This window comes from Melanerpes formicivorus, unplaced genomic scaffold, assembly GCF_026170545.1.
Source record: "Melanerpes formicivorus ecotype bairdi unplaced genomic scaffold, bMelFor1.0.p_v2 SCAF_11, whole genome shotgun sequence".
In the NCBI taxonomy this organism is placed as follows: Eukaryota; Metazoa; Chordata; class Aves; order Piciformes; family Picidae; genus Melanerpes; species Melanerpes formicivorus.
In genome coordinates, this window is record NW_027142363.1 from 17,610,233 (window position 1) to 17,750,691 (window position 140,459).

At 51.8% G+C, this 140,459-nt stretch overlaps 3 protein-coding genes across 4 annotated transcripts in view; all 3 read right to left on the reverse strand.

Moving 5' to 3' along the window:
- Window positions 1-55,010: 55,010 nt before the first annotated feature.
- Window positions 55,011-66,742, reverse strand: PIGA (phosphatidylinositol glycan anchor biosynthesis class A). Of its 2 annotated transcripts, none has more exons than XM_068144711.1 (6): window positions 66,670-66,742; window positions 65,753-66,417; window positions 64,541-64,673; window positions 63,064-63,196; window positions 61,275-61,481; window positions 55,011-58,933 (listed from the first exon to the last, which is right to left on the reverse strand). In XM_068144711.1, the coding sequence occupies exons 2-6, from the start codon at window positions 66,402-66,404 to the stop codon at window positions 58,682-58,684; spliced, it is 1,377 nt and encodes a 458-aa protein (XP_068000812.1). In that variant the 5' UTR covers window positions 66,405-66,417; window positions 66,670-66,742; the 3' UTR covers window positions 55,011-58,681. The 2 variants fall into 2 exon arrangements, with proteins under 2 accessions (XP_068000812.1, XP_068000813.1); XM_068144712.1 differs by lacking the exon at window positions 66,670-66,742 and having other exon boundaries at window positions 65,753-66,084; window positions 66,186-66,273.
- Window positions 66,743-71,768: 5,026 nt separating this feature from the next.
- Window positions 71,769-98,090, reverse strand: VEGFD (vascular endothelial growth factor D). Its single transcript, XM_068144713.1, has 7 exons — window positions 97,513-98,090; window positions 83,431-83,641; window positions 79,658-79,848; window positions 77,431-77,579; window positions 75,594-75,691; window positions 72,696-72,891; window positions 71,769-72,416 (listed from the first exon to the last, which is right to left on the reverse strand). The coding sequence occupies exons 1-7, from the start codon at window positions 97,600-97,602 to the stop codon at window positions 72,290-72,292; spliced, it is 1,062 nt and encodes a 353-aa protein (XP_068000814.1). The 5' UTR covers window positions 97,603-98,090; the 3' UTR covers window positions 71,769-72,289.
- Window positions 98,091-134,750: 36,660 nt separating this feature from the next.
- Window positions 134,751-140,459, reverse strand: part of ACE2 (angiotensin converting enzyme 2) — a 14,303-nt gene continuing 8,594 nt past the window's right edge. Inside the window, exons 4-6 of the mRNA XM_068144822.1 lie at window positions 139,578-139,694; window positions 137,606-137,800; window positions 134,751-135,553 (exon numbers count right to left, since the gene is read on the reverse strand). Of these exons, the coding sequence (XP_068000923.1) occupies window positions 135,433-135,553; window positions 137,606-137,800; window positions 139,578-139,694 (433 nt within the window). The 3' untranslated portion in view covers window positions 134,751-135,432. The remainder of the gene's footprint in view (window positions 135,554-137,605; window positions 137,801-139,577; window positions 139,695-140,459) is intronic.

Sequence of the window (140,459 nt, forward strand, 5' to 3'; positions counted from 1 at the left end):
CCTGTTACTGATACACACACACATATATATACATATATATATACACATACATACATATATATATATATATATATTCTCAATCAGGAAAAAGGTTGGGGGAAGCAGGGGAGGGATTCTCAGCCTTGCCCCCCATCTGAGCTCTTAAATCCCAGTTAAGACTCAAACCACCACAGGCACACTTGGGAATACTATGCTATGCTTCAGGTTTTTTGACTCCCTGTGTGGCTTTAATTGAAACTCCATGCTGGAGAAGACCAAAGGAGGATGTCAAGAGAACTGTGCTTCCTATAGGGAGCAAGAATTTAGGGAGTAAAATCTTTTCTATGCCTTCAGCATGCTGTGGTCTTCTGCAGCTCTTAATAGGAAAAATCACAATATGAGAATAGTTGTTCTTGTCTCTATGAGGACTTCCTCCTCTGCATGTGAGGGGAAAACCCCAAATAGGCAGCAGCTACAAAATATGAAGGAGGGGTGGGTGGTTCTTTGCATTAGCATGTCAGCAAACCTTACTCTGGAAATGAGACAGCTCAGTGGTCACAGAGGTCTGATAAGAATTGAGTTATAATATAAGCCTGAATGTTTTGTGTGTGATTTGAGAGCACATATTCTGTCCTGGTGTCCTATATGCTTTGCTTCTGGTATGTGGTATGCTTCTGGTATGCTTTGCATGTTTACTTCACACAGCTAAATGAGCAAGTCGTAGCCTTGCAGCACAAACCACCTGAACTCTTCAGAGGCAGCACAATTGCAGAGAGAAAACTGTTATTCTCTGTGGATCAGAGATGGAATCTCACTTGGAAAAACTCTCCTACACTCAGTATAGATATATATAGCACATATATATATATACTCTCTTGTTCTCATAATGCCATTTCCATAATAAAGGGGTGATTCCCCTGTGTCTGCTCCTTTCTGAGTTAATTCAAACTGAACATCAGTGACTAAGGAGTGTAATTTTAAAGAGATCTCTTCAGTGCTTAGTACCACAGAAAGCAGTCTTTCTGATTGCCTGATGTGTTTCTAGGACATGATTTTCCTAGGTCTGATCACAACAATTCTGTGACTGCACTCTTATTCTGATCCTATTCAGTCACTTTCGGCTGATGAGGATTGCAACCTGAAGACCTGATATGGGTTTGTAAATGCTGCAGTTAGGATTATGTGGGGGTTGTGAGTGGTATTTAGTTGATTGGATGAGTGAGGCAGAGAAGTTCTTTTCTCCTTAATATTTCTCATTAGCTTGTTGCCTCAAAGATAAATTTTTGGCATAACACGCAGGAATTTGCCTGCAGAATGTGTCCTGGTAATGCAGGGGAACTAAATATGCAAGAGACTCCCACTTCCAATGTCTCTTCTATTCTGAAGCTGAACTTCTAATGAATGATTTCCTCCAGCTGTCACGGAAGTTTATACTATGGTCCTAACTTTTTGTTTCCTAGAAACTCTGCATCCTCCTTGTTTAGCCTGAAGAAAAGGAGGCTCAGGGGAGACCTTCTTGCTGTCTACAACTCCCTGAAGGGAGGTTGTAGCCAGGTGGGGGTTGGTCTCTTTTCCCAGACAACCAGCACCAGAACAAGAGGACACAGCCTCAAGCTGTGCCAGGGGAGGTTTAGGCTGGAGGTGAGGAAGAAATTCTTCCCAGAAAGAGACATTTGCCATTGGAATGTGCTGCCCAGGGAGGTGGTGGAGCCACCACCACTGGAGGTGTTTAGGAAGAGCCTGGATGAGGCACTTGGTGCCATGGTTTAGTTGATTAGATGGTGTTAGGTGACAGGTTGGAATTGATGATCTCCAAGGTCTTTTCCAACCTGATTAATTCTGTAGTCTGTAATCTGCTCATAAAGGAAAGTGGCTTATACTTTCAATGAATGTGATTCTAGACCACAGCCAGTGAAAAGCAAATGCTGTGGAAGAATAAGTGGTACTCACACTTTAAACATAGTAAAAAGTCTGCATCACAAATGCTTATCTGCTCTTGAGTTGCATGAGATTTTGCATTTCATATTTGAATTTTCAGTTGTGGTCAGTGATGCCCATGTGACTTCCTTCACCCATTTGGCTTTGGACTAGGGACCACTCCTTATTCAAGTCATACATGACAACTTGCTGTGTTTGAGCATTACCAACATGTTGCTTGGAGTGGATTGTTTTTGCCTTTCATATTATTGGCTACCCTGCTTTGAACCTGAATCTTCTTACCTCAGTGAGGGGTCAGCAGGCCACTGAACTAGAATATGATGAGGCTGATTGTTGTTCTTACATTGAAAGTCATCAAAAGGGACTGCATCTCTGCTCTGTTATGCTTGAGTATCACTGAAATACCAGAATAGAATAGAATAGAACAGAATAGAATAGAATAGAATAGAATAGAATTAACCAAGTTGGAAAAGAACTTTGAGATCAGTCCAACTTATCACCTGACACCATCTGATCAACTAAACCATGGCACCAAGTGCCTCATCCAGGCTCTTCCTAAACACCTCCAGTGATGGTGACTCCACCACCTCCCTGGGCAGCACATCCCAACGGCCAGTCTCTCTTGCTGGGAAGAACTTTCTCCTCACGTCCAGCCTAAACCTCCCCTGGCACAGCTTGAGACTGTGTCCTCTTGTTCTGGTGCTATTCTATTCTATTCTATTCTATTCTATTCCATTCTATTCTATTCTATTCTATTCTACAAGGTTTACCATCATTAATTAATCTATTTTCAAGGCATTCTGTGATGAAAAGTGATATCTTCCTATTTTACTTAAGGGAAATGGAGAGGCAGAACTGTTAGTGTGAAAAAAAATACTCATTTGAAGTGCTTAAAACACTGAAGGCTTGATCTTTCTGTATCTACAACACAGAGCACTGCAGAAATCTAAAGCACATACTGAGTTCAGAGCTTGATTCCCTTTAGCTGCAGCTGCTGCAGAGCTTCTACTTGAAAGACGACTTCTGTTATATGACTCTGCTCCATCCCTGAGCAGCCCCATCCTGTGCATGGGTTCATCCCTCAAAAAAATTCAGAGGATTAACAGAAACTGCTGATCCCTCTCTCAAGTCTTCTTCAGTGGAAATGAATAAAGCTAACCTGTAGTAGCCAAAGGCTTTCATTGAGTGAGCATTAATTAGGGAGGACACACACCTTGCCAGGGTGTTTCACCAGGGATGGTACACTGTAGAGGCTGTGGGCTGCAGCTAATGCCATGGGGAGAAACACAGGCTTGCTACAGCAGAGCTGCCTTGGTAATAGCAGAGTCTAAACCACTCACAGTTAACACATTTATCTATGCAAAACTTGGATAAAGATAGGCTGTTATTTCAGCTGTGCAGGTAGGGATGTGAGATGGAGAAATGCAGCAGTTGTTTACAGCTATGTAAGATATCTGCCATGTGACAGAGAAGGGGTATGAGCTCCAGAATAATATCTTAATTGCAATTGCTAGAGTGTCCCTTTGTTTCTGGTATCCATGGCTTTCCCTTTCCACCTTTCCCTTCTTCCTCCCTCTGCCCCAACTCTGTCCTTTAATTCCCTTCATCATTGCCCTTGCTCCTGTCCTAGCTCAGCCTCCCCAGCCTGTGTGCTGGCTCCCTCTCACTTCTGGCTCCAAATTGGCCTGAGTTCAACCTTCCCCAGGTGCTACAGTTCCCTGCCTTTAACCGGTTATGGTGGTGCACACCATAGTTCCAATGTTTAGCTTTCTTCAGCATGTTTCTGACATCAAGCAGCATTTTCACTCACCATTCAAATGTTTTTACCTTAATATTTCATCTCCTGAAGAGACAGGAAGACTTGGTCTTGTGCCTGCTATCATTCTGCCCTTTGTGTTACTGGTATTTTATAGGCAGGATAGGGCCATAAAGGGAAGCTCACTTATGTGCAGCACTTAATCATATGCACAGTCATGAGAGGTAGACTTGTTGAAACTCTAAGTGTTAAACTACCATTTCTGAAGACAAGAGGATTAAAATTTCTCTCCAAAGTATGAAAGTCTTCATGTTTCTGGTTCTATTTTGCTGCAATATCTTCCCCACCTCCTTTGGCTGAATGAAGTTTTAAAACATGACTGCTCATCAAAATGTTAACAAGATAATATTGTAGGGAAATAAAAAGGGATAATATCACTGCAACTGCTGTGCTTAAGATGATGAAAGACAAGCTTTTAGGAACTCTTTAAATGGGTTATGTAGGCATTTCTCCTGTCACTTTCATTCTGCTGTGTGGAAAGTTGGATGCAAATATCCCCATAACCCCCGTGCCTCTTTTATAGACCTTACACGTTATTGCTCTGACAGAGAGCTAAAGACATTGACCCATCCCACAGTTTCTGAAGCTTTTGAAAGTGGAAAATTTATAGGATAATATCAACTTTACTACATGAACTTTCACAGTCCCTTACAACAGATCTGCATGTTTATATTTGCTTTCAGCCTCAAATGCCTTGCAAGACTTCTGTGCTAACGAGAAATAAGATGGCATGTTCCAAAAAGGGCTTTGAAAGCTCCTTCAAAATGTTCTCAGGAGCTGGAATAGAATAGAGTGGAGTAGAATAGAATAGAATAGAATAGAATAGAATAGAATAGAATAGAATAGAATAGAATAGAATAGAATAGAATAGAATAGAATAGAATAGAATAGAATAGAATAGAATAGACCTGACAGATCATCAAGTACAACCTATCACCCAACACCAACTAATCAACTAAAACATGGCTACCACCCATCCTGAAAACAAGGGGGGAAGAGCTTGTGAATGCTTTGCCCTCCCTGCAGGGCATTTTCCCCCTGGGAAACTGAGTCTGTTCCACTCCCCCCTCCCTGCCCAGCTAGGGTATAAAAGGGAAGACATTGCAGCCATTAGCTCTCTTTTTGACTCCTGCCCTCCTGGACAAGAACTACTGCAGCTGCCTTCCTGCTCCTCTGCCACATGGTCAGTCCTGATCCTTCTCCCTGCTGCCTCAGTGCCTCTTCAGAGAGAGACTGGTTTTGTATTCTTGGTTTTTTTTTTTTCCCCTACCATCCATCCTCATTCCTTGCCCTTGTGAACCTTACCTGTTATTGTTTTATATATATATATTATTTAAGGAAAACTCTTTACCTCACTACTTCCAAGTCAACTCCAAATTATTTCTTGGCGGATTAGCTCCCTCCCTTTTTTTTCCCATCCCTGTTAGGAGGGAGGAGGGTGGAGTGGGGAAAGGATTCTCAGCCTTAACCCCATCTGAGCCCTTAAGTCACAGTGAAGCTCTAACCACCACAACATAGAATCATAGTATCATAGGATCAGTCAGGGTTGGAAGGCAACACAAGGATCATCTATTTCCACGCCCCCCTGCCATGGGAAAGGACAGCTCACACTAGATCAGGCTGGCCAGAGCCTCATCCAGCCTGGTCTTAAACACCTCCAGGGATGGGGCCTCAACCACCTCCCAGGATAAGCAACCCCAGCTCCCTCAGCCACTCCCCACAGGGCTGTGCTCCAGACCCCTCCCCAGCTTTGTTGCCTTTATCTAGACACATTCCAGGAACTCAAGACAGACAGCATTTAATCAAAGACAAAATATTCTGCCTAAATGCTATATCCCCATCACCATATCAATTTGGAACAGGCAGACAGATGGATAAATGCCCATTCTGCCTTTTTTTTTTCAGTGACAGAACATACCAAGTACTTTTGTTACATTTTGCTGTATTTGCTCAGCTTTGTAGCCAGACGTTTCAAAACATTATACACTTTCTAGTGCTTCTGATTTTGTGACTGGTAAATCAAACATACATTTCTGGGGCTGCTTTTTCTTGTGTCTGTCTTTTCCCAGAAAGTGTACAGCACTTGTTGTAATAATCTTATTTATTTATTTATTTGCAGCTTCTCAGTCTGATGTCCAAACAGGGTGTTAAATCATCTAGACTCAGATATGTCTCCCAAAGTATGAACAGTGAAGGAATAAGGCAGGTGTTTGGGGGCAGGTGTTGAATTGTTTGAAGGTAGGAGAGTTCTGCAGAGGGACCTTGCCAGGCTGGACAGATGGGCAGAGTCCAAGGGCAGGAGATTGAACACATTCAAGTACCAGGTTCTACACATTGGCCACAACAACCCCAGGCTGGGGTCAGAGTGGCTGATAGCAGCCAGGCAGAGATGGACCTGGGGCGACTGGTTGAGAGTAGGCTGAACATGAGCCAGCAGTGTGCCCAGGTAGACAAGAAGGCCAAAGGCATCCTGGCTTGCATCAGGAAGAGTGTGGCCAGTAGGAGCAGGGAAGCCATTCTGCCCTGTACTCAGCACTGCTGAGGCCACACCTTGAGTCCTGTGTCCAGTTCTGGGCCCCTCAGTTTAGGAAAGATGTTGAGCTGCTGGAAGGTGTCCAGAGAAGGGCAACAAAGCTGGGGAGGGGTTTGGAGCACAGCCCTGTGAGGAGAGGCTGAGGGAGCTGGGGTTGCTTAGCCTGGAGAAGAGGAGGCTCAGGGGAGACCTTCTTGCTGTCTACAACTCCCTGAAGGGAGGTTGTAGCCAGGTGGGGATTAGTCTCTTCTCCCAGGCACCCAGTACCAGAACGATAGGACACATTCTCAAGCTGTGCCAGGGGAGGTTTAGGCTGGATGCTAGGAAGAAGTTGTTCACAGAGAGAGAGATTTGCCATTGGCATGTTCTGCCCAGGGAGGTCGTGGAGTCATCATCCCTGGAGGTGTTTAGGCAGAGCCTGGATGAGGCACTTGGTGCCATGGGTTGGTTGATTAGATGGTGTTGGATGATAGGTTGGACTCGATGATCTTGCAGATCTCTTCCAATCTGGTTAATTCTATACTATTCTATTCTAATCTAGTCTAGTCTAGTCTAGTCTATGAGGTATGTATGTATGGTGGTTTTGGCTGGATGCTGGCCTGGATGCCACTGCACAGACCACACCTGGGAGGTCCCAGAATGGGGACCCATCCCAGTGAGTGGTCACAGCAAACCAGGTATTTCAACCATAATTCTCTGCTCCTCTATAAAACATCCGCGCGGCGTCCTTACTTCCTCTTTTGTCCCCCGGCTGCTGCCTAGGTAAAATGGCGTGAGCCGCCTCTCTTGGGCCTGCCCAGGCTGGGTTGGGGGGAAGAAAGAGCCCTGGGGGTGGTGGTTTGGGTGTACCCCCAGATGGGGATGGGACATTCTGGGGTATGTTTTGGGATCTCTCTCTCTTTGTCACAGTGCTTGTGGTTTTCTGTAAAACTGTCATTGTTTTTCCACTTAAACTTTCCACCATTTTTGCAATCCGTTTTGTCTGAGTCTTTCTTTGCCTGTGGTGGGAGAATTGGTCTCCCAAACCCCTACAGAATGAAAAACACTAGGGTAATAGTCCTACCTTGTACTGTGCCTCAGTCACGATGGGCAGGATCCATACTACTGACCATTATATTTCCACTTGATTGATATCTTTATCTGAGCTCTAGCCAATGGAGACACTGAACAGTTGGAGAAGAGGCACAGGTGTTTTTAGGTCATGATTTTTTTTCTGGCTTATTTTAGATGTTGTAGATGCCAGGAGGAGATGACTCATGCCTTGTGAATGCCCATTTTCCTCCAGTGACTGGAAAGGGAACCTGAGGTCGCTGCTGTACCTGGAGCCATCAGAAGTTGTTCTGGTTCTTCCCAATCCCTGTAAGCTAGTCCTTGTTAATTCAGCAGCATTTTACTTCTAAAAAAAAAAATGAAGCATCCTATATCAATGCATGTTGTGACACATTTTTTCATCTTCATAAAAGCATGGGCAAAAAAAAGTTTGTGATTTGTGGCATTCACAGGAAGATGAAAAAGGGAACTAAAACATTGTGATGAAATAAGCAAACATGGAACAATTTTCATCTCTTCGTTTCCTGCCTAACTGAGACATCCTTCCAGTGTGCCATGCATACTCCTACTGCTGGTTTTTTTTTTTCTCTTTACTGGAGGTGATTGAATGTGTTTTTGCTTCACCCAAAAGTAATTTGAGAGATCCAGCAAGTTCTTTCACACTTCTTGTTTAGAAATTAAATTCAAGAGATCAAGTAAAACAGAGAGGCATGGGAGGAAGTGAGGGATATTACAGGTTGCTGCAGAAACAGATCTTTGTTTCCTGCTTTATTTTCTTGTCTCTTTGCTGGGTACTGAGAAAAATGCTTAGAGTCTAGTGAGAAATCTGTTTGTGTAGGTGGAATGTGAACCATAGGTGGCCGAAAAGGGGATTTTTTTTTTTCATCCTCTTAAGAGTGTAGGATAATATCAGAGGAGGGAGAGGGTTTAAAAATCCCTGAGTAAAAATGGGTATGAGAAGATTAAAGAAGGTAAAGGAGTTGATTCTTAATGTATCTAAGCCAAGAGACAGTGCTCTGCAGTAACAAACACTGTTGATGAACATGACAGGGGGAAAAAAGACTGAGTGGAATGGAATACTTGTTGGAGAAAATGTTTGATACTGGCAAAGTGGAAAAGGTTTCACACAAAACAAACAAACAAAGAAACTCACAAATGAACAAGCAAATAAAAAAACCAACCCAAAAGAACACCCCTGCAAAAAATAAAAATGAACAAAAAAAAAATCCAAGCCTTGAACCACCATAAAAAAAACCAACAACAAAATCCAACAACACAAAGAACCTCCAAAAAAACCTCTGACCTGCTGCTCAGCCACTTTAAGAAGATTAGTTATTAGTCACCCATCACTAAGGCAGCTGTTTCCCTTTCTTTCACTTGAGGCATCAAGTGGAGCACAGGTTTTAAAGTTAATTACTTAATGTAGCTCTAGCTGTGGTTTTTAGAGGTTCCATTGAGGTTTCTCCCTCATGAGCTAAGAAACAGAATTTCTGTTCCTTTGTTCTGGAAGCCGTCATTCCTTTTTGTGTCTCTGAAACTCAAGGACTGTTGCCAAGGATGCTGATCAGCTCTGCCAGCGCTTCTCTAATGTCAGGTAGAAATTCAAAAGGTGTGGGATAAATGCCCAGTTTCCTGTGTGATAGGAATGCAGGCTAACTTGATGTGCTTCAGGTCAAAGTTTAAAATGCTTGCAGTCAAGTGACACTCATGCCATCTCTTAGTGGTGGGGGTCTACAGAGCTGGCATCAAAAAGGTAAAGGAGGGAATTTTTTGAAGATAAGATCCTGTTCAATATCTTTATTGATTATCTGGATGAGGGCATGGAGTCCACCATCAGGAAATTTGCAGATGACACCAAGCTGGGGGCAGGAGTTGATCTGTTAGAGGACAGGAGAGCTCTGCAGAGGGACCTTGACAGGCTGGACAGATGGGCAGAGGCCAAGGGCAGGAGATTGAACACATCCAAGTGCCAGGTTCTACACAATGGCCACAACAACCCCAGGCAGTGCTCCAGGCTGGGGTCAGAGTGGCTGGAGAGCAGCCAGGCAGAAAGGGACCTGGGGGGACTGGTTGAGAGTAGGCTGAACAGGAGCCAGCAGTATGCCCAGGTGGCCAAGAAAGGCAATGGCATCCTGGCCTGCATCCGGAATAGTGTAGCCAGCAGGAGCAGGGAAGTCATTGTGCCCTGTGCTCAGCACTGGTTAGGCCACACCTTGAGTCCTGTGTCCAGTTCTGGGCCCCTCAGTTTAGGAAGGATGTTGAGTTGCTGGAAGGTGTCCAGAGAAGGGCAAGAAAGCTGGGGAGGGGTTTGGAGCACAGCCCTGTGAGGAGAGGCTGAGGGAGCTGGGGTTGCTTAGCCTGAACAAGAGGACACAGTCTCAAGCTGTGCCAGGGGAGGTTTAGGCTGGATGTTAGGAAGAAGTTCTTCCCAGAAAGAGAGATTGGCCATTGGAATATGCTGCCCAGGGAGGTGGTGGAGTCACCATCACTGGAGGTGTTTAGGAAGAGCCTGGATGAGGCACTTGGTGCCATGGTTTAGTTGATTAGATGGTGTTGGTTGATAGGTTGGACTCGATGATCTTGAAGGTCTTTTCCAATCTGGTTAATTCTATTCTATAGCCCTATTTCTGCTAAAACTAGTGAAGCAAAGCTAAAACAAATAAAACAAGCATCACTCACAGAGATCTTGAGGGCTATAATGTCTGAGTGAAGACCTTTGCCTGATTATCTGCAACGCTAATATTAAAGTGTATAGCCATAAATATGGTAATTAACCAAATTGAGCACTTGCTAAATATATGACTATATTACCCAGCTCTCCACCCAGATCTTGCTAGAAGTCACCTAGAAGGTGGAAATACCTTTAGTGGAGGGGGAAGAGATGGAAGATTTAGCTGAGGTGGTCAACAGGATGTACTCATCTTCCTTGACTTAAGACAACTATCATTACTATTACACATTAGTGCTAAAGACTTGAGCCTTTGGCTTTGTGAAAGGTTAGACAGGAACTACTAATTCAAGCTTTATTTTTGCAGTTAGTGCATTTATCAATTCTCAATCTATTGTGTCTTTTGCTTTAAAAAATTGAACTTAGGTATCTTTGACTTTGCAAAACTATCTCAGTGAAAGTCCTTATTTGGGATATGAAAGAGGCAAAAGCTTCACTTTATGTGGTGGGTTGAAATTACCCCCAAAATACGGAATGGAATGGAATGGAATGGAATGGAATAGAATAGAATAGAATAGACCAGACCAGGTTGGAAGAGACCTTTGAGATCATCAAGTCCAACCTATCTCCCAATACCATCTAATCAACTAAACCATGGCACCAAGTGCCTCATCCAGGCTTTTCCTAAACAACAAAGTGACCAAAGTGTAGAACCTGGCACTTAGATGTGGTTAATCTCATGGCCTTGGACTCTGCCCATCTGTCCAGCCTATCAAGGACCCTCTGCAAAGGGACCAAGAACCCAAACAATTCCAAAGAAACCAAAACTGAATGGATTAATATGAAGAGGTGCCCTATGAAGAGTCTCAATTTTATTATGAATAGTTTTTTATACATACAATCCCTTCCAACTCCATCTAATGCACAGCTATTGAGTTCTCAAATGTTCTGGCCTGTCTGCAGTAGCCTATGGTATTGTAGTAATGATGTAATAAGATGACGAAAACCCAAACAACAGCAACAAAAAAATCTCAACAAACAAACAAAAACCAAAGTGTGGCAGCTTCAGGCTATGCCTTTAGAAGTTAACTGCAGATTTCGAGCAGAAAAGTGGAAAAATATAAACAATTCACAATTGGGTGTAAAAAGGAAAAGCAAGAGATTATTCTGAATGAATTTCATTGGCCAGGATGTGTGAGATGTATTCTAACAATCTTACACATTCCACTTCATTCCTTTCCTCCTTCTCTAGCTGTTTGGCTATTCTGCTCAGCTGGGGAGGATTTAATCCCTGCTAGCTGACCTTGCAGGTAAGAACTAACACTCCTCTTAGTGGCTCCCTTCTTTTCTTCTATTACAGGGAGAAAAGCAGGAGGGTTTGGGGGGGAGTGGGGCAGCTTTCCCTGGTTGTTTTCACCAGGGGGATTTCCACACTGTTTTCTGATGTAAATACCTGTATAATATTGTAAATCCTGTCTATTTTTTACATATTCATTACATTCCATTGTAGAGTGTAGTTTTTGCTTTGTAAATACAGCTTCCATTTGCTTCCAATTGAGCTGGTCATGCTTTAGCTAATGTAGTGGGGAAGTTCCAACCCACCACACAAAGCCATAATTTTAGTTGTTGTTCAACTCTGGACTGTGGCTTTTGCTCTAGCAAACAAAATCCAAGTATTAAATGATGTCAAACCACAGGGCTTTGCTATCACATGGAGTGGCTGACTGCTGCTTGCTGGTTGATGGAGAAGGGCATGAAAATGAATGTGCCCTTTACTACTATCTTCACCTTTCTTTCTAGCAGTTTCAAGAGCAGCAAACTCTCCTGCCTGAAAATAGTTCCTGTTTCTCTTCCCTGAGCTATGTTGGATGGGTCAGATCTCTTCCCACTTGTGTTGTGTCTTGTGGTGGTTTAAGCCTTAATCAGGATCTAAGAGCTCAGATGGGGACAAGACTGAGAATCCCTCCCCTGTTCCCCCATCCTCCTTCCCAACAGAGAGGGAAAAAAATGGGAAGGGGGCAAATGTATGGACTCAATGATCTTTGAAGTCTCTTCCAACTTTAGAAATACTGAATTAATACTGAATTAATGCACTGAGAAATAATTTGGAGTCAGTTTGGAAGTAGAGAGGTAAAAAATCTTTCTTTAAACAATATATGTATGTGTGTATATATATATATATATATATATATATATATATATAACAAGAAGGGTTCACAAGGGTAAGGAGCAAGGATGGATGGGGAAAAATATGTATACAAAACTAGTCCTTTGAAGAGGTGTGGATGTAGCAGGGAGGAGGACCAGGCCTGACCACGTGGCAGAGAAGCAGGAAGCCAGCAGCAACTCTCTTTCGTCCCCCAGAGGCAGAAGTAAAAAGAGAGAAATGGCTGCAGTGTCTCCCTTTTTACAGGCTTGCTGGAGAGGGAGGGGGAGTGGAACAGACTAACTCAGTTCCCCAGGGGGAAAACCTCCTCCAGGGAGAGCAGGACTCTCACAAGCCCTCCCCCCTTGCTTTCAGGATGGGCGTGACCCATCACATGTCTGCACAGTATGGGGCAAGTATGTACTAGACGTGTGAGGTGCGAGTTCATGGCTCAACAGGTGTTTCACCAAATAATAGCTTGGAGAGGTTTATGTGACACAGTTTTGGAGCAGTGGAAATACAGGAAACACCTGGTGAAACATCACTCCCCCCCTACCAGGTTTTGTTATTTCTCTGTTTGTTTTTGGTCACAGGGGTTAAGAGAAGAGTGAGCATTGTGGCGGTCTCTAGGAGCTTCTGTGAAAGCATACTCCCTCCTGTTCACAGCCTGAAGACTGTTTTGGATGGCTAAACTTGACTCTTATTTACTCTTGCCAATATTTTTGGGGACAGATCTGGCTGTGTGCTGGGTTGTGAAAACCATCCAGACACTAAAGCCACCTGCTGTGAGAATAATGGGACAGATGTCCCTGTCACTTTGGAATGCCCAGGCCACCACAGGTTCTGATCTGTGCTCACCAAGAGACAGAAGGCCTTTCACAGACAATTACTCTCAGCTTTTATTTTAGCCAGAAAACTGGACATGGATGGTAGGCTTGATCTCACTCTCAGTTTTAGCCTCTTCTTTTTTGGACTGACTCAGGGGTCAGGCTGTGGGTGAAAGCATACTTTCTGAGGTAAGCATAAGCAGGGATGAACAGAATAGAATTAACCAGGTTGCGAAAGACCTTTGAGATTGAGTCCAACACCATCTGATCAACGAAACCATGGCACCAAGTGCCACATCCAGTCCCCTCTTAAACACCTCCAGGGATGGTGAATCCACCACCTCCCTGGGCAGCACATCCCAATGGCAAATCTCTCTTTCTGGGAAGAACTTCTTCCTAACATCCAGCCTAAACCTCCCCTAGTGCAGCTTGAGACTGTGTCCTCTTGTTCTGGTGCTGGCTGCCTGGGAGGAGAGACCAACCCCCACCTGGCTACAACCTCCCTTCAGGGAGTTGCAGACAGCAAGAAGGTCTCCCCTGAGCCTCCTCTTCTCCAGGCTAAGCAACCCCAGCTCCCTCAGCCTCTCCTCACAGGGCTGTGCTCCAGATCCCTCCTCAGCTTTGTTGCCCTTCTCTGGACACCTTCCAGCAGTTCAACATCTTTCCTAAACTGAGGGTCCCAGAACTGGACACAGGACTCAAGGTGTGGCCTCAGCAGTGCTGAGCACAGGTGTGACCGTTTGAGGCTGTCCCCTTAAGAAAGGGAATATTGTAGTCGGATATTTGTAAACGAAAGACGGATCTAAACTAATTTCATTGGTAGAGTGGGAGGAAGCACCTTCTGAACTGGGAGTGCAGCAGAGTATCCTGGGCATTCCTGCACTTTTCTGGTCAGTCTCTCTTCCCCCTCCTTTCGGTGGCAGCAGCTCGCTGTTTCTGCGCTTTCGGCCAAGGCTTGACCTTGAAACTGATAAGCTGCAAGGCCTGTATTAACTGCTTTCCAATTAACTCATAACTGATTCTAACTTTTTTTCTCTTTTCTCTCTTTCTAACCCTCTCTGGGGAAAGGGGGAGAGAGGGGGGAGCAGAGGAGTTGGTGAGGGGTTTGGAACACAAGCCCTATGAGGAGAGGCTGAGGGAGCTGGGGCTGCTTAGCCTGGAGAAGAGGAGACTTAGGGGTGACCTTATCACTCTCTACAACTACCTGAAGGGAGGTTGTAGACAGGCTGATGATGGTCTCTTCTCCCAGGCACCCAGTACCAGAACAAGAGGACACAGTCTCAAGCTGCACCAGGGGAGGTTCAGGTTGGATGTTAGGAAGAAGTTCTATGCAGAAAGAGTGATTGCGCTATGGAATGGGTTGCCCGGGGAGGTGGTGGAGTCGCCATCATTGAAGGTGTTCAGAAGGAGACTTGATGGGGTGCTTGGTGCCATGGGTTAGCTGTTTGGGTGGGTTGGATTGGTTGATGGGTTGGACACGATGATCTTGAAGGTCTCTTCCAACCTGGTTTGGTTTATTCTAATAAAGGTTTTATTCTAATAAAAGGTGGGGAACCCCCTCAGCAGAGGGAGGAACTCTCATTTTCTGTGCTGCTTTGTTGTATATTTCTGTATATATTGTAAATACTGTAAATTCTGTGTATTCCCCTGCATATCCTACATTGCTTTGTACATATACAACACCCACTGCTTTGCTAATTCAGCTGTGAGGTTTTTTTGTTTGTTGTTTTTTTTTTTCCTTCACTGTCCGGGGGCAGGAGGCCTTTCCCTTCCAACCCTCGACACACAGGGCACAATGACTTCCCTGCTCCTGCTGGCCACACTCTTCCTGATGCAGGCCAGGATGCCATTGGCCTTCTTGGCCCCCTGGGCACACTGCTGCCTCATGTTCAGCCTACTCTCAACCACTACCCCCAGGTCCTTTTCTGCCTGGCTGCTCTCAGCCACTCTGACCCCAGCCTGGAGCACTGCCTGGCGTTGTTGTGGTCAATGTGTAGAACCTGGAACTTGGATGTGTTCAATCTCCTGCCCTTGGACTCTGCCCATCTGTCCAGCCTGGCAAGGTCCCTCTGCAGAGCTCTCCTACCCTCTAAAAGATCAGCTCCTGCCCCCAGCTTGCTGTCATCTGCAAACTTACTGCTGATGGACTCAATCCCCTTCTCCAGATCATCAATAAAGATATTGAACAGGCTGGGGCCCAGCACTGATCCCTGGGGGACACCACTGGTGCCTGGCTGCCAGCTGGATGTGTCACCATTCACCACCACTCTCTGGGCTCAGCCTCCAGTCAGTTCCTAACCCTGCTCAGAGTGCTGCTGGCCAAGCCAGGGGCTGACAGCTGACTCTCCTCAAATAGTGAGGTGGGCAGGATTCCATCCAAGAGAGGGAAATGGTGTGGCTCCTGTGGATTTTTTATGACTGTTACTGCATGGGTGCATGCTGGGCCCAGTGGGGTGGCTGGAAGTCCCATGTAAGGGCAAGAACCAGTGTTGAGGCTGCTCATGTAGATGACAGTGTGCATGGGAATGAGGACTTGCTTGCCTGTACACTCCCATAATACTGTTGGCTTTGTTGACAGAAATGTACTGGTTTTAGTTAAAGCTTTTCACCAGCTTGATTAACTGGAGTGATTTGACACTGCATTTTATTCACATCCACACTTCTGTAATCCTTTTTTCTATTACAAATATGTATTTATTATTTATCCTCTTACTCTTTCACAAACAGATTTTTGAGCTAAAACTCTGGCAAATCTCACATGAGAGCAATTGCATGGAATTACCTAGGAGATCCTGCTGGACTGATCTCATCTCTTTTCACTAGGTAGAAGGTGAATTTTGTGATCAGCCTCTTGTATTCTGATAAGCTATGCAGACGGTTAAAACTTGTCATGTGCATCTATGCATTTCATGATCAGAAAACCTGGCAGGTTGGTCACATAGCTAAGGGGGCACCCTGGCTGGATACCACCAGTCTAACTTGTTTTAACTTTGTCTTTGAAGATGGTAGCGCAATATCTGGGCAAGAAGTGATTGAAGTCTGAGGCTAATCTCAGCTTTGATTCTGAAAAACTGCAATTAGACTCTTCTGTGGGTTGCTGTTCAAAGTTTTTTAGGTGGAAAAGTGAACTCTTTATAAGATACACCTTACAAATACTGTAGCAATATTAGAATCATAGAAAGAATAAGGTTGGAAAAGACCTCAAATATCATCAAGTCCAACCTATCATCCAACACCTCATGACTACTAAACCATGGCTCCAAGTGCCACATCCAATCCCCTCTTGAACACCTCCAGGGATGGTGACTCCACCACCTCCCTGGGCAGCACATCCCAATGGCCAATCTCTATGTCTGGGAAGAACTTCCTCCTAACATCCAGCCTAAACCTCCCCTGGCACAGCTTGAGACTGTGTCCTCTTGTTCTGGTGCTGGCTGCCTGGAGAAGAGACCAATCCCCTCCTGCCTACAACCTCCATTCAGGGAGTTGTAGAGAGCAAGAAGGTCTCCCCTGAGCCTCCTCTTCTCCAGGCTAAGCAACCCCAGCTCCCTCAGCCTCTCCTCACAGGGCTGTGCTCCAAAACCCTCCCCAGCTTTGTTCCCCCTCTCTGGACACCTTCCAGCAACTCAACATCTTTCCTAAACTGAGGAGCCCAGAACTGGACACAGGACTCAAGCTGTGGCCTAACTAGTGCTGAGTATAGGGCACAATGACTTCCCTGCTCCTGCTGGCCACACTCTTCCTGATGCAGGCCAGGATGCCATTGGCCTTCTTGGCCACCTGAGCACACTGCTGCCTCATGTTCAGCCTACTCTCAACCACTACCCCCAGGTCCTTTCCTGCCTGACTGCTCTCAGCCACTCTGACCCCAGCCTGCAGCACTGCCTGGGGTTGTTGTGGCCAATGTGTAGAACCTGGCACTTGGATGTGTTCAATCTCCTGCCCTTGGACTCTGCCCATCTGTCCAGCCTGTCAAGGTCCCTTTGCAGAGCTCTCCTACCTTCTAAAAGATCAAATCCATCATCTCCATCCCAGATGGACCTAGTGTATTTAAGTGGTCTAATGTTGTCTTTGTTTTACTGTCTGTTCATTACAGCCTTACCTGGTAATCTGGCTGTTCTGCACTTCCTTGGTATTCAAAGCTCTAACACTCTTTCATGTCCCTGAAGACTCCTTCTCTGTTGTCTTGCAATCTGTCACTTAACCTGGGGTTCTTCATGCCTGTTGCTGCTTGTCTGATTAAGCACCACCCGCTAAGTAAAGGAAGGGTGTCTGATAACTCTGGACAGATGGAGTGGTCTCACCACAGAAGCTATGGAGAGTGGCAACTAAACAGATTCTATTTGATGAAGACATTGACAGGGTTGCATAATTAACATACTGATGCATATCTTTCTTGCTTCTATCTGTCAGCAAGGGTAATTCACTTCACTACAGGAGACTCACTTGACATTGGGGGCTGATTCCTAGAATAATTTCCCTGTCGTGCTGCTTGCACTTTCTTTGAAACAAACCTTTGGAATCAAAGCTATTTGAGTAGTGTGCTGTGATCCTTTCATCCTTACAAGTGGTTTTGCAGGTCTTAGCAGCAATGAGCTCAAAATTATAGTAGAATAGAATAGAATAGAATAGAATAGAATAGAATAGAATAGAATAGAATAGAATAGAATAGAATAGAGTAGAATAGAATAGAATTAACCAGGTTGGAAGAGATCTTTGAGATCATCAAGTCCAAACTATCACCCAGCACCATCTGATCAACTAAACCATGGCACAAAGCACCCCATCCAGTCTCCTTCTAAACACCTCCAGTGATAGTAATTCCACCACCTCCCTGGGCAGCACATCCCAATGGTCAATCTCTCTTGCTGGGAAGAACTTGTGCCTAACATCCAGCCTAAACCTCCCCTGGCACAGCTTGAGACTGTGTCCTCTTGTTCTGGTGCTGGTTGCCTGGGAGAAGAGACCAACCGCCACCTGGCTACAACCTCCCTTCAGGGAGATGTAGAGAGCAATCTTCTTTATGTATTTACTTTTGTTCAAACAGATTAACTTTCTGCAGACTACTTTCGTGGTCCTGGTGTTGTCTAAAGAGGGCAAGATAAGAAATGTTGGACTGAGCCTCCTACAGCCAGGAGCTACTTTGATAATATCTATCCTGAAATTAGGCCCAATTTTTTTTAATCCCCCTTCCCTCAGTGCTAGAGTTTATGGAAATTTTACTAAAACAGCCATGAACATGCATAGCTATACATGCTGGGGGTTTAGAATGATAAACTTCTCCTTTGTATATCAGAGCAGATCTCCTTAAAATGTCATGATGAGAGCATAAGAATAAAAGCTTTATTCAAGTAGTTAGTGCTATGTACATGAAAAAAAACTAAGATGATGATATGGCTCTGTAGAGGTTTACAAGAGCCCTTTGAACTGTCTAGTCTTGCTATAAAGTATTACTCTTTCTGACCCTGCTTCTTTTTCTGACCCTTCTTCTAAGATGTTTAGCACATCTAAGTGCCAGGTTCTACACATTGGCAACAACAACCCCAGGCAGTGTTACAGGCTGGGGTCAGAGGGGCTTGAGAGCAGCCAGGCAGAAAGGGACCTGGGGGTACTGGTTGAGAGAAGGCTGAACATGAGACAGCAGTGTGCCCAGGGGGCCAAGAAGGCAAATGACCTCCTGGCCTGCATCAGGAAGAGTGTGGCCAGAAGGAGCAGGGAAGTCATTGTGCCCCTGTACTCAGCACTGGTTAGGCCACACCTTGAGTCCTGTGTCCAGTTCTGGGCCCCTCAGTTTAGGAAAGATGTTGAGCTGCTGGAAGGTGTCCAGAGAAGGGAAACAAAGCTGGGGAGGGGTCTGGAGCACAGCCCTGTGAGGAGAGGCTGAGGGAGCTGGGGTTGCTTAGCCTGGAGAAGAGGAGGCTCAGGGGAGACCTTCTTGCTCTCTCCAACTCCCTGAAGGGAGGTTGTAGCCAGGTGGGGGTTGGTCTCTTCTCCCAGCACCCAGCACCAGAACAAGAGGACACAGTCTCAAGCTGCAGGGGAGGTTTAGGCTGGATGTTAGGAGGAAGTTCTTCCCAGAGAGAGATTGGTCATTGGAATGTTCTGCCCAGGGAGGTGATGGAATCACCATCCCTGGAGGTGTTTAGGAAGAGACTGGATGGGGTGCTTGGTGCCATGGTTTAGTTGATTAGATGGTACTGGGTGATAGTTTGGACTTGATGATCTGCAAGGTTTTTTCCAACCTGGTTAATTCTAGTCTAGTCTAGTCTAGTCTACCCTCCAGAGCTGCCCTTACTCTGCATGAATGAGTGTGAGTAATTACACATATAGAATTTTATTAAACTTGGACTTATTAATAAAAAAAAAAAAAAAAAAAAAAAAAAGTCTTGAGGTGATTGCCATAAATAATTCTTAGATAATTTCACTTTTTAAAGCTCCAGACAGAATCTCTAAAATAGCTATCTTGTTACTCAACATACCTATCCCAGCAGAAGCTGCATAAAGCTGTATATAGGAAGAGAAAGAGACAGAAGACTTAGCACAGATGGTGAATAAAATTGAGTAGTTATCCCAAGACAAGAGTATTGTAGCTTGCATAATCTTAGTATCTCTTATGTTTTGTCTTTCAATTCATAATCAGGGGACATTCAGGCCAGCCTATGTGTTAGATGCATTGGTAATGAGAAGGAAGAGCAGCATTTGGAGGCTGCTTGAGCAATTAATATTGTCTTCTTGCTTTCTACTGTACAAGATAGCTGGATGGCAGGACTCAAAAGGTACACTTACATAGCATGAAATTGAACATCTATAACATATTTAAAAGTCCTTTCAAATATGCACCATCATTAGCAAGCTGTTTTTCACTTTGGTTTGTAGTCTCTTCATAGAACTCTTCTTACCAACACTCACATGTAGAAAGCCAGGTGCTGACCTTCCCCTGCCTCAACACAGAGACAGAGGGTAAGCACTTGTGAGTGGTCATTAAACAGACTTGAAGAAAAGACTATGAGAAGATTAGTTGTTAGGACTGTTTCAGTACTTGTTTTTCACTTCTGCTCCTTATATTTGAGGAAAGAAAAACCCATCATAGTTTGATCAAGATAAATATTTAGTTGCCAAGATTTGGGGAGTCCTAATGTTCTTCCAAATCACAGGATGGGAACAGTTTCTCTTCTTTTAGCACTACTTGCCTTTTGAAATATTTTAGTTCCTAATATCCTGGCAGGGGAACTGATTTGGATGATTTCAAGTCTTTGAAGGTCGATTGCATAAGTAGAAGTACATGGAGAAAGATGGAATTAAAAGTAAAAAACAAGCCTTACTCTCTATCCTATCCAAAGGATCTACTTGAATTTTAACTTGCTTTGTCTGTTTTGATTCCAGCTCCTCAATGTAAGAAAGACATTGAGACACTTGAACATGTCCAGACAAGGGTAACAAAGCTGGGGAGGGGTCTGGAGCACAGCCCTGTGAGGAGAGGCTGAGGGAGCTGGGGTTGCTTAGCCTGGAGAAGAGGAGGCTCAGGGGAGACCTTCTTGCTGTCTCCAACTCCCTGAAGGGAGGTTGTAGCCAGGTGGGGGTTGGTCTCTTCTGCCAGGCACCCAGCACCAGAACAAGAGGACTAACAAGGGGTCAACACATTTGATGTCCCTGACAGAAATTGTCTATCAAAAATACCTAAAGACCATATTCTGTCCATTGACTTGTACTGATATAACTGGAAATAATTTTAGATATATATTGTCCAGTTTGGTGAAAGGTGGCAAAATCTGGACATAAATGATAGTCAGATTTAACTCTGCATGCATATGTCCTTTGAAATGGTTTATTAAATGAATATTTTGTGGTGAATATATTACTGTAAGAATAGAATGGAATGGAATGGAATGGAATGGAATGGAACGGAACGGAACAGAACAGAACAGAACAGAACAGAACAGAACAGAACAGAATAGAATAGAATAGAATAGAATAGAATAGAATAGAATAGAATAGAATAGAATTAACCAGGTTGGAAAAGACCTCAGAGATCATCAAGTCCAATCTATCACCCAACACCAAGTGCCTCATCCAGGCTCTTCTTAAACACCTCAAGCTGCACCAGGGGAGGTTTAGACTGGATGTTAGGACAAAATTCTTCATAGAGAGAGAAATTGGCCATTGGAATGGGCTGACCAAGGAGGTGGTGGAGTGGCCATCACTGGAGGTGTTTAGGAGGAGACTTGATGGGGCACTTGGTGGCATGGTTTAGTTGATTAGATGGTTTTAGATGATCAGTTGGACACAATGATCTTGATGGTCTCTTTCAACCTGGTCTATTCTCCTTCTCTTCTCTCCTCTCCTCTCCTCTCCTCTCCTCTCCTCTCCTCTCGTCTCCTCTCCTCTCCTCTCCTCTCCTCTCCTCTCCTCTCCTCTCCTCTCCTCTCCTCTCCTCTCCTCTCCTCTCCTCTCCTCTCCTCTCCTCTCCTCTCCTCTCCTCTCCTCTCCTCTCCTCTCCTCTCCTCTCCTCTCCTCTCCTCTCCTCTCCTCTCCTCTCCTCTCCTCTCCTCTCCTCTCCTCTCCTCTCCTCTCCTCTCCTCTCCTCTCCTCTCCTCTCCTCTCCTCTCCTCCCCCTCCCCTCCCCTCCCCTCCCCTCTCCTCCCCTCTCCTCCCCTCTTCTCTCCTCTCCTCTCCTCTTCTCTCCTCTCCTCTTCTCTCCTCTTCTCTCCTCTCCTCTTCTCTCCTCTTCTCTTCTCTCTGTATAACCTCCAGGGATGGTGACTCCACCACCTCCCTGGGCAGCACATCCCAATGGCCAATCTCTCTTGCTGGGAAGAACTTCTTCCCAACATCCAGCCTAAACCTCCCCTGGTGCAGCTTGAGATGAAATCCACTTGGCAAATGTTAGAAGGTAAAACATTTAGAAACTATTTCTAAACACACACAATCACATTTTGTCTGTTAACACTTACTCAAAGCAAATTTGAATAAGACACTAATAGCTTAGAAGCTTTACAGTCTTCAAATTGAAAGATAAAGAGATGCCATGTATTATGTTAGATTAGATTAGTCTCTGAGAAACAGTCATGCTAACAGAATGAAACCAAAACACAGCTGCTAATGATATCACAAATTTCATTCATCAAAAGCTTTCTCGTGTCCTAATGTTAATGCTTCTTATCGGCTGAATTACTTCTGCTGCATCATCTCACTCTGTTCTGAACTGAAAGTTAACAATATTACTACATTAGAATTTCTTTTTTTATAGCTGCTCTCCAAAACCAAACAAGCAAGCTTTTGGGGATATTTATAGGAGTACAGGCTAATGAAGCATTCTCTTCTCTCCAGTAAACACAGCTTAGGATTCCATCTAGTCTGAGAGACAAAACATTTCCAAGGCTTTTCTCTGAACGTTTGATCTCGGTGACTGGAGCAGCTCTGTTTAATTTTTGTTGTTGTTTGTAATTATCCCTCCCTGCTCTTCCATTGGATGTTGCCACACTCTCAGCTTTGACATCTCACACCCCAAGATAAAACTGGAAAACCAAACCCCGGGGTCTTTACTCAGACAAAATCCTACAGACTTCAAAATGGATATGGGCTTTGGAAAAACTGCAAGACTTGGCATGTCAGCTTTAATGGTTTTGGAATTTACCACCACAATAAGGGAAGCTCAGCTCACTCAGTTGGGAAAGCAAATGGAAGCTGTATTTGCAAGCCATAACTACACTCTACAATGTAATGCAATTAATATGTACAAATATACAAGAGTTACACTATTATACGGGTATTTACAATCAGAAAATAGCAATGAAACCCCCCGAAGCCTTATTTGGATTCCAAAAGGAGCAGGGGTAACTGCTCCAGCTCTCCCCTAACCTCTGCACCCCCCCAACCCCCCCACCCCCCCCCCACCCACATCCTTTTCTATGTTTAATTAGAAGGAAAGAGAAAGAAGTTAGGAGTGCTGTCAGCTCAAGGCATCCTTAGTGTTCTTATCTCAAGGTCAGTGGCGATAAGATTTACCCAGTGGCAGAAGCAGCCACCAGCAAAGGAAGAAAGGAATGAATGTGGGAAACCAGACTGCTAAGGGTCCCCTTTCACACATCTGGCCAATGAAATTCGTTTAGAACAATCTTTTGTTTTCCTTTTTACACCCAACTGTGAATTGTTTATACTTCTTCACTCTTCTGCTTGAACTGTACAGCTAACTTTTAAAGGCATAGCCTGAAACTGTCACATCAGTGTAGATGCTGCTGCATTGACAATCATAGGAAGAGTTAAAGAACCTATAACTAAGGTGAACAAGGGTTGTATGAGGGAGTCTGAACCTATGTTGAGCTAAATTTGTCCCTAGGCAGCTTGAATCGATGGGGTTTTATAACCACTCAGTCAGAAATGACTACATAATGCACTGGCACAAAAAATGCCTACCTCAGCACTGGTTGGGCTACACCTTGAGTCCTGTGTCCCGTTCTGGGCCCCTCAGTTTAGGAAAGATGTTGAGTTGCTGGAAGGTGTCCAGAGAAGGGCAACAAAGCTGGGGAGGGGTCTGGAGCACAGCCCTGTGAGGAGAGGCTGAGGGAGCTGGGGTTGCTTAGCCTGGAGAAGAGGAGGCTCAGGGGAGACCTTCTTGCTCTGTCCAACTCCCTGAAGGGAGGTTGTAGCCAGGTGGCGGTTGGTCTCTTCTCCCAGACACCCAGCACCAGAACAAGAGGACACAGTCTCAAGCTGTGCCAGGGGTGGTTTAGGCTGGATGTTAGGAAGAAGTTCTTCCCAGAAAGAGAGATTGGCCATTGGAATATGCTGCCCAGGGAGGTGATGGATTCACCATACCTGGTGGTGTTTAGGAAGAGACTGGGTGGGGTGCTTGGTGCCATGGTTTAGTTGATTAGATGGTGTTAGGTGATGGTGTTGGACTTGATGATCTCAAAAGTTTTTACCAACCTGGTTAATTCTATATTCTATATTGGCTATTCTTTATTCTATATTCTATCCCTGTGTTTTGATCTTTTTTTTTTTTTTTTTTAAGATCTGTCTGCCTAACTTTGAGTTGAAACGAAAGGACTGGTTTTATGGTCTCCTTTTGAAAGGAATGGGTTTATGATCTCCTTTCAAAGTTTTTGTAAGGTGATTGCCTGCTCCTCAGCATCACAAAACCCACGTTTGGGGGATGTAGTGGGAACTCTTTTTATGGGCTGAAGGTTTAGCGGGTTTGACGTTTTCCTCTTAGTGCTCTCCAAAAAGATGCACAGCCCACCTGTCCCCTCCTTGCCCACCTCTGTGGTGGCTTCACCACCCACTGTGTCCTGCACAAAACTTCTTTGGTTTTTCCATCAGTAATGTCAAGTTCCTGCATGCATTCCTCTGTGGAGTACCCTTGCTGATCCTGCTTTGGCAGGGGTTTTGGACCTGATGATCTCTGGAGGTCACTTCCACCCTCTAATGTACTGTGATACTGTGATATTTTGAGAAAGGCTAAGGCTTAGGGTTCCTACATGCAACCTTTATTTATTTTTGGTTTTTGTTGTGGCTTTCTAATAGTCATTCCACTTGCAATGATTATCAGTTGTTTAAACAGGACTAGGCATAATGGTTCTATAAATATCGTGGATCATGTCTTGAATCCTACAGAGCAGCTGTTCATGGCTGCATGAATAATTTACTACTTAATTACACATAGTCCCTGAAACTACTAATTCCTATCAGTTTGTTGTAAAGCTTAAGATTCTAATACCACATGATACTGACTCAGAGATCATAGGACTTTCTAAGGCTGGGCTGCTTTTTTTCCCTTTTTTGTTGTTGTTGGGGTTTTTTGTTGCTGTTGCTGGTGTCCTTATTTAGGAAAAAGTGACCCAGGTTTTATTTTCAGTCTTTCAGTAACCCTGAGACCTGACTTATATGTCACTGGGATGTACTGCCCAGGGAGGTGGTGGAGAGTCACCGTCCCTGGAGGTGTTCAAAAAGGGATTTGATGTGGCACTTGGAGCCATGGTTTAGTTGTCAGGAAGTGTTGGGTGATAGGTCGGACTTGATCTCTGAGGTCTTTTCCAACTTTATTGATTCTGTGATTCCTTCCTACCTTTTTTTTCCTCCAGCTGTGACCTACTGAAAATATTTGTAACCCCAGAATAACAAACTGAGATAGAAATTCGGGCAGCTGAAGTGGAGTCACCTGAGGGCTATTGTTGTTGATATTTCATAGTGTGACCATTTGAGGCTGTGCCTATAAGGAAGGGACAGTGTTGGAATACTCTGGCTGAATGTTTTGAAAAACAAAGATAGGTCTTAACGAATTTCATTGGCAGATTGGTAGAATGCAACTCTAAGTTTTAGTGCAGTTGGAATTTTTTGTCAGTTCCACTCTGTTCTGCCTTTCCAGCCTGTCTGCTTCTGAGCAAGTAGCCGGAGCGACCTTGGATAATAGATAAGAACTAATCCCTGCATGCGCTTTGAGGCCTAACAAAATTTCATCCTTATTAATTACCTTTTCTCTCTCTATAGCCCTTTTTGGGGAAAAAGGGAGGCAGGGGGAGAGAGGGGGTACAGAGGGGGAACCCTCCTCTGTCCAGAGGAGGGAGTTTTGTTCTGATTATTTTTCTTTGCTGTGTATTTCTGTATATATATTGTGAATACTGTACATTGTGTGTGTATATATATAACCTGCATTTCATTTTGCTTGTAAATATAGCAGATCCTTTTGCTTCTCTGACTGGGCTAGCTGTGATTTCTTTCTTTTGTGGGGGAGGGAGAGCTAGGCCTTCTCTCAATCCACCACACATACACTCAACAAGGTTGGAAAAGACCTCAAAGATCATCAAGTCCAATCTGTCAGCCAACACCTCATGACTAGCTAAACCATGGCTTCAAGTGCCACATCCGAGCCCTTTTTGAACACCTCCAGGGATGGCAACTCCACCACTTCCCTGGGCAGCACATTCCAATGGCCGATCTCTCTTTCTGGGAAGAACTTCTTCCTAACATCCAGCCTAAACCTCCCCTGGCACAGCTTGAGACTGTGTCCTCTTCTTCTGGTGCTGGGTGCCTGGGAGAAGAGACCAAGCCCCACCTGGCTACAACCTCCCTTCAGGGAGTTGTAGAGAGAAGAAGGTCTCCCCCGAGCCTCCTCTTCTCCAGGCTAAACAATCCCACCTCCCTCAGCCTCTCCTCACAGGGCTGTGCTCAAGGCCTCTCCCCAGCTTTGTTGCCCTTCTCTGGACATGTTCAAGTGTCTCAATGTCCTTCTAAGTTGAGGGGCCCAGAACTGGACACAGGACTCAAGGTGTGGCCTAACCAGTGCTGAGTACAGGGGCACAATGACTCCCCTGCTCCTGCTGGCCACACTATACCAATGCAGGCCAGGATGCCATTGGCCTTCTTGGCCACCTGTGTACACTGCTGGCTCATGTTCAGCCTACTCTCAACCAGTCCCCCCAGATCCCTTTCTGCCTGGCTGCTTTCCAGCCCCTCTAACTGCAGCCTGTAGCACTGCCTGGGGTTGTTGTGGCCAAAGTGCAGCACCCAAAACTTGGACTTGTTGAATGCTATCATGTCTGTAATACTTTCAGTGCCACAGAATGGGACTCTCACCTTTTTACTGTGATATTCATATTCAAAATCTGAGGAATATGTTTTACTGGAAAGCATGTTATATTCAACTTTGTCATTCATGGCTTGTAATAGAGTTTAGTTTCCAAAATTGGTTGTTGCTCTCAGGGTTTTGGCTTTAAAAGCACAATTGTGAAATGAGATATGGAGCCGCTTCATTTTCTATTTGGAAGTGAAAATAAAAAGGTTAATTCCTTGCTGAAAGTCTTGCAGGTGCTCACATTTTTGTCTCAATGCCCATGAGTTTTTTTATTGCTGTGCCAACTTGGCAATGCCTCTAGTCAATTAATGTAAAATATAATAGCTCCCACAGGTGCACAAAGAAATGAGTAGATTCGTTAAAATGGTGAATAATAAAATGATATAATGGGTTATGGCAGTCTGGAACTGCCTTTGCATGTGTATCTACTCCCATTTTGTTTCCATTTACTCCTGTCCAAAAGTTGTGACAGATCTTGCCTGAAGGCTGTAGCAATAGTCTACAGGACTGCTTGATGTGCATGTCTAGTTTTCTGTAATCAAAGTCAGAAACCACAAAGTCAGAAGCTGGAAGCTCCACTGTTTGAAATCCTTTCACTCTCAAACTGAAATTAAAAATCTCACCTTTACCAAGTGGAAATGTCAATTGCTTTCTTCTTACAGAGAAGACAACAAACTTTGGCTTCCTGAAGTCGAATCAAAATGCTTTAAGTATGGTTTCTTTGGAGTTCACTGCGGCACTGGTGTGATGGGTTGAAGGGCCGATCCTTCCACCACGGGCAAAAAATGAGACTCAGACAAACGGATTGCAGCAGTGGTGGGAAGTTTAAATGGAAAAGCAGTGAATATTTTACAGGGAACCACAAGCACAGTGACAAAAGAGAGACCCCAAAGCATACCCACAAACATCCCAACACTTCCCTCTCCCCACCTGAGTGTACACCCAAAATGCCCTAGGCCCTTTCTCTCCCCTCTGTTCCCCCCCTATACCCCTTCCCCCCCTCCAGTCTCAGCTGGCCAGATCTGAGATTGCACTTCCCACCAGCCTTGGGACCAGCCAGGCCCAAGAGGCCATGAGATGGCTTGCCCCATTTCCAGGTAGCGGTGAGGGAAGAAAGAGGAAGTGCAGGACCCCTGCTGATGGCTTTATAAGGGCGCATGGCATTATGGGGTGAAATACATAGCTTCCCGTGTCCACCCACTGGGCTGGACCCTTTGGGACACCGCAGGATTGGCTTGTGTGGAGGCAGCAGCAGGCACTCAGTCTGAATCACCACAACTGGTTAGGCCACACCTTGAGTCCTGTGTCCAGTTCTGGGCTCCTCAGATTGAGAAAGATGTTGAGCTGCTGGAAGGTGTCCAGAGAGGGGGAACAAAGCTGGGGAGGGGGCTGGAGCACAGCCCTGTGAGGAGAGGCTGAGGGAGCTGGGGTTGCTTAGCCTGGAGAAGAGGAGGCTCAGGGGAGACCTTCTTGCTCTCTCCAACTCCCTGAAGGGAGGTTGTAGCCAGGTGGGGGTTGGTCTCTTCTGCCAGGCACCCAGCACCAGAACAAGAGGACACAGTCTCAAGCTATGCCAGGGGAGGTTTAGGCTGGAAGTGAGGAGAAAGTTCTTCACAGAAAGAGTAATTTGCCATTGGAGTGTGCTGCCCCAGGAGATGGTGGCATCACCGTCCCTGGAAGTGTTCAAAAAGGGCTTGGGTGTGGCACTTGAAGCCATGGTTTAGTTAGTCATGAGGTGTTGGGTGATAAGTTGGACTTGATGATCTTTGAGGTCTTTTCCAACCTTATTGATTCTGTGATTCTGTGATACTTTGCATACAACTTCCTGGTACCTCCTGTGCACTGCAGATACTGCACACTGATTTTCTATGGTTTTATTCCCTTATTTTCCCTGTTGCTGCATTCTGTAGCATTAGCTAGATTGAGTTTCTACCAGCGTGCATTGATTATGTGCTTATTGACACACACTGATACTCAGTTTAAAAGGATCCTATGTAAGAACTGCCATTTTGTGGAAAACTGCAATTTCTCTGGACTGCCCAACTACTCCTGTTGTCTGGCAGCAAGTACCATTTGGTTTGGATGACCCAACCAAATGGCAAAAGCTTTGTCTTGGAGATGCATTCAGGACAAATCATTCATCTATCAGAGTAGATAGCTGTGGAACAGCTCATCATTTTTCAAATATAAATACAGGACTCTTTAGGAATTTAGGAAAAATTGTGGTCAGAGTGATTTCTAAGCCTCAAAACTTCCTCCTTTGAAGATACAGCAGAAATGGGGAAAGGCCTAAAAACTTCATTTCTTTACTAAAGCCCTCTCTAAGTTGCTAATTCATCAAAATCTATTATGGAAGGCTTGAGCCAATGAATGTCTAATTTGTCACTTAAATGTTACTTCCATGTGATTTCAGTTGGATTTTAATCCACGTCTTTCTTTCTGGCTCCTTGAGATAAACCCATAAGAAGAGTGTCTTACTAATCTGAAACTTAAGAACTGAACTTTCCATCAGTCATAGGAGGTGGCAATTCTTATAGGGATCAAATGCTGAGCAATATAAGCACAGTAAATCTGGAAAAGCTATCCTTAGGTAGCATTTTCAAAAGTGAACAGAACTAGATTATAGAAAGAGTGATCTGCCATTGGAATGTGCTGCCCAAGGAGGTGGTGGACTCATCATCACTGGAGGTGTTTAAAAAGAGACTGGATGAGGCACTTGGTGCCATGGTTGAGTTGATTAGGTGGTGCTGGGTGATAGGCTGGACTCGATGATGTTGAAGGTCTCTTCCAACCTGGTTAATTCTATTCTATTCTATTCTATTCTATTCTATTCTATTCTATTCTATTCTATTCTATTCTATTCTATAGTGTGGTAATATACTTGAAGCCATGGTTTAGTCATCATGAGGTGTTGGGTGACAAGTTGGACTTGATCTCTGAGGTCTTTTCCAACCTTAGTGATTCTACAATTCTATGAAATGGTACACTAAGATTGAGCATTATTGTAGTGTGTGTACTGTCACTGAGGGTACCCCCAAAATGCTAAACATACAGGAATAAATTATAAACCTTCCAGAGGAAGACACCCCTTCTCCCTCTGTCATTAAAACTGCCTCACCTTTTTCAGAGGAGCTGAGGAACAGATGGTTCACAGATGCCTCCACAAAGCCAGAGGGAAAACAATGGAAGTTCTGGGCCATAGCTGCTCACGCAGATACTAATAAGGAGATAATTACTGAGGGTGAGGATAGTGCCCAAGTGGGAGAGTTGGTGGTGGTATGGAGTGTGTTTAACAGTGAGGTAAAAGCAGGAACTACAGTATATGTTTATACTGATTCTATTCACAGTATTTAAAGGGAATGGCTTCAGTTCTGGGAGCAAAACTGCTGGGAGTCTTAATTCTGTTCCCAAGAGCATAAAGTTAGTCACACTAAAGGTCCAACTGGGCATACGCACCGTTGGACTGTGACAGCTCCTTGTCCTTTCACTGGCCAGCACAAAGGAGAGCCCAGCCTCATCCCTTAGGATCTCCATCCTTTAGGTATTTATATGTATTTATATGATTCCTTCTCAAGTCTTCCCTTCTCCAGGCTAAAGAGCCCCAGGCCTCTCAGCTTCTCTTTGTAAGACAGATGCTCCAGTTCCCCAGTCAGCTCCATGGCCCTCCATCAGACTCCCTCCAGTAGTTTCTAGCTTCTCTTGAACTCTGGAGGCAAATCTGGACACCATACTCCAGGTGCCACCTCAGCAGGGCAGAGTAGGGGGGGAAGAGAATCTCCTTCAATCTGCTGGTTGCACTCATCCTAAAGCACCCCTGAATACTGCTGGCCGCCTTGGCCACAAGGGCACATTGTTGGCTCATAGTGAACTTGTCCAGCAGCACTCCCAGGTCCTTGTCCTCAGAGCTGCCCTATTTCAGTGTCTGAGACCCTGGAATACCAAAGTTCTGCTAGTCCCCTTTCCTCAGCATACAAAGAGGATATTTAATACCATGCTTGATCACGTCAGCTAACAGCAGCACACAAGGACTGGCTGTTCTAAATATGTGGGCCGTTTGCACTGAGAGAACAAAGCCCTGGTTACATTTAACTGGAGAATAATAATTATGCCATCTTTTCATTAAATCCAAAATTACAGTGCATTCCCAGAAACTTTTTGGGAGGCATCAGAAGGTGGGACTTTATACTCAGTATTAGGCCTTATTTTAGCTTCATGTATAGTATGAAAGACTCTATGCTACCATGTCTGAATACATCAGTAAGATTAAAAGAGGGGATTCTCCTTGCAGCTTTCACTGGATATCAGGTAGTGATAGGACTAGGGGGAATGGAATGAAGCTGGAGGTGGGGAGATTCAGGCTGGACGTGAGGAGGAAGTTCTTCCCCATCAGAGTGGTGAAGCCCTGGAATGGGTTGTCCAGGGAGGTGATTGAGGCCCCATTCTGGAGGTGTTTCAGACCAGGCTGGATGGGGCTCTGGCCAGCCTGATCTAGTGTGAGGTGTCCCTGCCCATGGCAGAGGGGTTGGAACTAGATGATCCTTGTGGTCCCTTCCAACTCTGACTCATACTATGATTCTATGATTGTCTGCAGGTGCAAATTTCTGTCTCATCCAGGTTGCTTTGGATTGACCAATCTTATAGTATAACATTCCTCTTTGTGTTTGGTTTTCAGCTCAAAACACAAATATGTGGGCAAGTTCTATCCATGTTGGCAGACTACAGTGTGCCCCTGTACTCTGCACTGGTTAGGCCACAACTTTAGTACTGTGTCCAGTTCTGGGCCTCTCAGTTTAGGAAGGACATCGAGACACTTGAACGTGTCCAGAGAAGGGCAACGAGGCTGGGGAGAGGCCTTGAGCACAAGCACTATGAGGAGAGGCTGAGGGAGCCAGGGTTGCTTAGCCTGGAGGAGAGGAGGCTCAGGGGAGACTTCATTGCTCTCTACAACTACCTGAAAGGTGGTTGTAGCCAGGAAGGGGTTGGTCTCTTCTCCCAGGCAACCAGCACCAGAACAAGAGGACACAGTCTCAAGCTGCACCAGGGGAGGTTTAGGCTGGAGGTGAGGAGATAGAACTTCACAGAGAGAGTTGTTAGCCATTGGAATGTGCTGCCCAGGAAGGTGGTGGAGTCACTATCCCTGGAGGTGTTCAAGAGGGGATTGGATGTGGCACTTGGTGCCATGGTCTAGTCATGAGGTCTGTGCTGACAGGTTGGACTCGATGATCTTTGAGGTCTCTTCCAACCTTGGTGATTCTGTGATACTAGAATTTGTTTTGGCTAAGACCAGACTGGCCCAGCACAAGCAAGGAGCATGTCTCTGAGGTCCTGGGGGAGCATCACAAAATGTTGTTGGCAGTTCAGCAGACACTCAGTTTGTTCTGTCTTGTTTTAGGTTGAATGCAGGATGTTGTTTGTATACCTTATGGCTACAGGAAAGCCATTTTTCAAAAGGGCTACAAAACTGAAGGCTTTAGTACCTATGATTTTTTATATCTTTAACACTGTCAACAGAAGTAAGATTTTCCTTTAATGCAACATCTTTGTGATTTGAGCAGCTTCTTTCTTCTCATCTGTGTTTGGAAACACTTCACATAGTTTTATTTCTTGGTCTAAAATTAAGTTGTAATAATATCGATAGGTTACACATTTTGCTGTGTGCTCATTATGCCACTTGTTGTTAGCACTTTGTTGCAATCAAAGAGGTTCTCAGAAGAGAGAAGCAAACAACAAATAGCTCATAAGATAAGCACAAAGAACCAAAAACTACAGGGAAAGTAAATAATTCTGGAATAATTTAAGTTGGAGACTCCAGGATTGATTTCATGTGTATTGTGTTTTTGTTTCTAATAGTTGCCCTGTCTGAGGTTTCCTTCTCTTGCTTTGCCCAATATCTGTATACATGTCAGTAGTGGATTTTTTTCCTTGACAAAACGGCTTGCTGCTTCTAAATAATCAAAGACTAATATTCTAACAGAATAGTGACATGACTATTCTGAAGCCCTCTGATTATTACCTGTTACTGGTCATGCAGATTGGCAATGATGACATTGAGGAGGGAAGACTGGAAGTGATGAAAAGGCACTTCCACGCATTGGGGCAGATGCTCCAAGGATCAGGTGCACAGGTGATGCTTGCCTCAATCCCTGTAGTAGCAAGCAGAAATACTGAGATGTTCAGAAAAAAAGCCATATGATAAATACCTAGCTCAAAGGATGGTGTCATTAATCCAGTTTTGTGTTCTTCAGCCATGGGGAGGTCTGCGCAGCACCTGGGCTGCTGAGGCCAGATGGGGTTCAGATGACTGTGAGAGGGAAGAAGATTATGGGTCATGAACTGGCAAGGCTCGTTGAGAGGGCTTAAAACTACATAGGAATTGGGAAAGGGACAAACCCATATCGACTGCCCTAGGAATTGCACAGCAACATGGGGGGTAAAACTATTAGCCCAGCTGAAGAGCATCTGTACTTCATTGGGGACTCGTAAGTACCACATCAGGGCCCATCCCAAGTGCCTTTATGTGAATACACTCAATAAACAGGAGGAGCTGGAGATGCTGGCATGCCTGCAGTGCTACAGTCTAATCAGCATCACAGAAATGTGGTGGAATGAATCCTGTGATTGGTGGGTTGGACTAGAAGGGTACAAGCTCTTCAGGAAGGACAAACAGGAGAGATGAGGAGTGTCCATGACCAGATAGAAAACATGGAGTTTCGCCTGGTGAGAGAGAAAGTGAAAACCAAGTGCCTATAATTCAGAGTGAAAGGAAGGGTAGGAGACATTATTACAGTGGTGGTCTGCTACAGACGACCAAACCAGGAAAACCAAGTAGATGAGGCACTTCACAGACAGATAGGAGTCACTGGTCATTCACAAGCCCTGATCTTTGTAGTATGCTTTAACCACCCTGGCATCAGTTGGAGAGAGAACACTACAAGGCATAAACAATCCAGGAGAATCCTGGAATGCATTGATAGTAACTTCCTCCTCCAAGCAATGCGAGGAACCAAAAAGGGGAGGTGCCATGTCAGCCCTTGTTCTCACCCACAGGAAGGGGCTTGTGGTGAATGTGAAGTTCATGGGCAGCCTTGGCTGCAGTGAGCATGAGATGGTAGAGCTTGCAAGCCTCAGGGCAGTGAAGAAGGGGGTGCTCAGCAAGCTTGAAACCTTTGAATTCAGAAGAGGCAACTTTGGCCTTCTCAGGAGCTTCCTTAGTAGAGTACCAAGGGATGAAGGCCAGGAGGGATTGGGGGCCCAGGACAGCTGATTGATGTTCAAGGATCATCCCCTCCAAGCTCAAAGGCAAGACATCACTAAAAAGAAGAAATCAGGGAAAGATGCCAGGAGGTCTATATAGATGAACAAGGAACTCCTGGTCAAAATCAGATTTGCAGATGACACCAAGCTGGGGGCAGGTGTTGATCTGTTAGCAGAGCTGTTAGCTTGGTGTCATCTGCAAATTTACTGCTCATGGACTCCATAATGTTTTGCTTTGGGGAGATATTTCTTTCACTAGGATTCTCTGGCGATTTTCAACGTACTAGGTCATCTGAAAGCTGTTTCTCTCACTAGGTTGGGGGACATGTGCAAGTGTCTGCAGACACTGATCACTTTCATGGAACCTGAATAACGCTTGTCACTCGTGCATTGATTTGAGGACTGTGGTGAAGGCACATTATGCCCAAATATTGAATCTCGTCCCAGCATGTGGACAAGTTCCCCCTCCTTCAGGAGGAAGACAAAAGCCAAGGCATTAGCCAGGCCAGCACGCACCCAGCGCATGCAGTGCTCATGCCAATACCAAGCATGGGCATAATCCTAGCTTCACGCTTTCCATAGGCTGAAGCCAGTTGTTTATGAGAGTGCCCATTGGTCAAGCCCAGCCTCGAGGAATCTATAAGTATCACCCCAGCTGGTAAACAAGTTGCCCCCTCTTTCACTTTGTCTCTGTGCTTGCTCGAGAGAGCAACTCTCAAGCTGCAGCCTCTGCCATTGAGCTTATTGTAGTTAGCTTCTCTCATACATGCGCACATACTGAAAGCCTCTGCACCGTGAGAAGCAATTGTGAGGATCATCTCCAGAGGGAGGACCTTCGCTGAGCCCGAGAAGCCCAGTGTTGTCACAGCCAGTCGTGCCGACTGGAGGAGCCCTCTGTGCCACCAGAGGACTGGACCAACCCCTGAGGGTAAGATCTGCCCAGTTGCCGGGGAGAAGGGACTTGATCGAGACCGAGTCCACATATGCCTAGCCCCACCGTAGCGGGAGAGGAGCCACCACGTGTGCCGCTCTGAGCCCTGTGAACCTCAGGGAAGACTAAAGCATTGTTTGTGCCTATATTGCACCGAACCCGGGACCACTCCGAGCGTCCTGCTGTTCCTTTAAGCTCAGTAAACGAGAATCCGCCGCCTAACGCAGCTGCATTCTCTCCCTGAGGCTGTTTGCGTCAGCCCCGATAATCGCTGTGGTTGGGCCGACCCCGCAGTTTTGCCTGCTGCCGTGTCCTCCGAGCCCGCCTACCGGCAACTGTCGCCCCGTCCTGTCGTGCGAGACGACTCCCGAGGGCCGACCCCACGGGCTGACCCCAACCAGGACCGATCCCTGTTGTCTGGAGGGAATCAACCGAGTCCTGAAGGGAACCTGCTTCCGCGCTAAGCCCAGGTTCCATTATTCCCTCTCCACTGATGCAAAGAGACAAGACAGTAACCCAACGCCGCTGTCCAACTCGACTAGGAACCAGTCCAGCGGCAGCCGTCTGCCGGACCCCCACCTTGGTACAAACAACAGCTACAGAGTATCTTCCACGTGCTTTCCACCCACTAGCACTCAGTTCAAAGTATCCACGTCTAGCAGAGTAAGCGCTGATGCATAGAAAGATTATAATACTGCTGTGTATGGCCAGAAGCCACACGCGTCCCGCTGAGTCGCCATCTAGTGGCCAAGCGTCGGAACTGCACCCTTTGTTATATAACTATAGAAATGGTCTATAGAGAGTTCAATTAAGTTCTAATCATAACACTAAGCCATTTATGGAATGTATTTCATGAACGTGCACTAGAACATGTATATAAGTTACTGACTCATAGGTTATTAATAATTTTATAATAAAAATAATATTTTCATAATTCATATTTCATATTCATAAATTTAATAGCCTCTTCACAACAGGGACTAGCCCAGACAAGCCTCACAAAACTGTGGATAAAGCTGGAAAAGCATAAATGCTTAAAGGCAATATTGATTGTACATAGCCCTTGTACTCAGGTCAACTGCCTGCCAACAGAGCATTTAATGAGAGCCATTCATGACACCAATTCCCTTGTATTATTTTCCTATTTGCTTTTTCACACAGTATCACAGTATCACAGAATCACCAAGGTTGGAAGAGACCTCAAAGATCATCAAGTCCAACCTGTCACCACAGACCTCATGACTAAACCATGGCACCAAGTGCCATGTCCAATCCCCTCTTGAACACCTCCAGGGATAGGGACTCCACCACCTCCCTGGGCAGCACATCCCAATGACAAATGACTCTCTCAGGGAAGAACTTTCTCCTCACCTCGAGCCTAAACTTCCCCTGGCACAGATTGAGACTGTTCTGGTGCTGCTTGCCTGGGAGAAGAGATCAAGCCGCACGTGGCTACAACCTCCCTTCAGGGAGTTGTAGACAGCAAGAATGTCTCCCCTGAGCCTCCTCTTCTCCAGGCTAAACAATCCCAGCTCCCTCAGCCTCTCCTCACAGGGCTGTGCTCCAGATCCCTCCCCAGCTTTGTTGCCCCTCTCTGGACACCTTCCACCAGCTCAACATCTTTCCTAAACTGAGGGGCCCAGAACTGGACACAGGACTCAAGGTGTGGCCTAACCAGTGCTGAGTACAGGGGTAGAATGACTTCCCTGCTCCTACTGGCCACACTGTTCCTGATACAGGCCAGGATGCCCTTGGCCTTCTTGGCCCCCTGAGCACACTGCTGGCTCATGTTCAGCTGGCTGGCAATCAGCACCCCCAGGTCCCTTTCTGTTTGGTAGCTCTCCAACCACTCTGACCTCAGCCTGTAGCACTGCCTGGGGTTGTTGTGGCCAGAGTGCAGCACCTGGCACTTGGATTTGTTGAACGCCATCATGTTGGACTCTGCCCATCTGTTCAGTCGGTTGAGGTCCCACTGCAGAGCCCTTCTGCCCTCTAACATATCAACACCTGCCTCTTGTCATGCTGTTCTCTTGTCTTCAGGTGAATATCCATTGGAAGGAGCCACCTCTGCTCTTCCAATATAGGACTTCACCAGTGCCTGTCCAGGGCATATGTGGTGATGGTGTTAACTGCCATTGGGGGACATTGGGTTCACTACTGGATCTACATAGATTATTTTAATTATTTCTTGAGGCACTTTTAATTTTTATTTCCAACTCTTAAGTATCTCTTCCTTATTCCCTTTCTCTTCCCCTTTGGAAATAGAAAGAGGTTAACTGAGAGCATCTGTCACTTGTTTAGTGGCTGCCCCAGCCATAACTCTTGACACTGGCCCTGAATGTCTTCTGTCCAAAGTGAAAAACCATTCTAGGTGCCAGGGTAGTAAAGCTGCTATCTTGGATGTGCTTTTGGTGGTGGTGGTGGTGTTCTGTAGGATAAACCAGTGTATAATTATCCCTTGCCAATGCTAACTGAGTGAAATGATATCATATACCAGGATCATCTTTTCTGCAGTGTCTCTGATCCCATGGGCTCCCATTGCTATGCCACTTGAATACCGTCTGGGAGCTGGAAGATTTAAGTGGATTTACATTTCAGCTATCTTCCTTAAGTCTGGCAGTCCCTTATGCTTTTTAATCTTTGCCTCCCTTGCAACCCAAATTTTATCATAATTAGTGGTAGATCCATAAATGTCCATGGCTAATCATATCAGCTTCCTGAAAGAAGATAATGGTTCCACTCATATCTAAATTTAGATGGCTTAAAAGAAAACCCAACTGCCTCCCTCTTTATTCTCTCTCTCTTTTTCACCTAGGCAGTTGTTGTACAGGCTGTGCAAAGCCTTTATATAGCGCCTCAAGTATTATGCAACAGCTAGTTCAGAACTGATGTTGGAAGCCATGACTTGCTTTGAGGATGGCTTTGGAAAGTTCATTTCAACCTTCAAAGAGGAAGAATGTAACAACATTTTCTTGCACTTCTTTATTCTTTGACTGACCATTACAAATTAATTTGGAGAGTTAAATACCAGCACAATATTAGATGCTCATAGAAATGAAGCATTGCTGTCTTGGTATAAGAATTACTATGCAAACACTTTATAAGCATTATCTAAATGCAGACATAGAATAATCCTTCTTGTAAAGAGCATTGGCATTTGTAAATGTATGCAAAAGCATTTATTATTTGTGGAGTTATTTACTGTCTCTCTTGGCAAAAATGAAGCTACAGTACCTTTGTGATGTCTTAAAATACCACTGTTCACATTTTCATCTCTGACGTTTTATGCACTAAAAACTTAGAGATCTGAGAGCAATTTCATTCTGCTGTAATGCTGTCAACTTGGATATATGAGATTAAGTGCATAGACAGAGAAAATTTCAGACTTTTATCCAACTCCCTGTAGTATATACATATATACATACTTCAATATGATTCTATAGACCAGAATCGAGTAGAGTAGAGTAGAGTAGAGTAGAGTAGAGTAGAGTAGAGTAGAGTAGAGTAGAGTAGAGTAGAGTAGAGTAGAGAGAGTAGAGAGAATAGAATAGAATAGATTACAATACAACACAATTAACCAGGTTGGATAAGACCTTTAAGATCATCAAGTCCAACCTATCAATTAACGCCATCTAATCAACTAAACCATGGCACCAAGTGCCTCATCCAGGCTCTTCCTAAACACCTCCAGGGATGGGACTCCACCACCTCCCTGGGCAGCACATTCCAATGGCCAATCTCTTCTTCCTCACCTCCAGCCTGAACCTCCCCTGGCACAGCTTGAGACTGTGTCCTCTGGTTCTGGTGCTCGTTGCCTAGGAGAAGAGACCAACCCCCACCTGGCTACAATCTCACTTCAGGTAGTTGTTTATTCCTTGATGTTATAAACTATTCTACTACTGGATAGCTCAGACTATAGCTCAAAAGCATCTCTTCCCTTATGATTAGATAATACAGCAAAGTAGGATGGAATGTGTGTTTAGTAACAAACATTCCTACCAGTTCCTGAAAGCCATCAGTGGTTTATATTTATTGGAGACCTTATTGCTCTCTACAACTACCTGAAGGGTGGTTGTAGCCAGCTGGGGGTTGGTCTCTTCTCTCAAGAAACCAGCACCAGAACAAGAGGACACAGTCTCAAGCTGTGCCAGGGGAAGTTTAGGCTCGAGGTGAGGAGAAAGTTCTTCCCTGAGAGAGTCATTTGTCATTGGGATGTGCTGCCCAGGGAGGTGGTGGAGTCCCCATCCCTGGAGGTGTTCAAGAGGGGATTGGACGTGACACTTGGTGCCATGGCTTAGTCATGAGGTCTGTGGTGACAGGTTGGACTTGATGATCTTTGAGGTCTCTTCCAACCTTGGTGATTCTGTGATTCTGTGTGAACAGATTTATTCTGATTTTTCAGTTTTCCCTCCTCCTCTCTTTTCTGTTCTGCATCTTCTGGTACCAAAGTGCCAATCCAAACATGTTTACTTCTCTGAGGAACAAGTTGCCTGCACTGAATTCACTAGAAACTGGAATTTAATAATTTCCAGTGTTTAACCAAAAAATACAAAAGGTATTTCCTGCATTTTTTACATCTCAATTCTTGGTAGCCATGTAAGAAGTGCTCTAAAAAGCCCTTGAGTTTCATTGTGAAAGCTCTGTGCATTCTGTAAAGCGATGCACACACAGAGAATACTTTCATGCTTCTCTAGCAAATAACCCAATCAAGCCAATGCATCTTAGCTCCTGCAAGGTGGATTTACTCTTTTGGAATGAAGAGGTCTCTAAGCTACCATAAGTTGGGCCAGAATAGAAAGAGAACACATAAACAGCAAAAAAAATAGTGTGCAGTATGTTCAGAGGAGAGCTTCTAACATGTTGCATTTTCTGGGTTGCTTTTTTATACTTCTGTGGAGCAAAAAACCCACAGATGAAGCTCCAGAGTCAGATTGTTGCCCGTGGTGGTTATTTCAGGATGTAATTTGTGATCATAGACAAGAGTCTGTGCCAAAACAGGCCATGTAATAGAGGAGAGAGAGGAAGACTGCAGATGGGATAGTGCAATACTTTGAAGCATGGATTGACTCATCTTTTGGCTTACTACTTCACTTCAAACTTTCTCTACAGTTCAGAGCTAATCAGTTAGTGTTTGGCATTACAACTGAAACTGTTTCCCTGGAAAATCATGGGGAGATCAGAGAGATACTGCACTGCTTTTATTTCCTCCTGTCACTGGGAAAAACAAAACAAAACAAAACCACACAATCAAACCCTTCCAGCCCATTTTTCATAGTGGAAGGCTATATTGTATGAATTTCTTGGGCAAAGCTCCCTTCAAGTAGTAGATGTGTGATGATTATGCATTTGCTCCAAAAATAGCAATGAAACTTTCCTATTTGCTTTCCCAGGCCAGCCACACTTGGTGAAGAACCAACTCCATGAGGCAGATAAGGTCACAAATCCCAAGCAGATGTATCTGCAGCTGGTTGTGGCTTGTTTCTCTAAAGATAGACTAGACTAGACTAGACTAGACTAGACTAGACTAGACTAGAATTAGAATTAGAATAGAATAGAATAGAATAGAATAGAATAGAATAGAATAGAATAGAATAGAATAGAATAGAATAGAATAGAATAGAATAGAATAGAATAGAATAGAATAGACCAGGTTGGAAGAGACCTCAGAGATCATCAAGTCCAATCCATCATAGCTTCCAACCCAATGAATTCACCCTGCATAATTAGAAGTAGGATCCTTGACAGCAGTTTAATGGAGACCCTTATCCATTTAATAGGTCTTGTAAGGTTGTTGAAGTCAAGAAATCCATGCAGACTAGAAGCTGTTTCAGGGCAGTAATAACAAGGAAAGAGGGATACTAGATTACAATTAAATAACTTTTCTTTGAATGCAACAGATGGGCTGCACAGATGGGTGGAGTCCAACAGGATGGCATTCAACAAGTGCTGAGTGCTGCACTTTGGCCACAACAACCCCATGCAGCGCTACAGGCTGGAGTCAGAGTGGCTGGAGAGCAGCCAGGCAGAAAGGGACCTGGGAGGACTGGTTGAGAGTAGGATGAACATGAGCCAGCAGTGTGCCCAGGTGGACAAGAAGGCCAATGGCATCCTGGCCTGCATCAGTAAGAGTGTGGCCAGCAGGAGCAGGGAAGTCATTGCGCCCTGTGCTCAGCACTGGTTAGGCCACACCTTGAGTCCTGTGTCCAGTTCTGGGCTCCTCAATTTCAGAAGGGCATTGAGACTCTTAAACATGTCCAGAGAAGGGTAACAAATCTGGGGAGGGGTCTGGAGCACAGCCCTGTGAGGAGAGGCTGAGGGAGCTGGGGTTGCTTAGCCTGGAGAGGAGGAGGCTCAGGGGAGACCTTCTTGCTGTCTGCAACTCCCTGAAGGGAGGTTGTAGCCAGGTGGGGGTTGGTCTCTTCTGCCAGGCACCCAGCACCAGAACCAGAGGGCACAGCCTCAAGCTGCACCAGGGGAGGTTCAGGCTGGATGTGAGAATAAAATTCTTCCCAGAAAGAGAGACTGGCCATTGGAATTTGCTGCCCAGGGAGGTGGTGGAGTCACCATCCCTAGAGGTGTTCAACAGGGGGCTGGATGTGGCATTCATTGCCATGGTTTAGTTAGTCATGAGGTGTTGGGTGATAGGTTGAACTTGATGATCTCTGAGGTCTTTTTCAGCCTTATTGATTCTATGACTCTATAAACATCACAGGTTAAGGGGATTGAGTCCTCTACACTTAAAAGCCATTTCAGAACATCAAATTTCTGTGATGACAAAAAATTGCTGTGCATTATTAGAACATGGAACAGGTGAACTCCTATTTTTCATTGTTTATAGCACGGCATAGGATTAGTCTACATATCTGCCCCTGAAAGGAAATTATCATACTGTTGCCATCTACCTTGTATCCAGTTATCTTTTGGGAGAAAGAGGAGGGGAAAATAAAGAACATTCACAAACACATACACCTAAATTTGAGTGTGAGTTAAAATCTTAAAACTGAAGTAAAATTTGTCACTTAAAAGCACAGGTAACATGTACTGTACTGACTCAGTGAATAAGTGTATGAAATTTCCCCTCATTGAGATCTGCCTTCCCTTCCTTCTTTGGTAAGGTGATTCAGAGAGAGGCCTGATGTAAATACAGTATGGCAGGTAAATAGCAGCTTCTTTTACTTCTGAAGCTTGTCATGGCATTCAGTGTCATCTCTAAGATGCTGAATCTGAAGGCTTGATGTATATGCATAGACCTAAACAGGATGGGAGAGTGAAAGTAATGGTTCACAGGACACCTGCTATTCCATGACATATTTTCTTTGGAGGTCAAAATAATTTACAGCACAGTGGGATTGTAGATAGAATCATAGAGTCATGTAATACAGCAGTTTTTATCAGCAAAAAGCTCTGTTCTTTGCCACGTGCTCATACAGACTCTTCTGCAGCAGCAGCAGGAGAAAAAGCAGCTTGTGTGATCAGAAGTGTTAGGGAAGCAGCACATGGCACCAGCAAGTGTACCAGGCAACCAGCACCAGAACAAGAGGACACAGTCTCAAGCTGTGCCAGGGGAGGTTCAGGCTGAATGTTAGGAAGAAGTTCTTCCCAGCAAGAGAGATTGGCCATTGGAATGTGCTGCCCAGGGAGGTGGTGGAGTCACCATCACTGGAGGTGTTTAAGAAGAGCCTGGATGAGGCACTTGGTGCCATGGTTTAGTTGATGAGATGGTGCTGGGTGATAGGTTGGACTCTATTCCATTCTATTCTATTCTGCTTCATGTCATGTTTTAGTAGTCATGAGGTCTTGGATGACAGGTTGGACTTGATGATGTCTGAGGTCTTTTCCAACCTTATTGATTCTGTGATTCTGTGATCTTTTTATACTCCTGGGAAGTTCAGGTTTTATGATTTGCTCTTAAAACATTACATTTATGTTACAATGAAGAGGTCATACCGCTTATGCACTGAATTTAATGAAGAAAGGGTATTCCTCTAGGCGTAAAAATTCTTCTGCCCACTGAAGAATTTATGAGCAAGAGTAACAGGAAGAGGAAGAAAAATTAATTTCCACGCAGAACTCACATGCTTCAAGAGTTGCAGATCATGAGAATGAACATGAATATATTCTGAGCACAAGGATGAAAAATTAAAGCTCAGCTTCTACTCCCAGCTATTTAATAACATAATTTTTCCAGTATTACTGCTTCCCTTGTTCTTGCACCTATTTTCTGAAGTATAAGAAAGCAGCTAACTGCTAAGTTAGCAATTTATTGTATTTTATTTTATTTTTTCCCCAAGGGAGCTGAGGAAGAGGGAACCAAAGAAGATAAAACTGTGTTTCTGGTTCTTCAGGGGAAGCAATTTAAATAAAGATATTTGCTACATAGATTGAGACAGAAATCAGAATGCTAAAGAGCCTGGTTTAGCCATGGCAGAACACTCCCTAAGAAAGTCTAGCTTCAATAGAATAGAATAGAATAGAATAGCATAGCATAGCATAGCATAGCATAGCATAGCATAGCATAGCATAGCATAGCATAGCATAGAATAGAATAGAATAGAATAGAATAGAATAGAATAGAATAGAATAGAATAGAATAGACCAGACCAAGTTGGAAGACACATTCAAGATCATCGCATCCAACCTATCACCCAGCACCATCTAATCAACTAAACTATGGCACCAAGTGCCTCATCCAGGCTCTTCGTAAACACCTCCAGGGTGCCTTGCTGGGCAGCACATTCCAATGGGCAATTACTCTCTCTGTGTACAACTTCTTCCTAACCTCCAGCCTAAACCTCCCCTGACACAGGCTGAGACTGTGTTCTCTTGTTCTGGTGCTGGGTGCCTGGCAGAAGAGACCAACCTCCACCTGGCTACAGCCTCCCTTTAGGAAGTTGTAGACAGCACGAAGGTCACCCCTGAGTGTCCTCTTCTCCAGGCTAAGCAACACCAGCTCACTCAGCCTCTCCTCATAGGGCTTGTGTTCCAAACCCCTCACTAACTTCGTTGCCTTCTCTGGACACCTTCCAGCAACTCAACATCCTTCCTAAACTGAGGGGCCCAGAACTGGGCACAGAACTCAAGGTGTGGCCTAACCAGTGCAGTGTAGAGGGGCAGAATGACCTCCCTGCTCCTGCTGCCCACACTCTTCCTGAGGCAGGCCAGGATGCCATTGGCACTCTTGGCTGCCTGGGCACACTGCTGGCTCATGTTCAGCCTACTCTCAACCAGTCCTCCCAGGTCCCTTTCTGTCTGGCTGCTCTCCAGCCACTCTGACCCCAGCCTGTAGCTCTGCATGGGGTTGTTGTGGCCAATGTGCAGAACCCGGCACTTGGATGTGTACAATCTCCTGCCCTTGGGCTCTGCCCATCTGTCCAGCCTGTTGAGGTCCCTCTGCAGAGCCTCTCTACCCTCCAGCAGATCAACTCCTGCCCCCAGCTTGCTGTCATCAGCAAATTTACTGATGATGGACTCAATGCCCTCATCCAGGTCATCAATAAAGATGTTAAAGAGCACAGGGCCCAGCACTGATCCCTGGGGCACACCACTACTGACTGGCCACCAGCTGGATGTGGTACCATTCACCACCACTCTCTGGGCTCGGCCCTCCAGTGATACTAAAGCAGAATGCATCTGCCCTGTTTAACTTCCACAGTAGAAAATTGCTGTCTGGGCGGTTGACTCACTTTGGAATAGTTCATAGGTCCAAGGAACAAGCAGCAGCAAATGTGTTCTGTAATATTCATAGAATCATTTTTGTTGGAAAAGACCTTGAAGGTCATCAGGTCCAACCATTAAATACACCAAACCATATCTGAGTATTGTATGCATTTATAGGTGTGTATGTACTTATTGGTACCAGCTCCAGCTGGGATGGAGTTAACTTTCTTCACAGCAACTCCTGGGATGTGTTAACTTTCTTCACAGCAAGCCCTGTGATTCTGTGCTTTGGATTTGGGACTAAAACAGTGTTCATAGCTCAAGGGTGCTTTGCCTATCTGTCTGCACAGCCTCAAGGTCTTCTTTTTCCCACTCTTTGTGCTTAGCACAAAACTGAGCATAGTTAGAAAGAAATAAAACTGTTGATCTGAGAGAATACAAGTCAGATTCGGTCCTGGTTTGCTACATGGGTCGCACGAATATGAGGAGATAGTTTGTGTGAATAGCAGCTAGGGGTTGTGCTGCCTTTTGGAAGGTTTGTAGAGCAAACATTACCACCTAGTGGTTGACAACAGTGGGTAGGAGAAGCAAATTGCACACTACTGTGTGCAGACCACATATTTGCTTTTTAAAGTCTGCTTGTTGGGTGCAGAGGCTTAAATATCTGAAAGCAGAGATCTGTTGTGTTTCTGCTCAGTTGAGTCCAGAAGTATTGCACTGTACTTGGTAAGTGATTTCCACAAGAAAACACAGAAGAAAGGAAAAGGAAAGGAAGAAAGGAAACTTGCAGTTACAATCAGAAATCCTTTTGCCTCAGTGTTCTGAAGAGATTAAAAAAAAGCCTCAAAATGCTCTGAACCAGTCAATGGGGCAGGAGCCAGCAGGTCTGGTTTTTCAGGAAGTTGCCCAGGCTTGTCTGAACGTGCCCTGGAGTCCAAGTGGGCCAGGTGTGTGTGCCTTTGGCCACCTTTGGAGAAAACTCATTCTGTAGGTTACAGTGTCAGGTTTTTATCTCTCAATCTTTGTTGTCACTGGCCATCACTGTCTCAGGAAATCTATAAACACCAGCCCAAAGAGCCAGAGCCTTGCCTTGCAATTGTTCAAACTCTGGGAGAAGTCACAAGCATTGCTTGGAATCCAAGCTGTGCTTCACTTTACCCAGACAAGACTGCAAGACTCCTCGTTGTATGCATTGTAAAGCCCAGGACTAGGCAGACATGTCTTGCTGGGCCAAGAGATGAATCCCAGGAGGAGCCAAGAGTCCCCAGGACAGTTTTGTTTTACTGGAAGAAGCAACAAGCACCGCTGTGAAGACTGCAGCTGAAGAACCTCTCCGGATAGGCAAAGCTACAAAGCCAACAAGCCCTGCAAGCCTCAGCAGCAACCTCTTTGCTACAAAGCTTTCAGCTACAAAGCCTTTGGAGACAAACCCTGTGTGTGCTCCAGCAACAAGCTGCAGAAGCCAACAGAAAGTGGAACTGTGCTCCTGCAGCTCTCACGTGGTTGATGCCATTTTGGTGCTGTTTAAATCACCACATGTGTCATGGGGTACCATGATCAGTGAGTAATTACACCATCTGATTTTTATCAGCATCGGTTAAAGGTCTGTTGCCCTAGAGAATTCTAGAGTTCTATCCCCTTGTGGACAGCCTCTGGCTCTGTTGCTGGTGTTCTCTTTTTCCTTTACAGTTTAAATTACTGTTTGTTGTTTCTGGATTTTTGCTCATGTTGTTTAAATTGCTACAGGTTCCTGCTGGTGAGACATCTGTTCCACAACTGAATGTTTCGAACCAGTAAATAGGTTTTATTAATATTTTCCAATGGATTTTTTTTATAATTAACAAAGTTATTAATATTTTCATTCATTATTCTGACTATTGAATATTAATCACTTCCTTATGATCCTAACACTCAGATTAGCTACAACAGTGTAACTGCTACTGTACAGTAGATGTGCAGTGCTGTTTTGGTCTATATAGATTTATTGGCTGGAAATATGATCAAATGTGAATATGATTTATTAAAGATCAAAAATTGTTTTCCTGAGCCAATTCTGTTCAGGTTAATTTTCCTGGTCGATGATAAGTTGCTTACACAGGGTAGAAAGGGTAGAAGGCCGATAAACAGTAGAGTAACAGTGTAGAACAATCAGAACTTGGAATACAGAGGAACAAACTGGAATCTCCCTATGTGTGTGAAACCAAACAGCAATGCTACCTCTGGCACTGTAGATGAACCACCTGAAGTTCACAACAGAGCTAACCAAGAGGTAACAAGCTATAAACCATGGGAATAACTAGGTAAAATAGTAAAATTTACTCACTGACTACCAAGATGCTAATTACCAAAACCTTTGTTGAATGGAGAGATGTTTTGAGTTCCTAGTGATAATCCAAATGGCAGTATCCAAAGATTAGAGGAAATGAGAGAGCAGGCTGCTGTGGTGGAGGCCCAGCTCCAGCACTATGCCGCTAAAACAAAAGAAGCTAATTGCCCTGAAGATAGGAGCAAGTAGGGCGCTTGTCGCCACCTTGGATCCCATTAACAAACAGGGGAGAGAGACAAGAGAGTGCCAAGCATGCAAGCTATGCAAGCTATGTCCAGAGAAGGGCAAGGAGGCTGGTGAGAGGCCTTGAGCACAAGCCCTATGATGAGGACTGTGGGAAGGGCACCTGATGGGCAAAGGAGTTGAGTCAGCAGCATTGTAAGCAGGTCAGGAGTTCCAGTGAAGGAGGACAAATGCAGTCTGGGAAGGGATCAGTGGCAGATGGACAACTGCTGAGCTATCCTAGAGAAAGGTACAGGCTGGACAGATGGGCAGAGTCCAAGGGCAGGAGATTGAACACATTCAAGTACCAGGTTCTACACATTGGCCACAACAACCCCAGGCAGTGCTCCAGGCTGGGGTCAGAGTGGCTGAGAGCAGCCAGGCAGAAAGGGACCTGGGGGTAGTGGTTGAGAGTAGGCTGAACATGAGCCAGCAGTGTGCCCAGGGGGCCAAGAAGGCCAAGGGCATCCTGGCCTGCAGCAGGAAGAGTGTGGCCAGCAGGAGCAGGGAAGTCATTGTGCCCTGTGCTCAGCACTGGTTAGGCCACACCTTGAGTCCTGTGTCCAGTTCTGGACCCCTCAGTTTAGGAAAGATGTTGAGCTGCTGGAAGGTGTCCAGAGAAGGGCAACAAAGCTGGGGAGGGGTCTGGAGCACAGCCCTGTGAGGAGAGGCTGAGGGAGCTGGGGTTGCTTAGCCTGGAGAAGAGGAGGCTCAGGGGAGACCTTCTTGCTCTCTGCAACTCCCTGAAGGGAGGTTGTAGCCAGGTGGGGGTTGGTCTCTTCTGCCAGGCACCCAGCACCAGAACAAGGGGACACAGTCTCAAGCTGTGCCAGGAGAAGTTTAGGCTGGAGGTGAGGAGAAAGTTCTTCTCAGAAAGAGTAATTTGCCATTGGAATGTGCTGCCCAGGGAGGTGGTGGAATCCCCATCCCTGGAGGTGTTCAAGAGGGGATTGGATGTGGCACTTGGAGACATGGTTCAGTAGTCATGAGGTGTTGGGTGACAGGTTGGACTTGATGATCTCTGAGGTCTTTTCCAACCTTATTGATTCTATGATTCTATGATATCTGGGCAAGTAGTGTATCACAAAGCATCTGTCTCATGACAAGCTTCTTATTGCTATCAAAGCTGTCATTTGTTCAGGGCAAATTCTTCCAAACAGAAGATGAAGAAAAGTTGGCTAGCATTAAATGAGCATGTTCTATTTTAGTCCTGGGGGGGTGGGGGGAAATAGCAAATAAAGCTTTCTGAAAACAAGAATATTTAAGACCATTGACTATGTAGATAACTGTTTCTGGTTTGTCTGCAGTCTTTCTTTTCTCTTCATGCTATTTCTGGCAAGGCTATTAGCAAACTATTTCAGTTAGAATGCTGTTTCTTTTTGGTACTTCAAATAGCAAAGCCATACATGCACTGTAATCCAGCACCCTTTGTTATCTCTTAGTTTCTACATCTTGCCCATAATTTGTTATATAATAGTATGTTTTATTTATGCAAGGATGCTTCAGTGAGATTCCAAATAAAATGTGAATTAGCAAAGCTGCAAGCACAGACTGGCATCCAGAAGGCTATAATTTTATCTCAATCTTCCTTTCAATTAAACAATATTGGCAAAAACCCAAGGTACAGATCCACAGATCTTTGAGAGCTATATACTGCTTGCTTCTCTCTGTAGTGAGTAATACCTAATGGAATTCATGCTGCTACTTAATCAAGAGCAGCTATAGGGTATACAGGTAAGACATGCCACTGCCTGTTTTTAGTGACATTACTGTGGCCAGTTCTGGGCCTCTCAGTTTAAGAAGGATATTGAGACACTTGAACGTGTCCAGAGAAGGGCACTGATGCTGGGGAGAAGTCTCAAGCACAAGCCCTGGGCAGTCCATTCCAATAGCTCTGTTAAGGCCAGGGAAGTCATTCTGCCCTCTACTCTGCACTGGTTAGGCCACACCTTGAGTCCTGTGTCCAGTTCTGGGCCTCTCAGTTTAGGAAAGATGTTGAGTTGCTGGAAGGTGTCCAGAGAAGGGCAACAAAGCTGGGGAGGGGTCTGGAGCACAGCCCTGTGAGGAGAGGCTGAGGGAGCTGGGGTTGCTTAGGAGGCTCAGGGCAGACCTTATTGCTGTCTAAAACTACCTGAAGGGAGGTTGTAGCCAGGAGGGGGTTGGTCTCTTCTCCCAGGCAGCCAGCACTAGAAAAAAGACTTGAGCAACTACTGGCTCGGCGGAAGAAGAAACACGGAGAACCAAAAACACAGATGAAGGAAAACACAGGAGAAGGACAATGGCGCTGAGAAGGAAAGCACGAGAGAAGGAAAATCCTGGGACAATGCTGCTCTGAAGAAAAGAGGCCATGGAGCCTGGAAGAAGCAGACTGAACCCTCTCTCCATGTCCTAAGTTCCGCCTGCTGCAACTCATGGAGCTGAAGAAGCTGCTCAGAGGACCACAGCTCTTCTCCAAAGGCCAAAGCCTCAGCACCGTTTCTCTACAGACCCAACATCTCCTGCAGCACCTTTCCTCCACAGACTCAAACTGTCTTGGGGTGGTGAGGGGTGTGGTAACATAATTCCTTTCCTCTTTTCTCTCTCTTCTCTCTCTATTTTCCCCCTCTCCCCTTCTGATCCATCCACTTTATTTATGTAATAAATAGCCTGGCTGTTGATATTTTGGCCTTGTTTGTGCCTCTCATTTCACAACACAGGAATATTGAAGACAACTGAGGCTCTGTCCCTCTCTGGACCAAGACAATGAAGAAAGACTGAGACAACTGGGGCTGTTAATCTTGAGAAGGCTGAGAGGGGATCTTATCAAAGTCTATAAATAGCTGAGGGGTGGGTGTCAAGATGAAGATGACAGTATCTTTTTGGTGGTGCCCACTGACAGGATGAGGAACAATGGGCACAAGCTAGAGCACAGGAGGCTCCACCTCAACAGGAGGAGACATTTCTTTACTGTGATGGTGACAGAGTACTGGAACAAGCTGGCTGGAGAGGTTGTGGAGTCTCCTTCTCTGGAGACTTTGAAAACCCACTTGGATGCATTCCTGTGTGGCCTGCCCTAGGTGATCATTCTTGGGCAGGGTGGTTAGACCTGATGATCTCTGGAGGTCTCTTCTAACCCCTAACACTCTGTGATTCTATGAGTGAGCTGATACATATTGTATGATGATACTGTAGAGTATTGAATAACAGAACTGGATTGTCCATCAAAAAAGATCAACTTCCTAAGGACTATTCTTAGGGAACAAAAAATCTACTTGAAGTTTTGAATAAATTATTTCACTTTATTTAATAAGTTAAAAACTAATTTCTGCTTTTTAGCTAATATTTTGGCAAAGGACAAATGACACACGCTCAGGCCCTGTGCTTCTATTAGATCAGTTAAGCTCAGCCAGCCCCTTAGCAGAGGTGTTTTCTGCTCTCACCAGGCAGAACGCTGGCTGCAGCTGTCTCACTTTTAGTGCAGAAACTACTTAGTACCACTTGTCCTGGAAGAGGCATTAAGAGGACACCTAAATCTGTTTTGAGCCACTGCCCCTCTCTCCTCCCTCTCTGTTGCAGGGTCCGGATTGAGGTTGAGGAGCCTAATAGGCAGGTGCTGTTAAGGCTGCCTGGAGGGGGGTGGAAGCTGAAGCCGATCCCCAGGCCTCACGTTTCAGAGAGGCGACTGCAGGTGCCAGAAGCCATGAAAGAAGGCGTGTGCAGTTTGCTCACCACCTAAACATGGTGAATTGATTGGCAGGATTTGAATGGCTGTTGTGCCATTGGGCTGTTCCCTTTGCAAAAAGGGAATTGATAGGAGAAGACCTCCTGTGCTCATTGCTCATTACACTCACAGAATCACTGAATCACCAAGGTTGGAAGAGACCTCAAAGATCATCAAGTCCAACCTGTCACCACAGACCTCATGGCTAAACCATGGCACCAAGTGCCACGTACAGGTCCCTTCTGAACACCTCCAAGGATGGTGACTCCACCACCTCCCTGGGCAGCACATTCCAATGGCCAATCTCTCTTCCTGGGAAGAACTTCTTCCTCACCTCCAGCCTAAACCTCCCCTGGCACAGCTTGAGACTGTGTCCTCTTGTTCTGCTGCTGGGTGCCTGGCAGAAGAGACCAACCCCCACCTGGCTACAACCTCCCTTCAGGTAGTTGGAGACAGCAAGAAGGTCTCCCCTGAGCCTCCTCTTCTCCAGGCTAAGCAAGCCCAGCTCCCTCAGCCTCTCCTCACAGGGCTGTGCTCCAGACCCCTCCCCAGCTTTCTTGCCCTTCTCTGGACACCTTCCAGCAGCTCAACATCTTTCCTAAACTGAGGGGCCCAGAACTGGACACAGGACTCAAGGTGTGGCCTAACCAGTGCTGAGCACAGGGCACAATGACTTCCCTGCTCCTGCTGGCCACACTGTTCCTGATCCAGGCCAGGATGCCCTTGGCCTTCTTGGCCACCTGGGCACACTGCTGGCTCATGTTCAGCCTACTCTCAACCACTACCCCCAGGTCCCTCTCTGCCTGGCTGCTCTCAGCCACTCTGACCCCAGCCTGGAGCACTGCCTGGGGTTGTTGTGGCCAATGTGTAGAACCTGGCACTTGGATGTGTTCAATCTCCTGCCCTTGGACTCTGCCCATCTGTCCAGCCTGTACCTTTCTCTAGGATAGCTCAGCAGTTGTCCATCTGCCACTGATCCCTTCCCAGACTGCATTTGTCCTCCTTCACTGGAACTCCTGACCTGCTTACAATGCTGCTGACTCAACTCCTTTGCCCATCAGGTGCCCTTCCCACAGTCCCAAGCCAGTCCTTTCCATCTCCAGTGTTCCAACAGGCTCCCAGTGGTGCAGCAGCAAGTGGATGCCAGGCTGCCCTGTATGCAGCTGGGCTGGAGCTACAGTGGAGGTGGCAGCCAGGCCTGCTGGTGCCTCCTCTGCTTGCCCACCTTCATAGCAAACCAGTGAGCAGACCTGGCTGGAACACAGCCATGAGAGGGGCAGGAGGTGGGCAAGGCAGCATGGCATGGGCAGACAACCACAGTGTGGGCAACACCTCTCTGCTCACACTCTGGAGCCCAGCATGCAGCTTGCCCTTCCTGGGAGCTGCTGCCATCTGCCTGCACCCTGGCACTGCCCACCCAACAGCCCTACTGATGCAGGCAGCTCTGTGCTCCTTTTCCTCCCAGCAACCCCAGGGACCCACCTGGGCACTGCTCTGCAGCAGCATCTTGGCAAAGGTGGCATGGCCCCTGAGGCAGGCCTGGTGCAGCACGGACACACCGTTGGAGGTCACCAGGTTCACATTGAAGCCCTGCAAAGGGAGAGCCCTGCTTGTACCACCACGGCTGCCCTGGGGCTGGCAGGGCTGCTGGAGCCTGGCACGGCACAGCTGCGGGGCCGCCTGGAGGCTGGCACGGCACAGCTGCGGGGCCGGCTGGAGCCTGGCACAGCACCACCGCAGGGCTGCAGGGAGCCTGGCACGGTACAGCTGTGGGGCCGCCTGGAGCCTGGCATGGCACCACTGCAGGGCTGCAGGGAGCCTGGCATAGCACAGATGTGGGGCCGCCTGGAGCCTGGCACGGCACAGCCGCGGGACCCGCTGGAGCCTGGCATGGCACCACCGCAGGGCTGCAAGGAGCCTGGCATGGCACAGCTGTGGGGCCGCCTGGAGGCTGGCATGGCACAGCTGTGGGGCCACCTGGAGGCTGGCATGGCACAGCTACGGGGCTGGCTGGAGCCTGGTGTGGTGCCAGGGGAGGTGCCCATGCTGGATTCAGGGGCTCAGAGCCCCAAGCACAGCAGCTGCTAGTGGGGTTAAAGAGTCAGCAGTGCCAAGCTGTGCCTACCGTTTGTAGCTCCCCACAGGTCACAGCTCAGCGCATGAAGAGCTCCACAGCCCTAGGGAGCACCAGGAGCTACACCTGGGGAGATTCTTAGATTGCTTCCTTCTCTGGAGACATCCCAAACCCCCCTGGATGTGTTCCTGTGTGAGCTGCCCTGGGTGCTCCTGCTCTGGCAGGGGCTTGGCCTGGATGCTCTCTGGAGCTCCCTTCCAGCCCCTCACATGCTGTGATTCACCTCCCTGAACAGGGCTGCCTCTGGCACAGGTATCAGCAGCCTGGCTGGGCACCTTGGCTGGACACCTTGGCTGCTCCACTGCAGAGAAAGAGGCTCCTCTGGCAGGTGATTGCTCCCACACTAATCCAGCTGCTTCTAGTCCCTCTGGTGAACAGCACGCTGCCTACCTGGGGTGCCCAGCGTGCTCTACCCAGAGCTAGTAAGCACCTGGTGGCACAGATCCCATCCATGGACCTGTCCCTCTTGTCTGACCAAGAATGGACATTGCACGTGGACAGGAAGGGCTGTGGCTGCCAGCTGCCTCACCGCAGGGATTTCTTGCCCCAAACGACAGCTCTGCCATCTGCTCCTGCACAACCACTCACAGAATGGCAGGGGCTGGAAGGGACCTCTGGACATCATCCAGCCCAACCCCCCTGACAACACAGGGACACCTGGGGCAGGTCACACAGGAGGACACCTGGGGCAGGTCACACAGGAGCACACCTGAGCAGGGTTTGAAAGCCTCCAGAGACGGAGGCTCCTCAGCCTCCCTGGGCAGCCTGCTCCAGGGCTCCAGCACTCTCAGAGCAAAGAAGGAGCTCCTGAGGCCCAGGTAGAGCCCCCTGTGCTCTGCTTTGTACCCACTGACTCCTGTCATAGAGTCATGGAATCATAGTATCAGTCAGGGTTGGAAGGGACCACAAGGATCATCTAGCTCCAACCCCCCTGCCATGGGCAGGGACACCCCACACTAGATCAGGCTGGACAGAGCCTCATCCAGCCTGGGCTTAAACACCTCCAGGGACAGGGCCTCAACCACCTCCCTGGACAACCCATTCCAGGGCTTCACCACTCTCATGGGGAAGAACTTCTTCCTCACATCCAGCCTGAATCTCCCCACCTCCAGCTTCATTCCATTCCCCCTAGTCCTATCACTACCTGAGATCCTGAGCAGCCCCTCCCCAGCCTTCCTGTAGGCCCCCTTCAGATACTGGAAGGTCACAATTAGGTCACCTCAGAGCCTTCTCTTCTCCAGACTGAACAGCCCCAACTCCTTCAGTCTGTCCTCATAGGAGAGGTGCTCCAGCCCTCTGATCATCCTCGTGGCCCTTCTCTAGACACCTTCCAGCACCTCCAGATCCATCTTGTAATAGGGGCTCCAGAACTGGAGGCAGTACTGCAGGTGGGGTCTCACCAGAGCTGAGTAGAGGGGGAGGATCACTTTCCTTGCCCTGCTGGCCACACTTCTCTTGATGCAGCCCAGGATCTGATTGGCTTTCTGGGCTGCAAGTGCACACTGAGAGCTCATGTTGAGCTTCTTGTCCACCAGCACCCCCAAGTCTCTCTCCTCAGGGCTGCTTTCCAGGCAGTCACTGCCCAGCCTGGATTTGTGCCTGGGATTGCCTCGACCCAGATGCAGGACCCTGCACTGGCCCTGTCCTGTCACTGGCCAACACTGAGCAGAGCCAAAACCCCTCCTCATGACCTGCACCCTGCAGACATCCAGGCTGGACAGATGGGCAGAGTCCAAGGGCAGGAAATGGAACACATCCAAGTGTCAGGTTCTGCACATTGGCCACAACAACCCCAGGCAGTGCTCCAGGCTGGGGTCAGAGTGGCTGAGAGCAGCCAGGCAGAAAGGGACCTGGGGGTACTGGTTGAGAGTAGGCTGAACATGAGCCAGCAGTGTGCTGGCTGGAGGTGAGGAAGAAATTCTTCCCAGCAAGAGAGATTGGCCATTGGAATGTGCTGCCCAGGGAGGTGGTGGAGTCACCATCCTTGGAGGTGTTTAGGAAGAGCCTGGATGAGGCACTTGGTGCCATGGTTTAGTTGATTAGATGGTGCTGGGTGATAGGTTGGACTTGATGATCTCCAAGGTCTTTTCCAACCTGTCTGGTCTGGCCTATTCCATTCTATTCTATTCTATTCTATTCTATTCTACTCTATTCTATTCTATTCTATTCTATTCCCAAAGATCTACAACTGTTTGCTTCTGAGCCTGAGCAGACATGAAAACAACAACCAACAACACCTCCCCAGGAGAAATAAAGGTCAAAAGGGAGGGAAAAAAACCCCAACTACCTTTATTGTTAAAAGATGGAGAAAAACTTGACCACAGAAATGAGTCCATCACAGTGCACATCAATGATCCCTCAGGGACAGGGGCTGCAGGGGGGATTCCAGTGCACATCAATGATCCCTCAGGGGCAGGGGCTGCAGGATGGATTCCAGTGCACATCAATGATCCCTCAGGGGCAGGGGCTGCAGGGGGGATTCCAGTGCACATCAATGATCCCTCAGTGACAGGAGCTGCAGGGGGGATTCCAGTGCACATCAATGATCCCTCAGTGACAGGAGCTGCAGGATGGATTCCAGTGCAGATCAATGATCCCTCAGTGACAGGGCCTTGCTCTGTGGAAGGTGTTTGGGTGTTCCTTCTCCTCTCCACCTCAGCCAGGCATGACTCAGTGTTGCTCTCTCTTCCTCGTCCCCTTCCCAGCATTTCACAACCACCAAATGTTACCTTCAAGCACATTGAGTCCCTGGGGGCTCTTAGGCAGTGCTGTTGTTCATTTCTGGGCACACTCATTAGCTCTCCTATTCATTAGTGTCATGACTGAAACTTTTCTATTCCAGCCCCTGGCAGCTTTTCAAAGTGTACACAATCAGTGACATCAGGATAGGACAAGAGGGAACAGCTTTAATGTTGAGGAAGGCAGATTTGGCCTGGAGATGAGGAAGGAATTCTTTCCAATGAGGGTGGGGAGACACTGGAACAGGCTGCCCAGGCAGGTTGTGGATGTCCCCTCCCTGGAGGTGTCCCAGGCCAGGCTGGATGAGGCCTTGAGCAACCTGTGCTGGTGGGAGGTGTTGGAACTGGATGATCTTTAAGATCCCTTCCGCCCCAGCCCATCGTGTGACTCAGCCCTCCCCTGCAGCAGGCCAGGAGCTGAGGCAGCCCTCCCAGGCTTGTGCAATAGGAGCTGCTCCAGTGGAGCAGCAGCAGGTTTGCAGTGAGCAGTCAGGCATGAACTTCTGGAGGCAGCTTGGGCAGACAGCTTTTAATAGTCACCTTCCTCAGCAGCAGCCCAGCAGCAGCAGGCAGGAACACGAAGCAGATGTTCTGCCCTCTCTGCCTGCATGCTCCCACAGGCTAATGGAAAACCCCCAGCCTTGAAGGGCAGGCACAGGAACCTCCAGGCAAGCTGTACATCCAGCTGGAAAACCAGAGCACACCAAGGTTTGGCACCACTTGACCTGACCTCCACTTTCAATGCAGAGCTGGAAGAATACAGACTGCAGTAGAGTGCAGAATGGAAGTGAGATAGAAAAGGCTAAAAACTCTGGTAGAGAAACCAGGCCTGGTGTGTGGTTTGCTTTCCTTGCTCAGTGGAACCAGGAAATGGCAGCCAGGAGGTTAACTGAGTCCCTGCACAGCCAGGAGCTGGGCTTTAAACCCTGGTCCCAGGGCTCTAGGGGCAGCAGCCTCTTATTGCACTATTAGTTCACTATTAATGTACTGCTAGTAGTGGCTAACACTAGGGCAGCACTCCAAAGTCAGTCAAGTGTCAGAGTTTTAGTGCCCTGGGCAGAGCATGGTGCTGGTGACATCAAGGAGACAGTCAGCCCCTGGCACCCCCTGGGATGTGACCCCAGGGAGAGGACACTGAGCACTGCCAGCAGGCACAGGGAGCAACTGCTCTAGGGGGCTGGGGGTGGTGATTTCTTCTCTCCATGAAAAGCACACCTATGGGTTACTGCCACTCAAGGGAGGCCTTCCAAGAACACCTCTGCTGTGAGCACAGGCTGAGGGAGCTGGGGGTGTGCAGCCTGCAGAAGAGAAGGCTCCAGGGGCACCTCAGAGCTGCCTGCCAGGAGCTGAAGGCATCCTGCAGGAAGGCTGCAGAGAGACTTTTGCTGAGGGGGGCTGGAGCCAGGCCAAGGGGGAATGGTTTGGAGCTGAGGCAGAGCAGGGTCAGAGTGGAGCTGAGGAAGAAGTTGTTGAGTGTGAGGGTGGTGAGAGTCTGGCCCAGGCTGCCCAGGGAGGCTGTGGCTGCCTCCTTGCTGGGGGTGTTGAAGGCCAGGCTGGATGAGGCCTTGAGCAGCTGAGTGGAGCTGAGAGGTGTCCCTGGGCATGGTGGGGAGCTTGGAGGAGCTGAGCTCTGAGCTCCCTTCCAGCCTGAGCCATTCTGTTGCTCCACTTGCAGAACCTGTCTGACAGTGTTTCTGATGGGAGCTGGGTGAAACCACACACACTGAGCCCTGTCCCTCCCAGCCCTGGCCTGCACTGCTCTGTTCGTCAGAAGGAAAGGACAGGAAATTTTTAAACCAAACCATCCAAAAAAAACAACCAAACCCCCCCCACCAAGTCCACACAAACCAAAAAGGGCAACCCAGAAAAACCCCAAAACCAAAGCAAGAGGGGTGGGAGGGTGGAGAGAGTGAGCCAGCACAGTGGTGCTTGTTGAGCCCCTCAGGGGTCTCTCTTGTGCACACTTTGGCATGGTCTGGGCTGTTCCTGAGGGCAGAGTTTTCTCCAGGTGACAGAATTGCTTCTATTAGGTGATCAGAAAAATGCCATCAGCTTGACAGGACTTTCCCACAGGGGAGTGAGCATCACAAACCTGCCACAAACCATCCACAGTTCATACTGGAGCTCTGCTTCAGCAACAGGTTGGTCCCACTGTGACTCAGGAAGGGCTTCCAAACAGCAGCCCTGCAGGCAGAACACTCACAGGGACACAGCTGCTAGGACTAAGGCTCTGAAATGTCCATGGGCATGGACTGCAGGACTCATGTCAAATGCCAGAGCTGTGTCTGGGGGGGGTTGAACTAAACAGTGTCCAGGTCTGGTGTCCCCAGCAGAAGGACACAGAGCTGCTGGAGTGACTCCAGAGGAGGCCACAAGGATGCTCCAAGGGCTGCAGCAGCTCTGCTGTGAGCACAGGCTGAGGGAGCTGGGGGTGTTCAGCCTGCAGAGGAGAAGGCTCCAGGGGCACCTCAGAGCTGCCTGCCAGGAGCTGAAGGCATCCTGCAGGAAGGCTGCAGAGAGACTTTTGCTGAGGGGGGCTGGAGCCAGGCCAAGGGGGAATGGTTTGGAGCTGAGGCAGAGCAGGGTCAGAGTGGAGCTGAAAAAGAAGTTGTTGAGTGTGAGGGTGGTGAGAGTGTGGCACAGGCTGCCCAGGGAGGCTGTGGCTGCCTCCTGCCTGGGTGTGTTGGAGGCCAGGCTGGATGAGGCCTTGAGCAACCTGGTCTGGTGGGAGGTATCCCTGCCCCTGGTGGGGAGGTTGGAATGGGGGAGGTTTGAGGTCCCTTCCAGCCTGAGCCATTCTGTGATGCTATGAAACACTTTTAAACAAGTCTCAAGATAAAAACCCACAGTAAACCTCAGGAATGAGCAGAGGCTGCTGCACACTAACCATGTCTGTGTTTTGCTGTCCCAGTTCAGTCACCTTCCACACTGTCAGGCCTGTCAGGTACAACCTCCTCTGCTTCAGTCTGCAAAGCTTCTGCCACAGCTCACACTCCACGGTGAAGTGCAGGAGGGGTGCCCACACACCTGCATGGCTCCAAGACTCAGTGAGAACATCACCCTAAGTTGAGGTAGCACAGTTGAGCAAGTCCACATCCAAGAGCTTCAGAAGGAAACGGCAGGCTGCCAGGAGCAGAGTCCTCGGGGCGGGCAGGGGGCCCTCGGTGCCCCAGGCGTCCTCTCCACTGCCCCTCAGGAGCTCGGGACTCTTCCTTTCTTTCCTACACAACACTGCTTGGTCCAGGCACCTTTAGGTCCTGTGGCATCTATGGCCACATCGATGAGGGAGTCTGGAGTCATCCACCTCAGCAGCAGCAAGAGCAGGAAGTCGAGAACAGCCAGGAGAGCAAAGATGCGGCCGGTGACCGGGCCGCAGCGCGACACCAGCCTGCCCAGCCGCCCCGCCATGGGCAGCACCGCCTCTGCTGCCACCCTGCTGTACACCTGGGCAGGGAGAGACACAGCAACAGCTTCAGACACTGCTCCTGCCCCAGGAACCACCCACAGCTTGGTGCCACACAGTGCCAGGGTGCCACAGTGCGACACCAGCCTGCCCAGCCATGGGCAGCACCGCCTCTGCTGCCACCCTGCTGTACACCTGGGCAGGGAGAGACACAGCAACAGCTTCAGACACTGCTCCTGCCCCAGGAACCACCCACAGCTTGGTGCCACACAGTGCCAGGCTGCAGGGGGCCCCAAGGCTCAGCTGCTGCACCCACTCTAGGTGGTGGTGCAGCTGAAAGGAGCTGGCACATCTCCCTGCCAAGCTGAGCCTGAAACCTGCCCTCCACTGCTGCCCTTGGGAGGTGACTCCAGTGTCCAGCTGTGCTCATGGGGAACACTTTCTCCTGGAGTCAATGGCAATCTCCCCAGCAGGAGCTCATCCCCATGCCCCCTTGTCTCTCCCTGTGCAAAGAGAGTCTCCATCCTCCTGGCAGCCCCTTTTGGTGTCCTGCTCCTTGGGTGTAAGGCCTCCCCTGAGCCTTCCCCTCTCAAGGCTGAACAAAGCCAGCTCTCACCAGCAGGCAAAATGAATTCTCTGTCCCTCACAGCACAAGGAACAAAGGCTACCCACAGAAGCTTTGAGGGTCTGAAGTGCTGAACTGTGAGCACTGTTCTGAACCTGCCATTCATTTACTTGAGGAGAGAGGCTTCTGGCAGCTCTCCAGAGCACTGCCCTGGGCAGGATGGCTGCACCCTCTGGCTCTCCAGTGAGGCCAGAGAGAGGGATGGGCTTGGGTCATTCATTGAATGGATTCTCATCTCACAGTCACAACTTTCAAAGACAGGCCAAGGGGAATGGTTTGGAGCTGAGGCAGAGCAGGATCAGAGGAGAGTGGAGCTGAGGCAGAAGTTGTTGAGTGTGAGGGTGGTGAGAGTCTGGCCCAGGCTGCCCAGGGAGGCTGTGGCTGCCTCCTGCCTGGGGATGTTGAAGGCCAGGCTGGATGAGGCCTTGAGCAGCTGAGTGGAGCTGAGAGGTGTCCCTGGGCATGGTGGGGAGCTTGGAGGAGATGAGCTCTGAGCTCCCTTCCAGCCTGAGCCATGCCAGTGTTCTGTGACTTCCCTTCACAGAGGTTTCTGTTTGCTCTTTTCACTACAGGGTTATAAGGGAAACTGAAATCTCCACCAATCTCTGTAAGAGCTCTGCAGCTGAAATGCTGCTTGCAGTTGCAAACTATCAAATGCATTGCACTGTGAGTGCTTCCAAAGGGTCACACAAACTGGTCAGACCTGATGCTTCACCTCTGACACAGCAGATACACCTCTGAGTGCACACAGTGTAACCAAGAGGCACCAATTCAGCTGCTCCCTTGCCTAAGGCACAGGGCTGAAGGCAGCAGGGATGCTGCCATGGCGGCAGTCAGCAATCTTCACTACCAGCTGAGCTTTCACACTGAACTGCAGTTTGAATCCTGACATTAGAACTGCCCCCAGCAGGAGGGATATGGAGATGTTGGGATGGGGCCAGAGGAGGTCACCAAGATGATCAGAGGCTGGAGAACCTCTCCTGTGGGGAAAGGCTGAGAGAGTTGGGGCTGTTCAGCCTGGAGAGGAGAAGGCTCCAGGGAGACCTCAGAGCAGCCTTCCAGTACCTGAAGGGAGCTAAAGGAAAGCTGGGAAGGGACTTTTGCCAAGGGCTGGGAGTGATAGGATGAGAGGGAATGGATTGAAGCTTGACAGGGCAGATTGAGACTGCAGAGGAGGAAGACATTCTTTAGAGTGAGGGAGGCTGTGGCTGCCTCCTCCCTGGAGGTGTTCCAGACCAGGCTGGATGAGGCCTTGAGCAACCTGGGCATCTTTGGGATGCCTTCCAACCCAACCCATTGTCTGACATACAGTCTCAGCAGTGTGCCAGGGTACTGCCATCACACCCACAGCTTATGGCAATGCAGCTGTGCCCAGCCTGCCAGCACTGCACTGCCTCTCAGCACTTCACACCACTTGCTAGCTGATGCCAGACAAATCTTCACCGTGGCCTCTGCTGTTCCTTTTCACACAAAATTTCCCAGCCCTGCCAGGAAAGTCACTTCATGTGGAAAAGGGAAAACAAAGAGATGGGAAGGAAGGTAGCCAGAGCCCTGGGCTGCTCCTCAGAATGGGTATGGCATGAGAAAAATGCAGGTAGATAAAAGCTCAGCTATTTAGGGATGCACATGGGGGGGAGGGGGAAGAGTCTTTTGTGCAGCTGTGTGAGGCAGGTGTTGGAGTGGGAGCACAGAGGCTACACAGAGTGCACACAGCACTCCCCTCACCTGAGGAGAGTTCAAAGCAGAGCTGTACTCACTTTCTCAGTCCTCTCTGCCACGTTCCTCCAGGTATAGAAGGTCTTCACCTCCCTGTGCAGAGCCTCAGGGGATGGCAGTGTCCCTGCCCTCAGCCGGGCAATGGCTCTCTCCAGGCCAGCACACAGGGATCTCACAGAGGGCTCACACAAGATGATGAGGCTCTCTGGCAGCACCTCAGGAATGCCACCCACTCTGGTGCTCACCACCTGGGCAGGAAGCAGAACAAACAACACTTGAGTGCTGCTGCTGCTGGTGCACAGGGCAGGCACAGCACCCAGCAGGAACAGGAAACAAAAGGATCCAAGCAGTGGCTGTGAGCTGGGAGTTCTGCCTCTACCTGGGCTGGGAAAACACCTGGCACAGGGACTTGGCTTCAATGTTGGTCACAATGACTGCTTGGAATGAGGGCTGCCCTCAGTGCTGGGGCTGAAGATGTGCAGGGCAGTGTGGGGAGGAGGCAGCCAGGCTCTGCTGAGGGATGTGCAAGGAGAGCCCAAGGGGCACTGGGTGTCAGCTGGAGCAGAGGAGGTGGCAGGGGAAGAGGAGGGAAAGCTTTTTGGCTGTGAGGGTGTGAGAGGGCTGGAGCAGGCTGCCCAGAGAGGTTGTGGAGTCTCCTTGTGTGGAGGCATTGCAAAGCCAGCTGGCTGTGTTGCTGTGTGAGCTGCCCTGGGTGCTCCTGCTCTGGCAGGGGGCTTGGCCTGGCTGCTCTCTGCAGCTCCCTTCCAGCCTCTCACACTCTGATTCTGTGATGGAGTCACTCAGGTTGGAAAAGACCCTTGAGATCATCAGGACCAGCCATGAAAGCAGTGGCAAAGCAGCTGGAAGCAGCCTTCATCTAGTGAGTGGTTGCTACCTTTGCTGAAGCTCTTTGTTACAGCCCCATCAGTAGTCCCTCATAAGAGCTGTTCCTGCTGCTTGGAGAGGACACTCCTCTGCATCTGCCTGCAGCTGATGCTGTCTGAAGCACTCTGAACATTTACCAGAGCTCCTTTGCAAGTGCAGTAACTTAAATCTGAATTTCTCCTTTGAGAGGGGAATCAGAAACTAAGCCTCAGGGCACACCATCAGCTCTGAGGAGCAGACAACACTGTGAAAACTGCAGAGTTCCCTCCCCTCAGATGACAAATAACTGCCACAGCTAGGCAGGAACCACTGCCAAAGGAGGAAAGCAGCAGAGCCCCTCCCCCGTGGCACATCAGACCTCTGGTCAGGCTTCTACACACTTCATGTGAGAAGCTAAGTTCTTTATGGCTGCTGATTTAACTGTCTTGGGAGTTGTCAGAGTCAGAAATTGGCCAGAAAGGGCTTTTCCTGTTTCCTCTCTCTCTCCACCCTCCATGGTAAGGCAAATACACCCCCAGCTCCTTTAAGCAAGCAGATGGCAGCTGTGGGTGCAAGAAGAAAGCAGCTCCAGCACAATGCTGCAGGCTGCTAAGTCCCTAGGTCTGACTGGCCATGCCCATGAGCCACCTCTCTGCAGCAAATCTACAAGCAGTGGCACCATAAAACCTTCCTGAACATACATCAGCTACCCTGAAGCTCAGTTGCAAGAGCAGGCCCAGAGCAGCCTGCTTAGCTCAGGGGCCTGGAAGTCAGCTCACCTCCACACAAGGCTCTTCTGGGAGCTTTCAGCAGCTTTGCTTAACCTTTCTGCCCCAGCTTCCAGGGACCTTTGCTCCCCACAGAGCCTCAACTGGAATCAGATGTTGCAAGCAGGCACTGCTTAAGCTCAGGTGGACCCCAGGCATTCCAGAGAGCTGAGAGTTTTTCATGGCTGTTCTTCCTTACCTGTAAGCCACAGCTTGCTGCTTCCACAATTGCCATGCAAAAGGCCTCAGTGAGGGAAGTGTTGAGGAAGATGTGCCCCTGGACTAGAACATTTCTGACATCCTGGTGCTCCAAGGCTCCCAGGAGACGTACCCTGCGTGGAAGAGCAAGAAAGGGTCAAACAAACAAGAGCTGAGCACTGCACCTGAGCTGCAGTACTGCTGCCCTAGTGTCACACAGGCTGGACAATGTGCCACTGCTGCACACCTCTGGGGTGAGGGAAGAGCACAGGCTCCTGGGATCCACTCTCTCCAGGCTGTCCCAGCCATGGACAGCCAGAAGGCTTTTGCCTCTTCCTTTCACACTAAAATGAACTCCTGATAATAAAGCTGGAGTGGGGGGAGAAGCTGCTTCATTTGCCTTCAAAACACTGCTGCTAAGCTTTGCTGTTGTGGAAGGGAAGATGGCAAATCTCCATGATGAGCTCCAGGAAGCCTGCCTTCCTCCCTCCCTTTGGATGCATCATCTGCATTTTCAATGTGAGTTCTGATGACTCTCAAAGTCTGAGGTGGAAAGGAAGGTATTTAGGATGCAATGAGCAGGAGCTATTATTTTGAAGAGATCCTGGGAATCAGAAAAGGGAGAAACAAGAAGGGTGCTGACAACTTCCTCAGAGCAAGCACTGACTGAAGTGCAGGATGTGCAACAGGAAAAAACAGAGGGAAAGGAAAAATTAAGAACCTGGTCCTTGCCACACAAAACTGTCTTTGAAGAGCAAGGAAACCCCAAAGCCAGACACATCTGCACAAAACAAAGCAGCACCAGGGCCCAGGCTCAGAGAAGCATCAGCAGAACACACAGGGGGTAAGCACTCCCCTGGAGTTTCCTCCTGGAACAGTCAACTCCTAGCAGCCTGCTCCTAGAGCAGCAGTGACACAAAGTACCTGGCACCTTATGCCACGTGGCAGCAGGGGACCCAAGCACCAGAGGTTCAGAAGAACAGGATCACTCACAACCCCCAGGCTGGCACAGGCTGCCTGGAGCACAGGGAAAGGCCCAGGTGGAGGCTGGCAACCTGTGAGCCAATTTGCCCCCTGGTTGCACACCTCAAGCAGGAGCTGTGTTGGCTTCTCAGGCAGTCTGTGTGCTGCTGCTACCCTGCTACTGCAGAAGGACTCCAAGATTTAAAGGTGGACTGGATGACCTTGGAGGTCTTTTCCAGCCAAGCCAATTCTATGGCTCTAGTTTATATCTAAGTCAGCTTTTTCCTGGCTTGGGAGAAAGTTCACACAAGGTTCTTCTGTGAAGTAATTTACAGGCTCACAGTGCAGCTCCTGCAGCCCTCAGCTGGTATCTGGCCTATGCCCCTCAGCCTCAGTCACACCTTCCCCAGCCTCACGCTTTGGGGTGGGTGTTTTAGGGGGGCAGGCAGGCAGGAGAGCTGTGGCTGCTGTCCTTCCCACCCCTGAAGCACACAGAAGGGCAGCAGAGGACAAACCTGTCGTGGAGCTGGTACCTCTCCCGGACCTCCTCCAGCACGATGCGCTTTGGTCCTTCCCCTCCAACCAGGAAATGCAACTCTGGGTACTTCTGGCACAGCTCAGGGATGATGCCACTAAGCAAATCTATACCTAAGAGCAGAAAATTCAGGGCAAGCTGTTATTGCATTTGATTGGAGAACTTAGCACTTGTTGTCAGAACTCCCCAAGAGATGAAAAACCAAACTATCTTGAGGTCACTTCTGAGCACAACACTCAGGAAAGAAGACAACTCAGGAACCATTAGCAGAGAGCTGAGAAAGAAAGCCCCAAACCTGCTTCAGTTGTATTGAATGAATGGAAAACAGTTCCAACTTTTCCAACAGAACACAGAGATCAGGGCAGTTCTGGGCCCCTCAGTTTAAGGGCACTGAGACACTTGAAGGTGTCCAGAGAAGGGCAACAAAGCTGGGGAGGGGTCTGGAGCACAGCCCTGTGAGGAGAGGCTGAGGGAGCTGGGGTTGCTTAGCCTGGAGAAGAGGAGGCTCAGGGGAGACATTCTTGCTCTCTCCAACTCCCTGAAGGGAGGTTGTAGCCAGGTGGGGGTTGGTCTCTTCTCCCAGGCACCCAGCACCAGAACAAGAGGACACAGTCTCAAGCTGTGCCAGGGGAAGTTTAGGCTGGAGGTGAGGAGAAAGTTCTTCACAGAGAGAGTTGTTAGCCATTGGAATGTGCTGCCCAGGGAGGTGGTGGAGTCACCATCACTGGAGATGTTCAAGAGGGGATGGGATGTGGCACTTGGAGCCATGGTTTAGTTAGTCACAAGGTGTTGGGTGACAAGTTGGACTTTATGATCTTTGAGGTCTCTTCCAACCTTACTGATTCTATGATCCTATGATAAATCACATCCCCAGGTCAAACCTTTCAAACGTTGTAATACTGTAGATACTGAAAACATCTCAAGCCATGCACCCTGGAGCCCAGCAAGCACAGAGGGAGCTGCACAGGCAGAAGGGCTCAGGACTGTGGCCTTCCAGCTCCCATTGAAGGGCCAATCCCCACCGCAGACACAGCGTGGGCAGCACCGAACCAAGCCCCCTTTCACCCTACCCTAAGGAAAAGCACCACCAGAACAGGCTGGGGTTTTGTCCCCCATGAGGCTCACAGGATGTTAGGGGTTGGAAGGGAACTCCAAAGATCACCAAGTCTAACCTCCCCCGGCAGAGCATCACCTTTCCTGTACACCAGCCTGCTGACCACGACGATGGTCACTGTGCTGTCATCCCTCCGGGAGGGCTCCGGGGTGAAGTCCGTGGGATCCACGGCGTTGGGGATGACCGAGACGATGCGAGGGTCCAGGGCCGCCCGCAGCACCGTGTTCTCCTTGCTGGTGTAGGAGACGCAGATGATGTGGTTGGTGTCGCACAGGGACACGGTCAGGAGCTTGTTGGTGAGCACCGAGCTGACGTCCGCGAACCCGAAGAGGGAGTGGTCGGTGAACACCGTCCGCAGCCCCATGGTCTTGGCGTGGAAGAGCGCGTCGTGGGCCATGGCGGAGAAGGAGCTGTGGGCATGGACGATGGTGACCCTCTCCCGCACGAATATGTACCTGAGCAAGGGCAGGCTGTGGAAGAGCGTGGTTGCCGTGGACTGGTTGTACATTACCTTCAGCGGCAGGTAGTAGACCTTCAGCCCGTTGGTGAGGTAGCGGACGCCCTTCCGGCAGCCGTAGGCGTGGGTGACCACCAGGACCTTATGGCCCCGCTCGATGAGGCACTGCGACAGTTGGTAGATGTGGCTCTCCACGCCCCCCATGTTGGGGTAGAAGAAGTCCGACACCATGCAGACGCTGTGCGCCCGTCCCGCCGGGGCCCTGCCCGCCATCCCGGGGCTGCTCCTGCCGGGGAAACCACCACCAAGGGCCATCACTCGCCCGCGGCCGCCCGCAAGGCCGCCGGGAGCCCTCGCCGCCGCCAGGCCCGGCCATGCCCGCCGCGCAGGCCGCACCGCGGCCCCAGCCGGCGCCGCGCGCGGAGAGGCGGCCGCCGAGGGCCCTTTAAGAAGGTGATCGGCGGCGGCCGCCTCGGGAGGGGGGGAATGGGGGGAGGAGAGGAGGGGGGCGCGTGCGCCCGCGCGCGCGTGCACGTACCTGCCGGCCGCCGGCGCCCCGCGGCCGCTTCCCGCCGCCCTCCCATTTCCGGGCACGGCCGCCCGGTCACCGCGGCAACCGCACGCCCGGGGCCCGCCGCTCCGGCCAATCGCCGCCCAGCTGTCCCGCCCCCGGCCCGCCGCTCCGGCCAGTCACCGCCCAGCGCTGCGTCACGCGGGAAAGGACGCGGCCAATGGGAGCGGCCGCGGTGGAAGATGGGGCTCTCCCGCCGAGGGGATCCTGGCCGGGGCTCTGGCTGCGCCCCCCGTCCCAGGTTGCCGTGCAGCGGCGCGACCCGTGGTATGCGGGGGGCCGGCTCTCGGCCGGTTGCTGTAACAGACAGAAGCAGGCTGCAGACAAAGCGGCACCGACCGCAGCGATGCGTGCGAGGGACGGCACTGCCCTGCTGCCGTGCCTCTGGGCTCGGGCACGCCAGGAACGCCGGGAGTGCTCTTGGGTCGTTGTTGTTTTCGGTAACAAATAAACGTGCCGTGGGGTTTAGCAGCAGCCCGGCAGCTGTACGAGTTGTGCCCTGACAGCCCGGCCGCCAGCGCTTGGCTGCCGCTGGTCCCCTCGAGGAGCTTTGCGTGCAGCTGTTGACAGCTCCAGCAGGGGTCCGAACTGCAGCTGGCTGCCCAGGAGGACGATAACTCCCCCGGCCGGGGCTGCTCCTGCCTTTACTGCCTGTTCCCAGGGTGATCTTCGGCAAGCTGCTGCTTCGCGCCGAGATGCAGAGGCTGTCAGGATCAGTCCTGCCGTTGCTCCTACACGAATGTGCGCCTTGAGTGCCTGCGGCTGACCCGGGCAGCAGTGCTGTTTGTGTGCCTGCTGAAATGGAACCTTAGAGGTGGTTTGGAGCTACCGGTTCCAAGGAGGACATCAGGCACTTCGTTCCGGGTCCAGGCAGACAGGAAAGACAATGTGCTGAAGAAGGAAAACATTGGTCATTTTTTGAGCACTTCTCAGGTGTTCAGAAAGGTGAGAGCTATGCTGGCACCTCTGACTCCATCACCAGCTGCTCCTCTGGAGGGAAAGACCCTGAATTTCAAGATAAGAAACCGGGTGTGAGGCCAGGAGCAGGCAGGCTTCTCTCCTGCAGTGGCAGCTGTCCAGCTGTGAGAGGAGAAGCTGGGAGCCAGGGGGCAAAGGGATTTCAGTCCCCAGAGAAGCTGCACTCAGAAGGTCAAGCAGCTGCCTTCAGTTACAGCTAGGAAAGAAACCGCAAAGTAGTGCCAGGAGGAGGAAAGCACTTGGAGCACCCCATGAGCGGAAGGAATTTTTGCCACTGTCCAAGTTCACAGGGGTGCTGCTAAATTGCTGCCCATAACTGGTGCCACAAGGGTGAGGTGCCACAGGGATGCAGTATCATGGAGGTGAGGTGCCACAGGGATGCAGTAGCACACAGGTGAGGTGACACAAGGGATGAGGTGCCACAGGGATGCAGTAGGACACAGGTGAGGTGCCTCAAGGGGTGAGGTGCCACAGGGATGCAGTAGCACACAGGTGAGGTGCCACAGGGATGAGGTAGCAGACAGGTGAGGTGCCACAGGTACACAGTACCAGAGGGGTACAGTACCACTAGGGTGCAATACCACAAGGGTGAGGTACCTCAGGGGTGAGGTGCCACACACTGTTCATTGGCTGTGTTGTGTTGTTCATTCATAAACCTGTCGCTGATCCCGAGCAGATCCAGAATCAGCCCTGCCCCGACCTGAGGTGAAGCTGCTGAGAAGTGGCCAGCAGCTGAAGAGAATTAATTTGTCTTCCTTCCTGAGTGCCTGCACTCGATGCTTTTACTGCTTCCTTCCAAGAATGTAAAAGGTCAGAGGGGGGCTGTGGGGTATGGAAAGCAGGGAGTAAAGACGGTAAACCAGTGACAGCAGAGTAATTACTGCTGCTTGAGTGCTCCCTGGAGCACCCTCATAAATCGAGCTAATGGAGAGAGATGATGGAGGACATTTCAAAGAGCCTCCTGTGGTTTTGCGCTGCTAGCAGGTGACATCTTGCCTCGGGGACACCACTTCTGTGCTCTTGAGAATGCTGGGGAAATATCTCCTGAGCCCTCTGCTCTGCCACCTCCCTCTCAGGCTGAATTCACCACTCTGCCCCCAGCCTGATGTGATGCTGCTCCTGTTGCATGTCTCTGGAGCAAACTCTGTCCCTGTTGGTGAAGTGGCTCTGCTGTCTGCACACAATTCACGCATTTATTTACACTCAGCGTGCCTCAGGCATGCACATTGCTCATGCCAGAGCACCACTGATGGGCAAAACCAGGTGATGAGCCTTTCACAGAGCAGCTCCTGGCAGAGCTGTGGAGCAGTGCTGCAGGGGGGTTGGACTGGATGCCTTTTGGAGGTCCCTTCCAACCGGAACCCTTCCTTCATTCTGTGTCTGCCATGCAGCCGGTGCACCACCAGCTCTGTAGGAAGTCACCTGGCTGTGTGACACCGATGCAGCTCTGCCTTTCTCTGCTCTGGACCCCCCCAGATCTGCCCTCAGTGATGCTGGAGCCACAGCCTCTTGACTGTGTTTGATTATCTCTTTTGAAGCATCCTGGGAATTTATATCTTCGAGTGCACACAGACTGAAGTGCCAGGACTGCTGGATGGCTTCTCAGGGCCAAAGTTAAGCAAGGCTAAGGACTTGGTGCTGGAGGCAGGAAAATGCCTGCAGTGACAACAGCAGATGGAGCTCCTGCAAACTTCAGCCCAGCTCCCGCCGCTGGAGCCACAAAACATCTCCCTGCGAGGCTGGAGCAGCTGCACCTGATGTGTGCTGTGTTGTGCACAGCGGGGCCAGCACTGCTGGCTGTGCTCACAGTGCCCGTCAGCGGGGAGCTGCCTGCTGTCTGTTGTTTGGATGCAAGCTGAGCTGCTTACCCACTCTGAACAGGAACCACTCAGCTCCAGCATTAGGCGGGCAGCCAGTCTGAAACTGCAAAGCAGGAGCCATTAATTGTAACAACACTTGAAAATCCATCACAGGAAAGCAGGGTTACTTCAAGCTGGGGGCAGGGAGCTGGACAAGGCTTCAGATGTGGGCCACTGCCTGAGGCTCAGCAAGTCACAGGGGCAAGGTCCTGCAGCTGGCTCCTCTCATGTGCTCAGTTTGCTTTACTGCCTGAAGGAGCAGTTTCCTTTTAACTTAATTTAAAGCAGACTTTCTCCTCCCCAGTGGAACATTCCCAGTGAAGGCTGTGAGTAACTGCTGATGTAGGAGTCTGACAGGAAGGAAATTTATGGCAGGACATCATTTGTAACCCCTGGCTTGTTTGCTTTGGGATGTGGACTGTAATAAATGAGAATATAGATTCCTTGCCCTGGCAAACCTCTTGTAGCTCCAGAGAGACCAATTCGTGCCAGGAGTCAAAACTTAGGAGGTGACAACCTCTTTGATCCTTTAAAGTTGAAAGCCTTGTGACAGTTCTTCAGGGAGCCCAAAGGAAGCTGACCACTCCAAGAGCTGCCACAGATTTTTTTGGGGGGTGGTTTCCAAGTTTTCAGTTTGTTTTTCTTTTACACTACTGTAAAGCAAAATAACCTCTGGTAGACAGCAGCACTCCTGCCTTACAGTGGCACAGCAAAACAAACAGCACAACAAACAACAATACCAACAGAGAGCAACAGGCAGAATCACAAACTTTTGGGGGGCTAGAAAATAGGAAGCATAGAATCCTAGAATGGCTCCAGGTGGGAAGGGACCTTGGAGATCATCTCCTCCAAGCTCCCCACCATGCCCAGGGACACCTCTCAGCTAGATTCAGCTGCTCAAGGCCTCATCCAGCCTGGGAACAGCCCCAAGGAGGAGGCAGCCACAGCCACCACATGTCTGTGTGTGTCTGTACAGCCTCTTGCAGGAACAAGGGAACCGTGAGGCTGTGCTGGTGCTGCCGAGCTGCTTCACCTGGTTTAGTGCCATGGTCACATTCCCCTCCTTGTCCTCAGCAGGGGAGCCCGGTGCAGACCAGCAGCAGCCCTGCTGCAAGGCTTCCACCCAGGTCAGGCTGTGCTCTTTGGTGAGGTGTCCCCAGCACAGGTCACAGGGACAGCCTGCCAGAGGGTTTGCAGAGATCTGGACCACAGGCAGCCTAGGAAAAGCTTGGGGCAGCCAGCCAGGGTCACATCCTAAAGGCCTTACCCAGGCACTGTCTGGGGCTTTGCCTCAGGATTCAGCCCAGCTGATGAGACCTGCCTCTGATTCCTTTTAAAGCAATCTGGGGTTCTCCTGTTTATGCATGAAGAATCTAATGTGTACAGCCAAAAGCCACTTTCTCTTCCCTGCATTGTGTCAAGCCCTTCAGCTCTTGCACTCTTAGACCCTTGAGACCATCAAGTCCAACCATTAACCCTACTCTGCCAAGTTCACCACCAAACTGTACTGGGGAGTACCACACCTAAAGGACCTGTAAACCCCTCTAGGCATGGTGTCCCCACTGACTCCCTGGGCAGCCTGTGCCAATGCCTGGCAACCCTTCCAGTGAAAAAGAGATGTCCTAATGGCCAGCCTGGCCCTCCCCTGGGGAGGCCACATCCCCTTGTCACCCATCAGCTGTGAGAAGAGCCCAGCACCCACCTTTCTGTGTTGTCCTTTCAGGCAGTCCTTGCAGCAGTAGTTTTGATTGCTCCATTCCCTTGGTTCACAGTGCAGTGGGGAACTGGAGAATGCAACCAGGGAGACAAAAGCAGCCAGCCAGTAGGGCTGCCACTTCCAGCTCAGGCTCCCCACACTTTCCCTGGCCTGGCTCAGAGCATCGCACTGGTGCTGAGCCCTCATGCTGCTGAGAGGAGCTGCAGGGCAAAGCTGCTGCAGGGCTGAAGGAGCAGCCTCTTGTGGTGAAGAGTGCCCTGAGGAGTGAGCAGCTGTGTGGCTGCCATCCCCTGAGGGAGAGGAGCACTCTGCAGCAGCAACACAGAAATCAGTGACACATGGCTGTGGAGCAGGTGTGGGGAAGAGAATTCACCTGTGCCCCAACTGGTGGAGCAAGGGACCTGGTTTGGACCTGGGCTTGGGCAGAAGCCAGTCCCAGTGGCTTTGGGGCTTTGCTAATTTCCTTTTTGCTGGGCAGAGCTTTACAACAAGAGAGGAAAAGGAAAGCCACTTGAATAACTGATGTCTTTATTTTCTTATATACACTTAAATATGGGCACATCTGACAGCAGTTGTGCAAGACACTCCAGGTGGTCATGGAGAAGCTGGAGAGCAGCTCAGAGGACTCAGTGCTGACCCTGCTAGAAGCCTCTGACCCTCTGCACTGCCTCTCTGAGGGAAGCTTCACCCAGGAGCTGCTTTAGCTAAGGACTGGGTGGCTGAGGTCAGCTACTGCCAGTCTCTGATAGGCCTTCTGGGGGCTGTGGCTATCACCAAGGTGCCACCTTCATCTTCCAGGCCGCTGGGCTGGCTCTTCCCACTCTTGCCTCCAGCAGCTGTGAGTGGTTGGTGCCTCCCAGAGAACAATTAGCAGTGTCCCAGAGGATTCCCCTGCAGTCAGTGAGTAATAAATAAGTGCAGGCTGGATTCATTCTGCTGCTCTTGCTGTGGAAGAGGCTCCTGCTGGCTACAGTTGAGCGTCAGTGACAACTACTTTGCAAAGCAGTGGAATTTGAAGGCTGGGGGAGCTCAGTCAGGGAGTTTCTCTGCTCTGGGACCCGTGAGGACCTCTCTTCTCCTTCGGGCAGCGGCAGTGCCTGGGGCACACTGGTTTGGCAGTTGGGCACATTCTGGGTTGTGAGGGACATTTGTCCTCACAGCTGTTTGACAGAGGAGAGCACAGTTACAAGAGGCACTGCAACACAACAGCTCTTCACTGCCACACCACTCAGCTTCTCTCACCCCTGAGCTCTGCAGTTCTCTGCACTGTTTGGCAGAATGTCAGCAGCCCACCAGACAGGGAGCTAAGACTTTGCTGCCTTTGCTGCCTCTTCCTACCTCCAGCAATGATTTGATTCCAAATGGACCTCTTGGCTAGCCCAGCACCTCTGCAAGCTGCCTCAGGTACTGCAGCAGAGCCCCCAAAGAAGGACACTTACCTGCAGGTCTCAGGGTGAAATATCTTGTGTTTGAGAGCACAGCTCTCCTGGCTCTCCCTGCACAAATAGCAGCTGCAGTTCTCTTTACTCTGAAGGAAATCCGTGGGGCACTTCTGCCTGCAGACACATTCACAATTTTCTTCATCAAACTCCATGTGCTGTCCACACATAGCCAGCTCAGCAAGGGGTGGGAGCTCTGCAACAGAGAACCAGAGAAGGGTTTGGCCTGGAAGGGAACTGCCCCAGCTTCCTCAGCCTGCCCTCACAGCAGAGCTGCTCAGCCTCCTCATCATTTTTGTGGCCCTCCTCTGGACCCTCTCCATCAGGTCCCTGTCCTTATGTGCTGCCAGTGCCCATTGCTGGCTCCTGTCCCCCACCAGCACCTCCAAGCCCTTTTCTGCAGGGCTGCTCTCAATCTCTTCATCCCCCCCAGCCCGGATTGACATCAAGGGTTGCCCTTTGCCTTATTGAGCCTCCTGAGATTCTCCTCAGCCCTCTCCCAGCTCTGCATGCCTGAGTGCTGCTTCTGAGGGGGGCTGCTCTTGCTTGGCAGTCACCAGGGCTCACACACATCTCTGCCCTGCTCTAGCCTTCAGGAGTTTCTGTTGTAATTCACAGTGCAGAAAAGCCCTTGAGGGGACTGGGCTGATCATTTCCCTTACTCCAATGCTGCTGTTTCTTGTGGACTATGCAAATGCTGGATGCTGGATATGAGAACAACCTGGTGTCAGGTTCTGGAAGGCACAAACCTTTACTGGGCAGCAGGGTTTAAAAAGAACATCTCAGAAAGGAGAGGCAAAAGTGCACATCCCCACAAGCTGTCACACTCCCTGCTCAGTGCACTTCATTATCCACCTCCTGTGGGAATGTTTACAACAGTAATACTAAGCCCAGTAAGGTGTGAGCTGATGGAGTGCTTCCACAAGGAGCAGATGCACCCTGGTCAGTGAAATGGAGAGACTCCTGGGCTTCAGAAGCAAGACCCCAGGCAGGGGAGCTCACTGCCACCTCTCTCATCTACCTGCCCTCAAAACACACACCTGGAGGACAGTGTGAGACTAAGCCTGGCAGAAAGGCAACCCCTTTGGTGAAAGCTTTGGTAAAATGCTAGCAGCACATCCTGGATTAAAGGGCACAGCACAGAATGTGTTATAGGAAGGTCACTTCCTGCAGCTTTGCCAATTAGCTCTTGGATCCACCCTAGGGAATGTGGAATGTAAGCTGCAGCCCTGACCCCTGCAGCCCCAGCTCTCAGGGGCCAGGGAAGGTTTGCCCAGCACTGAAAAGAAACCTTCATTCTTACTTACTTCATGCTGGAAAACCAATCTCCAGGCAGAACAACCCCAGCCTTATGGGGAGGGGAGCCCCACATTCTTGGCTAGAAAGCTTGGGGTGTGTGAAGTGGTGTCGAGTGCTTCCCTCTCACTTTGTTTCCACCACAGGTTTTAAGTGCTTCTGTTCCAGCCAGTGCCAGACACAGAGTGCTCCAGAGAGGGTATTGTACCTGAGAGAATGCTGAGTGCCTGTCAGCAAAAGCTGTCACTCAACAAACCACAGGCTGTAAAGCTCCAAGCTGCTGTTAAAACAGCTAAGAGGTAAGAGGACTCTGGCTACTCACAGTCCTCTGGGTCTGCTCTGAAAGAAAGAGAATGCTCTGCAGACAAAAAGCCTAACTTGAGCTTGACTACCTAAGATGGAGAGCAGATGATCTCATCTATGGATAGACTGGGTTGGAAGGGACCCCAAAGAGCATCCAGTTCCAACACCCTGCCAGAGGCAGGGACACCTCTCAGCTCCACTCAGCTGCTCAAGGCCTCATCCAGCCTGGCCTCCAACACCCCCAGGCAGGAGGCAGCCACAGCCTCCCTGGGCAGCCTGTGCCAGACTCTCACCACCCTCACACTCCACAACTTCTGCCTCAGTTCCACTCCAACCCTGCTCTGCCTCAGCTCCAAACCATTCCCCCTTGTCCTACTGCTCACACCCTTACAAAAAGGTCATACCCACAGCTGAGGGCCATGGCTGCACTTCTGCTCCTGAGCACATTCACCCCCTAGGGATCTGATGGGAAGTGATGACAGCATTTTCCTCCTTCACTTGTAGGTTGTTCAGCCACAAGCTGCATTGTTTTCCTCTGGTAGTATTTTGTGTCAGCTTTAAAGCTAAAAACAACCCCAAAGGTGGTAACCAGTTTGTGTTTGCTAGGAAAATGGTGTGAGAATAGGGACCCCAAACCACTCACATGGAGCCCTGGGCAGGGACTCAGCAGCATGAGCACTTGGAACAGACACAACCACTGCACTCTCCCTGGGACACACTTGGATACTTTAGTAAAAGCCCTTCTGGAGGATTTCTTCCTTTCTCTCAAGCTGTTACCCACAAACTCTGCATGAATTTTGCACCTACAATTCTCACTGGAACACAAAACTTTCTCCTCAAGCTCACTGACTTCTTTGGCTAAAGCACAAAGCAACCCAGACCTCTTTGACCACCTAAGCACCTTATCACTATTCCCTTCTTTTATTATCATTAAAAGTGGTTAAATACATGGAAAGGTCATGAAATCTTTTGCACTGACTGCAGCTCAGAGGCAGGACTGATTTTACTTAGTTTGCTCCTAATTAAGCCTGCTCTTAAGAATCTTTAATGTCTTTATTGTTGATCTGGGAAGCAGATCCCTGGGAAGCAGGGAAGTCATTGTGCCCTGTGCTCAGCACTGGTTAGGCCACACCTTGAGTCCTGTGTCCAGTTCTGGGCCCCTCAGTTTAGGAAAGATGTTGAGTTGCTGGAAGGTGTCCAGAGAAGGGCAACAAAGCTGGGGAGGGGCCAAACCCCAAGTGCAAGCCAAGCAGCCTGGAAAGAGGCAGCAGGAGGGTCCCTTGGCCGTTCCACCTTTACCTTCCCGTCTGCTGAGGTGCTGTGCATCTACCACACATTCACATCTGTCACTGTCCCAGACCCATCCATTGTGGCACAGTTTGTTGCTAAAGGGGCACCTGGAAGAAAGGGAAAGAGAAGAAAAGAGGACTTTAAAACCCAGGAGCATGAGTGCAGCCACTGGGCAAATCCAGCCTGCTTCTCTGCCACCTCTGACACTTGGGTGCAGGAGCAGCCTCTGTCTGTGCTGGTGCTGCAGACAGCCTGAGCTGGCAGGGCTGAGCTGGGAGGGCTGAGCTGCAGGGCTGAGCTGCAGGACTGAGCTGGTAGGGCTGAGCTGGCAGGGCTGAGCTGGGAGGGCTGAGCTGACAGGGCTGAGCTGCAGGGCTGAGCTGACAGGGCTGAGCTGACAGGGCTGAACTGGCAGGCCTGAGCTGCAGGGCTGAGCTGGCAGGGCTGAGCTGGCAGGGCTGAGCTGGGAGGGCTGAGCTGCAGGGCTGAGCTGCAGGGCTGAGCTGGCAGGGCTGAGCTGGGAGGGCTGAGCTGGGAGGGCTGAGCTGCAGGGCTGAGCTGCAGGGCTGAGCTGGCAGGGCTGAGCTGTAGGGCTGAGCTGGCAGGGCTGAGCTGCAGGGCTGAGCTGACAGGGCTGAGCTGCAGGGCTGAACTGGCAGGCCTGAGCTGCAGGGCTGAGCTGGCAGGGCTGAGCTGGCAGGGCTGAGCTGCAGGGCTGAGCTGCCTGGCTCCCAGCAGCTGATGGAGCAGGCACAGCACACATGGCAGATCCCATCCTAGGAGGCAGCCAAGATCTCAGGGCTCCACTGTGCCATAAAACAGCTGTACCCCACCCAGGGTACAATGTTCCTGCTCTGCAACTGTACTAACCTTGTCCTACTACCAGAGAGTGCAGCTCCAGGCCAAATCTGCCCATGCCTAAGGCAGGGTCAGAGGGGTCAGTAGGACTTCTGGGCACTTGGCTCTGGGAGGGAGCTCACAGACTGGGAGAAGGCTGAGATTATAGAATCCTGGAATGGGTTGGGTTGGAAGGGACCCCCGAAGGCCATCCAGTCCAACCCCCCTGCAGTCAGCAGGTTCTTTTGTATTTGTGTAGGAAGAGGATTCAGAGTGGCCAGCAGGCTGCCTAAGAGCTCTGCTGGAGTGCCACCTCTCCCCCAGCCTGAATGCCTGACTGAAGGGCAGTTATGTGGGCAAACCTGCATGCAGGACTGGACAGAGGCATCTGAGCTGACCTCCAGGGAGTCCCTAAAGTCTGTGTTCAATGAACATAGCCTGGGCTCAGCAGGACTGCAGGTATTTCATACTATATCTTGAAGGCAGATGTGAGATCACTTTCCAGCCAGTGAGCCAGACAGCTGCAAACCAGAACTGGCCTGGCAAGTGCAAAGCCATGGCTCACACTGGTTCTGACCCAATGTGCCATGGCAGGTGGCAGAGGGCTTTAGCTTGGGCACAGCACTTTGGGCACCCTGGCTAAACAGTGCAGGGGCAGACCTGCTCGTGTCACACTGGCAAGATGCATGCAGGCACACCCTGAGAGTTCCAGCGGAACACACTGCTGGTATGGGCACTCTGAGGCACCTCAGTGTCCTCATAACTCCAGAAGGAGCTGAACTAGCCAGGTGCTGAACTAGCCAGGTGCTTCTTGGATTCTGGTGCCCACTGCCTCCAGCTCCCTGGGGGCAGCTGAAGCATTCGAAGCCTGAGCAATACCCAAGTCACTTGGCAGAACTGTTGGGATACCAGCAAGGGAAGGGCCCTTTGTCATGCCCAGATCAGAACTTGACTGGCACCCTGGGGATGCACAGCCTGGGAGTGGGAGTCTGCAAAGGAGGGAACTCACCCATCCTCTTCTGGGTCCTGGACAGACCTCCGTATGATGGTGTACTGATGGCGCTGGGTGTTCGACAGGCACTTGCAGCCTGTGTGGTTGGCAACTTTGATGGGCACAGGCTCAGGAACACTTGTCAGGGGGACTGAGATCTCAAACAGCTGGGGGGAGGTGAAAGAAGAACAATTTTTTTTTTCCCATCATGCAGTTAACATTGAGGGTTTTCAGTCCAAGCCTCCTGTCCTTTGCCACCGTTTTCTTCTGGAGACCGTTACTGTAGGTGCAAATGAGCAGGGGAAGAGAGGAACAAGCAGTGCCCACCAAGGTAGGAGCATGCTGTTCCCAGTGCTGTGTCAGCAGCTATTACACACCCAAGACCACTCAAAATCATTTGCAAACACATTCAAAAGCCTCTTCTGCATGTTAGGGCCAAATGGAAAAGACACAGCTTCGTACCCAGTTCCATCATCAGCTGAACGTCATCCACTTGAGAAGACAGCTGTGCTAGGCTGTAATCAAAGCACACATGCTTAGGAGCCCAATTTAACCTCCACAGCCTCCTCAGGGAGGGAATAAATAGCAGTAGCTAGAGCTGAGTTTGTTCTGCTTCAGCTGGGCTCCTGCAGGGAATCACCTGGAAGTACCTCTAGCAGAAGCCCAGGGAGCCAAGCAGCCCTGCAGTGCCTCCAGGTTGCTTAGGGTGAGCAGCCCTCTGGACACCCCACACCCCCTGCCCCACCAAGCCAGCTTCCTTCCCCTGGAAGCCAAGGCACAGGGCATCTGTCCCTGAGAAGCATTCCCGAGGCAGGGAGCTGGACAGGTAGCCTGGGGTGTCACAGTGGCTGGATGCAGATGGTGGGAACAGCCCTAAGCACATCCTTTCTAACAAGGAATCCAGAGGCTCTCACTGAGGTGGGAGCCATCCCACTCCGTGGGAGCAGCAGATCTGGGCTGATGGTGGTGGGCCCAGGGGTGGAAGGCAGCTGGGGGCTTTGGAGGAAGTGTTTCACTTGAGGGATGCTGAGGGAACCTTACACTCTGCACAGCTGCAGCTTTCCAACAAACTGATGGGCTGCAGCTCCAAAGCCACCCACAAACAAACACTTCTTAGGCTGACCTAGCTCCCTGTGCTGATCAGATGTCTTTTGTGTGTGGCCAGCAGCTCCTAACTCCTTCCTCCTTCTGCTGTGGAATGAAAGCAATTAATGAGCATTGACGCAAGTGGGACGGGCCCTGACTTATTTCACTCCAGCACAACCAGACCCGCTGGACTCACATTCCAACAGACCTGAAACAAAGACAGAAGGGGAACTGAACCTACTCCCCAGGAGCAGTTCAGTTTTCTTTTTAGAACAGCTGCCTCCCCTGTTTGTGCTCACTCAGAGCAAAGCCTTTTGCTTAGGCAGCATCAAATGCCTTACTCGGAGTGCAAGAGTGTGAGCAGCTCCAAGGAGGGATGCACAAGCTGAGGGGGGATCCAGGAGCAGGCTGCAGTGCTCCTTCTGTAGCTATCAACAGAGATGGTTTTGTCCACTGCAAGTACTCCACACTGGGAAGAACCTCTCTGTGCATAGGCACTAGAGGGAGTCTGCAGGAAGAGGCTCTCTGGCTGCTGCCTTTCTTTTGGCACTGCTCACTCCAGCTCTGCTCTCTGCCTCCTGCTGCACCTAAGCTCTAATTGACTACTGGTCTAGCCTTTCTTTTCCAAGTGACCTGTGATTTCAGACAGTCACATCCTGAGGCATTCACAGGGAGAACATCTGGTGTCTCCTACTGGAAACGGCTCACCTCTAAAATTGCTACCCAGCCCTTCTGGCACCCACGGTAGTTTGGAAGTGTAGCTCCTGGATGCCTGGCCTCACACAGCAACATTTCCTGGAGTCTCTCTTAATCCTTTGCTGCAGAGGAGCCAAGGCTCTCAAGAGGCTCCAAGCCCAAGAAACAGGACATTAAAGAAGGGTTATACTGCTTGGCACCACGTGAGCCTGCAGTCGCCTCCCCAGGGCCTGGTTTCCCAGCTCTGCCCCTGCAGATCTGTTTTGAATCAGGCAGCGTGAAGGTGAGGGTTCCTGTGGCTGCTGCCCGCCTTCACTCTGCATGTGTGAGAAATCAGTTCCTCTGTTTGTTATGGCAGCGCAGACAGAGCTGTCATAACAGGATCTCAGAACCCAAACATCCTCCTGCCCCTCCCTCCTCGGCCAGCCGGGGCAAAGAGAAGGCAGAGGGCCGCCTCGGTTACCGTCTTGGAGACGTAGGTGGTGCTGGTGTTGACGCAGCTCAGGCTCTCCTCGTTGCAGCAGCCCCCACACCGGAACACGTTCACACAGGGGGGCTTGAAAAACTTGTTGGTGGTTGTGCCCAGCTCCTTGGCCACTTCCACGCAGGTTTCCCTTGGCACACACTGAGTCTTCTGCCACTCCTCATCTATCACTGTGGGAAACAGAACGTTTTAGGAGCCGGCACAGCAAAACCAAGCCCCGGCCTGGGGAGGGAGGAGCAGTTCATCAACGAAAATGAAGTGCTGGCAGGCCACCTGCACCCACTGGGATCCAGCTGCACCCACTGGGATCTATCTGCATCCACTGGGAACCAGCATCACCCACTGGGAACCAGCTGCACCCACTGGGATCTATCTGCACCCACTGGGATCCAGCTGCACGCACTGGGATCCAGCTGCACCCACTGGGATCCATTTGCACTCACTGGGATCCATCTGTACTCACTGGAATCCATCCATCTGCACCCACTGGGATCCAGTTGCACCCACTGGGATCTATCTGCACCCACTGGGATCCAGCTGCACGCACTGGGATCCAGGTGCATTCACTAGGATCCATTTGCACTCACTGGAATCCATCCATCTGCACCCACTGGGATCCATCTGCACTCACTGAGATCCATCTGCACCCACTGGGATCTATCTGCACTCACTATGATCCAGCTGCACCCACTGGGATCCATTTGCACTCACTGGGATCCATCTGTACTCACTGGAATCCATCCATCTGCACCCACTGGGGTCCACCTGCACCCACTGGGGTCCATCTGCACTCACTGGAACCTGTCTGCACTCACTGGAACCCGTCTGCACTGACTGGGCTGCATCCACTTGCACTGACTGGGCTCCATCTGCACTGACTGGCATCAATGTAAGGCCCACAGAGAGCCTGAGTGCAAAGTGATGCCAGTAACGGAGCAGCTGCCCTGGCAGAGGTGCCTGCACTGCTGTGTTTCAGCTTGCAGTAGGGATGCCCAAAGTCTCTGCTGATTCCAGTGGGCTCAGCAGAGCTGCTCTGATTTCCCCTAGCTGGGAGTCTAACAGAGCTGACCCACAACCTATCCTGCTGTGCTCCACACCTTCCTTGGGTCATTTTATCCTTACCCTGGGTGTACCCCACTGCAGACTGAGTAGAGGCTGAGCCTGACTGCAAAGGCACATTGATGATTACCAGATTCTGGTCAGAGGTATTAATGCTCCTCCTGGATGCCAGCCAGGGAGCACTGCTTCCAAAGTGTCTAATGAAATCCAACACAAACAGCCTCACACCTCAGCACCATCAGGGGGTTCCAGTTAAAGAAGAGGAACATTCATTCAGGCATGATTTACCCCTTCAGAACACTGGGGCAGCCTTCAAGCACTCAGCTGTTGCTGACCAGGGTTTTGGTTTTAGCAATCTGTCCCAGTCTGGCTGGGGGAATGCAAGAACTGACTAACCCATGGGGAGAGAACTCTGACACTGCCAGCACAGGAATCCTGCCTCCAGCTCTGGTGTCCCCAGCAGGAGAAGGACACAGAGCTGCTGGAGGGAGACCAGAGCTGGCACACAAAGATGATCCCAGGGTTGGAGCAGCTCTGCTGTGAGCACAGGCTGAGGGAGCTGGGGGTGTTCAGCCTGCAGAAGAGAAGGCTCCAGGGGCACCTCAGAGCTGCCTGCCAGGAGCTGAAGGCATCCTGCAGGAAGGCTGCAGAGAGACTTTTGCTGAGGGGGTCTGGAGCCAGGCCAAGGGGGAATGGTTTGGAGCTGAGGCAGAGCAGGGTCAGAGTGGAGCTGAGGAAGAAGTTGTTGATGGTGAGGGTGGTGAGAGTGTGGCCCAGGCTGCCCAGGGAGGCTGTGGCTGCCTCCTTGCTGGGGGTGTTGAAGGCCAGGCTGAATGAGGCCTTGAGCAGCTGAGTGGAGCTGAGAGGTGTCCCGGGGCATGGTGGGGAGCTTGGAGGAGATGAGCTCTGAGCTCCCTTCCAGCCTGAGCCATTCTGTGAGGCTCAAATTAATGATGAGATAATTAACCATAATTATTGAGTAATATTAAATGGTTAACTATAATTAGAAAGAACACTCCCTGAGATAATTACACTTTCTCTTCCCCCCCCCACCTTGTGTCAGTGGCTAGCAGCAGGGTGGTTGTGCAGCACATGGTTCCCAGAGCCACTGCTCTGGAGTGAACTCTCCAGAAAGTTCAGCAGGTATAGACTGGAGCACAGTGTGTCTGTAGGAGATGACATACAGCCTGTGGTAAGGTGTGGAGGAGCTCTGAGGGCCCTTCCAGCCTGAGCCAGTCTAGGATTTGAACTCAGCTCTCTTTTAAGAGGTGGCTCTGCTTTTTTGGGGGGTCTTGCTTACCTGCTTTGAGAGAATTGCTCGAGAGCCATCACTGCTCACACTATAGTTCTTGGTTCAAATCATGAAAAAGCAGGCAAATGTTTGCCCCCCTCCAACAGGCTGCTGAGAGATCAAAAGTGCCTTCTCTGCTGCTGAGAGCACTGCTCTGCCTTCCAGTGTAGCTCACCTCTGCTGCTGTGCAGGCAGTGCCTAGGGCTGCAGGGATCCTCTGGGAAGCAAAAATGCACACTGATGGAGCCTTGTTCATCTTCAGCCTCACTTTGTCTCCAGGGCAGCGTTTCCTTTCTCTTTCCTGCTTGCCCTGCCTTTCATTCTTGTTAACTCTTTCTGCACCTGACTCTGTGTCTTTAAATCCTCTTTTCAGCCCTGCAGAGCCCTTCTCCAGGGTTGATTCACTCTACATCCCAGTCAGGCATTGAGCACAAGACCTGGGGGCCCAAACTCTGATTTCCCAGAATAAATGAAGGGAAGCCTCACTAAAACTAGCAGGACTTTCCAGAGTACTGTTGGTCCATCCAAACAGCAACCTAATGCCAGGCCCTGAAATAGCAGCTCAGGTGTTTGCCAAGCTCAGGGAGCTGTGGCATGCAGCCACCTCAGTGGCACTTCCCTGGGTGCCAGCAGTGCTGACCTTTCCAGCTGCACTCCTCACTTGCTTACTTGCCCTGCTTTAGCAGAGGGGCTGCTGTGGGAAGGGGCAGGGAGAGAAGTGGGTGTCACATTCTGTGCAGCAGCAGCTGCCTGATCTGTCCTGTGAGCAAGCACAGGGCAGCTGCTGGGAAAGGAACTGGGAACTGGGTTAGGGACTGGCTGGAGGCTGAGCCCAGAGAGTGGTGGTGAATGGTGTCACAGCCAGCTGGCAGCCAGGCCAGAAAAGCATGGAATGGCTCAGGCTGGAAGGGAGCTCAGAGCTCAGCTCCTCCGAGCTCCCCACCATGCCCAGGGACACCTCTCAGCTCCACTCAGCTGCTCCTCATCCAGCCTGGCCCTGAACAGGCAGGAGGCAGCCACAGCCTCCCTGGGCAGCCTGTGCCAGACTCTCACCACCCTCACCCTCAACAACTTCTTCCTCAGCTCCACTCTGACCCTGCTCTGCCTCAGCTCCAAACCATTCCCCCTTGGCCTGGCTCCAGACCCCCTCAGCAAAAGTCTCTCTGCAGCCTTCCTGCAGGATGCCTTCAGCTCCTGGCAGGCAGCTCTGAGGTGCCCCTGGAGCCTTCTCTTCTGCAGGCTGAACACCCCCAGCTCCCTCAGCCTGTGCTCACAGCAGAGCTGCTCCAGCACTAGGATCATCTTTGTGTCCCAGCTCTGAAGCTCTAGCAAGCCCCTGGTACTTGAGGCTTTCCTACCCAGGGTCAGAGGTGCTGCAGCAGAGCTGAGGCTCTGTCCCTACCTTTCAGTGTGTCAATGTCATAGAAGGCAGCAGCGAATCTGGTGGAGCGGTGGGATGCAGCCCTGGAGTCCAGGCTGGCCAGGCCCTTCAGCTTCAGCCTGCACTTCCACAGCTTCCAGTCCTCTGAGTGGGTGATCCTCAGCAGCTCCTCCAGGCTGGATGCTCTCCTGATCTGCTGTTCTGACTGCTCCAGTGCTGACAGGGATGTCCTCTGCAAGGGGGAGCAGAAGTCAGGCAGCCAGCACCTCTATAGCCTGTGCCCAGAGCAGCATAGGAAGCAGGTCAGGGAGAGATAGGACTGGGAGGGATGGAGAAAAACTAGAAGTGGGGAGACAGAGGTTGGATGTCAGGAAGAAGCTCTTCCCCATGAGGGTGGTGAGAGACTGGCACAGGTTGCCCAGGGAGGTGGTGGAAGCCTCCTGCCTGGAGGTGTTTGCAGCCAGGCTGGCTGTGGCTGTGAGCAACCTGCTGTAGTGTGAGGTGTCCCTGGCCATGGCAGGGGAGTTGGGACTGGCTGCTCCTTGAGGTCCCTTCCAACCCTGACAATTCTGTGTGTACACAGAGGCAGCCCTGAGTCCCTGGGAGACCAAGAGCACACAGGGATGTCCCAGCAGCACTGATCTGCTGCTTTGTGCCCACATAAGCTGGGAAGTGGAAGCCCTGTGGCTGCTGTGCCTGAGCTGGCCAGCATGAATCCCATCACCCCTACAGACAGCCTGAGTGAGCAGCAGGTGAGTACAACCCTCCTGCCTTTGCAGCAAGCCACCTCAGGTGCCAAACCCTTGTGCCAGGCATGAGACACCACTGCAGGGCCAGATGTCACACTGGAAGCTGCCCTGGGCACAAGGGCCCCTGCACAGGACATGCAGTGTGCTGCAAAGCACAGGCTGTAGCTGCCATTGACCATCCTGGGTCCTGTGCCAGCCACAGAAGCCAAGTGCAGCCTCAGCCCAGCACTAGCAGTCACTGCATTCTGCACCTGTGCATTCCCCCTGGAAAAGCCTCCCTGCAACGTCCTGCCCCATGTCTGAAGTTGTTCATCACCTTGATCATACCTGTTTAACAGAAACCTAACCTTGCACAACGCCCCCAGCAGTGCTCCCTGCTCTGCCTGCTGCTCTCTGCCAGCCGTGTTTCTGCCTCCCTCTGTCCAGGCACTGAATGTTTGTTTCCACTGACTCACCAGGGCTGAGAGCAGCTCCTGCATCCCTAGTGCCAGTGCAGCCCCAGTGCCAGGATCTCTCTGCAAGGGGCTCAGCTGCCCTGGGCTGCTGCACTCAGCTTCACTCTTGCCCATGCAGCTGACTCTCCTTTTTTACTTGCAAACGCAGGGCTGCAGTGCCAGCTGCCACCAATAAATCACCACCTCTGGAAAGCAAAGCTGAGGCACAGGGAGCTGGCCATGGGGTGCACTGGGAGCTGGCCAGGGGGAGCACAGGGAACTGACCAGGGGGAGCACAGGGAGCTGGCCATGGGCTACACAGGGAGCTGACCAGGAGAGCACAGGGAGCTGACCAGGGAGAGCACAGGGAACTGACCAGGGGGAGCACAGGGAGCTGGCCACGGGGGGCAGAGCAGGCTGCAGCAGCAGCAGCAGTCAAGTGGTGTGTACAGGGCTGGAAAGCAAAGGGTCACCTCCAGGAGGAGGTCTGTAGATGAGCTCTGGAAGGCAGGCCCCGGGAGCAGCTGTTATTTGTTAACGAAACATCTGTGGCATTTATTTTGCAACGACACAGATGTTAGCCTTTACACAGGGGCCAAGTTCCTTTTGGGGTAATTACCTTCCCCTGACCCAGAATTCCCGGTGCAGTTCCCTCAGAAGGAGTTATTTGTTCTGCTCTCATGCCCATCCTCCAACACGAGGAGGAACCTCTGCACTGTGAGGCTCCCAGAGCCCTGGAGCAGGCTGCCCAGAGAGGTTGTGGAGTCTCCTTCTCTGGAGCCTTTCCAGCCCTGTCTGGATGTGTTCCTGTGTGACCTGTGCTGGATTCTCTGGCCCTGCTCTGGCAGGGGCTTGGACTCAAAGACCTCCTCAAAGGTCCTTTCCAACCCTGAACCTCCTGTGAGCCTGTGGTTATCTGGTGCTGCAGCAGGCTGCTGCCTGGAGCTGAAGGAGCTGCCAGGCTTTTCCTGTCTGGTGCAGCCTGGGGAGCCTTCTCTCAGCACTGAAGGACAAATGGCTCCCAAGGAATGTCAACACTTAGCACCAGTGGCTGGCTCTCAGGATGGTTTGACAAACAAGCCACTCCGGATTCTGCTGATCCAGGGAAGCTGAAATGCAGCTGGAGGTCAATGTGTCAATGCTGATTTGCTTGAAGAGCCACAGAGAAGTTCCCTCCTGCTCAAGAACTGCCTCTTTGACTTTGCAGAACATGACTGTAGGGCCAGTACTGGCAGGGCAGCTCCTAACCAGCCACAAAGCTGCTGCTCTGTCTCTCTGCCGTGAAAAGATGCTCTGGGTCAGCATCCAGGGCTGCCAAACTAGCCTGGATCTACAGAGAGGCTGTAAGGTGAGATGAGAGGAGTCTGTGAAAGACAAGACACAGCCCTGCACTTCTTGTAGAAGAGCCCCTGGAGAAGAGAAGGCTCTGGTGCACCACAGAGCTGCCTTCCCACACCTGAAGGGATTCTCCAGGAAGGCTGCAGAGGGACTTTTCCTCAGGCTGTAAGAGATGCTTTGCACAACTCATCAGGGTAGCAGGTTTCAGTGGTTCATTCTTAGCTCTTCAGCTTCCTGCTGCTCTTAATACAATTTTCTAATGATCCTAAGACCAGACACTCAGAAACAAAGTCAGAGTCCTCCTGAAGTGAAGCTGGATGCTTTTCATAGCACAGACCACTCTGCTCCCCAGCTCAGTGTCTGTTCTCCTTTGCTTGAGCTGTGAGCAGCATCACTGCCATCAGGAAAGGATAAGTGGGTTAGCATTGTGATTCTTGGAGGATTCCAGCCTCTGTGCTTCCAAAACAAACCATCATGGGCTTGTCCTCTCCTTCCTGGCAAGCTCAGGTTCCAGAACAAGCCTACAAGTAGTTAGCATTGGAAAAGAACAAGAGAAGAAGCAGGGGTGCCTCCAGTGGCCTCTGCCCCTCGGACACTGGTGTGAATCAGACCCTGAGTTCACTGCCCCACAATTTATGCTGTGCAAACACTTGGCTTCTGCAGCAGGTCCCACACAGAGCCTGCACTCTTCAAACCAGGCTGCTCCTTGAGAGTTAGTGTGGACAATCTCCTGTCAGATGCTGCAACTCAGCAGCCTGCAGCTTTTCTCCTTGCTTGACGAGCTCCCAGACAAAAAAAAATACCCAACCCTGTGCAAAGTGATGGCTGAGGGGCTCAGAAGAAGCCATGCTTGCAGAACCACTTCTGGGCTCCTCACTTCCAGAAGGAGCTGAGGGAAGTGCTGGAGAGAGTCGATGGCAGAGCCCCCAAGCTGCTGCAGGCAGTGGAAGATCTCCCTGTGAGGCCAGGCTGAGGCAGCTGGGGCTTGGAGCTTGGAGCAGAGGAGCCTGAGGGCTGCCCTCAGTGCTGGGGCTGAAGATGTGCAGGGCAGTGTGGGGAGGAGGCAGCCAGGCTCTGCTGAGGGATGTGCAAGGACAGCCCAAGGGGCACTGGGTGTCAGCTGGAGCAGAGGAGGTGCCAGGGGAAGAGGAGGGAAAGCTTTTTGGCTGTGAGGGTGTGAGAGGGCTGGAGCAGGCTGCCCAGAGAGGCTGTGGAGTCTCCTTGTGTGGAGGCATTGCAAAGCCAGCTGGCTGTGTTGCTGTGTGAGCTGCCCTGGGTGCTCCTGCTCTGGCACAGATGAGGCCTGAGCCCCAGCCTCACAGTCTCCATCTCCAGTGGGACAGCATTCCAGCTAACCATCTCAGAGCTCTTCCGCACAGCAAAGCTCTTCTCAGCCAGGGTCACAGAGCCAAAGTGCTGCAGAAACACAAATGCTCAACCTCAGCACTGTGCCTAGGCCAGGAGTGATGGTCAAGAGGCCTCTCACAACCTTGCACTTCACCTCAGAGTTTAAGCAATACATAGAGGGCACCAGCTGTGGCTTGCCAGGGAAGCAGGCTGTGGCTGCATGACACAGAGTGATGATTCTCTTGGTGCCATGGCAGGACAAAGAGGGCCACACATGGCTAAGTTTAGACTACAGCTTCCCAAATGAGCCAGTCTGGGAGGGTGAAGTGACACTGCAAAGTGAGGGCACTTGGACATCAACAGAGCGCTTGGCAGCATGTGAGGACAGCCTGAACCTTTCTGTGGGTGTCGTGTGCTTGATGCAGCAGAAGCTCCTGCACTCAGAGCAAGAGATGCCATGGAGGAGGCAAAGACAATGCAACCAGAAGTTGAACTCCTTCATTTCAGTGCTGTTTGAAGGTGTACAGTTCTGGTGTCCCCAGCACAAGAAGGACACAGAACAAGTCCAGAGGAGGCCACAAAGATGCTGCAAGGGCTGCAGCAGCTCTGCTGTGAGCACAGGCTGAGGGAGCTGGGGGTGTGCAGCCTGCAGAAGAGAAGGCTCCAGGGGCACCTCAGAGCTGCCTGCCAGGAGCTGAAGGCATCCTGCAGGAAGGCTGCAGAGAGACTTTTGCTGAGGGGGTCTGGAGCCAGGCCAAGGGGGAATGGTTTGGAGCTGAGGCAGAGCAGGGTCAGAGTGGAGCTGAGGAAGAAGTTGTTGACGGTGAGGGTGGTGAGAGTGTGGCCCAGGCTGCCCAGGGAGGCTGTGGCTGCCTCCTGCCTGGGGGTGTTGAAGGCCAGGCTGGCTGAGGCCTTGAGCAGCTGAGTGGAGCTGAGAGGTGTCCCTGGGCATGGTGGGGAGCTCTTCCAACCCAACCCATTCCATGAATCTCTGAGTGCATCTTCTCCAGAGGTATCACCACCTCTAGAGGTGAACATGAGCACAGAGACACACAGCAAGGAGGCTGCTGGCTCTTTTGGCCAAAAAGTCTCTTAAGCATCACAGCATCTGAGCAAGACCCAAAACTGGAGGAGAAGCAGCTTCTGGACTGGTCCACTTTTGCTTTGTGTGATCAAAGTTTCCTTCCAGACTCCCTGCCTTAGGAGTCTGTCTCCTTGGCTTTCACTGAAGACAGGAGCCTTAATTACCTGTTTCCTAAAGCACCTGAGTCTGGCTGAGAGGCATCCCTGCCCATGGTGAGGAGGTTGGAGTAGATGAGTTCTGAGGTCCCTTCAAGCCTGAGTCAGTCTGGGATTCTATGCCCAGACTGCAGTCACAGAATCACAGAAGATCATAGAATCATAGAATCAATAAGGTTGGAAAAGACCTCAAAGATCATCAAGTCCAACCTGTCACCCAACAGCTCATGACTACTAAACCATGGCACCAAGTGCCACATCCAATCCTCTCTTGAACATCTGCAGTGATGGTGACTCCACCACCTCCCTGGGCAGCACATTCCAATGGCCAATCTCTCTTGCTGGAAAGAACTTCTTCCTAACATCCAGCCCAAACCTCCCCCAGCACAGCTTGAGACTGTGTCCTCTTGTTCTGGTGCTGTTTGTCTAGGAGAAGAGACCAACCCTCACCTGGCTACAACCTCCCTTCAGGGAGTTGTAGACAGCAATAAGGTCTCCCTTGAGCCTCCTCGTCTGCTTGGAGACCTCCAAGATCATGCAGTCCAACCTTCAGCACAGCACTGCCACCCAGACACTTTGCTTTGGGGCTTTGGACAATGGCTTTGGAAGGCTCAGCAGCAGAGAGCTGAATGGACTCAGAGGCCTGGGTATTCTTTTAATAGTTGAAAACATTTTCCTGTGCAGGTCCCTCCAGTTCCTGCTTCCACTGGTTTCTGGGTTTGCCCCAAGACACTTTCATAAACGCCTGGGAGGGTGCCAGGCTGATCTGTGGGCCAGGTTTCAAAATGTCCTTTCCCAAAGCAAAGCCACTGCCAGCCCTGGATGAACTCAGGTTACCCCAAGCACATGCACTCATTTTCCTGGAACTGTAATTTTCCTTCACTGACATTCCCCTGTCAGCTCAGGAGAGTCTCCCAGCATGGGCTCCTCCTCACACTGCTAAGCCAGGGGAGAAGAAATGCCTCCGAGTGTGGCATATTCTCCACCTGCAACATGACAGCAACATGGGCAACCTCTGTGCAGCTCCCTCTGACACTCACAGTTCCCTCCCCAGCTGTCACTCTGCATCCTCCAAACTCCCTCAGCAAGCTGCCATCATGCTCAGACCATCCTGTCCTGGCAGCCTCAGGTTCAGGAGAGCAGCCACAGAATGGCTTCAGGTAGGAGGGACCTCAGAGCTCATCTCCTCCACCATGCCCAGGGACACCTCTCAGCTACACTCAGCTGCTCAAGGCCCTGAACACCCCCAGGCAGGAGGCAGCCACAGCCTCCCTGGGCAGCCTGGGCCAGACTCTCACCTCCCTCACCCTCAACAACTTCTTCCTCAGCTCCACTCTGACCCTGCTCTGCCTCAGCTCCAAACCATTCCCCCTTGGCCTGGCTCCAGACACCCCACAGCAAAAGTCTCTCTGCAGCCTTCCTGCAGGATGCCTTCAGCTCCTGGCAGGCAGCTCTGAGGTGCCCCTGGAGCCTTCTCTTCTGCAGGCTGAACACCCCCAGCTCCCTCAGCCTGTGCTCACAGCAGAGCTGCTCCAGCCCTTGGAGCATATTTGGGACCTCCTGTGGCCTCCCTCCAGCAGCTCTGTGTCCTTCTCCTGATGGGGACCCCAGAGCTGGAGGCAGGATTGGAGGTGAGGTCTGAGCAGAGCAGAGCCCAGGGGCAGAATCCCCTCTCCTGCCCTGCTGGCTTCAGTCAGCCCTTCTCAAATATCTGTGGTACCCACCCTGGGTTGACAAATCCCTTTTGCACTCAGTCTGATTCTGCTGAAGCAGCAAGGACCTCACTGGTGTTCCCCCACTGCCTGAGTGGCCTTACACTGAGTCATCTATGGGAGGGGAATAGGAGAAGCATGCAGATGTCCTTCAGAAAACTGAATCTCTGTTAATGCAAGAAACTAAACCACCCTGTTGAGCTGTCCTGCTGGTCTGTGGCAGAGGGGAACATACAGAGCCAACTCCTTCTGAGGGACAGAAAGAGCAAACTCTTCTTGGCCAGGGGCAGCTGGGGTCTCTGCAAACACCATGGGGGCACACAGCTTTGTCTCTGTTCCTCACATCCTGCTGAGAATCACACAGATTTGCAAAACCTTCTGGGGAGGTAGGGAAGAGGTGGAGCAGACAAGGGACTGGCAGACACTGAGAGGAATGAGGAGCTCCTAAGGAAGGGCAATTTCTGTAGGAAAGATGTACTCCCCTGCAGCAAAAGCTCTCAGCTCCTGCTGTCCTCTAGCACAGCTGAGCAATGCAATCACTGTGAGACTAAGGCTCAAAGCCAAGCCCAAGACATGGCAGTGGCCTTACCTGGCCTGAGAGCAAGGTTTAAAAGCAGCAAAGGTGCCAGGCACCCAGTGATAACTCTAAAGCTGTTGTGCAAGGGATTTAATGGCAACAGGAATGAATGAGATCATCTACAGCTCTGCCTCACCAACAGTGCCCACAGGAGGGGAGACACAAGGAAGCCCTGGTCTGGAGCAGGCACAGTACTGCTGTACCTCACTTACCAACAGTGTCCATGGGAGATGAGGCACAGGTAAGCCTTACTCAGACCTAGTCTGGAGCAGGCGCAGCATTGCTGTACCTCACCAACAGTGCCCACAGGAGATAAGCCTTGTTCAGACCTAGGCTGGAGTTCAGAACTGCTCAGAACAAACCTTGCAGGCACCATGGCAGAGGTCTGGCCATCTGGAGCTTGCAGCAGCCGGGGCTTTTGCTCTATTTCCAAGCAGACTGTTTCTCTGTTTGCCTCCTGCAGGAGCCTGCAGCCACACCACCCCAGTGCTTAGAACAGCAGCGGTGCCTGCGGCACAGCAAGCAGAGCAGGCTGCAGGCAGCAGAGATCAGCAGCGCTCACTGAGCCCAAGGTGGTGCCTTTGGCCACAAATCAACAGAAAGTGGCTCCACTGCACCTTGAGCAGCAGCTAGGATTTGTTGACTGCTTCTCAGGAGTGAGAAGTGCTGTTGATAAAGCAGCAGTGTGTTAGGAGCTCCCTTCCCGACTGATAAGGGCCAAGGACAGATGGAGTATGGCACGGCAACAGAATTGTTCTCTTATCCTCCCCTGGAGCTTGTCAAGGCTCTAACAGATAAGGCAGAACAAATTGGCTTTCCTCACCACCCCCCTGAGAGCTTCCCTCTGCTGAAGCAAAGCACAATCCTCTCCCCTGGAATGCATGGGTTTGGCTCGTCCTGCCTGTCAGAGATGGTAATCACAGCAGGAGGGAGGCTGGGGCAACAAGATCCTTGCACAGTTACCATTCTGACCATTTCCCTGCTCCTACAGGTTTAGAATCTTCATTCAAAAGAGTTTGCTCACTTGGGGAAGAAGGAGCAGAAGAGAAGCCTTCCAACAGAGACGTTCTTCCCAACAGCCTTCAGAACTGTGTTTAGTTCTAGCTGCTGAGCAGCTTGCTGTACTTCCAGCAGCTGCCTTGGAGGAAGGCAACCCAAGTGAGGGAAGATCTGCTTCTGCTGGAAGCTTTCTTGTCTAGAAACTGAGCAACATTTTCAAGCATTCATCAGGAGCCTGTGCAGATCTGTCTGCAGAGCAGTGCCAGGGGTCATTACAGAGACAATAGCTCACACCCAGCTCTGCTGCTCAGGGTCCTTTGGAGAGCTCTGCTTGGGTTGTACAGCCAAACTGCAGCTGGAGTTTGGGAGAGATGCAAAGAACTCCACAACTCCTTCTGCTCATGGTGTGATAGCTCTCCAGTACTGCCAAGCCTTCCCAAAGGGAAGGATTCTCTCCTTGGCTGGTACAAGACCTGAGAATCATAAGGAAGTGCTGTTGTACCCTCACCAATGAACAAGGACCATGCACCAGCAGGGCTTGCACCTCCAGCCAGCTCATAGTGTCAACAAGAGATTGTGGAATCTTCTAGGAGCAAAAATGGCCACTCAAGGTCGTAGCAATGTTTAGCACAGAAACAAAGGTTGAGCTGTGGAAAAGGACTGCAGGTACCAGGGAGCAGTTTACCTCCCAGGCTAAGCACATCTAACCCCTCAGTCTTTTGTCAGACAGCAGAGTTCTAGTTCAGTGATGCCCTGCAGGCTTAGCAGCTGTGGGTTCTAATCAACCACAAGAGGGTTCCCCATGGGGAGAAGACCTCTGCATAAAGACCAGTCATAACTTGGGCACTGCCAGTTGTCCCTTTCTCCTGTGTTCCCCATAACAGGTTACTGATAGTTTAAGGGGCAGAACAGGGCAGGGAGGGCTGCAACTCAAATTCTCAGAGCCTGAAGCCTTATTAGAGAAGCCGCTTTAGTGCTGGAAAGCAGAACCAGCTCTGACAGACCACTGTCTTTTCTTGGCAAAAAATGCTCCCCAGCTCTGATGAACACAGGCCAGAGCTTTTTGCATCTAATTTTGACATTCTGGGGAAAGTAGACTGTGTCTGACAATGCTCCAAGAGAGGAAAAACGCAGGGGGAGAGGCAGGGCGAGAGGCAGTGCCGCCTGCACTCCCCCAGCTGAAGCAGCCCAAAGCAGGACACCTGCAGCACCCAGCTCCAGCAGAGACTTCAGAAAACAGGTCCTGAGGGAAAGCCCAAAACAATCAAACTCAGCCTTCAGGAAACTAGTGTGGAAGTCTGGTTGTTCAGTGAGGACTTCATCTGACAACAGGAAGCTGCTGCCTGGTGGGTGAGGCTGAGGCCTGGCCCAGATCTAGCCATTGGCGCTGGCCGAGACCTGGCCCAGACCCGGCCCAGACCTGGCTGGTGGCGCTGGCCAAGACCTGGCTGGTGGCGCTGGCCAAGACCTGGCCCAGACCTGGCCCAGACCTGGCCCAGACCTGGCTGGTGGCGCTGGCCAAGACCTGGCCCAGACCCGGCCCAGACCTGGCTGGTGGCGCTGGCCGAGACCTGGCCCAGACCTGGCTGGTGGCGCTGACTAAGACCTGGCCCAGACCCGGCCCAGACCTGGCTGGTGGCGCTGGCCAAGACCTGGCCCAGACCTGGCCCAGACCTGGCCGGTGGCGCTGGCCAAGACCTGGCCCAGACCTGGCCCAGACCTGGCCGGTGGCGCTGGCCAAGACCTGGCCCAGACCTGGCCCAGACCTGGCCAGTGGCGCTGGCCAAGACCTGGCCCAGACCTGGCCCAGACCTGGCCCAGACCTGGCCCAGACCTGGCTGGTGGCGCTGGCCAAGACCTGGCCCAGACCTGGCCCAGACCTGGCTGGTGGCGCTGGCCAAGACCTGGCCCAGACCCGGCCCAGACCCAGCTGGTGGCGCTGACTAAGACCTGGCCGAGACCTGGCTGGTGGCACCAGCTGACACCAGTCTGGCAGCAGTGGCCGAGGCCTGGCTGAGGGCTGCCTGCTGCCTGCGCTGGCCCTGCCTGCAGCTGCCCACCACATCCCCCCGCAGCCTGGTGTCCATTTCAGCAGTGCACTGCCAGAGCTTGGCTGCTCATGCTGACGCTTCCCATGCCGACTGTTGGCTTCACAACACGGTTCATGGTTTTGTTTCCTCTGTCACGGCGGCCTGCCTGCAGCTGGAGACACAGCTCCCTCTCCATCTGTGCAGCAGAGGCTTCTGGCACTCTCACCCTCGCAGACATCTGGCCTTGCCCTGCTCCGGATCGCAGGTGTGAGGTCCTGACACCTGCAGAGCCTTTGCTGGCCCACATGTGTCTCCTGCTCTCTCTGCAGAAATCCACCCAAATCTGAACCCATCCAAGAGCAACAGCAGAGACCTGCCAGGGCTCAGCACCTGGGGTCTGTGCTGAGCCCCACACCGCTCAGGAGTGAAGCACAACATGAGCACAGACCACTGCGGGTCCAGCCTGTGTGGGTGAGAGCAGAGGATCTGCCCTCCCTTTCCCTCAGGCCACAGGGGTTGGGCAGCCAGGGAAGGGAAGCTGCTGGAGTTGCCTGTGAAAGGGCAAGGAGATGAGCAGTGATGGAAGAGGGCAAGATCTGGCTCAGGAGGCTGATGGCATTCGAGGAGACCAGGACTAGAAACTGGGGGATGAAAATCTGGGGGGTTGTGACTACAGATACAAAGCAAGAAGCTAAAGATAGAGGATGGAAGGGGGAACTGTGGTCAGACATGAACAGAAGCAAAAGAAGGTGGCATGCAGAGAGCACAGGAGGCAACACCCTGAATCCTGCAGGTGAGGGGACACAGGTTGGATCCTGGGACTGGAACAGGCTAGGAATGGAGAGAGAAAGGAGAGCTGGGCCTGGTGGTCAGGGGACAGATGGCCTTGGTATGCTCATGGAAGGAAAAAGGACTCCTGTGCCCAGAAGAGGATGGCACTTCTGAGGGGCTGGGAGAACCCAAGCATGAGGCAGACACTGCTGAATCACCACAGCTCATACCTGAGCTTTTAAATGCTTACAGCATTAAGGCACCAGGGGAAGGGTCCTAGTGGAGCATTTAAATCTTTAGCCCTCCCAAAAAAAGCACATTGGAAGTTACCACTCTGACACCACCTGAGCGGTGAAACCATCGACAGGTTTAAAGCTTCAGGTGTCCAGGGGAGAACTCAGCTGCCTGAACTCCTGTAGCTGAGGGAGAGCAGGTTGCAGGTGGTGAATCCTTCTTGGGTCTCAGTAACTGTGCACTATCTGCACCCTGAGCTTGTGGTTTTATCCAGCCAGCACCACTGCTGACCTTAAAGAGCTGAAGAACAGTCAGGACTGGCAGGGGAATGCGCTGCAGCATTGCTCTGTCCTGTAAATTCAGCCTGAGGGTCAGTCAGAGCAGACTAATCCTGTGTGCCACTGAACACTGTGACAGGAAAGACTTCTGGTAGGGTACATCTACACATGCACATACACACCAAGGCCTGCAGGTCACACATGCTAAAACAACCCAGAAATCCACACACTGGGCAAAACAGGGGAAGAAAAATCATCATCACATCTGCCTACACAGAGGGAGCCAGCAGGAAGGCTGCAGAGGGACTGTCCATGGGGTTGTCAGCAATAGGACAAGGGGGAATGGTTTGGAGCTGAGGCAGAGCACCCCCACCTTCTTCTGCTGAGGAGGCAGGATTGGAGGTGAGGTCTGAGCAGAGCAGAGTCTGAGGGCAGAATCCCCTCTCCTGCCCTGCTGCCCACACTCCTCTGGCTGTAGCCCAGCACACAGCTGCCTGCTGGGCTGCAGGAGGGTACTGCTGGCTCCTGGGGAGCTCAGCACCCAACACCCCCAAGGCTCTTTCTTCAGAGCTGCTCTCAACCCAGGGTTTGTGCCTGGGGCTGGCCTGACCCAGCTGCACAAGGCAGATGACTCTGGTCCCAGCGCCTCAAAGCACTGAGTGCTGCAGCAGTGCAGGAGAGCAGGCACAGGGCTCAGCATCAGGCAGCCTGCAGCACATCTCTCGCTGCTTCTGATGCCTCCGCTGGCAGCGGCAGCCTGCAGCCCAGCTCCTACCTTAGCATTTCTGCTGCAGCACGCAGGTCAGCACGGGGGACAGCTCACAGCCTGCCGTGTGGCTCCCTCCTGCAAGCAGGACGCTCTCTGAGGCGCAGACAAAAGCCTCAGCTTGTTTGGCTGTGTTGCTGGAACACAAAGCTGCCTGTCCTCGACCACACACCGCCCTCATCCCTCTGGATGCACTGCTCCTGTAGGAACTTGTTCCAGCTTTTGTCCTAACTCTTCTCAGTGATTGTCTTGGATGTTCTCACGCTGCCTCAGGAAGTCAGTCCCGAACAGCCCTACTCTCGAGGTGAGGTTTCAGCTGAAGTTTTGTTTTATGCCCAGCAGAAAGGTCAATTCCCAGGCAGCGTGCTCTGTCACTAGCAGCCACTGCTTGTTTGGATGTGCTGGGTAACATCTCCTCACCAAACAAGAGGGAAACAGCTCTCTGGTTTCTGGCAAGCAAGGGAACAAGTGCTGAACACGTGTGGTTAGAGGGGAAATTCTCAGCACCAGCACACTGACCCTGCAGCCACAAGTACCTGAAGCACAAAGGCTTATTAGCAAGCACGCCAGCTGCCCTGACTGGCTGGTGTTTTGGTTACATTTTGCTTTTATTTTGCCTGAGTGACACTAAAACTTGAACTGAAGAACAAAGAGTAGGAGTACTTAATCACAAACAGGAGAAAGACATAAAACACTGAAGAGAATCATAGAATCAATAAGGTTGGAAAAGACCTCAAAGATCATCAAGTCCAACCTGTGGCCTCACTCCCACAGCTCTGTTGTCTTGGCTTCTATTTTTTTGGGGGGGTGGGGTGGAGGGGAGAGTTTATTTTCTCCTCGATTCCTTTTGCTCTGAATTTCACCTCCAGCTTGGCTCTGACTCACTGCTCTGAGTCCCTCAGCCAGGTTTGTCCCCTTGGAGAGAGCAAATCTGCCTTTAAAGTCTTGGGATATTTTTTTCTTTCTTTGTTTTGTTTTGGTCACATTTTGCTTTTGTTTTGCATGACTGACTCTAAAGATTGAACTGAAGGATGAAGAGCAGGACTAATTAATAATAAACAGAAGTAATTAATAATAATCAGGAGAAAGACATAAAATATTAAGCAGCAAATGTGGCTTTAAATTCTTCAGATGATTTTTTTTCCCCCTCTTCTTCTTTTGGTCACATTTTGCTTTTATTTTCCATGACTGACACTAAAAATTGAACTGAAGGATGAGGAACAGGACTAATTAATAATAAAGAGAGGTAATTAATAATAATCAGGAGAAGGACATAAAATATTAAGCAGCAAATGTGGCTTTAAATTCTTCAGATGATTTTTTTCCCCTCCTCTTCTTCTTTTGGTTATATTTTGCTTTTATTTTCCATGACTGACACTAAAGGTTGAACTGAAGAATAAAGAGTAGGACTAATTAATAATAAACAGGAGTAATTAATAATAATCAGGAGAAAGACATAAAATATTAAGGAGCAAATCTAGCTTTAAATTCTTTGGCTGTTGTTGTTTCCCCCCTCCCCCTCTGTGGCTGCTAAAGGTTTGTTGAAGTAAACCATCACCAAACCCCTTGCACGTGTGCAGCCCTGGTGGTCTGGGCTATCAAGGACGGCAGTGAGTGAGGCTCCCCTACCTTCACAGAGCCATTCTCGTAGTCAGATCCTTGCAGCAGATGCAGGAAGGAAACCATGAAGACGTTCACAGCTGCCCAGGGTCTGCACATCCTGAGCTCTGGGATCCACAGGTCGCTAGGCGGTCGGAGTGCTGCGGCGGGAGGCGTCCCTTGCAAAAGGCATTTCTCGCGCAGCAGGGCAGAGCAGGAAACCTTCTCCTATGAACTCACAAAGGATTCCAGCATCCAGGAGTCAATGCCTGGTTCTCCGCTGCTCAAGGCACTTGCAAGTTCGCCTAGAGGAAGCGATTTCCCCCGGCAGCCTCCAGATGCACTTGCGAGCAGCTCATTCTGAGGGCTTAAGCAGCTGCCCGGCTGCCCCTGTGCATCTGCACGCTCACGGGGGGCACGGCTGCATTCCAGCTACAGTTCATTTCTCGCCCATCCAGGCACACGGAGGCATTCAAAACCCATCGGCGGTCCAGAAGAGGACAGGAACCTGCTGTGCTGGGTGCTCGGGCAGGCTGCTAGGGTGGCGGTGCGGTGGCCGAAGTTTGGAGCCGCGGCGCTGTAATCCAACCCTGGATCAAGGCTTTTTTTCCCCAGCCTCCCTGGAAGCTTGCAGCAGCATGTGTCTTAAATCTGATACAGACTCTGGCAGCAGCACAGGCAAAGTTTGGCTCCAGGCCCATTCTGTCCCTGCCAATAGCAGAGCAGTTGTTAAACTAACTGATGCAATCTGGACTCCCATTATTGGGAAGCAGCTCACCTGAAACGTGAGACTGCAGCACACGTCCCCCAGCAGCACACATGTGGAAAGTTAACTTGTTGGTGAAAAAGGAGAGGGAGGGAGAGGAAAAGCCTTGCTTCAGCGTGCCCTGCCTGGGGAGTCCTAGGGTTTTCTGAACAGAGTAAGTGAAAAAAGAGAATCAAAATCATAGAATCACAGAATTGTCAGGGCTGGAAGGGAGCTCAAGGAGCAGCCAGTTCCAAGCCCTCTGCCGTGGCCAGGGACACCTCACACTACAGCAGGTTGCTCACAGCCACAGCCAGCCTGGCTGCAAACACCTCCAGGCAGGAGGCGTCCACCACCTCCCTGGGCAATTTGTGACAGTCTCTCACCACCCTCATGGGGAACAACTTCTTCCAAACATCCAATCTGAATCTACCCACTTCTATTTATTTTCCATCCCCCCCCCCACAGTCCTATCACTCCCTGACACCCTAAAAATCTTGTCTGTTCTCACAGGTGGTTTTCCATTTACCTGTGACAACAAAATGGTGATTTCTGAGGTCTCTTCCAACCCTGGTGATTCTGTGATTTTTGTATTTCTTGATGGAATGTCATCAAACTACAAGTAAAAAAGGGAAGCTATATTCTGCTTTCATTGCAGCCAAGGACAGTCCCTGTTTCTGCCCCAGAATACACATGCCTGCTCTCTGTGCATTGCCAGCCTAGACCCAGAGCAGAGATGCAACATTCCAGGCTGTGGCTCTGACAGTGAGCAGGTTAAACCCAGGCTGCTGCACTCCCACAGAATCACAGAATCACACAGAATCACCAAGGTTGGAAGAGGCCTCAAAGATCATCAAGTCCAAGGAGCACAGGAGCTGCACTCTCAAGCACAGGAGCTGCACTCTCAAGCACAGGAGCTGCCATCAAGCACAGAAGCTGCACTCTCACATGGCTTGGGGTCTGCAGAACTGGATTCTGCCATTCTGTTAACACAAACCAGTCACAGTCCCCAACATTTCAGAGCACTGCTTGACTCCCTCTGACACCCAAGCACAAGTCACACTCCTGTTACTGCCATCAGCCTGGCATCATTGCTCCTGAAGCAGTCACCACGAAGAAAGATTGCAGAGATAGTGCCAAACAGAAAGGGACCTGGGGGTGCTGATGACAGCTGGCTGAACATGAGCCAGCAGTGTGCCCAGGTGGCCAAGAAGGCCAAGGGCATCCTGGCCTGCATCAGGAGCAGTGTGGCCAGCAGGAGCAGGGGAGTCATTGTGCCCTGTGCTCAGCACTGGTTAGGACACACCTTGAGTCCTGTGTCCAGTTCTGGGCCCCTCAGTTTAGGAAAGATGTTGAGCTGCTGGAAGGTGTCCAGAGAAGGGCAAGAAAGCTGGGGAGGGGTCTGGAGCACAGCCCTGTGAGGAGAGGCTGAGGGAGCTGGGGTTGCTTAGCCTGGAGAAGAGGAGGCTCAGGGGAGACCTTCTTGCTGTCTGCAACTCCCTGAAGGCAGGTTGTAGCCAGGTTGGGGGGGGGGGGGGGGGGGGGGGGGTTGGTCTCTTCTGCCAGCTGCTGCCACTTAACTGACAACAGCCACAGCCTGCACTTGATGAGCTCAGAGGTCTATTCCAGCCTCAATAATTCTGTGATGATTCTGTAACTGAGTCATCCTCCTTAAAAAATCCAAACAAACATTTGGAAACATTGTTTTGATTATAAATATTGTAAAATGTTTTCATACAAAATTGTGGTGTTTTTTTTTAGCTTTGTTTTCTGCACACAATCAAATTTCTCATCATTTGGCTCCCCCCCCCCTTCACCAAGTCCACCCTGGTTCGTGCATATCCTGGGCTGCAGCCAGAGGAGTGTGGGCAGCAGGGCAGGAGAGGGGATTCTGCCCCTGGGCTCTGCTCTGCTCAGACCTCACCTCCAATCCTGCCTCCAGCTCTGGGGTCCCCAGCAGGAGAAGGACACAGAGCTGCTGGAGGGAGGCCAGAGGAGGCCCCCAAGATGCTGCAAGGGCTGGAGCAGCTCTGCTGTGAGCACAGGCTGAGGGAGCTGGGGGTGTGCAGCCTGCAGAAGAGAAGGCTCCAGGGGCACCTCAGAGCTGCCTGCCAGGAGCTGAAGGCATCCTGCAGGAAGGCTGCAGAGAGACTTTTGCTGAGGGGGGCTGGAGCCAGGCCAAGGGGGAATGGTTTGGAGCTGAGGCAGAGCAGGGTCAGAGTGGAGCTGAGGCAGAAGTTGTTGAGGGTGAGGGTGGTGAGAGTCTGGCCCAGGCTGCCCAGGGAGGCTGTGGCTGCCTCCTGCCTGGGGCTGTTGAAGGCCAGGCTGGATGAGAGCTGCTTTCCAATACCTGAAGTGAGCTACAGGAGAACTGGGAAGGGAATTTTGACAAGGGCTGGGGGGTGATAGGATGAGAGGCAATGGACTGAAGCTTTAGGAGGGCAAATTGAGACTGGAGATGAGGAAGAAATTCTTTAGAGTGAGGCTGGTGACACTCTGGAACAGGTTGCCCAGGGAGGCTGTGGCTGCCCTAAATAAACTCCAATTAAACTGACCAGGCTCAGATTGCAAGGGCAAAAGTAGAGCTCAATGAAGGCAGACTGTCAGCTTTACCTCCAATAAAGTCTGGTTTCGACTTTGCACTTGAGAACTCTGCAGCATGTCAAGTTCCAGCATGGTGCAGTGTTCAGGCAAATAAGAGAGCTCCCAGTGAAGGTCTTTGTAAGATGACTCTGTGAGCAGCTCTGTCCATGCCCTCGAAGGAATCCATGCACAGAGGAACCTCTGTTGTCTGGAAAATTACACAGGAAAATGGGGTCAGTTACCTCAAGTATTGCAAACAGGAATCCAGCAGTGAGACAGCAATGGGGGCAGGAGTTGATCTGTAAGAGGATAGGAGAGCTCTGCAGAGGGACCTTGCCAGGCTGGACAGATGGGCAGAGTCCAAAGGCAGGAGATTGAACACATCCAAGTGCCAGGTTCTACACATAGAATAGAATAGAATAGAATAGAATAGAATAGAATAGAATAGACCAGACCAGGTTGGAAGAGACCTTTGGCCACAACGGCCCCTGGCAGTGCTCCAGGCTGGGGTCAGAGTGGCTGAAAGCAGCCAGGCAGAAAGGGACCTGGGGGAACTGCTTGATAGTAGGCTGAACAGGAGCAAGCAGTGTGCCCAGGTGGCCAAGAAGGCCAAGGGCATCCTGGCCTGCATCACGAAGAGTGTGGCCAGCAGGAGCAGGGAAGTCATTGTGCCCTGTGCTCAGCACTGCTGAGGCCACACCTTGAGTCCTGTGTCCAGTCCTGGGCTCCTCAGTTTAGGAAAGATGTTGAGCTGCTGGAAGGTGTCCAGAGAAGGGCAAGAAAGCTGGGGAGGGGTCTGGAGCACAGCCCTGTGAGGAGAGGCTGAGGGAGCTGGGCTTGCTTAGCCTGCAGCCAGGCCTCCCTGAAGGGAGGTTGTAGCCAGGTGGGGGTTGGTCTCTTCTCCCAGGCACCCAGCCCCAGAACAAGAGGACACAGTCTCAAGCTGTGCCAGGGGAGGTTCAGGCTGGAGGTGAGGAGCAAGTTCTTCCCAGCAAGAGAGATTGGCCATTGGGATGTGCTGCCCAGGGAGGTGGTGGAGTCCCCATCCCTGGAGGTGTTTAGGAAGAGCCTGGATAAGGCCCTTGGTGCCATGGTTTAGTTGATCAGATGGTGTTGGGTGATAGGTTGGACTTGATGATCTTGAAAGTCTTTGCCAACCTGGTTAATTCCATTCTCTTCTATCTGAGAAGGCCTTAGTGTACATTCAATTAGTTACCAGTTTAATTATAAATGTTCTTTGAACTCAAGGAAGTGTTTGGTACAGTGGCTACAGGCATCTGAAATTTGTGTCACAAGGCAGAACGCTTGAAAGGTGCCACTGGGAGCTACAGGAACCTGCTACACCCAATCTGCAGAAGCACAGATGCAGAGCAGGACTCTGCTGCAGCCCTGCTGGTGGAGGGATGGGGCAGTACCAGCCACACACCCCCAGAGCCAGCCCTCATGCCAGCTGCTTCATCTCACACAACCCTATCATGGCACCTCAGAACTCATCCCCTCCAAGCTCCCCACCAGGCCCAGGGACACCTCTCAGCTCCACTCAGCTGCTCCAGGCCTCATCCAGCCTGGCCTTCAACACCCCCAGGCAGGAAGCAGCCACAGCCTCCCTGGGCAGCCTGGGCCAGACTCTCACCACCCTCACACCCAAGAACTTCACGAGGTTACACTTTAGGTACAGTCAGGCAGCTGCCAGCTTGCTGCAGCAGAGAGAGCTCAGTGCCGGCTGCAGGAGCTGCCTGAGGAGGCAGCTGGGTGCTGCCAGCGGTGCAGTGCTGCAGGCTGTGGGGGCTGAGCTGCTATGCACAGCTGGATCCAGCTAGCTGAACGCCGGCGGGGGGAGGTCCGCACAGCCACACCCCGGCTGCAGGGCAGGCGTGCTCAGGGCTTTAGCAAGCACGCAGCCTGCTGCTCCCCGGGGCAGCTCCCAGGCACGCCAGGCTGCAGCCCAGCTCGGGTAGGGGAGATAAAAATCACTACCGAAGGTGTTTGGTTGAACCTGGGGGAGATGAGCACGCCTTGGAACTGCTCTGTGTGAAAGGCTCTGCCCCAGCCCCCGGAAGAGCACAGCTGCCTTGCTACCCTTCTGCTTAGCCTGGAGAGAAGGCTGAGAGAGGATCTGATCAGCATCTATCAGTCTCTGAGGGGTGGGGGTCAGGGTGCAGGTGCCAGGCTCTGCTTGGTGGTGCCCAGTGCCAGGACAAGGAGCAGCAGGGAGAAGCTGGAGCCCAGGAGGTGCCACCTCAAGAGGAGACACTTGTGTATGGTGAGGGTGCTGGAGCCCTGGAGCAGGCTGCCCAGAGAGGTTGTGGAGTCTCCTTGTGTGGAGGCATTGCAAAGGCAGCTGGCTGTGTTGCTGTGTGAGCTGCCCTGGGTGCTCCTGCTCTGGCAGGGGGCTTGGCCTGGCTGCTTTCTGGAGCTCCCTTCCAACCCCTCTCATTCTCCAGATCATATTTGCAACGCCTCATGCTTGGGAAGGTGGAAAAGCCCCAGGGGGGTGGCTGCTGTGCTGAGCACCAGCTGCAGCTAGCCCCAGGGTGAAACTGGGGTTCGGTGTCAGTGCTCCCTCTGTGTTTTGTCTGTCCAACTCCAAACTCCAAGGCGCTTGAGGCAGGGAGCAAGACCTTCCCCTGGATTCCTGCAAGTTCTGTTTGTCTGCCACAGTGAGAGCCCTGTGCCTGCTTGTCTTCAGCTCCATCTGTGTTTGCAGAACCCTTAATGAGGGCACAACTGGAAGGCTAATCAAATTTTAATTACAGAGGCATGTAATTGCACCCAAAGGGTTTCTTTCACTCCTGACTTTTAGACGTTCCCACTTCTTTCCACAGAGAAATGAGGCAAGCTTGAACAGCAAGTTAAAAGAGGTCTCACAGCTAAGGAGGAGAAAGTGAAATACAAAACAGGGAGGGAGGAGAGAGGAAAAAGGGGGGGGGGGGGGACTCTGACCAGGTCTCAGATGCCATCCTTCACTTCTGTTGCTGTAGCAAGGTTCTGGCCTCCAGACTGTCTGCAGAGCACTGGCTGGCTCCTGAGTGACCTGAGGATCACTCCTGCTCAAGTCAGGTCTCTGAAAGAGCTCAGGTGGTCAGGGATGGAAGGGAGCCTCCAAGGGCATCCTGTCCAACCCTGCAGGCAGCAGGGACACCTCCAGCCAGAGCAGGCTGCCCAGGGACACATCCAGGCTGAGCTTGAATGGCTCCAGGGATGGAGCCTCAAGCACCTCCCAGGGCAGCCTGTTCCAGTGTCTCCCCAGCCTCACTGTGCAGAGCTTCCTCCTGATGTCCAACCTAACTCTGCCCTGCTCCAGTTCCAAACCATTGCCTCTGGTCCTGTCCCCACAGCCCCTTCTGAACAGTCCCTCCTCAGCTTTCTTGTAGCCCACTTCAAGTACTGGAAGGCTGCTCTAAGGTCTTCCTGGAGCCTCCTCTTCCCCAAAGTGAACAACCCCAACTATCCCAGCTTGTCCCTGGAGCAGAGGTGCTCCAGCCCTTGATGATGTTGATAGGCTCCTCTGGGCCTGCTCCAGCAGCTCCACCTCTCTCTCATGTTGGGGGCCCCAGAGCTGGGCACAGAGGTCAAAAATCAGATGGCCTGGCCCACAGAAGGTGAATTAATGCAAAGACTTTCTGAAGTGTTCCTTACCACAGGATGACCTTCAGGTGCTCCTGGAGAGCTTCACCCAAATCACATCAGGAGACTTCTCTGGTGCAGGCAGGCTGTGGGATGGCAGTGGGCAGTGCGAGGTTACCTGCATCTCTGCACTGCAGACACCAGGCCAGGAGGCACCAACACAAGCAGCTGGTAGAACTGTGGGCATGGCTTAGTTTATCACAACAGGAGGACAGCAAAACCAAACTCATTCACCTAAAGCACAACTTAGCCTTTGGTCTGTTCCTGGACATTTTAATCACAGCCACTGTACTTAAAACAACTTCTGAGCTAAAAGTAAGAGAGGGTCAAGTGCCTGACCAGAGCCTTCATGACAAATCCCCTAGAATCAGGAAGGCAGTCAGGGAAGAAGCAAGCCTGTGCTGTCCAAAAGAAAAGGGAACAGGCAAGAACCAAGCAACACAAGGAGACATTCTTAAGCTTGTGTCAGCTGCTAGGTTGGTCTGGAAATAGAGTGTGAGGAAATGTGATAGAAGGACTGACATTATGAAAAGTGAGGACATTTGCTAGAGGAATTAATTGACATTATAAAAAGGGAACACTGTTCAGATGCTGAACCAACATTTGCTTGTTGGAAGGACAAAGCAAAGCACAAAGCAAGCAGGCAGACAGCAGCCTGAGGGGAAGTAGCCTGGAGAACAGGAGGCGGAGGGGAGACCTTCTTGCAGTCTACAGCTACCTGAAGGGAGGCTGTAGCCAAGTGGGGGTTGGTCTCTTCTCCCAGGCACCCAGCACCAGAACAAGAGGGCACAGTCTCAAGCTGTGCCGGGGAGGTTTAGGCTGGAGGTGAGGAGAAAGTTCTTCCCAGAGAGAGTTGTTAACCATTGGAATGTGCTGCCCAGGAAGGTGGTGGAGTCACCATCCCTGGAGGTGTTCAAGAGGGGATTGGATGTGGCACTTGGTGCCATGGTCTAGTCATGGGGTCTGTGGTGACAGGTTGGACCTGATGATCTTTGAGGTCTCTTCCAACCTTGGTGATTCTGTGAAGTAACCCTCAGAGAGCTGAGGATCTCCTGGGCACAGCTCCCTGCTGTGGCAGTTGGAAAGCAGCAGATAACTAATGCTGAATTTGCAGCCAGTTTGAAACCACTGCAGTAAAAGTCATGATCTGTGCCCAGATCTGCAGCTCCTGCTCTTGTGAGCACAGAATCCTGCACTGTTTGCAACTGCAAGCAGCATTTCAGCTGCTGAGCTCTTACAGAGGTTGGAGGTTGGTGGAGATTTCAGTTTCCCTTATAACCCTGTAGTGAAAAGAGCAAACAGAAACCTCTGTGAAGGGAAGTCACAGAACACTGGCATGGCTCAGGCTGGAAGGGAGCTCAGAGCTCATCCCCTCCAAGCTCCCCACCATGCCAGGGACACCTCTCAGCCACACTCAGCCTCATCCAGCCTGGGTTCTGTGCTCCCCCACCCTAATTCACAGTTGCTTTGCTCCCTGGCCCCGGTTTGGACCACCCTAGTCAGCTCCCTCTGAGGCAGTCTCCAGGTGTGGTTTGGGCAAGAGCTCACTCCAGCAATCTCTTCATCAGTGGAGAAGGTCCCAGCAAGGGGATTCCCTGGTACCATAGCTTTATGGTACTCTCCAAGCAGGTTTTTCATCTTCAAACACACACCAGTGTCTTCCTGCCATGCCTCAAGACATGCTACATGCAGAATTATGATCCAGCAATTAAGCCATTAAGGATAATGATATTTACAAAGTCTTAACACGGGGTAATTACTGCTCACAGCCACAGGAACATCACAGGGAGCCGAGAGGAGGTGTCTGGCCAAAGGCTGCACAGCCCAGGTTCTGCCAACCTGCTCATAAAGGCTGACCTCATGGATTGGCCTGAAACAATCTGGGGCTGAGGCTCCTGACCTCAGGGAGTGGATTTGTCCCTCTTTTAGTCAGCTTTACCCAGAGAGTCCAAGGGATTACCTGGGGCTGCCAAAATGTATGCTGTGAGGGATGTTTAGACATGCAGACCTGCTGCTCCTGTGGCCTTTGATCAGGCAGCATGAACTGCCCTCAGTTGAGTCACCTGCTGCTCTTGAGGGACCAGAGCTACTCCAGCCAACACATCTCAACAGATGGTTAGGGATCGTGCTGCCCTTTGGGGTTCCACAGTAAAAACATTCCTCTGGCATGCACCCCACCCACCCCACCCACCATTGTTCTGAGCACAACAAAGAGCACTCTGCAGGAGAGGAAGCAGAGCACAGTGAAAGACCAGATGAGACACAGAAGATGAGAGGGTGCCACAGTGATGCAGATTCAGAGCAACTTGGGGTGTCTGTTCTGTCCCCCCAGAGAGAACAGAACAGAATAGAATAGAATAGAATAGAATAGAATAGAATAGAATAGAATAGAATAGAATAGAATAGAATTAACCAGGGTGGAAAAGACCTCAGAGATCATCCAGTCCAACCTATCACCCAGCACCATCTGATCAACTAAAACATGGCACCAAGTGCCTCATCCAGGCTCTTCCTAAACACCTCCAGGGATGGGGACTCCACCACCTCCCTGGGCAGCACATCCCAATGGCCAATCTCTCTTGCTGGGAAGAACTTTCTCCTCACCTCCAGCCTAAACCTCCCCTGGCACAGCTTGAGACTGTGTCCTCTTGTTCTGGTGCTGGGTGCCTGGGAGAAGAGACCAACCCCCACCTGGCTACAACCTCCCTTCAGGGAGTTGGAGAGAGCAAGAAGGTCTCCCCTGAGCCTCCTCTTCTCCAGGCTAAGCAACCCCAGCTCCCTCAGCCTCTCCTCACAGGGCTGTGCTCCAGACCCCTCCACAGCTTTGTTGCCCTTCTCTGGACACCTTCCAGCAGCTCAACATCTTTCCTAAACTGAGTGGCCCAGAACTGGACACAGGACTCCAGGTGTGGCCTCAGCAGTGCTGAGCACAGGGCACAATGACTTCCCTGCTGCTGCTGGCCACACTCTTCCTGATGCAGGCCAGGATGCCATTGGCCTTCTTGGCCCCCTAGGCACACTGCTGCCTCATGTTCAGTCTACTCTCAACCAGCACCCCCAGGTCCATCTCTGCCTGGCTGCTCTCAGCCACTCTGACCCCAGCCTGGAGCACTGCCTGGGGTTGTTGTGGCCAATGTGTAGAACCTGGCACTTGGATGTGTTCAATCTCCTGCCCTTGGACTCTGCCCATCTGTCCAGCCTGGCAAGGTCCCTCTGCAGAGCTCTCCTGCCCTCTAACAGATCAACTCCTGCCCCCAGCTTGCTGTCATCTGCAGACTTACTGCTGATGGACTCAATGCCCTCCTCCAGATCATCAATAAAGATATTGAACAGGCTGGGGCCCAGCACTGATCCCTGGGGGACACCACTGGTGCCTGGCTGCCAGCTGGCTGTGGCATCATTCACCACCACTCTCTGGGCTCAGCCTCCAGCCAGTTCCTAACCCAGCTCAGAGTGCTGCTGGCCAAGCCAGGGGCTGACAAGCTCCATGGAGCTGGAGTCCCTGTGCAGAACCCATTGCTATTCCTGCACAGACTGCCTGGAGCTGGAATCCCTGTGCAGAATCCATTCTTTACAGAAGAACTGCAGTGTAGCATCAGAGACAGCTCCAGAGCTGTTCCCAGGCCATTTTTCCCCTGGTACTTTGCAAACCTGATCTTTTTTTGCAGAGCAGAAAAGCTGCAGTGGCCAAGCCCTGTCTTGGGGATGTGTCCCTCAGAAAGAGAGCCAATCAGATAAGAAATGTTTTCCATTGCTAACCTGGGCCAAGAATGCTGGCCAGGTCCCCAGGGCTCACTGCAAACAGCTCCCCTGACCATGTGCTTAGGTTAGGCTGTCTGAACACGTGCAGCAGCCCTGCATTTCTCATTGCAAGCTTTTCCCAGAGCATGACTGTCTTTGGCTACTGCACTCAGTCCCCACTGGGTCTGCTGCCCTGCCTAGTGCTGAGCACTAGGCAACCATTCCCAGTCCATGAGACACACAGGCCAGAGCAGCTCAGCTGTAGCACAAGCATTCAAAGCCTGATTGCTGCTCCTCCTTTTGGGGAGCAAACTCACAGATTCACCACAGCCTTTTCCCTGCTGGCCAACCCCTGGGTGCACCTTGGTGTTGGAGAAGAAGAGGTCACAGAGCACTCTGGCTCCAGGTGGGTCATGGGGGAGCTGCCTACCTCCTAAGGAAGTAGCAGCTAACATCAAAAATCATAGAATGAATCACAGAATGGTCCAGGCTGGAAGGGACCTCCAGGTATAGAAGGGAAAGCTGCCAGAACAAACCCAGCCAGAGGGCAAGTGCTGCACTGGAATACATCTGAGCATGCAGCAGGCAAAGGAAGGAATGTGTGTGGGGTGAGGAGAGAGATGGCCAAGGCCATTCACTTTTACCCATGTCCTTAAGGTAGACCATTGTAACCACTCTGCCATTCTCCTGTTGCTTTCTGCTCTCTGCCCTTGCAATGGATATCCCTTCTGCCAAGGTCATGGAGCTGCAGATCACAGCCTGCCCCTTGCACCTGGAAGGTTAAAAGCAGCCTTTGAAAGTGGAGCTGCCTTCAGCTAACCACAACCTCCTGTCAGCTCAGATTCCTGCCTGTGTAGGCAGAAACCAAAACATGGTAGCCTCAGATTATAGCCTGACACTGGCAAGGGGCAGAGCTGAGTGATCCTGTGGAGGGCAGAAAACACTTCTGGCAGCTAAAAAGGCTTCAGCAATTAGGAAACAAAGTGACCAACCCCCACCAGGCTACAGCCTCCCTCCAGGGAGTTGGAGACAGCAAGAAGGTCTCCCCTGAGCCTCCTCTTCTCCAGGCTAAGCAACCCCAGCTCCCTCAGCCTCTCCTCACAGGGCTGTGCTCCAGACCCCTCCCCAGCAGTGGGCACACTGCTGGCTCCTGTTCAGCCTACTCTCAACCATTACCCCCAGGTCCCTCTCTGCCTGGCTGCTCTCAGCCACTCTGACCCCAGCCTGGAGCACTGCCTGGGGTTGTTGTGGCCAATGTGTAGAACCTGGCACTTGGATGTGTTCAATCTCCTGCCCTTGGACTCTGCCCATCTGTCCAGCCTGGCAAGGTCCCTCTGCAGAGCTCTTCTGCCCTCTAACAGATCAACTCAACAGGTCCTCTTCAACATATTCGTTGATGATCTGGATGAAGGGGTAGAGTCAGTCATCAGCAAGTTTGCAGATGACACAAAGTTAGGGGCAGATGTTAGTCAATTAGACGGTAGAAAGGCTCTGCAGAGGGACCTCGACTGACTGGACAGATGGGCAGAGTCCAATGGGATGGCATTCAACAAGTCCAAGTGCCAGGTGCTGCACTTTGGCTACGGCAATCCCATGCAGAGCTACAGGCTGGGGTCGGAGTGGCTGGAGAGCTCCCAAACAGAGTGGGACCTGGGTGTGCTGATCGACAGCCACCTGAATATGAGCCAGCAGTGTGCCCAGGTGGCCAGGAGGGCCAATGGCATCCTGGCCTGCATTAGGAATAGTGTGGCCAGCAGGAGCTGGGAGGTCATAGTGCCCCTGTACTCTGCTCTGGTTAGGCCGCACCTTGAGTACTGTGTCCAGTTCTGGGCTCCTCAGTTTAAGAAGGACATTGAAACACTTGAACGTGTCCAGAGAAGGGCAACAAGGCTGGGGAGAGGCCTTGAACACAAGCCCTATGAGGAGAGGCTGAGGGAGCTGGGATTGTTTAGCCTGGAGAAGAGGAGGCTCAGGGGTGACCTTATTGCCCTCTACAACTACCTGAAGGGTGGTTGTAGCCAGGAGGGAGTTGGCCTCTTCTCCCAGGCAACCAGCACCAGAACAAGGGGACACAGTCTCAAGCTGTGCCAGGGGAGGTTCAGACTGGAGGTGAGGAGGAAGTTCTTCACCGAGTGAGTCATTCGGCATTGGAACGGGCTGCCCAGGGAGGTGGTTGAGTCATCGACCCTGGAGGCGTTCAAGGGGAGATTGGACGTGGCACTTGGTGCCATGGTCTAGTCATGGGGTCTGTGGTGTCAGGTTGGACTCGATGATCCTCGAGGTCCTTTCCAACCTAAGTGATACTGTGATACTGTGATACTGTGATACTGTGAACTCCTGCTCCTAGATTGCTGTCATCTGCAAATTTACTGCTGATGGACTCAATGCCCTCCTCCAGATCATCAATAAAGATATTGAAGAGGCTGGGGCCCAGCACTGATCCCTGGGGCACACCACTGGTGCCTGGCTGCCAGCTGGCTGTGGCACCATTCACCACCACTCCCTGGGTTCAGCCTCCAGCCAGTTCCTAACCCAGCTCAGAGTGCTGCTGGTCAAGCCAGGGGCAGAAACCAAAACATGGTAGCCTCAGATTATAGACTGACACTGGCAAGGGGCAGAGCTGAGTGATCCTGTGGAGGGCAGAAAACACTTCTGACAGCTAAAAAGGCTTCAGCAATTAGGAAACAATTTGAGATTGGAGGCAGTGCTCACAGAGCGCAAGGCAGTGCCATGAGCACAAGGAGAAGGAGAATGAAAAAAAGAGAGATCTGTTTCATTTTTAAGAGCCATAACAACCTCCAAGCAAATAATTTCCTGGCAGTTAATGAGCAGAGAGACTGAGATCTCCTCCAGATGGCCATTAACTGCCAGGAAATAGCCAAGTCCTTGGCCATTAGTGCACAAAGCACCATTAGGATCCTGCTCTCCATTAGTCACATTCACATGATGTCACTGGGCACCGAGGGGATGCATGCAGCAGCAAACCTTGGCTCCAGAGGACACCAGGACAAAGCTCCCACTGAGACAGATGGACAACTCCACTGCTGCTGCTGGAATGGTCACAATGTGCTGCTGGGGGAAAGTGCCAGAAAAGGAGCACACACACACACACACACACACACACAGAGAGAGGCTAATCCACTTATAACCTGCCTCTGATCACAGGCTCACAGGATGTTAGGGGGTGGAAGGGACCTCCAGAGATCATTGAGTCCAACCCCCTGCCAGAGCAGGAGTAGAGAATCCAGCACAGGTCACACAGGAACACATCCAGACAGGGCTGGAAAGGCTCCAGGGAAGGAGACTCCACAACCTCTCTGGGCAGCCTGCTCCAGGGCTCTGGCAGCCTCACAGGGAAGAAGTTCCTCCTCATGTTGAGCTGGAACCTCCTGTGCTGCAGTTTATAGCCATTGCCCCTTGGCCTGTCCCAGGGTGCAGCTGAGCAGAGCCTGTCCCTGTCCCCTCCCTCCTGACCCCAGCCCTCAGCTATTGATAGACATTGATCAGATCCCCTCTCAGCCTTCTCCTCTCCAGACTAACCACCCCCAGGGCTCTCAGCCTGTCCCCATAGTGCAGCGCTGCAGTCCCTTCAGCATCCTGGTAGCTCTCCCTTGGACTCTCCCCAGCAGATCCCTGTCCCTCCTGAAGAGACCACCCCAAAGGGGGGAAAGGTTTGTCCTGTGCCCAATGCACTGATGGCTGCCCTAGGGGGGTGGCAGATGCCTTGGGAGGGGGTGGCAGCTGCCCTGGGGGGGTGGCACAGAGGCTGTGTGGCTGCTGAGCTCAGGTTGCCAGCCCAGCACCACAGGGCTGGCACAGGCTGCAGAGTGCAAGGAGCACAACCCTCACACATCAGTGTGCTCAGAGAGGCACTGCCCTCCTTCCAGCAGCCTCTAAAGCCCAGGGGTTACTCTGCCTTACAGCCAGCATACCAGAGCTGGTATGTCTGCACTGTGGTGTGCACACACCTTACCACAGGCTGTATGTCATCTCCCACAGACACACTGTGCTCCAGTCTATACCTGCTGAACTTTCTGGAGAGTTGACTCCAGAGCAGTGGCTCTGGGAACCATGTGCTGCACAACCACCCTGCTGCTAGCCACTGACAAGGGGGTAGGGGGGGAAAAGAGAAAGTGTAATTATCTCAGGGAGTGTTCTTTCTAATTATAGTTAACCATTTAATATTACTCAATAATTATGGTTAATTATCTCATCATTAGTTTGAGCCTCACAGACTGGCTCAGGCTGGAAGGGAGCTCAGAGCTCATCTCCTCCAAGCTCCCCACCATGCCCAGGGACACCTCTCAGCTCCACTCAGCTGCTCCTCATCCAGCCTGGCCCTGAACAGGCAGAAGGCAGCCACAGCCTCCCTGGGCAGCCTGTGCCAGACTCTCACCACCCTCACCCTCAACAACTTCTTCCTCAGCTCCACTCTGACCCTGCTCTGCCTCAGCTCCAAACCATTCCCCCTTGGCCTGGCTCCAGACCCCCTCAGCAAAAGTCTCTCTGCAGCCTCCCTGCAGGATGCCTTCAGCTCCTGGCAGGCAGCTCTGAGGTGCCCCTGGAGCCTTCTCTTCTGCAGGCTGCACAGCCCCAGCTCCCTCAGCCTGTGCTCACAGCAGAGCTGCTCCAGCCCTGGGACCATCTTTGTGGCCTCCCTCCAGCAGCTCTGTGTCTTTCTCCTGCTGGGGATCCCAGAGCTGGAGGCAGGGTTGGAGGTGGGAAGCTGCCCCTCAGCACATGGAAGAAAGTGATGGATGTCAATGCTTGGGGCACAACAGCACAGCTGGGGAGGGCAGAGCTCCTTTCAGTCTGTGCAGCTTGCAGCAGAGTGCTAATATCACAACAACTTCCAACAGCCATCTCCCAACAGGCTTCTGAATGCCCTGTCCAGAGGTGCCTTGTCCTGCCCAGAAGTTCTAACAACTCTCCACCTGGGTGCTCTGGCCAGTGCCTTACCTGCTTGTGCTCTGCACAGGCCCTGCTACCACTGTCCTGGTGAGCAATCAGCTGCCTGCCTCCCTGCTCCATTGCCTTAACCCCGTGGCAGCCAGCAAGAGTCCTTGCCCTTGCCCTTGCCAGTTACGTGGTGCAGAGGTTTCACAAAGCTCAATGCCAAAGGAGTAGACAATGCTCCTCTGAGCCAGCACCTGGGCTCCAACTCTGAGCAAGTCAGCCACAGAGCAAGCAAGTCCTCCTACCTGAATGTCACCTGCCTGGGGCAGCACACACACAATTCTCTCCTCATCTGTGGATGGCAAAGTGTCTGCAGCCTTCAGGAGAGCCAGAGCTCCCCTCCAAAGCTCTCCAGCTGCAGCCACTGGCAACCCTGCTAACAGGGGCAAGAGCTGGCAGTGATACTCTCCCAGATGGTTTTCTTGACAGGCAGGTAAAGCAGAGGTTTGTGTGCACCATAGCTGTGTGCCTGAGCTCCAGGGAAGCTTGTGTGAGGATATGGCACAGCACAGGAGGCTGCAATCATAGTGCAGGAAAGAGGTGGTTCCAAAGACAGCCCTCTGGAGGCTTCCAGACCTGCCTGGACACCTTCCTGTGCAAGCTGAGCTAGGCAGACTGGACTAACTGATCTCCAGAGCTGCCTCCCAGCACCTAGCACTCTGTGCCTCTCTGACAGCAAACTGAGACAGCCTTCCAGAACCTCAAAGGGACTACAGGAAGGCTGCAGAGGGACTGTGCCCAAAGGCCTGCAGGGACAGCAGCAGGGGCAAGGGTTTGAAAGGAGAGCAGAGCAGATGGAGATTGGCTGTGAGGAACAAGTTCTGCCCCAGGAGGCTGCTGCAACACTGCCACAGGTTGCCCAGGGAGGGAGCTGAGGCTCCATGGCTGGAGCTGTTCAAGGTGAGGCTGGAGAAGGCTGTGAGCAAGCTGCTGTGGTGGAGGATGTCCCTGCTGAGTGGATGCCCTTTGGAGCTCACCTCCAGCCTGGACCATTCTATGACCCTGTGACAGTGGGGTCTGCATCCAGCTGATTACCTGGCTGGGCAGACACCTCATCTACTCATGTAATGAGTAGGAAAGATGGGGACAACCTTCTCAGCTGTGACAGGACAAGTGGGGTTGGCTCTAAATGAAGAGGGGAAGTCCAGACAAGACAGAAGGAAGAAGTATTTTGACACTGAGGGTGATGAAACACTGGCACAGGATGCCCCTTCCAGGCCAGGCTGGATGAGGCTCTGTGCTGGTTGAGTCTCAAGCTGCACCAGGGCAACTTTAGGCTGGAGGTGAGGAGAAAGTTCTTCCCAGAGAGAGTAGTTGGCCATTGGAATGTGCTGCCCAGGGAGGTGGTGGAGTCCCCATCCCTGGAGGTGTTTAGGAAGAGCCTGGATGAGGCACTTGGTGCCATGGTTTAGTTGATTAGATGGTGCTGGGTGATAGGTTGGACTGGATGATCTCTGAGGTCTTTTCCAACCTGGTTAATTCTATTCTATTCTATTCTATTCTATTCTATTCTATTCTATTCTATTCTATTCTATTCTATTCTATTCTATTCTATCCTATCCTATCCTATCCTATCCTATGATTCTAAGGTGTCCCTGCTCAGTGCAGGGAGGTTGGACTAGGAGACCTTTAAAGGCTCCTTCCAGCCCCAAACCTTCTGATTCTCTTAACAGTCTCCTGACTGCTGGGGTGTCATTTTCTACCTGTTTTGTAACACTTTTCCCCTATTACCAAGGATGTGAAAACCAAACAAAGCAAAAAGAGAAGTTTCCTCCCTCTTTTCTAAGGGGGGGTGGGGGTGGGGAGAGAAACCCAAACACAGAGCCCCACAGAGAGAGCAGCCCTGCCACCTGGACCCACCACGTTGTTGCCTGAGGGTAGCAAGTGTCACCACAGCAGCCCATTTCCTGCTCTGCAAACGAGCCCACTTGAACCCAGCTCCATAAAGCTCCCCGGCACTGGCAGCCCCTTCCTGTCTGCTGCCTGCCTCTGGGGCCAGTCTCTTAAATCACTCAACGCTGCTGCTTGCCAGAGCCCCAAGCCTCCCCCAAGGAAAAAGCAGCCCTGCAGCCAGCTCTGCATGCTTTGATCAGAGCTTGCCTGCTTCCCCCAAGGATGAGTTCACCTCAGAAAAATGCACAGCCTGCCCCAGTCTTTGTTTGCTCTCCTTTATGCCTTCCACCACACTGAGAGCAAGACCGCTGAACAAACACAGCACCCAGCCCGGCTGTGACAGCTCAGCCTTCGAAGGTGACCAGGGCCACCCTCCGGCTCATGCTCCGCTTGCAGGCTGGGCAGCTGCTGCTTGCCTCGCTCTGGTTCAAAGGCACCCGTGGAGGATAAGCCTCTGGCCTTGGAGAGGAGGCAGGGACATGAAATTTCAACAGTCTGATCAGCCCCAGCTCCGGGAGGGTTTGGAAAATGTGTCTGCAAATCCTTCTGTGCTCTGCCCAGACAGCAAGTCCTCCCAGGGAATGCAGCTCTGGATGTGACCACAGCTGCTACTGACTGCTGTGCTCAGCACTGGCTGGATTGGCATCTGAGGGTGCAGGGCTGGGGAGGCCACAGCTGCAATCTTGTGTCCAGGTCTGGGCCCCTCAGGTCAAGAAGGAGCTGAGGGAAGTGCTGGAGAGAGTCGATGGCAGAGCCCCCAAGCTGCTGCAGGCAGTGGAAGATCTCCCTGTGAGGCCAGGCTGAGGCAGCTGGGGCTTGGAGCTTGGAGCAGAGGAGCCTGAGGGCTGCCCTCAGTGCTGGGGCTGAAGATGTGCAGGGCAGTGTGGGGAGGAGGCAGCCAGGCTCTGCTGAGGGATGTGCAAGGACAGCCCAAGGGGCACTGGGTGTCAGCTGGAGCAGAGGAGGTGCCAGGGGAAGAGGGGGGAAAGCTTTTTGGCTGTGAGGGTGTGAGAGGGCTGGAGCAGGCTGCCCAGAGAGGTTGTGGAGTCTCCTTGTGTGGAGGCCTTGCAAAGCCAGCTGGCTGTGTTGCTGTGTGAGCTGCCCTGGGTGCTCCTGCTCTGGCAGGGGGCTTGGAGTGGCTGCTCTCTGCAGCTCCCTTCCAGCCTCTCACACTCTGATTCTGTGATGGAGTCACTCAGGTTGGAAAAGACCCTTGAGATCATCAGGACCAGCCATGAAAGCAGTGGCAAAGCAGCTGGAAGCAGCCTTCATCTAGTGAGTGGTTGCTACCTTTGCTGAAGCTGTTTGTCACAGCCCCATATGTGTCACCAGACTCTGGACTTTCTCTCACTAGTCCCTCATGAGAGCTGTTCCTGCTGCTCGGAGAGGACACTCCCCTGCATCTGCCTGCAGCTGATGCTGTCTGAAGCACTCTGAACATTTACCAGACCCCTCACACTCTGTGATTGTGACTCCTGCCCTTAGCTATACCTCACTCAACATCCAAGGGACTGTGGAGCAAGGCAGGGAAGAGTCACCTGCAGCAGAGCTTGGTGCAAGTCTTGCTCTTGGTCTATGTTATAATAAAAGTCTATGGATGAAGGTTCATGGACCACAACCACCTGAGAGGTAGGCAGCCGAAAGGATTTTCCTCAAAGTCAAAACAAAAGATCTAGTAGGAGACAGGTAAAGGAGGAAGCCCCAAGGAGCTCAGCATGCTGGGGCTGCAAACAGGCACTGTCCCCTGATGGAATTCCAAAGCCAGAATCACAGAAATATTCAGGTTGGAACAGACCCTCAGGGCCATCAAGTCCAACCACTGACCCTGCTCTGCCAGGGTCACCCCTAAACCATAGCCACAAGCACCACATCCCAGACACCTTCAGAACAGAATAGAGTTAACCAGGGTGGAAAAGACCTTTGAGATCATCAAGTCCAACCTATCACCCAGCACCATCTGATCAACTAAGCCAGGGCACCAAGTGCCTCAGCCAGGCTCTTCTTAAACACCTCCAGGGATGGGGACTCCAACACCTCCCTGGGCAGCACATTCCCATAGCCAACAACTCTCTCTGGGAAGAACTTTCTCCTCACCTCCAGCCTAAGGCTCCCCTGGCACAGCTTGAGACTGTGTCCTCTTGTTCTGGTGCTGGCTGCCTGGCAGAAGAGACCAACCCCCTCCTGACTACAACCTGCCTTCAGGGAGTTGCAGAGAGCAAGAAGGTCTCCCCTGAGCCTCCTCTTCTCCATGCTAAGCAACCCCAGCTCCCTCAGCCTCTCCTCACCCAGGCTTTGGTACTCCAGCACCTCCCTGGGCAGCACATTCCAATCCCACTCTTGCTGGGAAAAATTTGTTCCTACTGTCTAGTCTAACCCTACCCAGTCACAGCTTGAGGCCATTCCCTCTTGTTCTATCACTAATGACCTGTGAGAAGAGACCAGCACCAACCTCTCCACAACCTTCCAGTACCTGGAGGGAGATACAGGGAAGCCAGGAAGAGACTTTTGCCAAGGGCTGGGAGTGGTAGGATGAGAGGGAATGGATTGAAGCTTGAGGAGGGCAGATTGAGACTGGAGAGGAGGAAGACATTCTTCCCAGTGAGGCTGGGGAGACTCTGGCACAGGTTGCCCAGGGAGGCTGTGGCTGCCTCCTGCCTGGAGGTGTTCAGCACCAGGCTGGATGAGGCCTTGAGCAAGCTGGGCTGGTGAGAGGTGTCCCTGCCCATGGCAGGCGTCTAGACCTGGATGATCTTTGGGGTCCCTTCCAACCTAAACCATTCTATGAATTCATGAATCACCCAGCTGGAAATGTGCTGCCAGCTAAAGAAGAAGGTCAAGAGGCCTTTACCTACAAGGGGAAGTGTCCCAGCTGCAGAACAAGGAGTTTGCACTTAACAATCATAGCTAAGAGAAGCCATGAAGAGCTGAAAGGCTTCTCCTGTTAGCAACAACCACAGAAAGGCTACTGCAGGGTGCGGTCATCTGCTCTGTCTCCCACCAGTGCTATTCTTAATAAAGACAACAACCCCCCAGAGCTCTTTACCTTGGCACAAAGGGGGGGGGGGGGGAGGGGGGGAGGCAGGAAAAGGAAGGAGCTGCACATGGCTGCCTTGTGCTGCAGCAAGGCTCTCACAGCGAGCTCACACCAGAGGCAAACCCAGGCTCCATGCTAGGCAGTTGTGGACTGCTGAGGAGTAGTTAACAAACACTAATTCAGCCCTCCCACTGCAATGGCCTTCCCCAGGAGAAGTGCAGGAGGCCACATCCACTTTCAGAAACCAAGGCAGAGCAGCAAAGCTCTTCTGGCAGAGAAAGCCTCCCGTGGCCCTTGCACGGCAGATCTGGCTCTCCTCTGTCAGTAACAAGTAGTTGACTCTTATCTTGGTTTGCTGAGTTGTTTATAAGCTGCAGGATGAGTCTCTGTGGCCCCCAGAATACTGACACAGCAGCCAGAGAGCAGTGAGGTTGTTTTGGATGGACAAAACAGCATCAGAGGTTTGGCTTTGGATGGAAGCTGAAGCGGTCTACGCCCTTGCACAAAGCCTACAGGACCTGGCAGCGCTGCTTGCAGAAGGGAAGGAGCTGCAAAGTTCATCCTGAGGAAGAAGGTGGTCAAGGGGCTTCTTTTCAAGCCATTTCCAAAGGTGTTGAACGAAGCCCTGCAGAGCAGGAGGCTCCCAAGCTTCACCTGTCAACTCAGCCACCCTCAGGGGAGATGGTTTTAATTGTGTGCATCACGGTGGCAGCAGCAGCAGCTCCAGTGCTGTGCCTGGGAAAGGGTGTGAGGAAACAGGCTGCCAGCTTTATCCCACACTCACAGCTGCAGGAGGAGCTGGCAGCAACACCAGCAGCCTCTTAGGTCCTGCACCACTTTCTGGCACAGGCAATGCTCTGAGGCAGCCTCTGTGGCACCACCCAGAGCTCTGCCTGATGTGGAAGGGGCCTGGAGCAAGGTGTCTTGGACACAAGAAATGAGAGCCTTCCTCTCCTCTCTCCTGGCAGAGCATGGAGTGAAGCAAGCAACTAAAGCTCCTCTTCTCTACTACCATCAGGAAGCCTTTTCCTCTGATCAGAAGTGGTTGCATGAGCTGCAGACATCCACACCTGAGCTTCTCCCTGAGGTTGAGAGGCCAAGTCCAGCCTGAGCTAAACAAGGGCTCTAAACAACAGCTAAATCCTTATCCTCTCCAGTGAGACCTTTGGAATCCAATGGAGCAGTTCCACCCTCTGCATTTCCACCCCCCCTGTCAGGCAGCACAAAGCCCAGGGCAGTCCCACGGAACACCCAGCTGTGGGCTCTGAAACCCCAGTTCCACCCTGTTGTAAACAGCACAGCCCTGCTCCAGCTGGCACAGGGAGCCACAGATCTCTCCTGGCTGCTCTGGCCCAGCTGCAGTGGTTCACACAGAGCCAGAGCAGTTAGACCAGAGGCAAAAGGAAGCCCCTCCTGCACCACTCAGCTGCCTCAGCCTCAGCTGCAGGCAGCACCTCTGACTTCCTGGGGCTGCACACATTGAGCTCAGCTGCACCTTCTCTCTTTCAGTACTCTGCTCCTGGCTTCCTGAGGACTGCTTCCTGCCAAAGACAAGGCTTTCCTTAGGGGCACTGCAAAGGTCCTGTCTCCTGCCCTTCCTAAACCTTGCATCACCATTGCCAGCTCTCACCAGGAAAGTGCACTCTTGTAGCACAGAGCAGTGAGCTCCTGGCAAAGATCACAAGCAGTTGTGTTAGCGCAACTGAGAGGGCTTCAGGCACGGGAAGGAGCAGCCAGGGGATGAGAAAGGGCAAGAACCTCTTGTATCCAAAGAAAGCACACTGCAGAGCACCCTCCTGGGAGCTCAGCCAGCTCCAGCCAGGCCCCTGGCTCTCCAGGACGATTCCCCAGGCCTCATCCCAGCACATCTGCTCCCTCTCTGTATGGTCCTGAGACCATAGCAATGTCAGTTGCACAACCCAAGCTGCTCTCCAGTAGCCCTTCTGCTCTGGACCCGATAAAAATCCCCCAACATTAAAAGCAAACCTGGAAAAGACAACTCTGGCACCATGAGCCCTGCTGACTCAACACATCTAGAAGGAAGAGAGCTTCATGGAATCAGTCCTCTGCTAGTGGCCTGGGTTTGTGTCTTCCTGGACTGACTCCTGGACAGCAGGCTCAGCATCTGCAGTGCTCCACCTGCATCTGTCTAGGGAGGACACAAGGTTGCTGCTCTCCATTTGCAGTGCAGCTCAGATTCATAGAACAGGTTGGGTTGGAAGGGACCCCAAAGCTCATCCAGTTCCCACCCCCTCCCATGGGCAGGGACACCTCTCACCAGCCCAGCTTGCTCAGGGCCTCATCCAGCCTGGTGCTGAACACTTCCAGGCAGGAGGCAGCCACAGCCTCCCTGGGCAACCTGTGCCAGAGTCTCTCCAGCCTCACTGGGAAGAATGTCTTCCTCCTCTGCAGTCTCAATCTGCCCTCCTCAAGCTTCAATCCATTCCCTCTCATCCTATCACTCCCAGCCCTTGGCAAAAGTCCCTTCCCAGCTTTCAGATAGCCCCTTCTGGAAGATCCTGAAGCTGTCCCAGAGGTGCTTTTCTCTTTCTAGGCACACTCAAAGTAAAGCAAAAGAGGACAGAATGGTGACAGAGGTCATTGGCTCTATCCTCTCCTAGGCAGAATGGAAAGATCAACCATACCAATCAAGCCTGATAGCTCACTTGCCATGCCCTGCTCCAGCACCCTGGGTGAAGCAGTTTCATGACACCTGGTGAGCCCCCACCAGAGCTTGCTCTGGTCAGCTGCACTCTCCCTGCTCTCATCTGGCACTCTCCCTGAGGCACAGCAGCTTAGGCAATGCACAACCAGGACGTTTCTGCTGTTCTAGGGTGGCAAATCAGCTCAGTGCACGGTGAGCCACCAGCCACCAGCCTTCTCAGAACAGCCTGAGGCGCCTTGCATCATTGTCTCCTCTCCCTAAGCTTCCTGTGTGTAACCAGGACTGCTGCAGAACAGATGTGCTGTTACAGGCAGTGTTTTTCCTCTTCATCTTCATGGACTTCAGCCACTTCTGGCCAGACTTGTTGCTGTTTTCCTGAGGTCTGAGCTTCCTGTAGTTAAGCAAAAGCCAGTTACTTGCTAATTGGAGGCTTAGCAGTGAGCTACTGCAGGCTGCAAGGCTCTCCAGCTGGGATTGCACAGCCCTGTGCTCTGCAGAGCTGGCTGCAGCTCACCCAACACAGAGCTGCTTCTCAGCTGTGTGGGCCCACCGAGGGCTTAGGGATGACCAGCCCAGCATTCCCAACCAGCTGGAGTTCAGCACCTTGATCTGCACTCTGAGGGCAAGCAAATGTCTCTTGTGTGCTGCCCAGGTCTCAGGGTGTCTCCTGCAGGAGCAGCAGTCTCACAAAGACCAAGATGCAGCAGGATGCAAATCTTTGGAGATGGGGTGGGAATAGGAAAGGAGTGAGAACCCAGCTCCAGGGGCTGCAAACTGATCAGCACAGAACCACAGAATCAACCAGGTTGGAAGAGAGCTCCAAGATCACCAAGTCCAACTGATCATAGAATCATAGAATAGAATAGAATCATAGAATCAATAAGGTTGGAAGAGAGCTCAGAGATCATCAAGTCCAACCTGTCACCCAACACCTCATGACTACTAAACCATGGCTCCAAGTGCCACATCCTATCCCCTCTTGAACACCTCCAGGGATGGGGACTCCACCACCTCCCTGGGCAGCACATTCCAATGGCTAACAACTCTCTCTGGGAAGAACTTTCTCCTCACCTCCAGCCCAAGCCTACCTAATCAACTAGCACCTTCCTCATGACCCTCTGGCTTAAACATGAGTACAATTCCCCCTTGAAACCACCATTTGCTGGAAACCACAAAGCATTTCAGGTCCTAGGGAGTATTGAAGTCCTTCAGAAGCTACAATGAAGGCTACTCCCCCACCTCCCCCAACGCTGTAACTGCTCTGAGGAGTCCTGTGCAGTAGGATCAGCCACTACCAAAGGCTGTTCTCCTCCAGAGACTCTTGTCTGCATCTCCTAAGTGAGAAATATCCTCAGGTAGAAGGAAATCACTTCCTGCAGGATCCCTTCAGCTACTGGAAGGCAGCTCTGAGGTTGCTCCTGGAGCCTTCCCTTCATTTCAAACCCTTGCCCCTGGTGCTGTCCCTGCAGACCTTTGGGCACAGTCCCTCTGCAGCCCTCTTGCAGCCCCTTCAGGTCCTGGCAGGCTGCTGTGAGGTCTGCCTGGAGCCTTCTCTTCTGCAGGCTGAACACCCCCAGCTCCCTCAGCCTGTGCTCACAGCAGAGCTGCTCCAGCCCTGGGATCATCTCTGTGGCCTCCTTCCAGGAAGTGCTTTGCTGTGCACAGGCAATGCCAGCCACGTGAGGACAGAGGGATGGACACAAACCATGCACCCACATGCATGGGCATGCATCCACAGGGAGGGTTCCTGTGCACCACATCACATTCCTGGGGCTGTATCCCATCTCCTCACTCTCCTCTTTGCTGTCTCCACTCTGGGACCTTATTTGCTATATTTTTGCTACATTGCAGGGAGCTGAGGCTGACAGCCACCATCTGCTGCTCTGCACCACCCTTTGCTGTGGCTGGATCCTAGGGTCAGGGCTCTGACTTGCCCAGGCTGACAACAAACCAACCTCCCCAAATTCCAACACTCCCAGGGCAAAGAGGTTCCCTAAGTCATGCTTTGAAGTGACCCAACAGGCTCTGCCCACCTAATGGTGCTAGGAAATGTTCTGTCCTTCTCCACTTGGCCTTTGTGCCTGGCACCCAGGCCAGCCCTGCTGCTGTGAATTTCCACTAGCTCCTTTGACTGTCTGAGCTGTGAAGCTCCACCTCCTCTGCTGAATCCAGTGAGTGCTAAATGCTCAAAGGAAGGGGGGCAGGGAGGTTTTTCCCCCCTTCCCCCAGGTGAAAGCATGAGCAAGACATAAGGAAGACATGAAGATGGCTGAGGCACCTTTGCACTGCATGAAGGGAGGTGGCACAGGGATCCTCAGACCAGCTCAGGTGAGCTCTAGAGCCAGCAGCATTTTAATTACATCAGAGCCACACTCCATGAGGGCTAATTAGCCTTGCTGAGGAGCACAGAGTGTCAGGGTCTGGAAGGGAGCTGCAGAGAGCAGCCAGGCCAAGCCCCCTGCCAGAGCAGGAGCACCCAGGGCAGCTCACACAGCAACACATCCAGCTGGCTTTGCAATGCCTCCACACAAGGAGACTCCACAGTCTCTCTGGGCAGCCTGCTCCAGGGAAGAAGTTCTCCCTCCTGTTCCCCTGGCACCTCCTGTGCTCCAGCTGGCACCCACTGCAGTTACACCCTTTCCAGGACCCAAGATCCTTGGATTTGTGGCTAAAGCCCAACTCAAATTCATTTCTGTTCACTCAAAACCTTGGAGAAAAAAAAAAGTTTGGTAAAAATATAATTTTAAAAGGGATGCCATTAACCCCCTCCCAGTCACAGGCATTTTATAACAGGCAGGGCTGAACTCAGAGGGGTGGAGAACCAGCCCCCAGAGCTCTCTCATGCCCTCTGTAGCACAGTCTCAACACCTCTGCAGCAGAGTGCAGCTCTTCTTCTCTGCTTCACTGAGCAGGTCTGAACCAAACCTTTGTCTTCTGGCCTCAGCAGAGGAGGGAGGTTGTAGCCAGGAGGGGCTTGGTCTCTTCTCCCAGGCACCCAGCACCAGAACAAGAGGACACAGTCTCAAGCTGTGCCAGGGGAGGTTTAGGCTGGAGGTGAGGAGAAAGTTCTTCCCAGAGAGAGTTGTTAGCCATTGGAATGTGCTGCCCAGGGAGGTGGTGGAGTCCCCATCCCTGGAGGTGTTCAAGAGGGGATTGGAGGTGGCACTTGAGGCCATGGTTTAGTTAGTCATGAGGTGTTGGGTGACAGGTTGGACCTGATGATCCTTGAGGTCTTTTCCAACCTTATTGATTCTATGATTCTGTGATTCTGTGAGAACCATCCCATTCATCCTTGTACACTGGGCACAGGATCCAGACAGCTACTGGCCACAGAGAGCTGCCACGATGATTAACAACCCCGTTGGAGAGGGTTTGGTTTCAGCCCTTAATCCAGGACACATTTCAGAAGAGCAGCTTCAAAGGCCAGAAGAAACCACTCTGGGTCCCCTGCAGCCTACAGCAAAACAAAGGGCCAGGCTTCAAATTCCTGCCCCCAAAGCTGGCAGAGAAATGACCCAAGGGAAGGAGCTGCATTTCCTCCCACTCTTCAGGACACTCTGACCACTGTGTTATGAGGGTGGGCTGCCAGGGCTAGCACTTGGAATAGTATTTCTGAGTGTATTTTAAACATCAGAGTCAGCGCACTGCCACCAGCACTCAGTCAAATGCCACTGCTCAGTTTCCCCTCTCAAGCATTTGTACAACCATGGCTGCTGCTTTCCCATGTCCAGCACCTTCAAACTGCTCACTTTAGATCACACAACCACAGAGTGGGTTGGGTTGGAAGGGAGCTGCAAAGCTTATCCCCTGCACTCAGCAGGGACATCCTCCACCACAGCAGGTTGCTCACAGCCTTCTCCAGCCTCACCTTCAACAGCTCCAGCCATGGAGCCTCAGCTCCCTCCCTGGGCAACCTGTTGCAGTCTTGCAGCAGCCTCCTGGGGCAGAACTTGTTCCTCACAGCCAATCTCCATCTGCTCTGCTCTCCTTTCAAACCCTTGCCCCTGCTGCTGTCCCTGCAGGCCTTTGGGCACAGTCCCTCTGCAGCCTTCTTGGAGCCCCTTCAGCTCCTGGCAGGCAGCTCTGAGGTGCCCCTGGAGCCTTCTCTTCTGCAGGCTGAACACCCCCAGCTCCCTCAGCCTGTGCTCACAGCAGAGCTGCTCCAGCCCTTGGATCATTCTCATAGCCTCCTCTGGATCTGCTCCATCAGGTCCATGTCTGTCTTGTGTTGAAGACCCCAGATCAGGACCCAGCCCTGCAGGTGAGGTCTCCCCAGAGCAGAGGGGCAGGATCCTCTCTCCCCATCTCTGGCCACTGGGCTGCCAGCACCTATTGCTGGCTCATGTCCAGCTCTGTCTGTGCCCTGTGTGCACAGCACTGCAGTGCTCTTGCTCCTCAAACCCAGCACTCACACACGACCCCAAGCGTGCCGCAGCAGCTCTGCTGCAGCTCCTGGTGCCAGGCTGCAGCTCCTGGTGCCAGGCTGCAGCTCCCCGTGCCAGGCTTCAGCTCCCGGTGCCAGGCTCAGCTCCCGGTGCCGGCAGGGAGCCCGCTGCGGCCTCACCTCTGCGCAGCCTCCGCGGCCGGACCGCGCCCTCTGCTGGCTCCCCGAGGAAGTGCAAACTGCTGCGAGCTCCGCACCGCAGCGCTCAGCTCCTGCAAGGGCACTTCACAGAACCACGGAAACATTCAGGTTGGAGCAGACCCTCAGGATCACCAAGCCCAACCATTCACCCTGCTCTGCAAGGGTCACCTCTAAACCAGAGCCCCAAGCACCACATCCAAACCACCCTGAAACACAGCCAGGCTTGGGGACTCCACCACCTCCCTGGGCAGCACATTCCAGTGTCTGACCACTCTTGCTGGGAGAAATGTTCCCTACTGTCCAACCTAACCCTACCCAGTCACAGCTTGAGGCCATTCCCTCTTGTTCTGTCACTAATCACCTGTGGGCGGAGACCAGCACCAGCCTCTCCACAACCTCCTTTCAAGTAGTTAGAATCATAGAATCACAGAATCACCAAGGTTGCAAAAGACCTCAAAGATCATCAAGTCCAACCTGTCACCCAACACCTCATGACTAACCAAGTCATGAGGTGGCATGGCACCAAGTCCCACAGTCAGTCCCTTCTTGAACACCTCCAGGGATGGTGACTCCACCACCTCCCTGGGCAGCACATTCCAATGGCTAACAACTCTCTCTGTGAAGAACTTTCTCCTCACCCCCAGCCTAAACCTCCCCTGGCACAGCTTGAGACTGTGTCCTCTCATTCTGGTGCTGGGTGCCTGGGAGAAGAGACCAACCCCCACCTGGATACAACCTCCCTTCAGGTAGCTGTAGACAGCAATGAGGTCTCTCTCCCCTCAGCCTCCTCTGTTTCACACTGACCATCCCCAGCTCCTTCACTCTCTCTCCATCAGATTTATTCTCCAGGCCCTCCACAGCTTCCTTACCCTCCTCTGCCCTGGCTCCAGCACCTCCACATCTCTCTTGTATGGAGGAGCTCAAAACTGGACACAGCACTTGAGGTGTGGCCTCACCAGAGCTGAGTCCCAGGGGACAATCCCCTCCCTGCTCCTGCTGGACACAGCATTGCTGATCCCAGCCAGGATGCCTTTGGCTTTCTTGGCCGCCTGGGCACTCTGCTGGCTCATGTCCAGCTGCTTCTAAAGCCAGTGTGGGAAAGGATGGCCCTGGGTATGTCAAACTGATTCTTGACTATCCAGGCAGAACTTCCCAAGGCAACTTGTCTGTGGCACCTCGTCTGTGGCACCTCGCCTGTCACTGTGCAAGTAGCACTCAAGCATGAAGCTGCCTGCCACTGCATCAGAGTCAGGAAACCATCCACAGGTGGCACTGGGTTGGAAGGCACCCTCAAAACTCACCTTGTCCAACCCCCTGCAGGCAGCAGGGACAACTCCAACCAGAGCAGGCTGCCAGGGTCATATCCAGGCTGATCATGAATGTCTGCAGGGATGGAGGCTCAACCACATCCCTGGGCAGCCTGTTCCAGTATCTCACTGCTCTCACTGTGCAGAACTTCTGATGCTGTGACCACTGAGAGCCCAGAGCAAAGCAACTGCAGTCTACACCTGGTGTGGCTCACAAAGAAGGCTGAGCCCCCACGTAGGGACCTTTGTGCACCAGAGCCAGGGTGGGTTGGAAGCTTCCCAAAGTAAGAAAGCAAAGCAAGATTCTGTCAAGAAAAAGAGAAGTTGTCTTTCCTTTGCCTGTGAGGTAGTTGCTACTCTCAGGGTGTGGGGAGGATCCAGTGGACAGACCAAGACCTTCTTGTGGCCTTCCAGGATCTGAGGGGGGCTCCAAGAAAGCTGGGGAGGGACTTTTGAGGGGGTCAGGGAGTGATAGAACTGGGGGGGATGGAGCAAAACTAGAAGTGGGGAGACTGAGATTGGATGTGAGGAAGAAGTTGTTGGCCATGAGGGTGGTGAGAGCCTGGCAGAGGTTGCCCAGGGAGGTGGTGGAAGCCTCCTGCCTGGAGGTGTTTGCAGCCAGGCTGGCTGTGGCTGTGAGCAACCTGCTGTAGTGTGAGGTGTCCCTGGCCATGGCAGGGGGGTTGGGACTGGCTGCTCCTTGAGGTCCCTTCCAACCCTGATGGTTCTGTGACAAGCATATTCTGCTCTTTGTGGGCAACAGGGACACAGTGCAGGGAGCTGCTCAGCACACTTCCCTTTGCAGCTCCAGAGCACAAGGGGCCAAGGACCTGACTCACTTCCTTCACATCTGGGTAAGACAACCTGAACCCGGGCTGAACTTGTAGAAATCTGACGGAACTCATCCTGCTTGGCTTTTTCTCCTGCACCCTTGGCAAGGCTAAGGAAACAAACCCCTCTAACTGCTTAAAGATGCACATCTGAGCAGTGCCAGAGCATCCTCACTCTGATCTTTACCACACCTCACTGCTCTATTGGACATGCTTTGGGTTCAGCTGGGAGACAGCAAGGGAAAAGTTCCAGCCGAGGGAGCACAGCCATCAGCACCAGCCCTGCTGTTCTGCTCTCTGTATAGAAGAGGTTTCTCCTTCTATTGTTGTTCTCTTTGCTGCTGTAATGAGTTCCATGTGGTTCCCTTGTGCAGAGAGCAGGCTCTGCTCTGCCAGGAAGGCTGCATGGCTTTGAAAGGAGAATGGCTCAGGCTGGAAGGGAATTAACCAGGCTGAAAAATACCTTCGAGATCATCAAGTCCAACCTATCACTCAGCACCATCTGATCAACTAAACCATGGCACCAAGTGCCTCATCCAGGCTCTTCCTAAACACCTCCAGGGATGGGGACTCCACCACCTCCCTGGGCAGCACATCCCAATGGCCAATCTCTCTTGCTGGGAAGAACTTTCGCCTCACCTCCAGCCTAAACCTCCCCTGGCACAGCTTGAGACTGTGTCCTCTTGTTCTGGTGCTGGGTGCCTGGAAGAAGAGACCAATCCCCACCTGGCTACAACCTCCCTTCAGGGAGTTGGAGAGAGCAAGAAGGTCTCCCCTGAGCCTCCTCTTCTCCAGGCTAAGCAACCCCAGCTCCCTCAGCCTCTCCTCACAGGGCTGTGCTCCAGACCCCTCCCCAGCTTTCTTGCCCTTCTCTGGACACCTCCCAGCAGCTCAACATCTTTCCTAAACTGAGGAGCCCAGAACTGGACACAGGACTCAAGGTGTGGCCTCAGCAGTGCTGAGCACAGGGCACAATGACTTCCCTGCTCCTGCTGGCCACACTCTTCCTGATGCAGGCCAGGATGCCCTTGGCCTTCTTGGCCCCCTGGGCACACTGCTGGCTCATGTTCATCCTACTCTCAACCATTACCCCCATGTCCCTTTCTGCCTGGCTGCTCTCCAGCCACTCCAACCCCAGCCTGGAGCACTGCCTGGGGTTGTTGTGGCCAAAGTGCAGCACCTGGCACTTAGATGTGTAAGAAGAGCAGTAGAATGGGGCTGTAAGGAACAAAAAGGGCTTGGAAAGAAGCTCTGAGCAGAGCAGCTGCTGACATCTCTGCTGGTAATGAGGTCTGAAGGCAGCAGAGTCTGTTTTGCATACCAGGTCTGCTTTGCTGCCTGCCCTCAGGAGATGCTGTGTCTAGCTGCAGAGGCCATCAGCCATGCAGAGCTGCCTCAGGGAATGCTGACCTCTGCCAGCCCTCTGGTTTGCCTCCATGGTCTGCTTGAGTTCAGAGAGGATGTTGAGAAGAGGAAGCTCTGAAAGCAGGGGCAGGAGGGGGTTCAGAAGGCTGCTTTGGCAAGTGCAGGGATTCTAAACCACCACAGCTGCTTCCAACAGCAGGACTGCCTGTCACCAAGCCATGAGAGACACTTGCTAAGGGGGATACTGACTCCTCATGGTGACCAACAGCCTGCACCTAGTGACAGAGTGACTTCTAGCAGCTCTCTTCACATTTTTACCTTGCCCTGTTTGATCATCAGAGGTTCCACTGCACCTCCAGCCTTGCTCCTGCCTCTCTCCCTCTCAGTTCATGTCCCTCACACTTCTCCAGCCCCTGCAAAAGTGATCCCTGCACAGCTGACCAGAAGCATTGCTCCTGCACATAGGCAAAAGTGAGCACAAGGGTTACCTGCTGCACCTTGCAGCCTGCACCTTGCCTCTTAGAATGGCTCAGGCTGGAAGGGAGCTCAGAGCTCATCCCCTCCAAGCTCCCCACCATGCCCAGGGACACCTCTCAGCTCCACTCAGCTGCTCAAGGCCTCATCCAGCTTGGTCTTCAACACCCCCAGGCAGGAGGCAGCCACTCAGCATCCCATCTCCAGCCTCCTACAGAGGAGCTGGCTCCTGAGGAGCGATGCCCTTGCAGGGAGCAGTGAGCACAGAGGCGCCTGCATGGGAGCCAGTGGGGGCCTCTCCTGTGCTTTGATAGCAGCAGGAGCTTCTTGCCCGAGGAACTTCCAGCTCTGCTGGTGCCTGGCACCTGCCTCTGCAAGGGGAAATGGTTTGTGTGGGTCAGAGCAGCAGTGCAGCCCAGTGAGTGCATGCACATCTCCATGCACCAGGCATGCCTCCAGCCCTGCAGTATGGCTGCAGCTCTGCCAGAGGACCCATTCCTGGGCAACCCTGGAGGTGTCCAGAAAAGGATTGGATGTGGCACTTGAAGCCATGGTTTAGTTGTCAGGAGGTGTTAGTTATTAGGTCATAGGTTGGACTTGATGATCTCTGAGATCTTTTCCTACCTGGCTGGTTCTGTGAGATTGGCTGTGAGGAACAAGTTCTGCCCCAGGAGGCTGCTGCAACACTGCCACAGGTTGCCCAGGGAGGGAGCTGAGGCTCCATGGCTGGAGCTGTTGAAGGTGAGGCTGGAGAAGGCTGTGAGCAACCTGCTGTGGTGGAGGATATCCCTGCTGAGTGCAGGGGGTTGGGCTGGATGCCCTTTGGAGCTCCCTTCCAACCCAGCCCATTCCATGATTGTGTGCTAGCACGCAAGCAGCAGGAGCTGCTGAGGCACAAATCACTCCAGTCTCTCCCCAGCTTTGGCAATGCCTTTCCTCAAAACCAGAGCACCCTCAGCCTGTAGAGGGTTTAATTATTGCCTTTGAGGTTTACAGCTGGAGGAATCCCCTTCAGCAGCCCCCAGTCAGGGATTTGTCATGAACATCCAGCTGGGGCAGAAAAGAGCATCTCTGCCCAAGTTATTAACTGCCAAACAGCTTTGGGAGCACACAGGAGACAAGGGCAGTGCTACAAACAGGAGCTGTCTGGAAGAGATAAGGCTCCTTGTCTGCCTCATGATGGATGCTAGCTGAGCTTGATTGTGTGGATGTGATAGAGATGTGGAAGGGAAGAATTTCTGAGCCCAGGCTGGTCTGCAACAGAATGAAGCTGCTTGGTCTGCTCCTCATGCACTGATGAAGTTTACCACTTGTAGAAGCCCAAGAAATAAATCAAGCCTGGCTGAAGGCAAAGTGCCTGCATTGTATAACTCAGAGGCTTGGCACAGTGCTCTGGAGGAAGCCAGCAGCACACAGCCCTGGCAGCTCAGAGCCAGTGATAAATCAGCAAGATGAGACCTGCTTTGAAATGCCTTCCCCAGGCTGCTGCTGGCTGTGCCAGGGCAGGTGGTGCAGGCCGCTCTGCTTGCAGAGCCTCAGCAGAGAGCTGTCAGATGAATGAAGGAGCAGAGGTGCCAAGAGAAAGGGGGGGCAGGGACAGCTTGTTCCTTGCCTTGGGAAACTGAGACCCCTGCAGCGTTGATGGGGTAGGGATCTGCAAGTCACAGACAGCACAATGAGACCTTGTGAAGCTCTGCTCTTCCTGGGTACAGCAGCAGCACCCCCCAGGACTTACCTGCTCCTCCCTCAGTGCTCCCTTGGCTCTGCTGAGGTCCCTGCCAACGAAGCTCTTCCTGTCTGTGTCCATCCCTACCCCAAGGCCCCATTTATTCCCCCTGGCTACTGAGCTGGGGGACACAGCACACAGCCCACTCCTCCCTGCCTGCTGCCCCCATAGCTTAGGTCCACGGTGCCACCTTGCCCTCTGCTGTAGGGGGTGGCTCAGCTGCTCATACCCACTCCTTGTTGAAGCTGGCATGGTGCTGAGCCTACTGACATTCTGCACTTGACCTTGGGTGCTCTGCTGGCACCCATCAGCCACTGCCACCCTTCAGCACAGCAAGTGGGCTGCCACGTACTGGAACTGCCAAGCAGCTGCTCCTCTCTTCCACAGGAGTAAGACAGTCCCTGAGGAAGAACCATTTCCATGAGCAGAAAACAAAGTACCTCATTGGAATGCAGCCTGCTAAACCAAATGGCTTCTGTCTTTTCCTAAGTGGGAAGCAAGAGCAGGAATGCTTCAACCAGGAGCACCCTCAGATGGGATCCCTTTGCCTCCTTCAGGAGAGCAGATGCAAGATGCAGTCATGCAGGAGAGCTGAACTGTGAGCTGCTCATTGTGCAGGGATGAAGGTGGGGTACCAAAAACTTCCTTGAGGAAGTTCTCTCTGAATGTTGGAGACTCAGCCAGAGAACCACAAACCACAGAGACATAGAATCATTGAACCATAGAAGCACAGAATCATAGAATCACAGAATCAGAGACAGAGAATCACAGAATCAGAGAATCACAGAATCTTAGAGTCACAGAATCACAGAATCAGAGTCACAGAGTCACGGAATCACAGTCGTGGAATCATAGAATCATAGGACCATAGAACCAGAGAACAGTCTGGGTTGGAAGGGACCTCCAGAGCTCCCCCAGTCCAACCCCCCTGCAGTCAGCAGGGACATCCTCCTCTAGATCAGGCTGCCCAGAGCCCTGTCCAGCCTCACCTTGAACATCTCCAGGGCCAATATGCAGCCCTGCACTGCTGCAGTGTTTTCCTCACCACCTGAGTAGGGATCAGGCAGTACTGCTGCAGGAGGATTCCTTCTAAACACCTTCCTGAGCAGTAAGCATAAGGCTTACTGCAAGGGACAGAACCAGAGGTGATTTGTCTGCTTGATTCAGACATTCATGCAGAAAACACCAGCTGGAAGTCCTGGTGCCACTTAAACCGTTATGGTTTTGCCACTCCCTTCCATCACAGCCCCCTAGCATGGCTCAGGCTGCAAGGAACCTCAGAGCTCATCTGCTCCACCCTCCCCACCCTGCCCAGCGACAACTTCTCAGCTACACTCAGCCGCTCAATGTCTCACCCTCAGGGAGGAGCCTGATTTCAGCATGGAATGAGCACTCCCACACCTTTGTATCTCTGTACAGAGTCCTGCACAGGGCTAAAGGGGATCCAGGGCTGTCCAAGTGATGTACCAGACTTATCTTTCTGGGTCGAGAGAGGTTCTCCTCCCCACTCTGCTCTGCCCTGGTGAGGCCACATGTGGCTGGGGTCAGAGTGGCTGGAGAGCAGCCAGGCAGAAAGGGACCTGGGGGTAGTGGGTGACAGCAGCTGAACATGAGCCAGCAGTGTGCCCAGGGGGCCAAGAAGGCCAAGGGCATCCTGGCCTGCATCAGGAAGAGTGTGGCCAGCAGGAGCAGGGAAGTCATTGTGCCCTGTGCTCAGCACTGCTGAGGCCACACCTTGAGTCCTGTGTCCAGTTCTGGGCTCCTCAGTTTAGGAAAGATGTTGAGCTGCTGGAAGGTGTCCAGAGAAGGGCAACAAAGCTGGGGAGGGGTCTGGAGCACAGCCCTGTGAGGAGAGGCTGAGGGAGCTGGCGTTGCTTAGCCTGGAGAGGAGGAGGCTCAGGGGAGACCTTCTTGCTCTCTCCAACTCCCTGAAGGGAGGTTGTAGCCAGGTGGGGGTTGGTCTCTTCTCCCAGGTACCCAGCACCAGAACAAGAGGACACAGTCTCAAGCTGTGCCAGGGGAGGTTTAGGCTGGAGGTGAGGAGAAAGTTCTTCCCAGAGAACTTGGCCATTGGAATGTGCTGCCCAGGGAGGTGGTGGAGTCACCGTCCCTGGAGGTGTTCAAGAGGGGATTGGATGTGGCACTTGGTTTAGTAGTCATGAGGTGTTGGGTGATAGGTTGGACTTGATGATCCTTGAGGTCTCTTCCAACCTTATTGATTCTGTGATTATATGCTTCTATGAATATTGTGTTGGTTCTGAGCCCCTCAGCTCAAGAGGGACCTGTCTGTGGCACCTCATTCAGAAACCAGCCTCTAAGCAACAAGCTCAGCCCTGGATTTGCTGCTGCTGTGCTGGCAATGCCCCCTGTGCCCAGCCTGAGCAGCTGCCCCCTCAGGAGCCCCTACCTGTCCCTCAGCACCTGTGTGTGGGCAGCCATGGAAAGCTGCTGGGTCTGCTGCCTGTGCCTCGCTGTGCAGCTAGAGGCTGCTGATGCTCTTCAGCTGGCTGGAGCACTACAGAGGGCTGGAAAGCAGCAACAGAAGTGAAGGTGCACCGAGCAAGTCAGGAGTGGAGCACCACAGGAAGACCAGAAACGGGCCAGTGCAGGGGAGTGCAGTGGAAGTGTGCTCAGTAATTCAGACATAGTTTGGCCACAGAACACCCCCCAGGCTGCTGCACTATGTAAAGCACCTGAGTGTGGCAGGGAGAACTCTTCCCCAGATGGGATCTTAGAATGCATAAGGCCTCTGGACAGTGCATGAGGAAGGAGCTGGGGAGGGCAGGAGGATGGACCTGGGGAGGGCAGGAGGATGGACCTAGGGAGGGCAGGAGGAAGGAGCTGGGGAAGGCAGGAAGAAGGATCTGGGAAGGGCAGGAGGAAGGAGCTGGGGAAGGCAGGAAGAAGGATCTGGGAAGGGCAGGAGGAAGGAGCTGGGGAAGGCAGGAGGAAGGAGATGGGGAAGGCAGGAGGAAGGATCTGGGAAGGGCAGGAGGAAGGAGCTAGGGAGGGCAGGAGGATGGAGCTGGGGAGGGCAGGAGGAAGGATCTGGGAAGGGCAGGAGGAAGGACCTGGGAAGGGCAGGAGGAAGGATCTGGGAAGGGCAGGAGGAAGGAGCTGGGGAAGGCAGGAGGAAGGAGCTGGGGAAGGCAGGAGGATGGAGCTGGGGAAGGCAGGAGGATGGAGCTGGGGAAGGCAGGAGGAAGGAGGCAGCTTGGTGGCTCTGTGCTGGACTCTCTCAAGCAGTTCCCTGGGCCTCTAAAGGTGATCTCACAGCCTGGCCCAGAGTATGGAAGAGGCAACCTGTTCCAGCACTGTCCTGCCCTGCTTGTGGGCAGCTTCCCTCTACCCTGCTTGTGGACAGCTACTCCCTGCCCTGTTTGTGCACAGCCTCTCCCTGCCCTGCTTGTGAACAGATTCTCTCTACCCTGCTTGTGAAGAGCTTTTCCCTGCCCTGCTTGTGGGCAGCTTCTCCCTGCCCTGCTTGTGCACAGCTTCCCTCTGCCCTGCTTGTGCACAGCTTCCCTCTGCTCTGCTTGTGCACAGCTTCCCTCTGCCCTGCTTGTGCACAGGTTCTGTTTCTCAGGCGCAGCCAGTAGCTCTGAAGCCTCAGTGTGCACTCAGGATGTGTGGCAGCTGAGGCAAGGGCTGAGGCAGCTGGGTGAGGAAGGCTTTGCCCATCTGCTGTTCAGGCAGTGTGTTCTAGATGCAGATGCCACTGTGACACAGAGACCTCCTAGGGCACCTTGCACTGGTTTTATTTGGGGGAGGGGGGGAGAGCCTGGCTCTCTGCAGTACTTCTCAAGCACACAGTTAGAGGAGTAACTTCTGTTGCATCTCCCTCACAGAGCTGCAGTGCTGCTTAGTCTTCAACCCAGACTCCACTTCCCAGTGGCACAGATGTGCTGAAGGTGCAGAAATTGCAGCTGCTTCATGTGGGATGGAGTTCCTCATCACTAAGGTCCTGCTGGTGGTCAGCTGGTTGTTTTTTTCCCCCCCTCACTCTCTGTTAGATGCAGTTGTGAGGTCTCACATCTGGCAAAGATCAAGATGCTCCTCGTGGGTGTCAGGAGCATGTGGATTGTCCTTATGTCTGTCTTGATCTGGACACAGCTGTGTGCTTCCAAGCTCTGGCATCTCATTAGGGAGGGAACAGGAGAGGTCACTGCAGCACACTGCTGGGAAGCAGCACAGGCAGGGGGCAAGGTGATGCACAGCACGCACAGGGATGCCACAGCACACAGAGGTCTTCCTTCCTTGCACGCTCCCTACTGAGCAGCAGCTTGAGTTGCTGCCGGCTCTGAGCCAGGAGCTGAAGGGTCAGGCAGGTGGCACTGTGCTTGCCGGCATCCACAGTGCTTTGGTGCTTGAAAGTTACAGGCAAACAAACCCCAGAGCCCTTCAGTGGAGCCAAGCCTTCTAGAATGCAGTCTGTGTCTCATCAGCAGTGTGAAAGCCTGGGTTGATCTCCCCCACGTCTTCATAAGGGTTCACCTCCCTACGGCCTGCTCCTGCCTCAGTCCTGCTCTCTCTTGCTCTCCTGGAATGCAGATTGATGTCACATGAGAAGCTGCTGCTCTGCTCCAGGCCTCCCAGCTGCCCAGCCCCCCTGGAAGTAAATGATGCTGGGCTGGGGAGGTGGATGGAAGAGGAACTGTGCTGGGCTGGGGAGGTGGATGGAAGAGGAACTGTGCTGGGCTGGGGAGGTGGATGGAGAGGAACTGTGCTGGGCTGGGGAGATGGATGGAAGAGGAACTGTGCTGGGCTGGGGAGGTGGATGGAGAGGAACTGTGCTGGGCTGGGGAGATGGATGGAAGAGGAACTGTGCTGGGCTGGGGAGATGGATGGAGAGGAACTGTGCTGGGCTGGGGAGATGGATGGAAGAGGAACTGTGCTGGACTGGGGAGATGGATGGAGAGGAACTGTGCTGGGCTGGGGAGGTGGATGGAGAGGAACTGTGCTGGGCTGGGGAGGTGGATGGAAGAGGAACTGTGCTGGGCTGGGGAGGTGGATGGAGAGGAACTGTGCTGGGCTGGGGAGATGGATGGAGAGGAACTGTGCTGGGCTGGGGAGATGGATGGAGAGGAACTGTGCTGGGCTGGGGAGGTGGATGGAGAGGAACTGTGCTGGGCTGGGGAGATGGATGGAGAGGAACTGTGCTGGGCTGGGGAGATGGATGGAGAGGAACTGTGCTGGGCTGGGGAGGTGGATGGAAGAGGAACTGTGCTGGGCTGGGGAGGTGGATGGAAGAGGAACTGTGCTGGGCATCAGCAGAACTGCAGCAAACCTGCTGTGTTCTTAGGGAAAGGGAGACACAGAAGCCCAGCCCAGGGCCCTTAATGCAGGGAGGGAACACTGTACCACTGGGCAGCCTCCAGCAGTGTGGCTGAAAGCTGCCAGTGCTGCTGGCTGTGGGCACCTCTGCTGCTGGAGAGGGCTCTGTGTTCTCAGCAGGCCACCCCAGCCTGGAGAAAAGAGGGCTCTGGGGAGACCTTGGAGCAGCCTTCCAGTACCTGAAGGGGGCTACAAGAAAGCTGGGAAGGGACTTTTGCCAAGGGCTGGGAGTGATAGGATGAGAGGGAATGGATTGAAGCTTGAGGAGGGCAGATTGAGACTGGAGAGGAGGAAGACATTCTTTGCATTGAGGGTGGGGAGACTCTGGCACAGGTTGCCCAGGGAGGCTGTGGCTGTCTCCTGCCTGGAGGTGTTCAGCACCAGGCTGGATGAGGCCTTGATCAGCCTGGGCTGGTGGGAGGTGTCCCTGCCCATGGCAGGGGCTTGGAACTGGATGATCTTTGGGGTCCCTTCCAAGCCAAACCATTCTGTGACTCCCCCTTGCAGCAGGGCTGGCAGGAGCCTGCCCCATCACCACAGCTCCCCTGTGCCCACAGCCTCCAGCTGCCTTGGCTTTAGGCTGCTGCTGCTTAGGGAACTGCAGCTCCTGCTGCCCCTAGCTGGGGGCGAGGACACAAGCAGCTCTGATTCCTTAGCTTGCTTCAGTGAGACCTGAAGCCTGCAGCCCAGCTCCCTGCTGCCCATCCCCTGCTGCCCAGCTCCCTGCTGCCCATCCCCTGCTGCCCATCCCCTGCTGCCCATCCCCTGCTGCCCATCCCCCTGCTGCCCATCCCCTGCTGCCCATCCCCTGCAGCGCAGCTCCCTGCTGCCCATCCCCTGCTGCCCAGCTCCCTGCTGCCCATCCCCTGCTGCCCATCCCCTGCTGCCCAGCTCCCTGCTGCCCATCCCCTGCTGCCCATCCCCTGCTGCCCATCCCCCTGCTGCCCATCCCCTGCTGCCCATCCCCTGCAGCGCAGCTCCCTGCTGCCCATCCCCTGCTGCCCAGCTCCCTGCTGCCCATCCCCTGCTGCCCATCCCCTGCTGCCCAGCTCCCTGCTGCCCATCCCCTGCTGCCCATCCCCTGCTGCCCATCCCCTGCTGCCCAGCTCCCTGCTGCCCATTCCCCTGCTGCCCTGCTCCCTGCTGCCCATCCCCTGCTGCCCATCCCCTGCTGCCCTGCTCCCTGCTGCCCATTCCCCTGCTGCCCAGCCCGGGGGATGCCTCCCAAGGCTCAGCACCAGGAGCATTGATCACTCACCTCCTGCGATCTCTCTGCCCGGTGATGATCAGGACAACGACCCCGATGACGACCAGGCTGATCACCACTCCGAACACGATCAGCCAGATGGTGACTGGCGGCTCGTAAGGCGTGGCCAGGGTCGGGGGGATGCCCTCAAACTCCAGCGAGTAGTCGTCCAGCCGGAAGGCTTCGTTGATGCGGCCCCGAGACCGCCTGCAGGGAGGGCAGGGATGACACAGCCTGGGGGCCAGGGCTGCCGGCTGCTGGGTACCGCTGCAGCGTGCCAGGCTGCCCTGCACCGCTCAGCACTGCTCCTTCGGCCATGGGGAGGGGAGGGACAGCCACAGCAGCCCCTTCCAGCCCGAGGGACATGCCCCGGCACTGCAGGAGCTCCTGACCTCACTCCTGACAGCTATCAAAACAAAGCAGCGCTTCTCACTGCCCTCAGTACCTGACAGCTTTGGGGATGGAATGGAATGGAATGGAATGGAATGGAATGGAATGGAATGGAATGGAATGGAATGGAATGGAATGGAATGGAATGGAATGGAATGGAATGGAATGGAATGAACCAGGTTGGAAAAGACCTCAGAGATCATCCAGTCCAACCTATCACCCAGCACCATCTGATCAACTAAACCATGGCACCAAGTGCCTCATCCAGGCTCTTCCTAAACACCTCCAGGGATGGGGACTCCACCACCTCCCTGGGCAGCACATTCCAATGGCCAATCTCTCTTGCTGGCAAGAACTTCTTCCCAACATCCAGCCTAAACTTCTCCTGGCACAGCTTGAGACTGTGTCCTCTTGTTCTGGGGCTGGGTGCCTGGCAGAAGAGACCAACCCCCACCTGGCTACAACCTCCCTTCAGGGAGTTGCAGACAGCAAGAAGGTCTCCCCTGAGCCTCCTCTTCTCCGGGCTAAGCAAGCCCAGCTCCCTCAGCCTCTCCTCACAGGGCTGTGCTCCAGACCCCTCCCCAGCTTTCTTGCCCTTCTCTGGACACCTTCCAGCAGCTCAACATCTTTCCTAAGCTGAGGAGCCCAGAACTGGACACAGGACTCAAGGTGTGGCCTCAGCAGTGCTGAGCACAGGGCACAATGACTTCCCTGCTCCTGCTGGCCACACTCTTCCTGATGCAGGCCAGGATGCCCTTGGCCTTCTTGGCCCCCTGGGCACACTGCTGGCTCATGTTCAGCCTTCTCTCAACCACTACCCCCAGGTCCCTCTCTGCCTGGCTGCTCTCAGCCACTCTGACCCCAGCCTGGAGCACTGCCTGGGGTTGTTGTGGCCAATGTGTAGAACCTGGCACTTGGATGTGTTCAGTCTCCTGCCCTTGGACTCTGCCCATCTGTGCAGCCTGGCAAGGTCCCTCTGCAGAGCTCTCCTGCCCTCTAACAGATCAACTCCTGCCCCCAGCTTGCTGTCATCTGCAAACTTACTGCTGATGGACTCAATGCCCTCCTCCAGATCATCAGTAAAGATATTGAACAGGCTGGGGATGTCCATGGTATATTATCTGTGCCTTGCTTTGCCCCCTGAGCCTCTGCTTGAGCAATAATGAGAGCAGCACAGGGCAAAGGGTACCAGGGTGTCCTGCTGCACAGGAGGATGCACCTGAGCCAGCAATGTGCCTTTGTGGAGGCATTGCAAAGCCAGCTGGCTGTGTTGCTGTGTGAGCTGCCCTGGGTGCTCCTGCTCTGGCAGAGGGCTTGGCCTGGCTGCTCTCTGCAGCTCCCTTCCAGCCCCTGGCACTCTGTGATTCCATGACAATACTTTCTGGTAGGGTGCTGCAGCCCAGTGTGTGATGGCAGCTTTAGCAGCCCCCAGAAGCATCTCACATCACCTGAAGAGTTCCTCCCCTCCCACTATTTCCATGCTGAGTGCAGATCTGACTTTCTGCTCCTCCTTCTGCCTAAGGTGGCTCAGCACTGCTTTCCCTCCCAGCCCTCTGCTGCTCTGCTCTGTTGCTCTCAGGGAGCAGAATCTCACCTGATGGCATCTTCCACCTCAGCTTTGGGCACAATGTCACTGATGTTCCCTGGCATGCTGACAGTAAGGTAGAAGGAGATCCTCTGAGTCTCCTGCCCAACATGGATGTCTGCAACCCTGGGCAAGAGAGAGAAGAGAATGGCTTTGGGTTCCTGAGCTGTTCAGGAGCATCACCTTTACCACCCAACACCATCTAATCAACTAAACCATGGCACCAAGTGCCTCATCCAGGCTCTTCCTAAACACCTCCAGGGATGGTGACTCCACCACCTCCCTGGGCAGCACATTCCAATGGCCAATCTCTCTTGCTGGGAAGAACTTCTTCCTCACCTCCAACCTGAACCTCCCCTGGCACAGCTTGAGACTCTGTCCTCTTGTTCTGCTGCTGGCTGCCTGGGAGAAGAGACCAACCCCCTCCTGGCTACAACCTCCCTTCAGGGAGTTGGAGAGAGCAAGAAGGTCTCCCCTGAGCCTCCTCTTCTCCAGGCTAAGCAACCCCAGCTCCCTCAGCCTCTCCTCACAGGGCTGTGCTCCAGACCCCTCCCCAGCTTTGTTGCCCTTCTCTGGACACCTTCCAGCAGCTCAACATCTTTCCTAAACTGAGGAGCCCAGAACTGGACACAGGACTCAAGGTGTGGCCTCAGCAGTGCTGAGCACAGGGCACAATGACTTCCCTGCTCCTGCTGGCCACACTCTTCCTGATGCAGGCTAGGATCCCATTGGCCTTCCAACCAAATTCATCTCCCCTGGTGTCCCACACAGGGGGCAGGCACCAGTTCTCCAGGCTCACTTCCACCACTGGGGAGCCAGGGGAGACAAAGCCTTCTGCAAGCACTGAAGGGACCTAACCTCAGCATCTTACACCTCAGCTCAGGCTCCTGA

What these genes read in the sequence shown, in the direction of transcription:
- PIGA (XM_068144711.1), bottom strand. Translation starts at nt 66,404, where the DNA reads ATGGCGGGCAGGGCCCCGGCGGGACGGGCGCACAGCGTCTGCATGGTG. An exon ending in AGGTACCAGCTCCACGACAG is followed by an intron (nt 63,197 to 64,540) that starts GTTTGTCCTCTG and finishes TCTTCCACGCAG; the next exon opens with GGTACGTCTCCTGGGAGCCT. An exon ending in TGGCAGAGAGGACTGAGAAA is followed by an intron (nt 58,934 to 61,274) that starts GTGAGTACAGCT and finishes CTCCCTGCCCAG; the next exon opens with GTGTACAGCAGGGTGGCAGC.
- VEGFD (XM_068144713.1), bottom strand. Translation starts at nt 97,602, where the DNA reads ATGTGCAGACCCTGGGCAGCTGTGAACGTCTTCATGGTTTCCTTCCTG. An exon ending in ACGAGAATGGCTCTGTGAAG is followed by an intron (nt 83,642 to 97,512) that starts GTAGGGGAGCCT and finishes TCCCCCTTGCAG; the next exon opens with AGGACATCCCTGTCAGCACT. An exon ending in CAGGACCCAGAAGAGGATGG is followed by an intron (nt 75,692 to 77,430) that starts GTGAGTTCCCTC and finishes CCTTTCTTCCAG; the next exon opens with GTGCCCCTTTAGCAACAAAC.